This window comes from Tursiops truncatus, chromosome 13 (assembly GCF_011762595.2).
Source record: "Tursiops truncatus isolate mTurTru1 chromosome 13, mTurTru1.mat.Y, whole genome shotgun sequence".
Lineage (NCBI taxonomy): Eukaryota > Metazoa > Chordata > Mammalia > Artiodactyla > Delphinidae > Tursiops > Tursiops truncatus.
This window is the reverse complement of record NC_047046.1, coordinates 35,380,592-35,524,770: the sequence shown is the minus strand read 5'-3', so window position 1 is coordinate 35,524,770 and position 144,179 is coordinate 35,380,592.

Here is a 144,179-nt window from a genome sequence, read left to right as displayed (position 1 = left end):
TGGATTGAGGAGGGTGGGAAGTTGTTTCCTCAGAGAATCATGGGTGTCTGACACAGAACCCCAATTCTACAACTCTAACTCAGTATTCCCTAACTATGCATATTACCTTGAAGAATTTCTAAAGTTCTCTGCATCTCAGGATTCTCAATTGTAATATACTCTACTTCATAAAGTTACTGTGAAATTTTAATGAAATTGTATACATGTACGTTAAACTAACTCACATTGGGCACATGGTAGGTACTAAATACATGTTAATTCTCTCTCTCTGTTCTCTCAGGAGCAATACAGAATAAGCTCAGCATGGACTAATGTTTGAAGACAGCTATAATGTCTTCGCTAATTTTTTTTCACTATTGCAAGCTCAGAGCCATCCGTTGTTTTTCTAATATCTTGGTTTTAAGCTAGTTCATCATTCTGGTCTCTTCGGCCTTTCATCATCCCACTTGAATTGTAGTGCCCAGATCAGAACACAGTATTCTAACTATTCCATCACGAACTTGGTTGTAATTTCCTTTGAGATTGAAAGTGAAAATACTTTCACTGATGACATGAGATTCTGTCACGACAGTGAGTGCAGCATTTTATTTCCGCAGATATTTGAGCCAACTAAAACCCTAGGCTTTCTCCACAAGCTCTGCTGGTAACCTATACTTCTTCTGACCTGTGTCTGTATAATTGCCCTTTGGAGCATAGCCTAGGAAATTTATTCCTATCCAGTGTTATCCTCTTAGACTTTGACAATTATTTATGCTTATTTATTTGATTAGTGACAACATCCTTTTCAGTATGGATCAACCACTCATCGAAGCTTCATGGCATATACAAATTTGACCAGTGTTCCCTGGTATCTTTATTCTCAATTTGAACAAAATCAGGACCAGGAGGTGATGAAGTCCTTCAGCACAGCACACATTTCCTTCTAAGCTGGCAGTGGTCTCATCAACAGCATCCTAGTCATCCAATCAATTTGGAATCCTACTCAAGTACTATTACTAGCCAATATGTATATACGTGTTTATACAGGATTGTGGCAATTAAAATAAGCACAGAAAGTTCTATCCAGTTGCTGAAAACATACAATTTTGTTAATTTTATCATTCAACCAGCATTGCCTTATGCCTTTGTTTGTCACTAAGTTCTTAATATTTCTTTCATAATAGGAGCTTCTTCATGTAGGAATTCATAATGTTAATCAAAGCAGTTAGCATCTAGGCTGTGGAAACAGAGGCACATCTAAGCAACTAAATGTCAGGAAATAAAGGTTATGGCCACTAAGACAGTATGTCAAATAGATTTCAGATAAAATCAATAAAAATCACATGTAGACAAGAGGGCAGAAGAAATTCTGAGTTTCAAGTGATGGCTGTTAATTGATTCTGTTCCCAGTGGAACAACCTGCTGGCCTCACTGCCATGGGGAAGAAAAGGTCATTTATCAAATGTGCCTTCTCCCACAGATAAAGAGGGTTGACTTTCCTGTGTAATATATTGCAATGCAAAGAACTCTGCTGTGAGACCTCTCCAGAATGATGGTACCTTTAACAGCTGGAGGTGTTGAGCATAATGACATGGGGATGTATACCTAAAGACTCCCACTCATAATCCAGAGCAGTGAGGGCAGTGAATCACTTAGAGCACACGAAATATGCTCTAGAAACTTCAGAGCATACTAGAAAGGGAAGACTTGCTGGACAGAGGGCTTGGTCCCTAAAGATGTACAGGTGGGAGAGATGCCACAAAACTGAGCATAACTGATCAAATGACCTTACTTGTACCTCTTAGCCAGGGAGGACTTGGGGAAGTTTGGAGAAATACACATTATCTATCTATCTATATCTATCTATCTATCTATCTATATATGTATATTTGATTAGTATAACCAAAATGCCAACAATGACTATGACTAAGGCTATTTATGGACACTGAGATTGTGAATAATGAGTAATTTTTAAATTTTATGTATCTATTATCTATATCCTTTTAAAATTTCCTATAATCAGCAGGATTTTTTAATCACAAAAATACTCATAAAATGAAACATATGACTTACAAAAATATGGTAGGATTCCCACATGCTCCATTATTCTACATGCTTCATTATCAATCTTCCTATCCAATAGGCAGAATGGTTTAGTCTTGAAAATTCTGCTCAGTGCAAAAGAAACAACCTTTTGAAATGAAGTTGGAAGTAAGGTGTTTTATTTTAGAAGAAGAACAACAATAAACAACAGCTAATAAGGACACTAAGCTATCCTTGCCCACGTCCAAATGCACTGTCTTATTCCCTCTCAAATACCTACTTGCTGTCATGAGCATGCAGTAACTTCCTGACAACAAGCTATGAATCAACTGCTACTGTATACATATAGAAGTGTAACTCCAGCAATACAAAACAGGAAGGGACAAGTAGTAACTAAGTCACACTGGAGTCTTGTCTATGTGGGAGACTGTATGAGGATTATAGATGTGATGAACCCAAAATAATTTCTATTTCTATGAATGCTAATTCCTCAAGACCGGTTCTGAGTTCTATACAAAGCAGCAAATTGCAGAACAGCACAAATTAATAAACTAAAGTTCAAAAAAGAAATAAACAAAAACTCTTAGTTCCACATATTCCCAATATAGTTATAATTATTAACTTGTAACACTTGAACTTTTGAACAAGATTGCTTAGGTTTATTCTGCTTCTTAAGCTTATATTGAAAGAATGTGAGAATAATAAATACTCGCCAAACAAACACGGACATGATTACAAAATGCTTTGGGTGCTCTTTCAGGGCATCACAATACCATTCATTACCAGAACCAAAGACACAGTGTGTGAGCAGACAGCAAAGTTCTGAGTTCATACCCAAAGTCAGGCCAAAGAACATCCAGGCTACTTTTCAGAATGTAAATGACATAGTTAAACATACTGCAAAGGGGAAAGCTCTTCACCAGCTCCATGTCTGCCAAACAAAAAGAAGGAAGGAAGGAAGGAAGGAAGGATGTGCCTTAAATAAGGACTCAGGTGGAAACAGTGATTAAATAGAACTACCCCAGGAAAGTAAGCAGTGTCAGAGACATGTGGGCATTTCAAGTCTTAACTGACATCTTGAATTGCAGCCAAATACAAAGCAAGTATAGTAAGTAGTATAAATTAATGCTGATTCACAGAAATGGAGATTTTTAAAAATTAATAACAAAGTTTTTACGTCTTCTCCCTTCTGCATCTGATCTCTGGAGAAGACATGACCCAAACATTCCAAAATAAGGAGTTACTATTCCTCTAAGAAGTATTTATCATTCCCTACAATTTCCACGTTAGTTTGATAGACTTTGCAGGGGATTTGGAAGACTAAAAGAGAGTTCATATGTACATTAAAGTTGTAAGTCAAGATTCGTTATGATAAATGACCATTTAATAATTCAAAGAACTATAGGAGTTCAAAGGGGAAAGCCACCAATTTCATTCAAAGTGCTTAAAAACGGTGTCATGAAAGAGGTGGCACTGGGCCTAGAACTTAAACAATGGATAGGACTTCAACAGCAAGAAATGAGGGGAAGCTATTTAATTTAGGCAACATGTATGAAATTTCTTCTGTGAAGAAACAGGCGTGAACAGGGCCACTGGCCAAAGGATTTATGAAATAATAAATAGTAGAGTAGGCAGTATTAGAGTGTGAGGGATTTTAAATGGAAGTTTAAGGAGTTTGATATAAAACAGTTGAGTTATTTTGTGTTTTTAGGAAAAGGTTCTGGAATCAAGATCTAGGGAAGTTAATTTGCATTTCATGAGGAATTGAAGAGGAGAGCAATTAGAAGTCACATGACCCTCTAGGAACAGGACTACAAAGAGGAGTGAGGAACGTCGGAACTAGACTTGGGCAGCAAGAATGGATGGGGGAGTGAGGTATAAGAAACCGATTGAGGAGGATCATAGGCCAAAAATGAGAGAATATGAAAAAAAAATCAGAGGGAGGCCTGAATTCTTTGGAGTAATAGTTGGAGCTAATCAGATAAATGACAACTTCTAGAGAAAACATGTAGTAAGACTGGAGAAAGGAAGTTGAGGGAAATTTGGGGGGAGGTTGGGAAGGCAGAGATGAAGTCAATGACGGGGAAGTCAGAAAAATAGAAGCATCACAGTCATGGACTTGGAGAGAAGGCAAAAGTCAAGAAGCAGGTAGTCAATAACATCCAATAAGGCAGAGAAGACAAGAAGGGTGAATAGAGAAAAATACAGCCATCAGATTTCATGAATAGATAATCGCTAACTGTTGAGTAAAGAGTTTTGTATGAACTGTGCTTTGAGGGGGAGGGCAAAGCCCAGAACTCCAGGCAACACTGGTCAAGCCAGGTGTGGGTTCTGAGACTGGCCCAGTGATTACAGCACAGGTAACCTGACAAGGTCCTGTGAGAGGAAAGGGAAATATGCTGAAGAGAGTTGGGATTTCAGAGGCTAAAATGCAGCCAAGCATAGGCAGCAATGTGGAAAATGGACCACAGGGACTAGAGGTGGATGTCTAGCAGAGACCAAAGGAGATGTTGATAGAGATCAATTGTGCAAAATGCAGATTTCAGTTGCATTACTCCTTTTGCAAGTGGTTTAACATTTTCATTCTGGAATATGAGTTTGATCTGAATCTAAGGTGGAGGATGAGGGACCATAAGCAATATGTATAGGTTACAGTTCTGTGAAGTTTTAGAGTGCAGGAAGGGAGAGAGTGAATGATTTGCAATGGCCAAGAATTTTCTTAAAGCTATCTTTTTTATTAAGGTTTTACTTTTAAAAAGAGAAAAAATGTAGTTGAAAGGAAATTATCGTATATGCAAACAAGAGAGGAAATTAACTTCTGAAGCAATATTTAGCTGAGGTCAAAAAAACACGGATTATGATCTAGCACAGAGAGCAGAACTCACCTTGAAAAGGAAAAGGGATTAAAAAGAAAGAATACTGACCAAAGTGTTCTTTGTGGGGAAGGCAGGTGGGAGCAAAAATTTTGAAGCTGAGAGAAAAGAAGTTCAGGTAGCCTTTTGCTTCTCAGTGGAAGTGGATTTTACATCTGCTAAGATTAGTAAGAGACAGGATGGAACTGTTGGCTTGAGGTGAATGGTAAATATGAGGAACAACTTGTCAGGAAACAGAAGTGATGTGAGATGAATAAAATGAGGTGAAGTGAGGTAGCAGGAATTTCAGTGGATGTAGCCAGAAGCACACTGGTTTTTCCCCTCAATGCCTGACAGCCCAGAAATAGCACTGCGTTTGCTCCCGTTTAGTGATTGATCCTTCTGGATTCGCCATTTGACCCTCTTGTGTCTGAACTGTAATCTGCATGACTGCTGCCACTTGGTTTTCTTTTGTGCTTTCCTTTTTACAGTCACATGCTGTGGCTTTATTTTTATCAAAAAAAAAAAAAAAAGGCATTTGACTCAAGAAAACATAAGATTAGAGTGTAAACAAATTGCCCTCCAGAAAGGTAGGGGCACTCTTTCTGTGACCAGTAGCTCAGGAGCAGGCAGGGCCTAAAGGCGCTGAGTGAAGCTGATTCTCAGCCTCTGGCTGCAGTTTTGGGTGAAGTCTCCAGGTACTGGGGAAAGACTCTATTGGCTTGGGTTTAGCAGACCAGGTAGAACCTTATTCTTTTTATGTCAGCTTTGACTGTTGCATGGAATTTCTTTCAGGAATTTCATCCACACCTTTTAATAAGGCTTATGGTTAGACAGCCTCACTTGTGTTTTTAAATCTTCACCAATAGAGTTTCTTTGGTCCTTGGGGGAATGCCCATTGAAGACCATCAGGGCACTGAGGTTCTGTCAACTGTTCTCTTCTCATGAGTACAAATGTGTAAACCCATGTGATGTGGCTTTATTAGCATGAGGAAATTAGCTCCAGCTTGGTAATGAGCTGCCATCTTCCCTGAGACACAAGGGAATATAGATTCATTAGAGAATCATTTGCATTTTTGAGCCATTATTAGGAAAGTTATACAAAGAGAAAAATAAATCTCAGAAGAGACAACAATGCAGGTGAGATATAAGGCCCTTGGATAAAATTTCTGAGACGATCTTAAATTTGTATTTTCAAATAAAATTTAGGCTGGAACTCCAGTTACGACAACAGAAGTATCTTTTGGGTCCTGGTACTCCCACCAAACAACTTACATTGTTTTAGTGCACTTAAAAATGTGGAACATTTCGGGCTTCCTTGGTGGCGCAGTGGTTGAGAGTCCACCTGCCGATGCAGAGGACACGGGTTCGTGCCCCAGTCCGGGAAGATCCCACATGCCGCGGAGCGGCTGGGCCCGTTAGCCATGGCCACTGAGCCTGCGCATCCGGAGCCTGTGCTCTGCAACGGGAGAGGCCAGAGGCCCGCGTACCACCAAAAAAAAAAAAAAAAGTGTGGAACATTTCACAAATATTTTCAGGAAGGTATTATTATATATATTTTACTGGTGAAAAGTTGAAATCTAGAATGGCTAAGTGGCTTGCCCAAGTTTCCATGACTCTTAAGTTGTAGAGCCAGCATGAAGAAGGGACAGTCGAATTTCCACTTGAATCTATAACAAAGTCATGGGTAGAATTCTGCAATCACCTTACTGGTCACTGTCCAGGCAGAGTAGGTCACAAGTCAGAGATGTGGATTCTAGTTTCAGTTATGTTCCTAGTGAGGTATGTAATCCTAGGAAAGTCATTTTTCTCCCTAGACACCAACTTCAGTTTCAGTTAAAGAAATAAGAAAAGAAAGGAAGGAAGGGAGGGAGGGAGGGAGGGAAAGAAAGAGAGAGAGAGAGAAACAGAGAGAAGGAAAGAAAGAAAGAGAGAGAGAGAGAAAGAGAGAGAGGGAGGAAAGAAAGAAGAAAGAAGGAAGGAGGGAGGAAGAAAGAAGAAGAAAAAAAGAGACTAAACTAAAAGCTACTTCATTTAAGAACAAAAAATGGAAAAAGGAAATTAACTTGCCCTCCAATTACCTAGAACCCTCCTCCAAAGAACCAGAGTCACTTCTGATATCTTCTTCACTGACAGTGGATTTGAAATGAAAGGACAGTGAAGCTGGATGCCTTCCACCTCACTTCCAAGGTTTTCCAAATGGAAGATCACATCCATGGTTGGGCTGGCACACACAGCCACCAGTCCACAATAAAGTTCTCCACCTGCTCTCAATGATCACTCACACTCTGTGGCTGTTACCAGTGGCCTTAGAAAGAATCCCCCAGGATGGGAAAAACTTCTCTGACAGAAAGGAAGAAAATGAGAATTCTTGATGAAATTCCTCAGGATCTGCTGTTCAGGGATCCACCATGAACAAGAGGCTTGGAGGAAGGAGATGGGACAAGAGATTGTCACCTGAGAAAATATCTCTGGTTATTAACAAGCTTGAAGGAAGTTTCCCAGGAGGGGACAGATTTCACTAAGGGAGAAGATAAGCCAGCAGCCAGGAGAGTAGAAAGTAGCTCTCAGAACAACCACCACCTTACAGGAGAAATATTAGATGATTTTATCCTAGTAAGGCCATTTCCCTCTCTTCCTGAGACAGAATGGTGAGTTCAGGATGGCACAGAACCACCACCTGCCCAGTTACGTAGAGCAAAGAGTGTGAGAGGCTAAGACATGTTTTCCATGTGACAATCGTCTTCCCTGGGAAGGAAATCATAGCCAAGGGGAACAAAAAGAACAGACAGAACTATCCTGTGAGCCTCCACAGGGAACCACCTCTTGTAGGCTTATGCGGTCACAGGTCTTAAAATGAAAAGTCAGATGTAACGTGATTGATGATGTCCTCAGCCCAGTTTTATTAAAAAATAAAATGAGAGGATGAGAGGTGCTTTCCGTGACCAGTGAGGAAATAGAAACAGACTAACCTCATAGTGTGTAAGATAAATAATATCCAGAAGATGAGGGTGAGGAGGACCCAGATTACAAAACTGTATATTCTTAATATGATACCAAGGTCGCAATGCGGTCAGGCAGTACAGGATTACTTCCCAGGGGGTGACAGTTAAGGAAGACATTTTGACTGAAAATGCACAATTCAAGAGTTAAAGGGATGATGAAACTTACTATTGGGATATCCATCCATCAGCCAATTAACCAATGAAATGTCCTTCATTCTAGATATCCCTTCCACACTTTATTTCCTTACTATGATGTTCTCAGCAGTTGGGGAATCTTAACACACTGTCCATCAGCTTGTAGATGGACTCCAATCTTCAGGCTTTTCTTTTCTAGGTAGCAATTGATTGCCCAAGAGTCCAGAGCTTAAAATATTACCTTCACCCTGTCTCATATAATTCTTCTGCCCTGTTGTGCATTTTCCTGACCTCATGCTGCAGCTGCAGAGCCAAACTTGTCCACAGAACTCTGCTGCTACCGCTTGGCCAGCCCCACAGCCAGATGGACATCTTCCAGCCTGCACCATGTGCTCCTTGAGCTTAGGGGCGCGGACTAACAGGTAAAGGTCAACTTGTTCCAATTGATTCTCTGATTTCCTGAACGTGGACATCCCAGAGAAGGAGTCAGCATCTGGCAGAGATCCAAAGAAATCTGTAACAGCCATGTGCAGGCCAGCAGTCAGGGCAGATTGCTGAGGTTATGACCACAAGACCTGGACTCAGCCCCTGATCAGACCAGGGAGGAACTGCTGCTTCTCCAGTCATCCACCCCGAGTCGGATCCTTCTCCCAAGGTCTGACATCCGGCCCTGCTAGATCCCTGTGCACCGTCTGGGAAACAATGAGCAGCAGAAAAGCAGACACTTCTTCCCCATGCGTTTCTCCTAATAAACACTCTTCCAGAAAGCCTGGTGCATGCCTTCAGGTCATTAGCTTCAGTTTCTTCAACAAAACTCTGTTTTAATTAGTTCCAAGGATTTTGAAATATTTTTAGGTTATGACATAAAGTCAAAATAACAATGGATAGCAACAAAATAATTAATGATGGGTCAAACTTTGAATCACTTGGTGAAGGAATCAGCAGAACACATGAGAAGTTCCCGTCTTTGGGTCTTTGTTTTCCAGCTGTAGAAAGCTCTGTTTGTCATCTAGTGATCAAAGGGAGCAATCTCACTTCTTACTCTACCTGTCAAAGATTTCTCTGATAATTTTCTTTAAAATGAAATGTTGAAAAGATTTTAGTACAATTTCAGTTTTATTTTCATTTTCCTTTTTTAACACTTGCAGACAAGAGAATTGTAACTAATACTTGAGGTCCCAAGAATTCATGTATCAATTTTCCCAGCTCCTCTGGAACCCATGCTTGATTGGAGTGAAGCAGCTGGATAGTAGGTAAGTGAAGTTGTGGTCAAGCCAGGTCGGTAATGATTGCATACATCCAGGAACGGTGCTTTATCTGGGATCTTGGAAACTACATTGTGGATGGAGAGAAAGCCAGAAATCCAACATCCAGAGGCTAACCCAAGCTGGAAACAATGAGACTATCCAGATATTACCAAAGAGAAAACGAGGGAGATTGGAGCACGGACTGCATCAGATAGGATTTCTACTGTTTTCTGTTATCTCCATTCCTAATGAGTTTGATTGCTCCAAGCACTATTTTTTTTTTTTAGGAGATGTTGGGGGTAGGAGTTTATTAATTTTTTTTATTTATTTATATTTGCTGTGTTGGGTCTTCGTTTCTGTGTGAGGGCTTTCTCTAGTTGTGGCAAGAGGGGGCCACTCTTCATCACGGTGCACGGGCCTCTCACTATCGCGGCCTCTCTTGTTGAGGAGCACAGGCTCCAGGCGCGCAGGCTCGGTAGTTGTGGCTCACGGGCCTAGTTGCTCCGTGGCATGTGGGATCCTCCCAGACAAGGGCTCGAACCCGTGTCCCCTGCATTAGCAGGCAGATTCTCAACCACTGCGCCACCAGGGAAGCCTGATTCAAGCACTTTTATAGCAACTCTGTCTGAGGATCATTGCTCCCTATCTCCACTGCCAGGCCTCATGTTAGGGTCAAGAATGGGGAAAGTTAGGAGCATACCTTGCATGGTACACGGCAGACTTGATGTAATCTCAGTAGCAACAACATGCAAAACTCCAAGCAGAGAGGCAGGCAGGCATCAGGGAGATTTACCAGTAGACAAAAGGCAGGTCCAGAACATGGATGAAGGTCTTGGGGAGTGTTGTAGTTGAAGAAAGATGCTCAGTCCAGCCTCCTTAGGAGATACTCCTTTCTCTAGGGAGCATCAGGTTACCAGGTAGGGAACAAAGGACCAATTCAGATAAGGAGGAGAAGATGGTTGGTAGGCTTAATAATGCTCCTCCCAAAGAGGTCCACCTCCAAATTCCCAGGACCTATGAATATACTACCCTCCATGGCAAAAGGAAATTTGCAGACATCCTTAAATTAAAGATCTGGAGATGAGAAGATTAGCCTGGATCTTCCTGGTGGGCCCAATGTAATCACAAGCGTTTCTATCAGAGGAAGGAAGGAGGGTTTGAGGCAGAGGATATGTGATGCTGGAAGCAGAGGTTGAGGGTTGGGGAGAGGGAAGGATGGAGGGAGAGGGAGGAAAAGAGAGAGAGAGAGATTGATTTGAACATGCTAGACTCTGCTGGCTTTGAAGATGGAAGAAGGAGGCTATAAGCCAAGGAATACAAGTGGCCTCTAGAAGCTGGAAAAGGCAAGGAAACAGATTGTCTCCTAGAGCCTTCAGAAGAAACGCAACCCTGCTGATATCTGACATCTTGATTTTAGCCCACTGAGACCTGTTTTGGACTTCTGACCTCCAGAACTATAAGATAATAAGTTGTATTGTTTTAAGCCATCAATTTTGTGGTAATTTGCTACAGCAGCAGTGGGAAACTAATATAAATGGGTATATCTGTGTTCTTATAAATATGGTAGAATAGGGTTCAAGGGTTGTTGGTTGCAAGGTTGCCTAGAAATCTTCATAGCAACACTGAGATGGTGTCAAGCTGCCAAACTCTAGAACCAACTCTCCATATATTTTTTCTACCTAGAGATTCAATTGGTCCCCAAACCTGGTGGGATGCTGAACAGAAGGTTTGGGAATTAGTGGAACCATAGACAAAAACCAACTTAGTCATCTCAATACTCGGAGTGTTCCTTTACACTCATTCATTCTTTTCCTCATCCTCTTTTCATTCATTGAACAAACACTTAGTGAGCCAGGCTGCTAAGTGCTGGGCCTGAATAAGCTAAGAATAAGATGGCTAAGGTTTCTGACTTCCAGGAGCTGTGAGTCATGTCCTATAGAGCTAGTGTGACACCTTTCTCTGGGAGGGATGTTATCCTCACCCTTTTCTTCTTGGAATTGTATACACATGCCAAAACAGCAAAAGAGAGATGCCCTGTAGACACCAAACATGCACGTGAGAAAGGCAGGTTAAATACAGTGATGAAAGCAGAATTTCATGATCTGAGTACTGATTCCTGAAATCCCCACCATGAAAAAAAAATGAGGAAGGGCTATAAAATGATGTGAGCGAGAAGCAAAATAACATGGACACTCAGGTTTTTAAAAAATTTTCTCCTTCAGAGGCCCTGGAATCAACAAGAATCCCCTGTTGGGAGGCTGCAAAGTAAAATATACTGTTTGTAGCCTTAGGGAAAAACTATAGGACTGTATCAGGGACTTCACCAAGCAGACTGAAAGAGGGCAACTGTGAAACTTGAACCATCTTGAGCAGAATGGAGATTCTCAAAGTAGCTGGAGAATCATCCAGGAAGAATATTCAACCTCCAACTATAGGCTGGATATTAGGATCCAACATGAAAGAATGCAATGGAAGAAATAAAAGCACAGTTTCTCCAAAACGCTCTAAAGGAAGAAGACAGGAGGGCAGGGCTAGGCAAACTTTCTAGAAGGGCTAAATAGTAAATATTTTAGTGTTTTCAGGCCACAATGTCTCTGTCGCAACTACTCACTTCCACCATTGTGGTGGGAGAGCAGCTCCAGGTAATATATAAGTGAATGGGTGTGGCTGTGGACCAATAAAGTTTTATTTACAAAACCAGACAACAGGCCACATTTTACTCACTGGCTGTAGTTTGCCAACCTCTGCAATAGATATAGCTCTTTTTGCAATAAATTTAAAACTCAAAGATCAACCCAAATGTGTGACATGTGCTACTATCCCTTGCTGCCATACTTATGGCAAAATTTCTCTATGATGTTGAGCAAGTGACTTTAGTCAGCCTCTGTTTTCGCATCTTGTAACAGTAGCTACACCATAAGATTATTGTGAAGATCGAATGAAGTGGTGTACTAAAACAGGACCATGCCTGACTCAGACTAAATAAATAATAGATAGCAGCTATTGTTGTTGCCCTGGTCATTACCAACAATTAATTATTACACTCTGCTAATCAATAATTGTGCTCTTTCCACTGCTACAGGTGTCATTATCAATTGATCTACTCTGGTACTAAAATTCAAGCCCTGTATCAGTTCTGTTGTCTTTTTTTGTGAACTATTCAAAATTCTACACCTCCTCCTTCTTGTGTCACACCAGCTCGTTTTCTTGCCTTTTTAGCTAACTTTAAAAGCTTTGAAAAGCCAAGGTAGTTATATAATAGCTTGAAGGACACAGCAGGCTATAACCAGTGTTCTAACAGTTTTGTTCTGATTTAAAAATAAGCCTGAGATGGGAAATAAAGACCTCAACAGAAATAGTCTGTGAGGACAGGAAGAAGGTAAACAAGCTATTTCCAGTAGCTAGAGAGCAAAACAAGGGCTAGAGAAACAGGCCCAGGGACTCCAGGCCCAGGGCATTTCTGATGGTGATCATGACATCACAGGAATGCCGTCTTCCTTTTACATTTTCTGTAAGCCTCTGTATAGACTCTGATAAACCATTACAGATAGGACACAGGCATGCAGGGGGAGGAAGATGCTGCCTTTTGAAGTTATTAGTCTTTCTGGCACAGAAAAAGAGAATGACAGGAATGTCTTCTCATTACATATGTAAAATTCTTTTCAGGCCTTTGGATTCCATCTTCTTAAAACCCAAGACTGGGTGTAGAAAACCAAGGAATAAACCTAATTTGGGAAGTCAGTGTTCACCTAGTGCGTGTGCCCAGAAGCTCCTCCTCTTCTGTTTCCCCCACACGGGCCACACACTCCACCAACAGGGGACATTCCAGGCGTGTGGTTAGAGCTGACTGACCGCTGGAGGGAAAAGCTCGAGCTTCATCTCTGGGGGTGTCTAGATATCTGATGTTTGATTCTTGGCCAAGATGAGAGCAATGGGTTTTATAATGTGCTGTTTAGAATTTCTCGCCCCAAAAAAGAAATAGTAATTATGTGATGGGATAAAGGTGTTAGCTAACGCTAAGGTCATACTCATTTTGCAATGTACAAGTGTGTCAAATCAACACATCATACACCTTAAACTTATTCAATGTTATATGTCAATTATATCCCAATAAAGCTGGAAACCACTACCACTGACAACAAAAATATATACAAGGAGGAGGAAAACAATATCCCAAACTCTCCTGGAGACCACCCCATCCCAGCCCCACATTCAGCACACTACAGTCTTCCTGGACCACGTGGATAACCTTGTGAACTTGAATTCATGTGAGGCACAGAACTGCGAGTAGAATTCGCAGGGGAGAATCTCTTTGTTCACCCAGAGCTAAAGCAATAAAGGTATCTTTCTTTGGTACTTTCACCAAGTCTAACATATTTTAATGCTTTCATTGGTGATCAGTTCTAACATTTTCCAATTTACAATGTGGTACATTTTGACCCATGAATTATTTCATAAATATATGAAGATGTTCCACTTCTCTCAAAATCAAGGAGAAAATAAAAACGAAATATCATCTAATTTCCTTCTAATGGGTAGAAAATAGTTTGGGTGGCATGTGGAGCTGAAGAAATTCATACACAGCTGGTGAAAAGGTAAATTTATGCAACCATTTTCAAGAACAATTTTGAAATTCCTAGTAAAGCCAAAGATGAGAGGCACAAAATCTATGTGTTAACAGTTCCAATTCTAGAATGTTTCCAGAAAACATGCTCACTCAGGTGCACAAAGATGTTTGCCTCAATCTTTGTAATCACAGAAAAAAGTACACAACTGAATATGGACTACAACTTATTCTTGCAACAGATACTACAGATTACTTAAAATGAATCAACTATAGCTGTGCACATCGACAAACGACTCAAAAATAATTACAAGTGAGGATAAAATAGAAAATATGTGCATCCTATGACACAATTTATGTAATATTTAAGTTCCCCCAAATACAGATAGGAACATTAAAAATGATATGAAAGGATTCAATTTCGCTTCCAACTTAGAACCATCTAGAGTGAGCCAACTCTGCACCCGTAACTAATCACACAGAATACTCACTTCTAGTTAGTCTGCATATACGTAGCTTCCCCAGCCAACAGCCTTCAATCAGAGCATGGCTGAAGCTTTTTTTTGTTCCACTATAGAGTTTGCCTACTGCTCTGCCTGCATTTGAGTCCCTGACAAAACACAAGTGATGGAAGCTGACTCCCTAGCAAGCTCTGAATAAATAACTTTTGCAAGTTTTCCAAAAAAATTCAGAATAGTTATTATTCAACATAGAGATGCAGAAGGACTTTAGACAAGTATCACAAAATGTTAATATAAGCTAAATCATACATATTGAATGAAGTTGATACACTGATAACCAATGAGGCACTAAGGCAAAAGATATAGACAGCAGTAGCCATTCCTGGGCCCACACATTGCTTCAGTTCCTTTTTTTGGTCTCATCCTGGAAGCTGGATTACAGAATATACTCCTGTTATCACTCTAAAAACTCCTCTTTGTGTTTTAAGCTAGGTTGAGTTGAATTTCTGTCATTGGCAACCAAAAATACTTCTAAGTAATCTTGAAAGCACTGGAGGTTTTAGAAAATTCTCCTTTCCTGCAACCAACATGCATTCTGACCACGCTGGTATGCCTGTTTGGGAGTGGCATATTCTGCTACTCTTCATTGGCATACAACCTCTGAGTTGTCCTATTGCTTCAGGATTCCTGTGCAAGTTTCTAAGGAGGATGAAGGATGTCAGAGACTTGAAGATCTAAACTCAATTATAAGCAGACAAGATCCAGCTTGGCCAAAAGCAGAAGTAAGACATGTCAGCTTATGAGGGGTCTATGGGCACAACTGTCTCCCCTTCCTGGGAGAAGAATCAAATGCCTGCCTGGCTAAGGCCCCCTCCAGTCACCACGTCATTGGTGTGTCCCCAGGTCCAAGGGAAAAATAAGCCCCCTGCAGTTTCCAATGAAACCAAGTCCTGAAGAGTGTCTGGAATTCTGTACAAGCTTCTGCTCCAGGTGATGGAGCAGCCTCTGAACTATTCTTATCAATCAGACCTTTATTTGGGCATCACCCCAGGTAAAACAAAACTGTCTGAGTGAGGCTATGCCCCCCTTCATTCTCTAATGTCCCTTTGGTCAGACTGTCCTCTTAAAACACCCACCTTCACCTCCTAAGTACCACTGTATTGTAACCCTGCTTGCTTATGTTTCCGTCCAGTAACATCATAACAACAGGTATCTTTTAGTTACACCTTTGAATTGGGTATTTCTGCTCCCAGTACAGGTAATGAACATAAGATTCCCAAAGTAGCTTTTATTGTCTCTCTATATCCAGTATTTTACAACTCTTATCTCAGAATGATTTTGCAGATGTGATGGTGAATTTTATGTGTCTACCTGACTGGGCGAGGGGATGCCCAGATTGCTGGTAAAACGTTATTTCTTGGTGGGTCTCTGTGGGTGTTTCCAGAGGGATTAGCATTTGACTGAGTAGACTGTGTCAAGGAGCTCACCGTCCCCAGTGTGGGCGGGCATCATCCAGTCCACAGAGGGTCCAAATAGAACAAACAGGCAGAGGAAGGATGAATTTGCTCTCTCGCTTGAACTGGGACATCAACCTTCTCCTGCCCTCATACGTGGGAACTCCTGGCTCTCGGGCTTTCAGACTCAACTCAGGACTTATACAACTGTCTCCCCACATCCCCCATTCTCACGCCCTACAACTCAGACTGAATTTCACTACTGACTTTCCTGCAGACAGCAGATCATGAGACTTCTCAGCCTCCATAACCACGTGAGCCAATTCCTATAATAAGTCATATATATTCCTATAATAAGTCATATATATATATATGTTGGTTCTGTTTCTCCAGAAAACCCTGCTTAACACAGCATAAAAATCTTCATTTTTAAGAAGAAAGTACTATTTTAGAGTACTTTTGTTTTGTCATGGTTTCTTTATTTGTAGTCCATTTAGTCTCATAGTTTCGCTCTGTCTGTAACTGGGTTCAAGAAAATTTGTCATATCATTTGCATGTGCTGTTATCTGAAAACGCACTCCTCTTTGTTTCATATTTTTCTATGGTTTTCAACGTGTCTGCAGAGTTGATTGCTTTTCCCAAAAACAACGTGGGATTTTTAGAAACCTTATCATTCAATTTTTCTCAAGCATATCGCCCATATTTCATGTAAGTTATTTCAAATGGCTTTTACAACATGCATAAAATAATTCATGCAGAATGTTTTTCTAAGTAGGTTCTCAGCAAATTGGAGGATAGGGAAAATGAAAGCACGAACATACGTTACAGATACGACTACAATTTTATCACTGCACATCATTTAGGGGAAATTCTTGGCCAAAAATCAGGGAAAGGGGTTGTTCTTCTCCTTCCTGGCCCTAAATTGATTAATTAGTTAATTTTGAAAAGCAGGGAATGGAAAAAAACTCAAAGAGTTAAGCATGAGTCACAGGGTTTTTGACAAAGTTTTTTTTGATTGAAGATAATATTGACTAATAATCAGGTATTGGCCACACTGTTTTCTCAGCCCTCTGTGGTTTCATTCCCTGATTATTCTGCACATCTGGGCAAAACTGGAGGCCCTCGCCACACTCCAGTGCACATGTCTCCACGGGGAGGGAGGACAGAAGAGGTGTGTGTGCCGCCAGCCGCAAGGTCACAATCAGGACTGTGTTTCTTCCTTACAAAATGGCCTCTCTCCCTCTTCCACACCCTCAATCATTCAGGGTAATGACACCCACTTACAAATTTCCCTTCCTATTTAGGATGCTGAAAAACTATCTACACCAGCTCTCTAGTTCAAAATTAGTACGAAATAGTAAGTATACAGAAATTCTCACTATACAGTAGGAGACATAAAGAATGATGACTATTTCATTCTTTTAATTCTTTGCTTTAGTTAAATTAATTGAACTAAAGCCAAAGACCTGGCACACCCCTGACCTCAGTCCTTCCTCTCAATGGCTGCGGTAGTCTTCAGGTTACATTAAATTCCTGCATTTGACCAAGTCAACTGTCTATCGGGTCTGACAAAAATCACAGTCCTAGTAAAATAATGACATTCAGCTTGAAAATGACAAAGATCCCAGTTTTCAGCCATGGTACAGTCACCCTAACAGCTCAGAGAATACCATTCACAAGTTGTATTTCAACAGGTTACTAATTTGTATACAATTTCTGATTTGGGGTTGTTTGTTAAATTTCCAACGCTACAGCCTCCCCAGTTTCAATTAACTTTTTAACTTATTGCCAGAAAAGAATGTTTAATTTCAGAATAAAATTATCTAAAGTGAAGTGAATCCAAGTTTATCTCCACTCAGAGGGTCCAAGAATGATGTTCTTGGCTCTAACCATCTATGACCCACACACCAAGGAGTTGTAGAAAGGTACTTCTTTCTTCAGCCAATAATAAAGTGAGTACTACTAATCAGGACCCCTATATCTTAAGAGATGTGGCCCTAAAAAGCCACTGACAGTAATAGTTGCTTAAATTGCCATACACAAGTTTTGATGCATTGTAAGAATTTTCTAGCCTTTTCCTTCACTGTCAGTGATCCATGAAAAGTCATATATATTCTTACAGTCTGCAATGATTAAGACTATAAATTTAATAAAAATAAAGTAAGTGAGAAGGATAAAAAGTCACCTGACATTTCCGACAGTCCTACCTTGATATTGTAAATTTTCAACCAGTCCTCACTACTGTACGCACATTTGCATCTCTGTGAATATGATAAACTTCGAAGGCAGAATTTTGCTCACACGTCTGTTCTTCCTCTGTATACCTGAAAATTAATTTAAATGACTCATTTTAAAATATTGCTTTCCCCTTTTCTAAGCCTCCAAAATAAAGTTTTATTATTATTATGTATACAGTTTCAGCTGAGGTGGCTTTTTGACAACTAATTATTATAGTATTATTATAATCTGATTATTAATTAATATGATATTTTTGAATAGCCTTATCTACCACTATAACAAAATGTTATCTGGCCTTGGCATTGTAAACCATGGCTGTAGTTATACCATTGTTTTTATTCCCCTCACCATCTTCAGTATCCGGAATATTGTACTCTGCTAATAGAAAGATTAAATTTACACTCACATTCATATTTTGCTAGATGCACCTCATATACTTAATTAATATGTTCACACACCAATCATCCAAAATACATTGTAGTAAATATTGCTGATGCCTTACCTACATCCCCGTGAGCCTTACATAAAGGTCTTTTAACTGCCTAAGTGCTTTCCCTTGAAGAGGAGGGCTCTCTTCCCTTTCCAGAGTAAGTCAGAAGTACCAGAAAATTTAAGCTTCCTCCACTACTCAGGAACAACCCTCAACAATACTTGATGGAGATGGGTGTATAAAAATCCCAACTCCCTACCTCATGGATGGAGAAAAGACTGAGGCACATGTTACACACAGACTCCCAGAGTTCTGCCATACGATTAAGCTCCAATTAAAAAACAGTTGTACTGGGCCTTCCCTGGCTGTCCATTTAGGGTTCTGTGCTTCCACTGCAAAGGGCATGGGTTCCATCCCTGGTTGGGGAACTAAGATCCTGCATGCCACATGGCATGACCACATAAAATAAAATAAAATACCTGTTTGAGTCTTTGTCTAAAAAAAACCTCACTTGTCAGTGCACCTTTTTTGGCTGCCCTAGCTTCCTTGGCTCACTTCCCAGTCCCCTACAGCTGTCTTGGGATTATCTGCCAGATAAATGCTTTAATTTAAATTTTTGTCTCAAGGGTTGATTCTGGGGAACCCAAACTGACACAAATGGCCTAGAGTCTATATAGGTGGCAACTGTTGTTAACATTTGTGGGAAGGATGAGGGGATATACATCGCCATAAATCTTTCATTAAAAACATAATTTCAAAAGATTCTATCTGTGGAGCCAATTCAAACTACCATAAGTTTTCCACAGAGAAGTTAAGCTGAAATTCACAATGTCTAGACTCTGTATTGATTTAGTGTAGTGGGAAAAATCAGACAATCAATCACTTGAATTGGTTGATAAATTCGGAGAAAACAATGTAACTGGAGACCTAAGAAGACACACTGTAAGAATAAAGATAGAGGTCCAGTATACAGCAAGAGGTCTCAATTTTAAAATCTGGATCTGCTAATTAATCTTGAAGATTTTACCTGCTAGAAGTTCTGGAAAAAAAGAATGTATTTATCTATTTTTACACACTAATTTATAGCTTTACTATATGCAGAAATTATTTTCACAATCCTTTTTGCCCTAAAAAATTGTATAGATATTGTATCATCTTCATCTGATTATGTATATAAATATATTTTAACAGAGAAATATGATGCTTCAATTTTTATATTTCCATGGTAAATAAGCTATTTATTTCTGTCTATATTCTTGGGTTTTTTTTAATCCTAAGGGATGGATGGATGGTAAAATTGTCAATCAGTGAGTATATTTTAATGATTTTAGCTTTATATTTGGGGATTCTCTTCAATGTGAAAGTTTAAGTTGTTGAGAATTTTCTTGCATAACTTATTTGACCATTGCTTCTTTGCATCACATCATTTATTATTTCATCATCTTCTCTTTATATCATGTATTTTAGATCTCCTGTTCTTTTTATATGTATATAAAAATTTGTATATACATTTTAGTTTTCTATTCTCCAAGTCTTTTATCCTTTTATTCATGATTTCATGTCTTTATCATTTTCTTCTGAATTCTTGAAGAAGTTATTAATCCCAACTTGAAAATTGCTAATGTGGATTTCTGAAGTCAAAGACCACTGATTTAGTTTCTGTGTTGTCTCTTCTTCAACCCAAGAGGGGAAATGCAGGGCAAAAGAAGGGAATCAGAGACAGACAGTCTGTTCAAACAGGGGCTCTTAACCCTAAGGTTGTCTATGGTTTGAATTCACGGTTGTCCATGAACAGGGGAAAAATTTACTGCTAATAAAACTTAACAACCTTTCCATCATTTATAACCAGAGTACAGTTAGCAATGCCTGTGAGTTTTTTCAACAACAGAAAGTTAGCTATGTTAATGTCAAATACCTGTTGCTACATATCAAAAAATCATTTCCACCTTCACTACTTTGAAATTATAGGCATCATTTATCAACTCTCCACATTAATGTAATTCTAATCAAAATGTCAGAAAGGTTGCTTGTGGAACATGAAAACTGATGCTGAAATACATACAGTAGACTGAGGGCCAAGAGTAGTCACAAATATTTTGAATAAGAAAAATAAAGAGCACAAATCCTCTCCTAGATTCTAAAAATATTTTTGTAGTTTTGTGGCTTCATTTGCCTGCCTAACTGGATCAAACCAGAACCATGAATTCAATCTGGTTAATCTTTCCTATTCTCTTGGGTGTTGGAAAAACTAAATTTTTTCCAGATCACAAAAGGCAAAATTCATGCTTCCAGAACCAATTGTAAAGCTACCACCAGCTCCCAAAAGTACTAATATGAAATACTAAGAAGTCTCAGAAAACTAATTATTGGGCATGCTTGACTAAAGTAGAATTTTTTCTTATTTGAAATAACTGTCCTCTATGTCTCCACTTTATATTAAGTAATCCAAGAACTAGAGGATATGTCAACCCTTCCTGTCAAGGTTAACCAGTAAGGTGTCAATTTTTTCTCTTAAAGAGGGTCTAATATTTTAGGCTATGCTTATATTATACTTGGTTTTTCAAGAATCCTAGGAATTACAGAGTTTATGTTAAAATACACACATATAGGGCTTCCCCGGTGGCATAGTGATTGAGAGTCCACCTGCCAATGCAGGGGACACGGGTTCATGCCCCGGTCTGGGAAGATCCCACATGCCGCAGAGTGGCTAGGCCCATAAGCCATGGCCACTGAGCCTGCGCGTCCGGAGCCTGTGCTCCGCAATGGGAGAGGCCGCAACAGTGAGAGGCCCGCGTACCACAAAAAAACAAAAACAAAAAAACCCCACACATATACACACAAACACAAATGCACATATACAAAATGTTTAAATGATCACTTTTGTATATATGTATCCTTTTATGTAACCCAATTATTAGCAAACCCCTGCTTGCATTGAGCCCCCAATTACACAGCTTGTGAATTATTCTCCCCTAATTGTAACTCCTCTAATCATAACTCTCCCCAAGGAATTTCAATACCACGGATATGCTGCATCTTGTACACACTCTCTGCAAAGTCCCCAGAACTTGCTTTCTCCTCATCTCTCTCCAACTTCCACACATGTGTGCTGTCTCAATTTTGCCCATATCAACTTGCACAGGGAACCAAATCTTCACTGTTCTCTACCAAACAAACTTGGATAAAATATTTTAAAGGTTTAGTAATTTTACCATTTATTCACACACATTACTATGGGTAGGAGTCCATCAAATACCACACGACCTCCTACCAACTCAACTCTTTCAAGCCCTTCTCAAAAGCTTTGACCCCAGCATACAGACACGCTATTTCAAGTGAACTGATCAAGCCATCTTCCTAACAAGGGTGATTTTCTCACTGTAAGAAACTCTTATACCACCTGGTAAAAAATATAATATTCTTCACTTTTTGTACACAAATATCGGGTCATAGAAAGAGAGCGAAATACATAGCACGTAACATTTCACTCATAAATCGTAATACTGGTAACTTTAAATGTTACAGCGATTTGACCAAAACCACTCAGTACCAAAGTGAGCAACCAGGACTGAACATCAGCATGTGTATTCTTTAGCTCTGATTCTCTACATTATATCACACACTTTTTGTATGTGTTATTGAAATATTTTTCAGTGAAATGCAAACTTGAAGTGCTAAAAGAAACAAAATTCATCAGTGTTCGTTAGTCCTCCTGAATCTTTCCGTGATCAATAAGTAAAATGGTTTGCTTCATAAATAATTTATAATTGGAAGTGAACAAGGCAGTGTTAGATACCAACTCCACTAGGTATAGTCCTAAACATGTTTATAGTCTCTTTCTTCCAAGAGATAGGAAATAATAATGTGTGAATAAAGGATCAAAACTACGAAACGATGCATTGAATACTGCCAGCAGGAGTCCAAGCAGCAGCGCACGGGTTCAAATACACACGGAAACAAGTCAAGCTGTGAGGCTATTGGGACAGAATTCTGGGGCACCACACCAAAACGCTCAGAATAAAATTCTGGCTAACCATTCAACTATTTTATACAATGTACTCAAATATCTGGCTATTTGATTTTTTTTGTCTTGTTTTGTCTTAATAAACTGTATTTAATAGGTTTTACTTTGTAGAACAGTTTTAGGTTCACAGCAACATTGAGAGGAGAGCACAGCGATTCCCTATACACCCTCTGTGTCCATATATGCACAGCCTTCCCCGTTATCAACATCACCCACCAGAAAATGATGAATCTACAATACTAACACATTGTTATCATCCAAAGGCCATAGTTTACATGAGGGTTTACTTGGGGTAAACCCTACTATGGGTTTTGACAAATGTATAATGACATGTATTCACCATTACAGTATCATACAGAATAGTTTCACTGCCCCCCAAATCTTCTGTGCTCCATCTTATTCATCCCCCCTCCTTCCTCCCCAGAAATCCCTGGAAACCACTGATCTTTTTAGTGTCCCCAGAGTTTTGCCTTTTTCAGAATGTCATATAGTTGGAATCACACAGTATGTAACCTTTTCAGATTGACTTCTTTCACTTAGTAACATGTATTTAAGTTTCCTCCATGTCTTTTCATGGACTGATAGCTCTTTTTGTGTGTGCTGAATAATATTCCATGGTTTGGAGATATCAGTTTATATACCCATTCATCCACTGAAGGACATCTTTGTTGCTTCCAAGTTTGGGCAATTATGAATAAAGAACTATGAATAAAGCAATTATAAACATTTATGTAGAGGTTTTAAGTGGCTTCAATGGCTTAAGTTTCAACTCATTTGAATAAATACCAAGGAATATGCTGAATAGTATGATAAGAATATGATTGGTTTTGTACAAAACTACCAAATCGTCTTCCGAAGTGGCCGTACCATTTTGTATTCCCACCAGCAATAAATGAGGGTTCCTGTTCCCCATCCTTACCAGCACTGTGATGTCAGTGTTCTGGATTTTGGCCATTCTAATAGGCGTGTAGTGGCATCTCATTGTTTTAATTTGTATTTCCCTAATTACATACGATGTGGACCATTTTTTCTTTTTTTTTTTTTTTTTTTTGCCATCTGTGTATCTTCTTTGGTGAGGTGTCTGTTCAGGTCTTTTGCCTATTTTTTAGTCAGGTTGTTCATTTTCTTATGTTGAATTGTAAGAATTCTTTGTATATATTTCATAACAGTCCTTTATCAGATATGTTTTTGCAAATATTGTCTTCCAGTCTGTGGCTTGTCTTTCTCATTCTCTTGATGCTACTTGACGCTGTCAAAATAAAACATCTGGATGATTGACTAACATTTTTTCTTTCTCAAATATCTGGGTGTGTTTACATGTTGGTACTGACTATATTACAGATAAGCTAAACTAACTTTAGGTTCTTTTTTCTTATTGCATATTCAAAGAATACAATGCATTTGGGGGTAGGAGAGGAAGAAGAGGCTTTGGTGTAAGACAGCTTCAGCCAAACTTTACTTCACTATTGGCTCCCTATAGAGCACTTTTTGATTTTCTTCCCCTAATCATAACATGAAATGAAATTTTAATATCATAGGTATGCTGTATATCTATTTATGTACTGTACATATATCTGTGTTTTATACATAAAAAGAGCAAGGGGTTTTTTTTGCCTTTGCATGAAAAAAAATTGTTACCACCCTGAGAAAAACACTATTCCTATTGAAAATGTACAGTTCCATGTTTTTAGAGAAAGTTTTTTTAGCTGTTATATGTGGTTCTAATACACATGTGTGATAATAAATAAAATTTTGAGGTGTTTATGGATAAATTTATAAAGATGTTTTACTTGTCATTTAAAAGATATTTTAAATATCATTCTTAAATTTTGCCACTGTGAGCATAAGCAATCTATCTAATCCACTCTACTAGGGGAGAAAAATAATTGACAAGTTTATAGTACCAATTTGTGGAACCTAGTTTTCTCTCTTACTTGATTTTCCACCAATACCTTAACTGACTCAAAAGCAAGGAAATAAACCAAACTCTATGTGATTTGCCCATGGAAGGAAGGGTCATATCCTTAACACAGAAAAGTTAGCCCCTGATGCAAGGAGAGATGTGAAAACCTAAAGAAGTTCAAGAATAGATGGAGTCTATTCCGCTGCCTATGGAGTCAGGGAAGCTGACCGATGACTTAAGAGAGAAGCAGAGACCCATCCAAGTGAAGCAGCTGGATGTAAATCAGTCAGATTTTGAATCCAAGATATCTTGATATTCAGTCTCCAGACCTAAATCATTTTGATACTATGCAATTACATATAGCAGCATGGAGACAGAAAAATATTACAACTCATGTGCATATTTTTACCTCTTCATCTCACTTAGAACAGACAGCAAAATTCCTAAGCATATTACAAATTATTAGAGTTTCACTTGCATTTGGTTAAAGCTCACAGCTGGTTTTGTTGTTGCTGCTGTTGTTTCTTTTTAATTTCTGGAAATAAAACACCAGATATTATTAAGAGGCACTTTGAAATTTTTACAGATAAATGTTATGAATCTGTCTAATAATCCTTCTGTGTTATGAATAGATCAACTTCTACCTTTGAAGATTCTATAAGAGATTTTGCAATATCTCTGACTCTTCATTGATTTCCTTGGCATGTGACAGAAAATTTTCTGGGAATGCATTACTTTTTAATTTTTATGTAGTCTCACTGGTATAATTTTAAGACTTTTTGAAAATAAAGATAAAATTTAATTAAAAATTCCACCATATGTGGTCTAACAGTGCAGATAATCCAACTGATATTTACTCAGGACTTTGCACAGTTAAAGCATTTGTGAAGGTAATGACAATTATGTTGGAACACACTCCTCTCTCTGACTAGAAAATTTGTGTAGAAATTGATTGTAAGATGCAACCAAATACCAGAAACATTAAAATGTCTTAGATTCAAAGAACTGCAACATATCTTTGAACACTGACTCTATTTCAATTGTTATGAGCTCTCTTGCAGGAACATATAGTTTATTCATTCCTGGGCCTCTGTTCTTTGTCCTCCTTACCTGTTATCTTCTGTTATTATTATCTTTTCTCTTTATCCTCTATTTTGTGGTGGTGGGAGATGTTCAATAAAATCCTTGAGTATGGTTCATCTCTTCTAGTTTTATTGAATCATATTAGATACAGAACAGATATGGGTGAAAGAGATTCTCACAGGCAATATTCAAAATAATAGTATATTTTTATGCTTTATGTCCTCCAGCTGAAGAGAAAAATAAATAAAAGGAAAACAAAACAAAACAAACAAACAAAAAACCAGCCCAACAACAGTAGCAGTCTAGAGCAACAATGGAAGACAGTGTGCCACATACAAGCTGGAGAGCCAGTCCAAATTTCCTTTTCCTTCTTTTCTAAGAGTTGTGACTGGTTTCATATTTTGTATGGTTCTATTTAATTAATTTCCTGTCTCGGAATATCATGTATTCTTTTTTGTTTCATTCTTTCAGCGGTTGCCACAGGATTTACAATATATATTATTAAATAATCTAAGTGTACCTTCAAAGTACACTCCACAGTTTCTTGTTTGGTATGGTTACCTTAAAACAGAGTATTCTGGAATCTTCCCTCCTGTCTCTTGTGATACTACTTTTGTTTGCTTCACTCATCCACATGATTTAATCCCCTAAAGCACTGTTACCAGTGTCATTGTAAACAAACTGCTATATTTTAGACCAATTAAGAAGAATAAAAATATTTTTAACCTTCATCAATTCCTTCTTTGATGCCCTTCCTCTTTTTTTAAATAGTCAAGTTTCCAAGCTATATTATTTATCTCCTCCCTGAAGAACTTCTTTTAACATTTCTCATAAGGTTGGTCTCCTAGTAATTAATTTGTTTGCCAGAGAAACCCTTTATTTATCCTTTACTTTTTAAAGACAGTATCACTGGGCATAGATTTCTAGGTTGGCAAGTTTTTTGTTTTTTTCTTTCAACACTTTAAAGATTTTACTCCACTCTTCTCTCGCTTGCATGGTTTCTGATGAGAGGTCTGCTGTAATCCTTACCCTTGTTCTCTACAGAGAAGGTATTTTTTCCCCTTTTGCTTCCTTCAAGACTTTATCTTTGATTCTCTACAATTTGAACCTGATATGCCAAGGTGGGGATTTTTCTTTTGTGTTTACCTTGCTTATTGTTCTCTGAGCTTCCTGGATTTGTGGTTTTATGTGTGTCATTAATTTGTAAAGTTCTCAGTTTTTATTACCTCAAATATTTCTTTGCCCAATTTCTCTTTTTTCTCCTGTTGGTATCCCAATTAGGTATATTTCATAGACATATACCTGATAATGTCCCACTATTCTTAAATGTTTTGTTCTGGGATTTTTTTCCCTTCTCTTTTTCTCTTTGCATTTCACAGTTTGAGAAGTTTCCATTGACCTATTTTCAATCCTTTCCTGAGTCTACTGATAATTCGAACATCTATCTAGGTCTGTTTGATTTCTTTTTCTCTTCAGATTGTATTTTTTTCTTGCCTTTTGAAATCCTTTGTAATTTTCTGTTGAAAGCAGGACATTTGTGTCTTTAATAGCTACTGAGGTTAAACAGGCCTTTTGTGTGAGGATTTAGTTAATCTGATTAGGAATTAGGCTGTGCTTGATGTTTGTTTGACTATAGGCTTGAAATTCCTCTAATGACCTTGTTTTTTTCTCCCACATTGGCTGTGGGGCTTCCCTTCATTCTACTCCTCTGAGAGAGCCTTTGTCTTGCAGCTCTTTCAGCTAGACTCCACTGTTATTACACTGGAGACTGGTTTGCATGGTGGTGGAGTGTAACAGAAGGGAAGCTTTCTATAATCTGATTAAGTCTCAGTATTTAAGTGGGCCTGTGTCTCCGAGTGAGGCCTTTCCAAGTGTTTCTGTCCCTCTCTAGAACTATCCCTCTTTCCTGCTGACCTGCTTCTCCATTCCCTGGTCACCACTGCTCCAAATCTATTTCTTTGAAATCCTGTACCCTGTTGATGTTGTTTGTAACCACTTAGGTGAGGCAAGAAGTCTGGAACCACCTCCAGCAGGGCAGTAATCTCTTCCCTTATACACTCCCCGAGCTGGGATAAAGTATCGGTATTGCCCTCTGGTGAATTAGTTTTCCCTATAGAATAAGCCTTGGTTATGGAGAAGAAACGGGAAGATTACACAGTGGCTACTTTCCCTTTCCTTGTGGCAAGACGGTGAGGGGATTTTTTCTTGAATCCTCAGCCTGAGAACCTGGTAGCCTTCATGGTGAAAAAGCACATCAAAGTATGAGATCCCCCCAGGATTTTCTTCAGTGGTGCCTCACTTTCCAAGAAGTCCACACTCAGCCTCCAGCAGTTCTCCAAATAACTACGGGTTCTACCATTTATAACAAGGAGGATCACCTTCTGTTCAAGGGAAACAGATGTGTGTCACTGGATATGCCTGTCCCTCCAGATTTCAGGGTGGTGGTTTGTCCTGCAAATTCACTTCTCTGATGGGTCCAAGAACAGGCACTGATTGTCCATTTTTCCAGCTTTCCTTTGTTGTGAGGATGGGCGTGATGAACTCCAAGATCTCTACCTGTTGGAGCTGAAACTGGAAATGGAATGATTGGTTTCATATCATTTGGCAAATTTTACAGCTTTATTTCACTTTTTCTAGGATTGCAGGTTTCCCAGCAACAGTAAACAGTACAATGAAGTACAATCTGGAAATATGAATGTTCCACGAAAGATCTGACTACCAAAAAGTATCAAAATTGTCCAGAAAATTAAGCTGTGTCAACCATTTTAAGAACCGATAAGAGAAAGGGAATTTTGATTTTATTTTTTATGGATCATACATACTGGAAGTAATGCTTGAAAGCACAGTATTTAGTTAAGAAAGTTGATTCCATTTTAGCACTGTAGATTCTGTAAGAAATTGTCAACTTCCATCACTAATTCAACTTTTTGCAGAAATTAGGCTCCTAATTGACTGAAATAAGGGTTTAAATTCCAGTTTGAGGTTTTAGTTTTCATTTTGATACTTCTTTATTTCAACCAACTCATTTTCAAATCTTCATTCATTTTCTTCTTTCACATCGTGAAGGATACCAGTCTTCTGAAATGCTTCCTTATCCCTTCATCCTTCATTAGATCCTTCTTAGGAGTATATTCTTCTTGAGTTTTCCAGATGGTATTCCCAGATTCTTTGGTTGCACTCTTTTGTTTGCTTCATAGTCTCTATGTTTCTTTCTTTGTTTTTGCTATTGTTTTCTTTAATTAGCCTCAAACAAAGCAAGATTCATTTAGATACAGAGGGCACTTATTCCACAGAGGGTTTTGGAACACTTTGGCTTTGCCCTCTGCCCAGTTATAGAATAGTAGGATCATTGTTTCACACCTCAGCTCTGAGAACATGTCTGGGGTCAGACTGCGTGGATCTGAGTCCTAGATGCTGTAGTGTGTCCTGGGTAAGTTCCATAAGGCAGGTGTGCCTCACTTTCCTCAACTGTAAAAGGAAGATAATAATTGGCCCTATACCTAAGGTTGCTTACAGGATGATATGAGATAATGTATGCTAAACACTTAGAACCATGCCTGGCACACAGTAAGTACTCAAAAAATGTTAGCTATTATTATTATCTAGCAACCAAAGCCAGGACTGTTGGAGCAGACTGTGCCAGATATGCAGGTGATAAGAGGTGTCTGCACCCTGTGCTGACCACCCCTACTCCTGGTGTGACCCACTCATGCAGGAAATGGATAGAGGGATGAGTCTAATCCTCTTTTTCTAACAAGCTTTCACCTTCTACATCTGTGTTGCACTAAGGGGGTACGCCTCCTTCCCCGTTACCTGGCTTTGACTGATACTCCCCACATATAGAATAACTAAAAAACTGGTATTTTCACATTTACATCTACCAAAAATATTGCTATCTCTGTCTCATGTATGAAGATTTTACTGTGCAGGCTATAACTGTCTACCTTCTCCCAATTTTCCCACTTCTATGATTTTAAAAGTAGTTTCCTTTCTTCCTTTCCTCAGATGTTCTCAGACTTGTCATTTTTTTCTCAAGTCAGTTCAGTTCAGATCTATCTGCTTCATAGCAAGTAGGAATTTTGCCCATATTCTGCAATAAACTTATACTTGGGCCCTTGATCTAGGTGTGGTTATGTGTTTTCACTTTGTTGTTATGGTTATTCATTTGGAGATATTTTAGTGGAAGTTGGAAAAGCCTGCACTGCCATATGCCTTTAAAAGCAGAATTTTAACTTATATTTTTTAAAAACAGTATAAAGAAAATATAAAAATTTAAAGTAATTTCTCTGTACATGCTCTTAATATATTTCAATAATTCAGGTATTGGAAATGAAAGAATTTTTTCCAGAACTTTTACGTGATCTGTTAAAAAATAATTCCTAGAACTCCATCAGTTACGGCACTAAGACTACTCCTATACATTTTTCATTGTGTTATAAGGGTTTCCAGTGTTTATTTGTATCTTTTTAAGCCTAAAATTAGACTTTGTATTTTATTCTCAAATTATTCTACAGATGAGAAATATAGGAGGTTAAGTAACCTTTCCAAAGGTTACACATAACCAGTTAAAGGCAAAGTCAGAACTAAAACCCAGGTCTCCTTGAGTCACTTTTATTAGAACTTGCTGAAATCCAATTATATATACTAATTTTAATTTAATATTTTCTTTTGATCTTAAATCACTCTATGAGTCCCATAAAAGGAAAATTAGCATTTGTTCTATGTAGTTTGAATTCTCAGCTTCTTTATGCTCAATCTTAAATTCTGATTTCACACTGAAAGACCTAATTTGTGCTAATATAGTTCTGTTTGCAGGACAAGCTAACCTAACCGTGTAAACCATCTGGTTCTAATGGTGTCACCTGCCTCGTTTATCCCAGATAAGATTCAGGATTCCCAGCTATCAAGTGTAGACCCTCTACCTCCACCTTCCTCTCAGATGAGAACCTGAAGGCCAGTACCAGTCTCGACATGACTGGTATGGAATGAAATTTCTGCTCATTATATTTTATTTCTCCCCTCATTTTAATGTAAATTACCCTGCATTCAGAATGAACTCCCAAAAGATGCTTCCTTGTGACTGTCTATATTCTTATAATGGATCCTAAGTTATCATCCACTAACGCATTGAGCTTTGAAGATGGAGACAAGAGTGCATATATCCAATAATAAGTTGGAAAAAAATTCTATTGCCCTTCTGCGAGATAAGTTTAAAGCTCACAAGTGCAAGAGTAAGAATATACAAAGGTAAAATATGTCCTCCCACTAGCTAGATGAAACGCAAGGGCCCATTAAACTCAGAGCCATAAGAAGGAAAATGCAAAGGGCCCTTTCTCTCTTCTTTTATTTTGGCAGCTTCAGCAACATGATGTTTGCTGGCATATTTAGTACCAGCTGATTCACTCTCATTCAAACTTCCTCTTTACATCTTACTTTTAACTGATACCTACTCCAGTTTCCTAGTAAGAAATGTTTTGTTGTGTTTAGAGTAAATTAATAAGATGACTAACTTACTAATGAAATAAAACTACACATATCAGTAGTTTCTGAGATCGGGCTTTGAAATCACGTTTTTGAGGGATTAGACTGCTCTAATAGAGTATGAAATGGAATAAAAATAATGTATGTCATAAAAAGTGTTAGCATAAACCATAGAAAGAGGCTGTTGGATTGATTTGTTGGGGCTGTAGTTACCTCAAGCTGGGAAATAAAACCAAATGGGTCAGTACCACTCAAGCACACTGGGCCAAACAACTGGCAATGACAAAAACAGGTCCTTCATATTCAGAGAGCCACTTAAATCAGGTAACCCATCGTGTGAAATGTTCCATGTTATTGGGTTGGCCAAAAAGTGCCTTCAGTTTTTAAGTAAAATAAAAGACACATTTTTCATTTTCACCAAGAACTTTATTGAAAAACGTATTCACCCTTTTGTTCCACTACCTTCTGCCATTTTTCAGGCAACTTCGTAATTCCACCTTCCCAAAACTTTTTATCTTTTTTGAGCAAAGAACTGTTCCAGGTGCCTTTTACCGTCTTCTAGGAATTGAAATTTTTTCCATTAAGAGAATTTTGTAAAGACCCAAATAAATGGAAATCTGAAGATGCAATGTCTGGTGAATACGGCAGATGAATCAGAACTTCCCAGACAGGCTGTAACAGTTTTTGCCTGGCCATCAAAGAAACATGAGGTCTTGCATTATCCTGATGGAAGAGTATGCATTTTCTGTTGACTAATTCTGGACGCTTATCGTCGAGTGCTGCTTTCAGTTGGTCTAATTGGGAGCAGTACTTGCTGGAATTAATAGTTTGGTTTTCCAGAAGGAGCTCATAATAGAGGACTCCCTTCCAATCCCACCATATACACAACATCACCTTCTTTGGATGACGACTGGCCTTTGGTGTGTTTGGTGGTGGTTCATTTCACTTGCCCCATGACCTCTTCCATTCCACATTATTGTACAGTATCCGCTTTTTACCACGTATCACAATTTGTTTTAAAAACGTAACTTTTTCACTATGTTTAAGTAGAGAATCACATGTGGAAATACGGTCAAGAAGGTTTTTTTCCCTTACGTGGAACCCAAACATCAAAGCGATTAACATAACCAAGCTGGTGCAAATGATTTTCAACGCTTGATTTGGATATTTTAAGTATGTAGGCTATCTCCCGCGTGGTATAACATTGATTGTTCTCAGTTAATGTCTTGATTTGATCTCTATCAACTTCAACTGGTCTACCAGACTGTGGAGCATCGTGCAGCAAGAAATCTCCAGCACGAAACTTCGCAAACAACTTTTGACACATTCAATCAGTCACAGCACCTTCTCCATACACTGCACAAATCTTTTTGTGTGTTTCAGTTGCATTTTTACCTTTCTTGAAATAATAAAGTATAATATGCCAAAAATGTTGCTTTTTTTCTTCCATCTTCAATACTAAAATGGCTACACAATTCACCAATTTTGATGTCTTTTTAAAAATGCACCCTGATATGACAGCTGTCACATACAGTCTAACAAAATTGCTTTGAATGAAGTTAAAGACAACTGAATGCTACTAGAGCCATCTTACGGAAAAAAATGAACAAAACTTTTGGCCAACCCAATAGTATTTTATCTAACTGAAAGAAAATTTCTTGACCCTTAAAAAGTACTATCAATAGGTGTAATATTCATTGCACAAGCAATATCTATCCCCTCCTCTCCCTTCCAGCAAACCCCAGACTGTTGCTTTGGAAAGCCATCTCTCTCCATAGGAACTGCAACTATGTGGTCTGACGGGATATTTACCCTACCTACCCCTTTCTCCAGGTGTGAACGAATCCTCCTTGTCACAGTGATAGGATCAGAGACAGGAACTTAACCAGGCCTGGGTTAATTAGCACAATGCATTTATCCTAGGTTAGCAGACACAAAAATCTCTTATCCCATGTTTGGAAGAAGAAAATATTTTTTTTTCTCTTGCTTTTATAGATTAGTATATATAAGGTAGGGACATTTTGCTACCAAGAGGGTAAAGCCATCACATGGAGAAAGTAATTGACAAACTACAGCAGAAAAATGGAACTGAAGTCCTTATCAAACTATACTTGAAGCCTGTCCTTCCAGTGGAGTCCTTTCAATTACATTTCCATATAATTTAAGGTAGTTTGTATTTGGTTTTCTCTTATTTGTAACTAAAAACTTCTTACCTGATACAATGAGGCAAATAAAAATGAAAAAAATAAAGAATGAAGTTAAATACACGAGATCTGTTTTTTAGTGTCTTTGTACCATGATTATAAAGGAAAGTAATCTGGTGTCTAATAGCATTTTCAATGTAAACCATTACATTTGAAGTGAAGAGTATTTTGTTAATGCAGAGAAAATCCACTATAAAATTAAGTTTAAGAAAGCAATAAGGGAGTAAGAAAACTTGCAATTTCTAAGCTCACTGAAGGGAAAGTAATATCCATTTCCATTTTCTCAATTTTTCCTCATTATATTTGATTTGTTAGCAATGGAGGAGGCTCCATTTTTCAACCGCTGTGCAAGCTTTATGCCACTACATGGCGTATACGGAAGTTAGTATTCTGATGTTGGTAATAAAGTGCAACCCACAAGAACACCTATGTAATAGTTAAATTGCCCTGACATTGTGAAATTTCTTTTCTGCTGGGTGCTAAGTTCAGATATCACATTCGTCAAATGGTATAATCATCTTCTCGCCTGAAGACAAGAGCCCAGGGAACTTCACAAATGCCATCCAGCACTTAGCCAGCAAAACCTGCTGAAGCTTAAGGTGGCCAAAAGTCAGGCCCTGTGAAAGAAATGTGAGCAATCATTCTTTTTTTAAATTAGCTGAAAAACTCAAATGTTTTGGTTCATCAGCATAAAGAGACAGTTGGATTTATAGCCTAATTTGAAAACTTCCTCAAAATGAAGAAAGCAGAGTCTTGGATTGAAATGTGTAAGCCTTTCAAACTTGAGCAAGTAGTTAATCTCCTTAGACCTCTTTTTTTTTTTTTAATCTGTAAAACTGGGATATTAGTATCTACCCAATAGAGTAGTTATGAGGATAAAATAACATCTTATAATGTGTTTCTAAAATAAGGAAAGCTTATCTGAAACTTCAATATAGATCTATGGTTAAAACATTTCACATGAACAGGAAACTACATTTATTACAACTCTTCTAGATAGAACATAATGTTCTAGGAAGAAGGTAGATTGTTCATTGTTTATTCTCAGTATTGTCAAGACTCTTGGGTTTTTTGTTTGTTTGCTTTTTGAGGTCCATCTTTTGGACATTTTGTTGCCTGTGAGAAGGAAGTTCAGAGAGAGAAGTTAAGGCAGCAACAGCTACCTCTATCCAAGCCCCAGGCCCCTGGCTGAGGCCTGATATGTGCTGAATGTCATCTCTGTTGCTGACAACCTGAGCTCCTAAGTCTATGAACATTAGGCCTATATTTCTAGTAATCAGCTCTGTCGACCTGTGCTGGAGAACCACTTGGGATTATCCACAGCTAAACCCCAAATCACCTCTGAATACAGACTGACTGACTCACCAAGTTTTCCTTTTTCCCACAGGTCCTTCAGACTCAGCCAATAATCCTTTCCTCTTTCATGCTTCCAGTACTCACTCTACTCCTTGGAGCTTGTGGAAGATATGGCAGCGCTCACCAAAGATTCCTCCACTGTCCTACATTCCCAGGCCTTGTGGCTGGGTAGCCACATGTGACTAGTTCTGATCACTGGCTCAGGGGAGGTGATGACACGTGTCACTTCCAGTTCAGAGCACTGAACTGATGGTACGTGACTCCTACATTCCCATTCCTCCACTGTGGCTGCCAGCTACATTCCAGATGGTACAATCTCCACCAGCCTGGGCTCCTAAGTAACTACATAGAGCAGAGCCCCCAACAAACTTACAACGGGCATGCAGCCTAAGTGAGGAAAAAATGTTTATGTTTTAGATGAGTGGCATATTGAGATTTGTTATTCCAGCATAATCTAACCTATTGTAATTAATTCAGGGCTTTTCATTTGAAACGTGAGAAACTTATTCAAGACATCCTCTTCTTAACTGCTCCCAAAAGCAGATACAGAGGCTATTTTCATTTTAGGGAATATAATACTAATCATTATATAAGTAATAATTAAATATTGGTTAAGTTGAACTACAGAGATAGAAAAGCACTGGATGAATATAGGAAATCTAAAATAACAGATATAATTTGCAAGAAGAGGAATAGATGTTTCTCTCTGGGGTTCAATGAAGAGAACCACAAAAAAGGGAGGGAAGTTGGAAGAAACAGGGAAGTGCTGGAGGAGATAACTAAACTAAGACCAGATTATGATTAGCCTTGAGTGTCAGAGTAAAGAGCTAGCCTTGGTAATGGAAATACATTCATGAATTATGAGGCCATTTGACATTAAGCAACAGAAGGCTGAGGCTACAATGGATTAAAGAAATAGGAATGTATTATTTTTCATATGATAAGAATTCTTCAAGCAGTTAGTTCACGTCTTGTGCAGTTAGTTCATGTCTAGCTTCTCAAAGACATCAGTAAGGACCCAGGCTCCTTTTGTTTTTCTGTTCTGTCATCCTGACCATGTATCTTTTGTCCTCATGCTCTCAAGATAGCTGCTACTCTCCAGACAGCCAATCCTCAAGCCAGCCTGAGACGTTATTGTTTTTGTTTTATAAATCAATATTCACTTGTATTTACCTAAACATTTATATTTTCTGTGGCTCTTCATTATTTCCTGCATTTCTGTGGATTCAGCAGCTTACAGTCATCCTGAATGAAAGATTCCTTTTAGTATTTCTTTTAGTATAGGTCTCTTTACAATGATTTCTCTCAATTTTGGTCTGTCTAAAGATTTCAACTAAATTTTTAAAGGCTATGTTTTTTCTGGGTAGAAAATTTTTAGTTGCCATAATTTTCCTTTAGTACTTTAAATATTTAATTCCATTTTCTTCTGGCTTCCACAGTTTCTGCTGAAAAATCAACTATCAATCTTACTTTTGTTTCATCAAAGTTTTGGGTTTTTTTTAATCTCCAACTGCCTTGTCTACTTATAAGACTTTTTTCTTTGTTTTTGGTTTTCAGCAGTTCGACTATGATATGCCTAAGTGTGACGGCATTCTTTGTGTTTCTCTTGTTTGAGGTTTGCAGCACTTCTTTCTTTTTCTTTTTTTTTTTTTTTGCGGTACGCAGGCCTCTCACCGCTGTGGCCTCTCCTGTTGCGGAGCACAGGCTCCGGACGCGCAGGCCCAGCAGCCATGGCTCACGGGCCCAGCCGCTCCGCGGTATGTGGGATCTTCCCAGACTGGGGCACGAACCCGTGTCCCCTGCATCAGCAGGCGGACTCTCAACCACTGCACCACCAGGGAAGTCCTGCAGCACTTCTTGAATCTATAATCTCAGCCATTTCTAATATTACTTCTGTAACATTTTTTTCCTCTCTTCTGAGACTCCACTAACTGTGTTAGATCTTTTTACAGTGTCTCATAAAACTCTTACACATTTTCTGTATTGTTCATCCTTTTTGTTCTCCATATTTCTATTAACCTGCCTTCGGGTTCACTTATCCCATCTTATTCTGTGTCAAAGTTTGATCATAAACCCATATATTGAGTTCTTGAGTTATTGCATTATTCATTTCTAAAATTTCAAACTGATTTTTTAAAAAAATACCAATTCTTTGGTGAATTCTTCATCCTTACCTCTCTACATATTTCCCCACAAATTAATCGTAAGAATTTTAAAATCCTTCTCTCTTTGATGAGCTATTCTAACACTATAAAAACTGAACACTAAATATATCTTCATATAATATCAAATTTCTACCATGTAATAACAAATTCATATTTCTTAAGAATCAGAAATAAGAGATCATTTTTCTTGAAAATCTCCATTGTTAAACCCATATCTAATAGGTTATATTTCTTTTTTAATGCTTACATCAATATTTTTCCTTTCCTTTTATTCTTTTTACAAAGAAGATAGCTTTTATTAAACTATAAGAGGCTCTGCAGCAACAGGGAAGAAAAAAAAGCAGTAGTTTAGAGGATCATTTAACAAAAGCATTCCAACTTTTAAAATAATCCATATAAAACTGACATAAATGTCAAGGAAGCTGACATTAGTTCTTTTAAGGCAGACTTAGAGCATTTAAACTAAACCTTAATATATACAATTTTATTTTCTCTGTTAATACAATGTTTAAGTATCTATGACACAATTTGTGGTTTTCATACTGCAATCTGTATATTTTACAAGTTTTCTGAGTGTAGAAAAAGCTCAAATACTAAAAAATAAGGAAGAAAATAAGGGTTCCGGTAAAGATTGACTTGGTTTTTGAAAAAAAGATTTTAGTTTCTTTATTACTTCCAATAATTTTTTAACTGATTAGTAAAAATGAATCATTTTCACATTTCAAGTAACTGAAAATGAATCATCAACTAAAAGGAGAACAGCAAAGATTTTCCTTTCCATCATGACTTCAGGGACACAAGTTCCTGTCCACTGAGATTCTAGTGAGATCTCCGAAGATCTGAGAGGGGGGCTCATCAATGTTAATGACTACTCTGCAACCAAACAATACATGCACAAGGCACGGATAAGCTATTCTATTAGTGTAATTTGGCACTCAGCCCTATAATCAGTTTAGCACAAACAAGTAGTTCTTTTAAGTCAATCATACAGTCAGATTCCCTGGGACAGTCATAAGAAAGAATAGTTCTAATTCCAAATGACCACTGGGTAATCAAAAAAGAAATAACAAGCCCAAGTGGAGTCATCTGTCCCCCACAACAGCACAACAAGACTTAATTGCAGTTTCAATCTCTCCCAGAAATGTGACCTTTGAAACAGTCAATCAGAAATATCCTGATCCACACTAATGAGGTAATTTGTATGATAAAGACCGCCCCCCCACACCTTTCCCTCAGAAGATGGCCTGGCCTGAAACAACCCTTTCTTTTCTTTTGCTGATACCTTCTTGCCCTACTCCCTTTTTTTTTTTTTTTTAGGTATGCAAGCCTCTCACTGTTGTGGCCTCTCCCGTTGCGGAGCACAGGCTCCGGACGCGCAGGCTCAGTGGCCATGGCTCACGGGCCCAGCCGCTCCGCGGCATGTGAGATCTTCCCGGACCGGGGCATGAACCCGTGACCCTGCATCGGCAGGTGGACTCTCAACCACTGCGCCACCAGGGAAGCCTGCCCTACCCTTTTACTGCCTATAAAACCCTTCCATTTTGTACAACCCCTCGGAGTGCCCTTCTAGTAGCTAGATCAGACACTGCCTTAATCATGAATCTTTCAATAAACCAATTAGATCTTCAAATTTCCTCCACTGAATTTTGTTTTTTAACATAACTTACCATCCTCTCTATTGCTTCATCTACAGAAATCTTTGGTAACTAGAATAAATAATTGTGTTATTATTTATGATGTTTTAAAATGCTTTTAAAATGACTACGAATCAAAAGAAATGTGATTTTGAAATGTTTCACTAAACTCTTTTCAAAGTGTTTTCCATTGTGTTACTGCTAAACAGAGACCATGAAATGATTCAATATTATCTCACAGGGGATTCTGTGTATTATTGAAAAACGTAACTTGAAACCTGTTCAGTATAAGAAAACAAAAATTAACACAATTACTTTAATTGTATATAATGTCTTCTCAGGTTCAGTCTCACAATTATACTATTTACGTATTTTGAGTTCTACTTTATTTTACTTAACAATTTATCATAATTACTTCCACTGTCATCATAATCATTCCTTTTAGTGAATGGGTAACTCCATTGAATTGATGTACCAGATTGACATTAGCAGTTCCCTTTGTTGGAATCAAAATTATTCACATATTTGTATAAATGTTCTTCCGATGCTTATTTTCATGTACAGAGCTTCCCTCAAACCTGTAGGGTAGAGCTCCCAAAGGATCAGCCTTTAGTTCTTTTCTCTTTTCTATTTACATTTACTCCCTTGATGAGCTCATCTCATCTCACGCCTTTTAACGTCAAATGTGTGTCAATAACTTCCAAATTTGCATCACCAGCCAAAGATCCAACTCCCAAACTCCATGCTTTTATACCCAACTGCCTATTCATGTCTCCATTTAGATATCTAAAAAAATCTCAAACCCAGTGTATCCAAAACAGAACTCCTGGTTGCCGCTTGAAAAATCTTCTCCACATGCAAATTTTTTCATCTCAGCTGGTGCAAAATCATTTCAGACAACAATTTTGGAGCTATCCTTGACTCTTTCCTTTATTTCACATCCCACTTTTGATCTGACTGAAAATCCTATTTATTCTACATTTTAAAACATATTCAAAAATGCAGTTCTTCTTACCATCTCCACTTTATCATTCTTATGTGAACTAACATCATCTCTTTCCTGGATAACAGCAATAGCTTCCTATACTAGTTTCCTCTGTCTGCTGTAACAAATTACCACAAACTTGGTGGCTTAGAACAACAGAAGTGTATGTGAGGCAACAGACAGATGGGGCCCCAGGGCAAATGGTTTGAGTTCATTCCTTGTGGACTGATACTCTGAGACAAAAATAATGAGACAGTTGAGAGAGGAGGTTGGGTCCTGCCCACATAGAAGCTAAGAGACAACATATTCCTCATTCTCGAAGTCAGGAGACCTTCCCGACTACACATGTGCAGAAAGGCTTCTTGGAAGTCAAAAGGGGAGTGACGCCAGTGGCCAAACCTACCCATAGGCCTCTTCAGTAGAATCCATGTTGGCTAAGACATGCGCGCACACATGGGAAAATCCTGAGATACACCAAATATGGACCCTGAACCAGGCAAATCAAAATGATTGGTCAAAGGAAACACAGAAGAAATGCCCCATATAAGTGATTTAAACTGCCACGAGGGCACGACTCTCTCTCTGAGCCCGCCCATGTGTCTATCCACACGTACTGTACTACTTTTTTCTCCTAATAAATACTTGTTTCACTACTTTCTGTCTTTGTGGGAATTCTTTTTCTGCAAAGCTGTAGGGCCAGGACCTTGTCACCGACCACCGATGTAGTGGCTAGGATTCAGTGCTCTCACCACCGCAACCCGACCTCAATCACTGGCCGGGAACCAAAACCCTGCTTCAAGCCGCTGCAGGCTGAGGCCACTGGAGATCACATTCTCTTATAGTTCTGGAGGCCATTCGTCCAAAATCAGTATCATTTAGCCAAAATCAAGGCATTGGAAGGGCCATACTTTCTCCAGAGGCTGTACGGAAGAACCCATTTCCTTATCTTTCCTGTTTCCTTGCCATTTCCAGCAACTAGAGCTGCACTCCTTGTATTCCTTAGCCCATGGCTTCTTCTTCCATCTTCGAAACCAGTGTTGTAGCATCTTTCTCTGACTCTCTTTCCATCACACGGACTTCTTCTTGTCTGTGGTCAAGTCTCTCCCTGCCTGTCTCTCAGAAGAATATATGTGGTTGCATTTAAAGGTTCCACCAGAATAATCCAGACAATCTCCACATCACAAGATGTGTAATTTCATCACATCTGCAGTATGTTTTTGCCATACAAGGCAACATTTGCAGGTTTCAGGGATTAGGATCTTTGAGGGAGTCATTATTCAGCCCACCACTCTTCCTAACTGGTCACTTGACCTCAATCATTTCCTCCTTATGGGCTATTCTCAACACAGCAACAAGAATGATCCTTTTAAATGTCAGATCATTCCATAATTTTTTTCTCAGAACCTTGCAATGCATCTTCATTTCATTCAGCATAAGAGCCAAATTCCTTACAAGGTCAGGTCAGCACAGCTCTACATGATCTGGCCTCCCATTTCTGCCAAATTTCACCTTCCACTCTTTTCTTCTTTGCTCACTCCACTGCCTCCAACTGGCCTCTCAGCTCTTTCCAGAAAATGCTAAGCACTTCCCTACCTTAGGACTATTGCATATGCTGTTCTATCATCCTCTCACAGATAATCGTGTGGTAACCCTCTCTCTTCAATGCTTATACAGGACTTTCTCAATAAAGTCTACCCCAAAGCCCCATTTAAATTTTTTTACCTGAATTCCATATTCTTAATCCTTACTCTGTTCTTCTTTATTTTTCCAAAGCACTCATACACCTAATATCCTGTATAATTTAATCATTTATAATTACTATATTTATTATTAATCTGTCATTCTCTTTTAGAAAATAAGTTCCATTTTGTTCAGTGATATAGGCCAAGCGTCTACATCAGTGCCTGGCATATAGAAAGTACCCAATAACTGTTCGTTGAATAAACGAATGGCATTTTCTGTTGAGAAACTATTTTCTTAAAATAAAACTTTTATTAGTATAGTGGTAAGGCCAGAAAGCTTAAATACTTTTATGGATCCTGACAGATCTTCATTTCACTCAGCATAAGAGCCCAATTCCTTACAAAGAGCCATATTGCTGTTAATGAGAGAACAAAATGTTCACATTATCTTATATTTTCCCTAGTAATATGAGTTTACCTGTTTCACCATCATCTCATCAGAACTAAATCTGTATTACTTCTCTTTGAAACAAATTACAAATGCAATGCTTTGGACCAATATGGTACAGATCTACTTCCAAGATAGTCAACAGACATATACTGAGCATCTACTAATATGACGGATTAGTCTATGTATTCATAAGGGAGGTATAGGATAATAATATTTTTAAAAGCATCATCTCTGTCTTCAACAAGGTCACAATTAATCCAGAAGAGAGGGGACACATAAATGAGTAACTAACTGGCACGGCAAAGGGTGAATAAACATTATCAAAAATTTCACAGAGGGTACTATTAAAGTTCAAGTTGAATTATTGTATGTTGTAATTTGATACACTTAGATAAAGCTCAACTGAGAAAAGAGGTCCTTCTTATTCTGTTTCTACAGGGGCATTTTATTCTGCTATTAATTTCCTGACATAAGACACAAGTGGTGCTTCAAGGAACCTCTCTCTACTCCCTAAGGGTATAATTAAATAACAGACTAATGTGTAGCAACTGCACTTTTATTCAAAAGAGAAATATTTTTTTAACTGCAAAGGCTCATGCACTATTTCTCCAAGATTTCAAATTCAATAAAAACAGACCCAGAGTTTGAACTGAGCATGGGAAGATCCCAATCAGACTTGTCTAGCTTTGCCACGACTCCAGCCAAGTCTTCCTGGGAGAAAATCCGGTCTATAACCAGCAAATAGAGTTCATTAGGGTGACAATTCCCTGACGAGCTGAACTAGAGTCACTTTAAAAAAGACAATTTTTGAGAATTTTACTTTAAAGAAAACATGGAGCATTTTAAAGCAATCCTCTCTTTCCTATCATTCTACTCCATTAATTTCTAAATTTCACATTTATACATAAGAAACTTGAAAGAACACACTGCTTATTGCTCATCTCTTAAAAACTACAAAAATGTAAAATATACTGCAAGTCTTTGAAGCGTACTTGTAGTAGTTAAAAATGTAAAAGTATCTTGGCAAAAACCTTGAAGTTGGAGTCAGAAAGCTTGAGTTTGTGTCCAAGACACTCATGCTTTGTATAACTCTGAAAACACTTAATTTCTTAAAAATAAAGGGTTTAAATAGTAGCTACTTCAATATTTATTATAGAGATTAAGCAAGATTGTATATGCAAACAGGTTTTGCAATTATAAACAGCCATTCACAGATAAGGAACTGCCATTATTGGTAGCTTACCTTATTCATTTATTTAGTTTAGTTAGTTTATTACATAACTAAATAAATAAGTAGCAGCCATCTAACAAACTATTTCAAATCTTTGGTCGTATGTTAAGACTGTTCTGGTTTTCAAAGACAAAATCCAATTCAAGCTTAAGCAGAAAAAAGAAAACATAACGACTGGCATAGTCTGAAAAGCTCAAGGGACAGAGGGATGCTTTCTGATGGCTTAATCAAGGCATTAAGATATACCTCACACCCACGTGCTCCGACTGTGCATGGAAGCCCCATGTAGGCTTTACTCTCAGTCTAGCCACCCTGTTGTAGAAAGACAGCTCAGCACGTCCAGCCTCACTCCGCGCTCAATACAGAAGAAGTGAAAGCTTCCTGTGGTAGTTAATGGGGTTGTGTGTTTCCCACAGGGAAAAGAAGTCACTGAGACGACAGAAGAGTAGAAACGCTGACTGTCATAAGATCCCAGAGCTGGGGATGGGAGTCAGTGCTGCCCAAATCACATGGATAAACCTGCGGGAGAGTTGATACCCCAGCGGGGCGCTGGGGATGCAGTTACTAAGAGAAGGGTAAATGAATACTAGATGCCCAAAACAGTGACCACTGACAGTCCTCTTCAAATTTTTTGTTTCATCAAGCAAGTTTAATGACAGGCATCCTTGTTGGACCCTAAGAAAATATGGCAGTACCTAGTACGTCTCAGGATTCCCATAGTACCTGCCGACCATATTTCCCCTGAAGGGGGAAAATGTATCTGGTTTTTATCTCACCTTCCTTTGTCCTCAGTTCTCTAAGCTCCTACGATCTTATGTTTCAATCCTCTTCTATATATGTTCAATGTTATTTGCATTCTTAAACTGCTTTTCTTTATTTGTTGAAGCAATATTCCTTCCTGAATATTCACCGCTCTTCAATGCCCGCTGTAACTAAATGTTGATGAGCAGCATCCTCTATATGAAATCCTCCTTTAGACTAGAAAACAAGGAAAAGGAAAACGATATATACCAAGAGCCCTTTAAATACAAGTACAGGAGGAGTATTAATCTGTGGCACATCGATCTTCCTATGTGCCCATTTTTCCAGCCTCCTTTCCTGCCATTGACCCCACACCGCGTCACACATGGCAACACCGAACTGCCTGGAGTCCCCACGCTCACCAAGTGTGGGGTGAGGCCAAGGACTCCTCTCCTACCTTTCTTTACCTGGCTAAATATTCTTGCTTCTTCCACTTGACTCAGGTTCCAGTACCTCAAGGTAGCTTATCTTGAACTCATCTCTTTGCTTCCCTGCCCCCTTATGCAAATCTCTCTCAGCAATTACCTATTCTGTTGACATTTTTGGTTCGTAGGTCAGTCTCTACTACTGGTCCACACAATCCTTGAGAACAGGAACTGTCATATGTATCTCTTAGCACAATGACTGACAGGGAGTAAGCAGTCATTAGTGTCACTGGTTGAAATATGTATTTATTGATTAATTTGCTGTTGCCATTTTAGCCTATAAACTTCGTGAAGGTACAGTTACATTCTCCCTGAGTCTAGCATTGCAGACTATATCTATAACCTATCAATGTATAGTAAATAACTGCTGGTGATGTTTTCTTCTTGGAAAACACATTCATGAGTGATTTACAGAGAGAAGATTTAATAATAAACATAGGCTTTTTAATATTCAGCCTTATCTTTAAAATATATTAAGGGAAAGAGGAAAACAGTGAGATAGAGGAAGATGCAACCAGAGAAAGAGGAAATAAGGGAAAGGGGGAGAAAGGATGAAAAAAGAAATGATATGAGAGGAGACAAAAAAATCTGAGATAGGATTATTTGAAAAATTGATTTTTAGAATGGCTGTACACATTTTTAATGCTGTTTACTTGAAAGAAAAACTGAAATGAAATTATCTCAAAAATGACAAATGAGAACCATAAATTATCAACATTTCCAACAGTCAGAACATCATCCTGAGTGTCTGCAAGTGATTTGTATGCCGTATGGCAAGCACGCTCCATTGGGTACAATTATATGATTGTTTATTGAATAATTGCTTTCCTTGTCAAATGTTTGATTGAATATTTGCCTGCTCCCTGTAATATTTTCACTGAGTAATTGTCTGCTGTGGGTAATACCTTCACTCAGTAATTGCTTGTTCTAAATAATACTTTCACTGAATCATTTCCCATTCAGCATATTTTATCAAATGATTTTCTTGTTGTGAGTCATGTTACTATAAGTTCACTGAGAATTACTTGCTGAATTACATATTTCCTTTGCATTACTTGGCAATTACATCTGAGTCCTTGTCCTGCACCTTCCCCAGGCTGTTGAGAGATTTTATAACAACTTTCTAAGTTGTTTTCCTGTAGTGCGGAACTCTGGAACTCAACTCTGTGCCTCAAGTCAAATACAATAAAAGTCCTGCTTTTATGGGAGCAAATAACTTATTTTAGGGAAAAAAAAGAGAAAGTTAAGGAATCTTAGTGAGATAGGTAAAGATTGATATGAAATATGGGTAAGCTGTCTCAGAGACTCATGTGGAGGTTTCTGGAATCAATTTTAATGAGACTGTAATAGTGACCAATTTAACAAAGTACCAATAGATCTATATAACTCCAAATTCAATGTTTTTTGTACTAAACCCTGCTTTCTCATGTCAGTTATACTTATTTCTAGTTAACATTCAGTCATATAGATATTTTTCCTATTGGTACCATCTTTGGATTTTTTAAAACACATTCTTGTATCTTTACCTTTTACCATGCATGAATTCAAGATTATATGGGTGGAGCACATCATCACTGATTCTTCTTTTAAGTAGATTAAAATACAGATGGTCCCACCAAGATAGCCATACATTTTGATGGTATAGAAACCCAAACTTATGCCCTCAAGAGTATCATAATTCCTCTAGTTTAGATTGGTGCCTGGGTTTGGTTCAACATGAAGCTCATCCTAGACTTCCATTAACTACTGCAGTGTGGTAGTCACGAGTGCTATTTACCAAATACTTCTGATTCTCCTTCAAGGCAGATAGTAGTGTTCCTCTTTGAAGACAGGTGTGGCCATTTGACTGTCCAACAAAATATGAATAGAAGTAACGTGAATTTTTCTGGGTAAAAGCTTTAAGAGCCAGTATCAGATCCAGTAGCAGGTAAGATGGAGTAAGCATGCTGCCCCCAGCTCTCATACCTGATACAATCATAAAACCAGACAGAAATCATGGAGCAGCTATTTGAGGTCTCTGCAAAGTTAACTGCACCAGGAACATTGGGGTAAAACACAAGAATCTGAAGTACCATCAAACTAGCAATGAACCTACCATTTTTTTCCTCCAATACCAGCCAGCCTAGATAAGACAGAAGTAAGCACCGTGGCACAAAGAGAGCTCCAGGAGAAAACCTCTAGTTCTGGCTTGAAGAACAGAAAGGGGGAACTCCTAAAACTCAGAGACAACAAAGAAATCCCCCTTTTACTCCTCTCTCCCTTTTTCCATTCTTTCACAGTCCATCCCTCTCCCCACCACCAAACAGGCAATCCCCCTGCGGTGGCGGCAGTGACCAGTAAGGGGACCAGCAGGAGCCAGATCAGCATAACCTAACCTATCTTAGCCGGTAGAGCTAAGTATTCTGAAGTTTATGACATAATAATATCCTTTATGTGTTTGTACCCTGGAAGTGGAAAATTGGGGTGAAAATTGGGACCAAGATTTACTCCTTGTTAAATCTTCAGATAAATTCCATAACTCTTCCAAGATAATCATCTAATTGCTGATCAAGCCTCTCCTTAAGAGATACCTCCAATACATACTGCTTCTAGATCTCTTATTTAAGTAGATAACTTTTTCCTTTGGTGGTGTCTACAGTGAAAGCAAACCAAGAGTTGTCTGAATTTCCAGCTTTAGTAATCATAATGATGTGCCAACCAAGATTATTTTGAACCTTGGTAAAGAATCCGTAAAAAAAATTATGTAATACTATACATTTAAAATAAATTCAATTAACTACAGTTTAATGTAATGCACTCTCTCCTTGCCAGGTAAAATTGCACTTTTTGTTTTTATACACCTGAGAAATATATTATTTTAAAGCCATTAATGAACCTTTCCTGTTAGACATCCACCCAAAAAATTGACTTAAAGGGTGGTTATCACTGCAAGAAAGCAGTAACAAGGTAGACTACATGAAAAACAGCAGATAAAATATTTTTGCATACTGTTTTCCAGGTTCTAGAAACATGTACTCTATAAAACAAAGTGGAGTTTTAACCTAACTGAACTTACATTGTACTTACATAATAAACTCAAAGCATAATCTTACTTGCTTTAATTGAGTTTTAAAAAGACTTGGGTATGATATTTAACCTAATTATCCATGTCCACTTATTTACTTAAATACTGTTTCTAAAAATTCTGAAAATTCAATGGCCAAGAGTTGCTACAACCCAGCTTATGTAATGTCTGGAATGACTGCTTTCAAGCATGTCAATGTAATGTCTATTTTAAGTCACATGATAACCAGGTTAGAGTTATGTTTTAAAATTAGTGGCCCGATTATTCATCCCTTTGTTATTTATTTTAATAACTTGATAGAATGAAGTTGACTCATGAATTACTTAAACCAAAAGAGTATAATGTAATTGTCATGCACCATCAGTAAGTTCTATTTTCCCTCTCAGGCAGATTAGGCTTTATTTATGAATTCTCCCTCTTAAGCAGGGAAGACAAATTATTCTTTCTCCACCCTCCACATCCTCTACTAATGTTTCCAATACTTATTCCAATAAGATTTACATGGGGATATTAACAATGGGAAGTCTTATAAGAGTTCTTTTAAAAATTCCTCACTCCATTATTATCATGAATAGGTAGGAAAATAGAGCTGTTTGGGACATCACTCACTACACTTTACATCTTTAAGTTGTTTACGCCAGAAGTAGGTATCATCATCGCATCTCTCAGTAACCTTTATTTTAATCCATACAGCTTAAATCAGGTTGAACAAAAGCTTTCATTTTATAAGATTCATCAGTAAAAATAATCATAATTTTTCAAAAATAGTTTTATCAATGGAAGTCACATGCTGTTAGGGAGTTACGAAGGAAAATCATGGTTTGCAAATGGAATTTATTCAGTTATCTGATAAAAGTCACCATGATTTCTTCCCCTCTCTGTGCGTCCTGGTCTGTAAGTAAGGTGTTACTGAAGAAGATGTGAGGAATTTTGAAAGACCCCTTAAAAAGAAAATGGATTGGTGCAAAAAGCAAGGAGTTATTCAACCAGAAAGAAACCTTCTAGGATTGAAACGAACTGGTCACATGGAATTATGTCTGAGAGTAGAGACAAGGTTCTAAGACCAGGTCTATCTATTCCAACCAAAGGCACAAAACAGTCAGGGAAGACAGAAGTACCTAATAAGAAGATTAGAAGGAACAATTAATGCCATCATAATTACCGTGAAATGGAGTTCAGGCATATAAAAGGAATAAATAGTAAACTATTGGGAACAAAACCAGGGAGGGATAATTCCTACCTGACTTGCAATACCAGATCCTGGGCATTTAGATGAGCCCACCTTGAAGAGGACGCTTCTATAAACTCGAAGATCCCACAGAAGAACAAAGCCACGCACCCCAGCTATTCCAAACAATTGATAGATTTAAAATGGATATTTTTCACTCAGTGATTTTTTCTGTTTGGTAAATTTCATGTGCCATAAAATGGTCTCTGAACTTTGTTTACAGTTTTAAGAAACTTCATGGTTTTTTTCCCAAAAACTCTATTACTTTCTTATTTGAATATTTGTGTACTCTTTTTTTTCACTTTTCAGACAGTTTTTTTAAATTTATAACTTGTTCGTCAACAGTTATGCATGCTCCACTCATTTGGCAATGACTTCATGAATTTTAATTATTTTTCTTCACATTTTAGTCAATGTTAATGTATTGGTAACTCTCTGGACTTTGGATTGCTTTTATAATTTATAAAACATTTTTAGAATGTAGTTTACTTTCTATTTTACATTTTCATTTTAAATTCATTTTCATCCAGTAATGCCAAATTTAACTATTTAGCAATGTTTTTGCCATTTTTAGTATGTTTCATTTGTATCTAAACAGCATTCCTCATAAAAAAGCTACCACTTGTAGTAAGGAAAATGGTTATTTTTACTGGATTTTCCTAAAAAGGTAATAAGATTTTAAATGCTACTATTTTACATGAGAATGTTAAATAAAATGATGAGAATCTGTCCAGATCCTCAAAATTCTTCTACTCAGATGCATCATTATATCTTACATCTTATTTACACTAACATGTTGTCAGTGTTATTTCCAAAATTTGACAGAGAATACTTTATGAAGTGAACAAGGGATCACAGACTGAGAGGATGCAAAATGAGTGACTTAAAATACTACCCATGTGTTGTTTTATCAATTGAATTTTTACAAATCTACTTTTTAACCTTTCAGCAATTTTCTTCAGACTGCCATTGTCCCATAATCAGCAATGTCCATACAGGGTTTAATGATTTTAAAAAACTGCAGAAAGAAGAAGCTTGCATGATCACAGCAGTGAAGCCACAATGACCAGACAGCATGTTATAAACAAAAAGTATTATTAAAAAAATGTATAAAGGCTTTATGTTAGACAGCCTTGGGTCTGATCTCTGTTCTGTTCCATACCAGCTACATGGCCTTGGATAAATTTCCTTCCTCTATAAAATGAGAGAAAAGGATATCTGTTAGCACTGATTAAATAATATGTGTAAAAATACTAATACACAATATCCTATTAAGGCCAATTTCTTTTCCTTCTCTTACTCACATTCAAGAAATACATATATTAAGCACTACACAATTAAAACACCGTGGTTGGTACCCTGAGAGATACAAATGTGAATAAGATGTGATTGAAAGAAGTTTACAGGCCAAATGAGGAAGTTAAAAATATACACCATCTTTTTAAAAGACAAATAAACCATTTGGTTTAAAGACATGCAATAAATGCTTGTTCCCTGCTGAATTGGTCAAGTTGGCCAGCTAGTTAATGGAAAGGTCTTACTTTCCACTTTACAACAGCTCTGCCCTGTAGGTGGAAGGCAGGCTAGGACTGGGCCTGGCAGGGGGCAGGGATGGGAGTGAAAGGCAAAAGAGACCTGGTGGGATCACCTAGGTGAAGGAGGTGAGGGAAGCTGAACATCAAGTCTCTGCGAACAAATGTACACAAAACCAGAAATTAAAAGGAAGGATTGGTGCCAGAAAGCTAGCCCCAAGGAACTAGCTCTGAGGGGATCCTGGAAGAAATTCAAGGACAAAGGAGTCCCTCAAGGAAGACTAATGAGCCCATGGTTCAGGAGTAGCTGCCCTTAAAGGTGCAAGGATCTTTGGATGAATTCATTCATGAGTTGCAGCAAAGCAATTCCCCAAATTAACTAGAAGTGATTGACTCTGAGAACCCTGATGTGTTACTGCTGTTCAGCTTGTTCCATTTTGTAAGAGGATTTACTCACTGATAGAAAAGAGAGGTCTGACAAAAGCTCTAAAATACATCCCCACCAACTTACACGCTGATGTCACTGGAGGACGGGGTTGGGCAAAGTTTTACTCAGAAGAGCCCAATTTTCAAATCTACTCATAAATACTAGGGCTGGCATGATATTAGCAAGACATAACCGGGAGAAAGCTCCTTTATCCAAGCTAAACACTGTTCCCACCTGAATACATTAAAGCTTGCTTGCCCTTAATCATAGCTCTATTCCAGATAGATAGCGTTAGTGTTCAGCATAGCTGAAACAGACAAAGCTACATTAGCTTTTCTATATGTCTACCTTTCCTCCAAGATACAAGGATACAGCAGGTGAGGGACGTGCCAAATATAACCAAAAAAAAAAAAAAACTGATGGAGATTATATAAACTTTATATGCTAAGGGGATGAACACAGTTGTCTTCCTAAAATCAAATATGGTTTATAATTTCTATCCATTGGAGATTCCAGTGTACACAAAATCCATTAACTACTAGATCAGGCTGACCTGAGATGTGAGAAACGAGAAGCGAGCTTCAGAATCCACATGAAAAAGAACACGGTACAAGATTGCTAAAGGAAAGAATGTCAGTAGATGAAGGGATGGTTTCTCCTACTTTCGTGTTTGCCCTGCAACACTACAAGAAAGAAAAACATAGACACTACAAACTGTGTGTCCCCGAAGTGCTGGGCAATCAACATTAATTGATTGATTCCCTGTTCATTTAAATGAGGAAAATAGAGGGTTTCAAAGGCTAAATAATTTCCTCCTAAATTACAGACCTTACACATAGCACATTGTGTGCTGAAACCCTGATTTTCCAAACTCCAAAACTTCCATTTTTCATCATTTTACCAATCTTCTTTTCCCATTTCCCTACTTCTTAGTGGTCCCTTTCACTACCTCTCCTAGTATTTGTTAGACAGTACGTAGGCATGCCATGTACCTAGAACAATTCACAGAGGGTAAACAGGAATGTCACATACCTAGAACCTTTAAAACCACAAAACTCAATTCACAAATGTGGAGGTCTTCTTCTACATAAATTCCCAATTATTTAAGTTCTTATTTTTGAGCGCAAAGATGAGCCACTGGCTTTCAACTGGACAGAGGATAGGAACAAGAGAGGTGATTACATTAAGATCTCCTAAGGAATATGGTCAAATGTTTCAAAATCCAAGGCGCAGTGCCAAGTTACTGGGTGGGCACAGTGGGCAGGGAATATGTTTATGAGAGTAATTTTAAGAGATCCTGTATTCATTACATATTGCTATATATCTCAGTTACTTAACAAAACATGCATTTATTATCCTATAATTTATGCAGGTTATGTACTGGGGCACAGCTTACCTGAGTTCTCTGCTTCAGGGTTTCTCTCAGGGCTGTGATTAAGGTGCCAGCCAGGGCTGGTCCAGATCGCATCCAAGCAGAGGGGTTCACAAAGATGTAGGTACCAGGAGGTGGGAATCACTGTGAGCCATACCAGAAGCTGCCTATCACATCCCCCAAGGACCCTCTTTCTGGTCCCCTTCCTTATCTTTGGTTTCTTTTCTTTCTAAATGACAGGCTGGTTCATTGCCTGCTGAAAACTTGACTGAAACTACTTGGGAATACTTGTATGCAGAAAACTATAGGACACTGATGAAAGTAATCAAAGAAGACACAAACAGATGGAGAGATATACCATGTTCTTGGATTGGAAGAACGAATATTGTGAAAATGACTATACTACCCAAAGCAATCTACAGATTCAATGCAGTCCCTATCAAATTACCAGTGGCATTTTTCAGAGAACTAGAACAGAAAATTTTACAATATGTATGGAAACACAAACGACCCCAAATAGCCAAAGCAATCTTAAGAAAAACGGAGCTGGAGGAATCAGGTTCCCTGACTTCAGACTATACTACAAAGCTTCAGTAATCAAAACAGTATGGTACTGGCACAAAAACAGAAATATAGACCAATGGAACAGGATAGAAAACCCAGAGATAAGTCCATGCACCTATGGTCACCTAATCTATGACAAAGGATGCAAGAATATACAATGGAGAAAAGACAGCTTCTTCAATCACTGGTGCTGGGAAAACTGGACAGCTCCATGTAAAAGAATGAAATTAGAACACTCCCTAACACCATACACAAAAATAAACTAAAAATGGATTAAAGACCTAAATGTAAGACCAGACAATATAAAACTCTAGAGGAAAATATAGGCAGAACACTCTATGACATAAATCACAGCAAGATCCTTTTTGACCCACCTCCTAGTGAAATGGAAATAAAATCAAAAGGAAACAAATGGGACGTAATGAAATTTAAAAGCTTTTGCACAGCAAAGGGGACCATAAACACGACGAAAAGACAACCCTCAGAATGAAAGAAAATATTTGCAAATGAAGCAACTTACAAAGGATTAATCACAAAAATATACAAACAGCTCATGCAGCTCAATATCAAAAAAACAAACAACACAATCCAAAAATGGGCAGAAGACCTAAACAGACATTTCTCCAAAGAAGACATACAGATGGCCAACAAACACATCAAAAGATGCTCAGCATCACTAATTATTAGACAAATGCAAATAAAAACTACAATGAGGTATCACCTCACATGGGTCAGAATGGCTATCATTAAAAAATCTACAAATAATAAATGCTGGAGAGGGTGTGGAGAAAAGGGAACCCTCTTGCACTGTTGGTGGGAATGTAAATTGATACAGCCACCATGGAGAATAGTATGGAGGTTCCTTAAAAAACTAAAAATAAAACTACCATATGAACCAGCAATCCCACTACTGGGCATATACCCTGAGAAAACCATAATTCAGAAAGACACATACACCCCAATGTTCCTTGCAGCACTATTTACAATAGCCAGGACATGGAAGCAACCTAAATTCCATCAACAGATGAATGGATAAAGAAGATTTGCTACATATACACAATGGAATATTACTCAGCCATGAAAAGGAACGAAATTAGGTCATTTGCAGAGACGTGGATGAGACTGTCATACAGAGTAAAGTAAGTCAGAAAGAAAAAACAAATATTGTATATTAAAGCATATATGTAGAATCTAGAAAAATGGTATAGATGATCTTACTTGCAAAGCAGAAATAGAGACACAGACGTAGATAACAAATGTATGGACACCAAGGTGGGAAAGGGGAACAGGATGTGAATTGGGAGACTGGAATTGACATATATACACTATTGATACTATGTGTGAAGTAGATAAGTAATGAGAACCTGCTTTATAGCTCAGGGAACTCTACTCAATGCTCTGTGGTGACCTAAATGGGAAGGAAATCCAAAAAAAGAGGAGATATATGTATATGTATGGTTGATTCACTTTGCTGTACAGTAGAAACTAATACAACATTGTAAAGCAACTAAAATTAATTTAAAAAAAAAGAAAACTTGAATCAGCCAGTCTAGGATTGGTTTGTGCAGCAGGCAAAAGGTTTGGAGGTTTTGCTTATGTTCTTTGTTCTGAGGACGGGAAGAAATAACAGGAGGGAAGGGAATTTGAATGAGAGTGAAGATGTGGTTTTAATTCATTTATCCATGCCATTCCATTTGTCTACTGACAGAGCTTATTAAGAGCTGGACATGTACTAAATAAATCTGAATATACCTGGTCATTAACAGAAACTCGTGGTCATTCTGTTCGATTGACCTTTCATCAGAGACTATAAAAAGCCATACAGTGTCCTGGCCAGTTAGACTGTGTGTAAATCACCTGAAGTCAGTATGAATAATACCTGAGTTACTTTTTTAAAATGCCCACTAATTATTTTTGTATTTTGGTTTCCATAGTTACAAATCTTTACTTGAGCTGTTCATAATAAACTGATGCATAAGGGAGTTTTTGCACTGGTGTATACACTGTGAGCAATTCTGGAATCTGGATGATTATGAAAAAGAAATGCCTTTCTTCAGGGTTAGCAGGTCGTGGTTGCTGCCATTGTTCCCAAACCACCTTTAATATCTGAGTAATTTTTAAAGAAAAATCTCAACAGAAATGTGTAGCAAATCAGATGTTAACACGGAAGAAATACTTTTCACAAACACCAGAATAATTTTTAATACCATTTGACTCAGCACCCAGCTCTTATCGATGTTGCTTTGCTTATAGTGACACTACAGATTCTGAAGGAGAAATTCCACAAGCCAGCTAATTGTTAAAGTGTTTATATATTCTTTGCTGGAACCAAATGAATGAAGTGCCTTCTTTGATCTCCATGCCCAGCAGGGAGTAGCAGAGGGCACTGGACTCAAGCTCACAGAATTCTGTGGTGGCAGAGGACTGGAGACCTCACTCGGCCAGGCAACCCTGCTAAGGATTCTGCAAACTCAGAAAGCCCCAGGCACTTGAGAGCCTGGGCCAGCCCAGTGTCAGTTCCTGGAACTTGCTGGGCTTCTGGCAGCTCACCTCAGGCTATAATCCACACCACGATTCTAAGTACCGTACAAGTGCTTCCACAGATTCAACCACACTTGAAACCCAATGTCTTACCCCAGCTCAGAGGGCTCTGCCTGCGTCTCAAGCCCCCTCCCTGCCACTCCCAGTAAGTACCTGACCTGTTGGCTTTTTTTTGTTCTCTGGATGCCAGCCCTTGCCTGACTCAGAGTCTCACACTGCTGTTCTCTCCACCTGGAATCTCTTTCCTAGAACTTTTGACATTCCTTCTTTCAGGCCCCAACTTAACTGCCACCCACTTAAGGGGAAGTTCCCTGAACACCCAATATCAAACTCCTTATTTTCTATTACAGAAACTAGTTTATTTCATTCATAACTCTAGATCTATTTTTTAAATTATTTGCTCATTTAGTGTCTGACTTCTCCAGTAGAACATAGGCTCGAGGACAGCGGCACATCTGTCTTGTTCATTATTTTCTATCCGCATTGCCCAGCACAGAGCCTGGTGCATAGGAGTCACTCAGTAACTGTGTACTGAATCTTGGGTCATTCTAACAGTCACAGTGATCCTAACTCATTTTGGAAGTTCAATATAGTCTGAGTGTGTGTATTTTATATGAAAATTTCAAAGACAGAAAGTACTGAGGTTGAATCTGAAAGGACTATATTTATGTAATCATGAAAAGGTTTAAAGTGTATTAAATGACAATGTGTACACAGTATAGTCTTATTTATTTGTTCAAACTGGCATGAACAGACCTACCATGTAGGAGGACAGTATGGATAAGGAAGGGGCTTGTTTGTGTTTTAATGGTGTGTGTATGAAAGTCTGTGTAAATTACAAAACATATTTTAAGGAAATATCATTACTGCTATGAGTGTAATCCAAGGCTGGCATCTAGGTGATATTGCTGGAATTCCTGGTCCTCCTGAGAAAGAATCCAAAGAAGCCATGTAATTGCTGTGCAGTACAGGGAGCACACAGAAATGCAATTTCACTTCCAGTAAATCCCTGAATCCTATTAAATGGGATATATACTAATGAAGTAGAAACAGTTTCATGTACTGCTAATATTGATATTTATCATTTATTTCTCCTTTTATCTAGCACTTCCTGAGAACAAAAAAAGGATCTATGGAGAGGGCAGGGGGACAGTGAATCAAACTTAAAATGTTCTGAGTTCAAATTCTGGCTTAGCCACTTAGGAGCCATATGAACTTTTCTGGACCCCCAGTTTCCTTACATACAAAACGTTTTGGTAAAGACCATATAAGATAAAGAATAGAAAGAGTTTTGTAAATTATACAGTGATGTAGAGAAATAAGGTGTTTTGTTCTTTGGGACAATGGAAAAACCTTTGCCACTTTTATTAAAGCTCTTGTCAAAAATGTTCATTTGTTTGGCCCTTTTAGATTTAACAAATTCCATTTGCTTCAGCACTATATCTATTCTTTCTCCATATATAGGATTTATGAGGTGCTATTTAGATTTAGATCTGCCTGTCTTGGCTCACTCTGAAACAGAACACTTACATTTCAGAATCTTCTTGGTTCATTTCATGTAGCTGAAACTTATATTTACTTTTGGCTTTGTACTAAATACTGTTTAGAATCTTATAAATTCATCATGGATGTTGTCCTTTTTTCCCCAAATTTAGCATCATCTCAGTCTATCCAGGAACATTTATTTTGTCATAAACTTTTATCATGGCTTTCACATAGTACAGAATAGAAGAGCATGTAAACTTCAATTCTCGGAGTTGTCTTTTAGTTCTTATTTCTAGAATGCATAAAATTTTTTAAAAGGCTCTGTTCAGAGATTTTTCTGGAAGAAAGAAAGATGTGCAAAAACTCAACCAAATTACTTAGCAACCAAACCCTATCAAGTCTTCTTTATAATGTTTCTCATACATATCACTTTGAAACCACTTGCCTGGGGGGCTGCCACTGCCATCTCATGTATGGGTTTTTGGAACCTTTGGTCAACATCCCGTCAGCCTTCCAGCTGCTACTGTCCTGTCTTCTGCTCCTCTTTTAATGTATTAGAGGAATCCAGTATGACTCTTAATGTCTGCTACCTTCACTGTCCTTGGTAAGGGGAATCACCAATCACCAAGTAATCCAATCCAATCACCAAGACCACCGCTGGCTTGACCAGTGATGGCATCTGACCTAAGAACAGCTAGGTTATCAACCCATTGAGTGTATTTACCAGACAGTCCTGCCAACTTTCTATAATATTGACTGTGCGAACTGGAGTCTTTCATAGGCATTCAGAAGAGCTAAGAAGCAACCCTTCCTGAGGCAACAACTATTACAGTTCTTATTGAGTGCCCAGTATTGCTGTCAGCTTAGTAAACGTATGGCTGTATTCCTGTTTTCCTTTCCATCTATCCTTAAAAGAAGGCTCCCATTGCCAGAGGTTACCGAATGTGTCTCCTTCCTTGCACTGGATAAAAACAAACTTTCCAATCTAATGTCGTCTATTACTATGATCACACTCACACCTTGTAAACTGATTTCGGTAACTGACCCCCTGTCTTGGTGCTTTACACAGTATTAGAGTCTTAGAGTACTACACTCCTATCTTGTTCTCTCCAATATCCCAAGGACAGAATTCTATCTCTTAAATCCTGATATTATGGCTGGCTTCTCACTACTTTTGCCAGATTTTTCTACTGCCAGTGGCTTGCTGGACTCTACCTATTATCTGCTTCCAAGTTCTCTGAATTCTTGTTCCATCCACTTGAAATCAGACCTCCCAGATGGTGACGTGTAGGATAGCCTGTAGGTGGATCACCACAAGACGATGCATTTATCACATGTCACCTATTCGTTACCTTCCCACATCGCCTGCTGCACCCTGCCATCTTCCATTTCTGACCCACCCTGGGTTTGACCTACCTAGATAATCAGCGTAACCCTGCACTGTCTGTCTGTGATACTGTCTGTTACACTGCTTACTCGAGGCGAGTTCTCTTCCACCTTATGCCAAGTAACTGTAATAACTGCTTAACTGGTCTGATATTCCGGATCACTCATCCCTTCAATACACCCTATAAATCACCTTTTTAGTCTTTAAATGAAATTTTGGGGATTTACCCATATAATAAAATCACTAACTAAAATACTAAGTGTGGATTTCTTTTCCAGGTGTTCAAGATCCTTTCCAATCTGGCAATCATCTAACTCCCCCTCAGCCTATGTGAACCCTCTGGCCCAGCTAGGAGTCTTGCTAACCACTTTCTAAAATTGCTTTAGATATTCCTTTTGCTTTGCCCTTGAGTATTACATTCTGCTAAATTACATTATCCCCTGAATCCTTTCTAACAATTGGAATCCTACCTAAGTATCATGTAATTCATTAATGCAACCAACAGACCGTTTTGAGTGACCGCCACTTGCTAGACACAATATCAGTTGATAGTTATTCAAAGAGATACATGACTGCTTGCTCTTAATGAGTTTAGAGTCTGAGCGGGAGAGTCAAACATGAAGCAGAGAAATTATTGGAGCATATACAATAGGGAGACCACCAAAAGGTCTACCCAGCATCAGGACGAAAGTAAGCGGGAATATCTTTAAGGGCAAACACTTCATCTAAATGTTTATTTAATGATAAATAAATGTTTGAAAATTCATAGGGATGGAGAAGACATTGTAGGCAAAAGAAGCTACAGGAGCAAAAGTGGAGATGTTAAGAAGCATGTTGTGTGAATACAGAAAAGCAAATGTCAGAAAGGAAGTCACAGTGCAACATGGAGATGGAAGGACAAAAATCATGTCATTGTGTCTTATAAATAGAAAATGAGTCTGGAGCACTGGAAGGGTTGCCCAAGTCCCTCCTATCTGCCTCCTTGTTGCTACAATTCTTGCTTCCTCCTCTGATGTCAATTACGTGGATATCAGAAAATTCAAACTCTTCCATATTATCGTCAAGCTGCTTCCTCATCCTTATCCCTATTTTCCAACCACATTTTTTAGTATTTCATTATGTCTTGTCCCTGTTTTGTTGGAAGCAACTCTCTTTAAAAATTGTAACAGTTAAGGGCTTCCCTGGTGGCACAGTGGTTAAAAATCTGCCTGCTAATGCAGGGGATAAGGGTTTAAGCCCTGGTCCGGGAAGATCCCACATGCCGCGGAGCAACTAAGCCCATGCGCCACAACTACTGAGCCTGAGCTTTAGAGTCCGTGAGCCACAACTACTGAGCCCACGGGCCATAACTACTGAAGCCCGTGCGCCTGGAGCCCGTGCTCCGCAACAAGAGAAGCCACCGCAATGAGAAGCCTGCGCACCAGAACAAAGACTAGCCTCCGATCGCCGCAACTAGAGAAAGCCCACGCACAGCAATGAAGACCCACTGCAGCCATTAATTAATTAATCAAAAAAATTGTAACAGTTAATACATTCAACAAATGTTTATTTGTAGTGGATGCTGTGGTACAAATGTTCAGTTGCGGTAGTGTAGTGTAGTGTGCCACCTAGGCACCATTCCCTTAGCTTCCAGAAATGCTGGCAGCTGAGGACTCACAACTATTACCAGAAATCTAATTCTGCAGAAGGAAGCTGCCTTTCCCAACATTTGCTTCCTTTCCAGGAGCAGTTGGCATCACTGCTTGTCTGCACTCAGGACAAGGCTGAAGACCCATGCCAGCTCCAGAGCAGTCTGGAGAATCAGTTAAGATACAGTTTACTGAAGCACCTCAGTTCACCTTCTCCTGCCCAAACAAACTCCCAAATAAACTTCCTGAATGCAACTCTCTGAATCTCAGAGGCTATTTCGCAGAGAATCCAACCAACAACATTATTCAATGTCAACCATCGTTCCGGAAGGAGAGCTCTGAAGAAATTGTATTTATTATTAAGATCTACTAGGCACATCCAATATGTCAAGAGCAGTATCATGTCTGGAGATGTTGCAACAAACAGGACATGACCTGGGTAAGGGCAGCTCATCCTCCCAGTTCTGGAGGGAGGAGAGCCTGCCAAGGAGGAGGTCTGCTGGTTCTCCATCCTGCTGAACCACTGTCCCCAGGATTAAGATGGAATGATCTTGTTTTACCCAGTCCAGTAATTTACAGATTCAGAAAATTGTAAAATCTCTTTTTCTCTGATGCTTTAAAAACAAAATTAATTTCCTGGTACCAAAGTGGTGACTGTGATCCTTTATAGAAGTAAAAGAACAGACTAGATGATGTCTCAAAGTTCTTTCCAGGCAAAAATTAATGTCCATATTAAAATTGATGCACAGTTTGAAATAGACGCCATTTCAGTCTTGATCAAGAATGCATTAAGGTCCTAAAAATTTGCTTGGGGTACTTCTCAGTATGAGGACTATTTATTGTGGGCAGGCGTCGTCTCCCATATATCTTAAACCTACATCTTGGCACTATTTTTAATACTGTGTTCTGTCTAATTAGACCGTGTAGTGCAATAATCAATTATAACCCTGTGCTGAAGCTACAGATCTGTTACTTAAGAAGAAGAGTTACTTAGAAATGGCCATCAGTATTTTTATTAAAAGAGATGATAATGGTTTTTCCCCTGACAAAAAAGCCTGCTGTATCATCCTGGACTACTTTTAAATGGATGTGGGTTTGCAGCTCCAAGGGATAAAATTAAAACATGCACATTCTCTTGCACCAGCATTATTTATCAAAATGACAGTGTGGCCATTTTTCTTACTGTTTAAAATGGCACATGATAATTACTTTAATCTATTTTTTAGTACAACATAAGATGCTTAAATTACTGATGTAATTTTGAAGTCAATCTTTATTTATAGCCATAAGTATTCCACAGTGTAAGGATTGGTCATTCATAAAAAGTCATGTAGAATATCTATTCATAGACTGTGCCAATGAGGAGTAAACAGTCAATTTAGAAGGTAGAAGTGAAATAGGAAATAGAATTTGTTAATTCCTTCTCAAGCTTCTCATACTATGTCTTAGATTAACCTTCATGTAAATAGAGTCATTCTTTCTATTAGCCTAGAAGAATAAGTAAGTCTCCAGACTTACTAACTCTATCTGGGTACAAGAAAAAGTCATTCAATTCGGTCAACAAATATTTATCTTGTATGTTTTATGAGCCAGCATTGCTGCAAAGACTATAAAAAATATAAAGAACATGAAAGTAAAGAACCTACAGTATAGATTCCATTTGAGCAATGACCTTGGCTGCTCTCTTCATTGCTCTATGCCAGTGATAGGAAAGTAGTCATTCTACAATTATTTATTGAGTGAATAAGCAAGACGTCGTCTCTGACTTCAGCAAATTTATGACCTGATAGGAAAGTTACCACTTACTGAGTTTTTAATATGTGAAGGAGCCTGATTTCCAAGTTGTCACTTAGAAGGTGACACAAGACTCCTGTGTGATCTTAGATCAATAACCTATGTTTGAGTTCTCTCATTCTCTCCAACTCCACCCAAGGTGGGGTGAGAGCAGATCCCCTTCTCTGGGACACTGACCAGTGTCCACTTAAAAGTCTACCTCTCTGACTTTCCTCTGTTTTTTTCCTAAGCCAGGAAATGGGTAACTATCCTGAACAAGAGTAGAGAATATTGCCTCAGAAAATTTCTTTCAAAGCTATTGTAAATTCAGGGACCACTGCCTGAATGGACTCTTTTCTCTCTTTCTTTGCATTTTTGCTGTAACAACTCTACTCTGAGGCACTGGAAGCCTAATATCCAGGAGGAAGAATGATGTGATGTAAAAAATGAATTTGTATTTGCACAGGAATAAAAAACAAATCCTTTATTACTTCAAGTGCTAATCCAGACACTATACTATTTCTATTTCATAGATGAGAACATTGAGTCCTACTGAGGCTAAGCAACTTGTTCATATTTACACAGTTCATTAAGAGTAGATTCAGTACTCAAATCTATGTTTACCTTCCCCAAATTCTTGCTCTTAATTACCACATTTATCCCCATTTTTAGAGATAAGAAACCTTAGCTTAGAGAGAGAAACTGACTTATTCAAAATCACACCATTAACATACTGCAGAACCAGGATTACAACCCAGATTTCCTACACTACAGTGTATTTTATACTCCACTGGTATTTCCACACTGCCTACACATTTTTTCACACCTTAGATTTCCCATTCACCTAAAGAAAATGGCAGTCTTGGAACTGAGTCATGGAATCAATGGAGTTACTATTTCCAGTTAGAGAAAACTTTCATTATTTGACATTGCCATGAAACAGTAATTGTATTTCCACAGAAATCACACATATTCAGTTACAATTTTATCCTACCAGTTTCAAAACAGATTTAAGGGCTAGGCATTAATAATACAATAACAATAGTGATTATATAACATAATCTCGAACAATGCTACATGTAGATTTGAAGGTTAATGAATATTTCTATGGCTATCACAATAGAAAAACAATGTATCAGCATAGAAAATGTCCTAACACTGATATTATGAAAGAGCTAGCAAACCTCCCAAACTGCTTACCAGTTTTCTGGGAATATTTCTCTCCGTAGCTGGGTCTGGCCCCTGGAGCTGCCAGAGAAAATCCCTTGTGGATTTTCTGTATGAAAATAATTAACCTAAGGAGAGTAAACAAGGAAAAGGGAGATTTCCCTTGGCAGACACAAACATTCACATTTGACTCATGGTAACGAGGTAGTAGCAATAGTCTAACTCTATTGAAAGAAAATCTTTTATATTTGCAGCTCATACGCACCTGCTGCTTATTTCCCAACCCCATTCAAAATTCACCGTTTAGTTTTGAAAAAACAAAAAAACCCAGAAATCTCCACAGCAACAACCATAGTATCAAAACAACGTTATAGCTTTGAGTTTGGGCATTTGTAGGGTGAGCTCTCCAGTTTTCTTGGGCTTTAGTTTCGTGTGAAAATACTGTGTGGGCAATATTATATAAGCCTAGTCGTGGCTGAAAACTACATGTTAAATCTTTTTTTGATGACCCATAAATAAATGTGTATACAAATAATATTTTAACTCAAATAATTTCTCATATTAAAAAAAAAAAAAAAACTAAAAGCAGCAAAGGGTGCAGTTCCACAAACCAGACTGAGCAATTTGTATTGAGGCTATGATCTTCTGGTCAATGTCAGCATTTCACTCTTGCAGTCTTATAATGTGCTCCTTTAGAGTATTTTTGCTCCAATTAAATAAAAATCTATAACACTACTGAATTGATTTTCAAGAATATCAGCCAATAAGTTAATGCTTTGTCTTCACCCTCTTATGGGATATCAGAGTGGTATCTATGGCACTTAGTCAAAGAATACTTCTCTCAGAGACTTCAGAAAAGAAATTTCAATTGCAGTGACAAACAGCCCATATGCCCAAAATATAAAAATAACTTAACATGCTTAATAATATATTGAAAACATATTTTTAAGTGACTTCCTGGGAGAACAAGAAAGTAAAGAATATTCAGAAGCTGAAAACAGAGAAAGAAGACACTTGGTAAATTTATAAAGGCCTGAAGCCAGCTTTTTCCAGGAAGCATCTGCTTAACCATGATAATTTCAGTTTCTGTTTTGACAGCAGCAGAGACCATGGGAAGTAGGTAACAAAATCAAGGACTATCCAAAGTGAATGGTCTAATAGAAGATTCCCACATAAAATTGAGTTTCAGAAGGTAACCGGGAATAAATCTACCAAACTGAAGGGTCAGCAAGTAAACCTGCTTCTCTAAGGTTCCCTGATAATCTGTAAGGACAATTTTGCTCTAAAAATCTACATTTTTCAGCCTGGATTCATGCTATCTATATGGTCAACAAAGATTTTCAAGTAGTCCCAAATTGGCAATGGTATCAGGTAACTAGAAGCCAACAAAAATGCTCTCCAGAGGAATGCAATCACATCCAGGCTTCAAAGAATTCCCACAGCTGAAGTTCTAAGGACTATGAACTCATCATGAACAGCGATGAACTATGTGAACAAATAAGGTGAAATTAGTGACAGCCAGCAAAAACAAGATGCTAGCAAATATTTCAGACATTGGAATTTATCAGAAAGAGAATATGAAATGAGTACTTTTCATATGTTTGAATAAATAAAGCATTTCTTAAAGTTACAAGCAAAGGACAAGAGAGTGTATAAATTAAACAGCAAGAATTGAAATAAATGAAACATATTTTCAAATGATAAATAAAATAAAATTAAAAAATTGGTTGATAGACTGAAGGGAAAATTAGATGCAGCTGAAGAAAAATTTAGTAAACTAGAAGATAGATACAAAGATGTTATCCTGAAAGAAGCCCAAAGATACAAAATACAGAAAATAGAAAAGAGGTTAGGAAGGAGTAAGAAGGTCTAACATGTGTCTAATCAGAGAACCAAAAAGATACTGATACAAAAATCAGAATAAGGCAATAATTAAAGGAATAAAAACAAATAATTTTACTGAATTATAAAAAGACACAAAACTTCAGATCCTCAAAACCCACTAGTTATCTTAAATAACAAATACATATATAATCTATACTTATATAATTAGCCATCAGTATTTTTGATGAAACTGTAGAACACTAAATGCAAGTGTGATATATAAAGAAACGTGAATTAAACTGAAAGCTATAATAGAAAACAGAAGCAATGGAAGATTATTGAATGTCTTCTGTTCAATAAGTATTAATATTAGAAAAAAGTATTAATCTAGAATTTTAAACAAGCAAAGCTATATTTCAAGTATAATAATAAAATTTTGTTTTCAGCTAAACAAAAACTGAAAGTTTACTACAGACTTTCACTAAAGAAAATTCTAAAAGTTCTGCTTCTCTCAAAAAGAAAACTATCATAGAGCTTGAGATGCAAATAAGAAACAGTGGGCAGTGGTCTTGGTAAATCTATAAAACATCGTTTTTAAAATAGTAATAATGATAATGTCTAATATATGGCATTAAAACATAGAGTAGGTAAAAGCAATAGCCAAAAATAGATTTTAAGTTATTGGAGGAGTTGTAATTAGAGTTAAAGCATCTTAAGGTCCAATATATTTCAAGTAGTGGGTAAAAATATTAACCAACTTCAGACATTGTTTAAATATGCCTTTGAAACTATCTAGGATAGTCATTTAAAAAAAAAATAGAGAGTGTAATTTCCACAACAGTAGGGTATAATAATGAAGAGCCTATGAGAAAAATAAATCAACAAAAATGCAACACATTTTTTAAAAAAGCAAATAAAACAAACCAATGAAGACAAGAAAGGAAGCAAAACATGAAACCAAAAAAGTCAAAAAACGGAAAGTAAAAACTAAGATGTACTTTAAGATCCAAATATATCTAAAGTAATTATAAAAGAGATAAACTTTTCTGTTAAAAAACAAGATGTTTCACCACATTTTTAAAAAATCTAGCTATCGGTCATTTACAAAGGACACTGTTAAACACATATATATAGACACAGAAAGTTTATATAAAAAAGGATGGAAAATATATGTACCAGGTTCAAACCAAAAGAACCTGGTGTCACATTATAAATATTGTATAAAATAGATTTTGATATAAAGTATTACTAGATCTAAGAAAAATAACTGCTTAAAGTTCAATTTATTAGAAAAAATTTTAAAACAATTCTAAATCTTTATGCATTTAATAACAAAACCTCAAATTATATCATTCCAAATTGAAAGCTCTGCAAGAGAGAGACAAATTCCAATGTCATAATGGAAAATAGTTACACACGTCTCAGGAATTGCTAGATTAGGCTGACAAAAAAATAGCAGTAAAATCTGTAACAGTTGAACACTATAACTGACAGTTACAAGCAAGGGACAGTGTTACTCTAACGTTACTCTAAGAAACATATAGTACATTACATCCAACAAATAGAGAGTACAATTCTTTTCTTTTTAATTTATTTTGGCTGTGCCGGGTCTTATCTGAGGCATGTGGGATCTTCAGTTGCAGCATGCGGACTTCTTAGTTGCAGCATGCATGCGGGATCTATTTCCCTAACCGGGGATCGAACCCCGGGCCCCCTGCATTGGGAGCTCAGTGTCTTACCCACTGGACCACCAGGGAAGTCCCTGAGACTACAATTCTTTTCTAAGCACACAACAATTATTTATTAAAATTTACCAAATGCCAGGCCAGAAAACAAACCTCAACAAATTAGTGATAGGCACCATCACAATACAATTAAATTAGAAATCAATAAAAAAGAAAAAAAAAACTAGAAAATTTTCTTACATATGAATTTTCAAAGCTTACTTTTATAAATTAATGTGCCAAAACATACCATAACTATTAGCAAACTGAAACAAACAATGTATAAAAAATATCCAATAAAGCATGAATAACTTAAGTTTGTCTAGAAATGCAAAGTTGGTTTAACATGAAAAATTCAACTAATGAATATCACCACGATAGTCAATTCCAGATTAGAAAGTCAATTATAATCTCAACAGATACAAGAAATGCACCCTATAAAATTCAATAGCAATTCATGATACTAAACAAATCTAATGAATTAAGAATAGAAAGAAACTTCCTTAGCATAACAAACCCTCAGCAAACATTATCTTAAACGGAGACACTGGAAGCATTTCCATTATAATGCAGAACCCTGGAAGAATGCATACCATCACCATTTGTTTTCAATAGCTACTGACATTTCTACACTGCAGTAGAACAAGAAAAGAAATGAGGTGTAAGGATTTAAAAGGAAGAAATCAGGCTGTGATTTGAGCAGGAAACAAGAGTGTCTACTATCCAAAAGACTATCCAATAGGATCTACAGATTATCATTACAACAGTTATGCACAAATTTTTACATTTATGACACATTTGGCATTATAAAGAGTGCTGCAGGATGCAAAAGCCTGGTCGTTTAATCAAATCAATGAAAGCAGAGGAGGCACTGGGGGATATTAGTTTCATCTCTTTAAATAGTGTAATGGTCCCCATGTATATATACCCTTCTACAAATGTTCCAAATAATTTTCCTGGAACATCACCTTTGTATCATAGTCCTCAGATCTCCCTTCCTAAAATCCCTATAAACATCAGAAATATTGGTGTTATTCTGCTCAGCCCTTTATCCTTTCAGTCATTCATTCAAACCCTGTGACAGACAACATGGAAAGCATCGATGAATAAGATGAAGCCCTTGCCTTCACAAGGTTCACAGTCTAGTGGGACAGTCAGTAACATAAATAAAGCAATGAGATGATAAAAATGTTCCTGAATATCCCAAGGTTATTGGTCTATATGTATTAGTGATGTGAAATGATAAGAGACATATCACAAACGCTACGAATACATGTGTTACGAAACAAACCCCCAATGCCTCTAGAATCCCAGCCATTTAATAACACTAAAATGTTCTTTAAAATGTTGCCTTACTTCCCTTATTCTAATTTGTGCATTCTAATAAATGTGGAATTTTAATTTTTTACTAGACTTGCTTTAATATATTATTTTTTAAAATACAAGTGTTTTTAAGAAATAACAGGGGGAGTACACATCTTCTAGCTTACCATTCAACTAATACTGCCTGTGGGCTCAGACCTCTATGAACATGACTCTCCTTTGTTTAGAACGAGAAAAGGTGGATGATAACTCACCAGAACACGGTGTGTGAAATGGCTGATTGGATAATCTTCAGTCTCAGGATGCTGGTGCTCATAAACTCTTGTGGGAATTTTCCAGAAGCTTCCCCGGACACTAAGGGCAGGTTGCCATTATGCAGAACCATAGTTCTGTGCTTTTCCTGGCTTCTGAAACCTGGACGCTCAGCATAGCCAAGATTGTCTCAGCCTGGTCATCATTCCTGTGGTCCCTGCAGCTTTTGCTCCCAGTGTCTCTTAACAGATCAGCTAGATCCACCTCAAGGAGACATGATACCCCTGTCTCACAGCACTGTAGACAGAACAGCCCTGAGCACATCCTAAGTGGCTTCTTGGTATCCAGGATAGGCCCAAGTATATCGTAATTGCCATATACAAAAATAAGAGAAGGTAGAAATAGGCTTCTTCAAGGTCAGCTACCTTGTGAATGGTCAGCGTAAGAACTAGAATATTCAGGCTTATTTCCACCATTCTCTACCCGAAGAGCTCAGGGATGGGTGAGGTATAAGAACAGACGTGGAAGAGGGCAGTCAGCCACATGGGAATGAAAAGCATCACAGGCTAGTGCTTGAGGCCCTGGCCACAGAAGCCAGACTGCCTGAGTTCAGAATCCTGGTTTTTGCCACTAATAGCCCTGTGACCTTTGACAAGTTACTTATTCTTTCTGGGCCTTGGCTTCCTCATCTGTCAAATGGGGAGAACCTTACCTCACAGGGTTGTGGAAACTGCAGTTCTTGAGACAATGGTAGAACTTTAATAAATATTAGCCATTTGCTAGATTTCCTAAATACAGTCAGCCCTCCATATCTGTGAGTTCTGCATCCACAGATTTGACCAACCTCAGATGGAAAACATTTGGGGAAAAAATTCCAGAAAGTTTCCAAAAGCAAAACTTGAATTTGCCGTGCACACGCAGCTATCTACATACCATTCATGTTTACAACCCTTTACAGAGCACTTACATTGTATTAGGTATTATAAGTAATCTCGAGATGATTTAAATTATACAGGAGGATGTGTGTAGCTTATATGCAAATACTACACCATTTTACATAAAGGACTTGAGCACCCATTTTAGTATCACAGGGGTCCTGGAACAAATCTCCCTCAGGTACCAAGAGATGACTGTATCTAATATTTTCAAGAGTACTATTATACCTCTGTCTGAAATAAATACAATTCCCAAAAAAAACGTTCTAAGTTCTACATAACAAAAGAAGTGGAAACATGAAAAGTTCTGTCAACCAACTATTTTAACCACATGCTTTTTCCAGAGAACAGATGGACTTCTCTAAGACCAACTTGAAGGTGAATAAATAGACTCACTATTTTGGCAAGAGGCAATTAAGTCGTGGACACAAAAGGGTCTTATGCTCCTTTTTCGTTTGTTTTAAGGATTGTTATTTATATTATCCACGGAGTAATCTCTGCCATAAAAAAACTAATTGCTGTCTCAACTTGAAGACAATTTATGCTGTCTCAACGTGAAGACATTTATGGTGAGCATCTTTCTAGCTCTGCACCGTACAATACAGTAGCCAGTAAGCTACTTAAATGTGGCTACTTAAATTTAAATTAATTAAAATTAAATAAATGTAAAATTCTGTTCCTCGTCACACTGATCACACATCAAGTGCTCAATAGCCATATGTGACTAATGGATAGAGAACATTTATTTCACCACAGAAGTTTCTATCGGATAGTACTGCAGATTATAAACTGGAGTATCTGGTACCACTTCCCAGCTAATCTTATCTGATTAGTATAGACCATTATAAAGTCACTGGTGAAATCCATCTTCAATTTAGAGTCTAGTGTAATAATTAAGAAACCTTATTTTACAATTATTTATGTTCATTTTTCCCAGGCACATCTGTATTTTTCAATTCTAATATCAGGAAATTACATAGTACCATATGTTCTAAGGACAGTTGGTAATTTGAAATGCACAGAGGAGATTTCCCAAGCCATCATTTCTTAGCATAATCATTTATTAACTGTGCAAATGACACTGTCCAGACTCCCCAAGTAAAGTCTACACAGCAAAAATGCCATTAAGTCAAACTGTTGTTCAGGAGATTTCTGCTGTGAACGCAGCTAATCTAAACTGGTAAAACTGTAAAACCGATACCTTATTCTAGATTTTTAATATATTTTCCTGATGTCTAAATGTATTACTTTAACATATAATTCTTTCCTTGACTTCAGCTCATTGTACCTGAGTTACCTGCTCTTTCAATATTTTAGTTTCATTACAAATATCCTGGCTGCAAATCAAGCAGCTGTAGGTGACACACATCTCCCAGGTCTGGTCCCCTGGAGGACTTGCTGGATTAGCACATCAGCTTTCACAGCCTCTAAGGAACCCAACTTGCTCCCAGGATCTGCCCTAACACTATTTATATCTCCTAATTTCATTGTGAATTCCTTGGAGATGGGGAGGTGGTCACATGAGTTATAATGAGCCCTATGTAATCTGTCATGAAAAAGAATATCAAGAAAATTAAAATGTCTCCTTTTAAAAAGAACGGGGATGGGAAGGAAGGATGGTGGTCATTTTTAGGGTTTGAGATATCCTAAGGGGTATTGTGGGGTAGTGGTGGGGAAGTTGGAAGAAATTTAAGAATTAGAATTTGGAGTTGAAAGAAGCTGTTCAGAGATTGTCTAGATCAGCTTTCCATTTAACAGATGAATAAAATGAAGCTCAGAGAGGGCATGTGACAGTACAGGATAGTGATTAAGACCATGGACTTTTGAAGTCAGATGATCAAATGCTGGCTCTGCTACTTAGTGGTTAAGTGAAGTTGAACCAGTTATTCAATCTGAGTCTCAATTTCCTCATTTATAAAACAGAGATTATAATACCGATAACTACCACATAGTCATTTGCAAAAATTAAATGAAATAATATGTTTCAAGTGTTAAAGCAGAGACTGACAAACCTACGTTCTCGATGACGATGGTGATGATGATGATCATGATAATGTGGTTGCCCAAAGCCTACCTGCAAGGTAATAGAAACAAGAAAATGAATGCAAGTTTGTGACTTCTAGTCTGATGCTCTAATCCATGTTTCCTGCACTAGTTTAACAATAAATACAACTTGCTACCAGTTTACTTTTTAGATCAGTAGACATGAGTCTCATCAAAGACTCCAGAAATGAACTTCTCTAAGACTGTCAGAAGGTACACAGGATGATGTCACCAAACTTCATAATTTCTCCTTGCTATGGATCTATTATTGTGCACTAATTTATCAACAGCTTGTTTTCAAGATGAGGTTATAAAGAACATGGTTCTTTATTCTGGATGAAGCTGAAGTCCCCAAAGGCTACTTGGCTTGTGCCAGGGGCACACACTTTGTTTTTCTGTTCGAAGCTATTATTTCCTTGTTTTATTTGGTTTTGAGTTCTGCTATACTACGTCCATATGTTGCTTCCTCTGCCCTCTCAGAGTCCTGCCATCCCAGCTCACCAGACAGCAGCTGCTTGTGTCCTGCAGGTATTCATTTTGGCATGTGCTCAAACTAGTGTCACCGCAACTCATTTCCATGTCGGATACTGGCTATTTCCCAGGGCTTCATCGTTTTAAGTGTCCTTCAATGTCTGGACTTTCTACCTCAAGAGATCCCAGTTTCTAGCCTGGAGAATTTGCAGTGAATATCCTGCAGTGCCCATGTGAAAAAAGCAAGGACACCTGGGGTAAGTTATCTCTTTTCCCACTTTTATAGTCATTCCACATATAAGGTCATCAACCTAATGTATCCACTAAATGGAACTTATGTCTCCGTTCACACTTATGTGGAAATTTACACTTTCCTTGAATTTTGAGATATTCTCTTGGAAAGCTTCCTCTTTTAAACAAAACAAAACAAAAAAACTATCCATTTCTCTATTCCCCATTCTTGTTCAGTAATCTGGATTTACAATGTCACATGCAATATTGGAGAAGTATTCTACTAACTGATCATATGCCATATGCTTATGAACAGTAATTAGCAGCTCCCTTTTCCACCCCAAGAACATCTGTCTCAGCTTACTGCCAGTCTATTTAGAGCCATAGCATCATTAATACCTAGATCTTGATCCTCTCTTTCACCATTAACATTTATTTAAAATCTACAATTTAAAATGTATAGATAAAGCTCTGAACATTTCTGCAGAGACAGCTCAGAAGAAAAGTCTAGATGCCCATCCTGATTCTAGATTATTTTACTGGTCAGTCTACCCAAATATCAAATTGCTAAATTTTCACACTGTCCCTCCCATGGCAACTTGATTTACAGAAAGCTCCTAGCTTGCAAGAAGCTAGGAGCATCAGCATCTTAAAAAAAAACACACTTTCTATTCAAGAGAGAATGAGTAAAAAGAAAGCAGAATTGGGGTTATTTTTGCCAGTTTATCTACCTTTGATGTCAAAGGAGGAATGTCCATTTTCCCTAGAAGTCATGGGGCATGTCTTCTTATGATTCTTGTGAACAGAAGCAGGCCATTTTGGAACAATGGAGCTAATTCTTCATCCTGATGATGTTAAAATAAATAAACCTTTTTTGTGCTTTTCAGATTATAAAGACCTCAGCAAACTTAAAGGATTCACGTAGACTCTGAACATGAAAGGTAAAAACGCTATAGAATTCAAGAAATTATGTTTCACAAATTGGAAACTGGATAGAAATTGTCAATTGCCAAAAACAAGTTTTGCTTCAAGAAAGACAGTAAGTAATACGTTGGTTCATGCTTATACTTAGTACATCCTTGGACAAGAAAGAGACAATTTGTTGTTTATACCAATAAAAATGTTTCAACAACAAGCTCCCTTCACCTCTGTAACATCTATGCATCCGAGGTCATTCCTCATGCACCACTAATTATTCAGAATTACTAATTATTCAGAATGCTCTGAATTTAGCCATGTATCTATTACCTATGATATGTTTTTGTTTTTTCGAATCATTCAAGGAATTGTATACCTACATAAAATTTTTACTGCCACTTGGCACTCCTGTGAAACTCAGCCAACTATTATTAGAATTCATTTCCTAAAAGATTCATGGAAGCCTTGGAGTGAATAGTACTTTGAAATAAGAAAGAAAAACTCATTTGTGCGACCTCTAACTTATTACATGATCCTTAATGAAGACCATGGCATAATTTATCACTAGTGATCAAGATTGTTTTCTACCATATATCATGACAAAAGTACTTTCCTATATAGTATTCACTGTATAGTATTTTCCCACACAAATCTATACAAAATGCAGAGTGAGAAATGGAAAATAATGAGTGGTAAGATAGCATCAGAGTGGTACACGTCTATCCCACCTGCCAACAGCTGCAACTTCAATATCTATTCCACTCCATTGTCCTGCAATTTTCTCTTTTTCACATCATATGATTTGTTGTAGTTATGTGAGAATAGAAAAATTAATCATGAACATTTCTAATTTTTTATTAGAAAGAGAAAATATCATTGAAATAAATATTTCCTGACTTAGAGCCCAAGCTCTCCTATACTATTGGATTCAATATTTATACTGGCTGCTGGGTTGTGAAGTTTACCAACTGAAGCTCCTACTTACCAAGCAACTGGGTAAAGGCAAGTCCAATAGGTTAATTTCTGTGTTCATAAAGCAAGTCAACTACGCTGATTTCTAATTTGTTTTCAAAAGTATCAACCACGTGAAAGTATAGGAACATCAAAGCAAATAGAAATTCAACGCAACACATGAACTGTCCATGAATCGATGCTTAAATCTGAAGACTAGAAAGGACTGTATAAGGTAATGGTTTTCCAGTTTGGTTCAAGGAGCGGTAGGGATTCTAAAGAAGTGTCTCGAGGACTGCCTTTGCTGTGTGCAGTGGTAAGTGAAACATTTCAACCAGATTCAGGCACAATCTCTCAGCTCTAATCTGAGCTACATATTAGGCTTCAGTGAATTCATTAAAGAAAGGTGTTTTGCAGATATTTCACTCTGGACCTACATCGTGCATCAGTTTAGACTGGTCAGAGCTTAAGGCAAAAGGCAGGAAGGCAAAGGTTTGGGTCTTGCTCTTCAGCTCGTGGTTATTAAAATGTACGCTTTAAGGGTCTTCTCAGGGGAGTACCATCCATCCTTCAGAGAAGACTACTGGTTGGCATATCTGCTAAACATTTTCACCACTTCCTTGAAAACACCACAGTGTGTAAGAGACTATGATTTATGAAATGTCAATACATATGCCAGTCAGTGACAATAAACTTAAAATAAACTTACATTGACAATAAACGTAAAAGGTAGATATTATTATCCTGGGATTCAGAGAGGTCGAGTAACCTCCCCATATGCTCAGAAACAGATTCAGGCCTTATGTGGCTTTCAAGCCATATTCACTCTAAAATGCTGCTTTCCATAAAGCATGCATTTTTAACAGAATCATTATCTCCCCCAATGGGGCAAAAATTGGTTTGGGAGGCAAAAATATCCTAGCTATTACAGTAGTTTGTGGCCCTGCAAAGGGTCACAGTACATGAACAGAATATAGTATATCTGTGGTTTTATGACTTCAAGGGGAGTGAGGACAAATAGAAAAAAAAGTCTAAAAAGGCTCCTTGGTTGGGTTTGGAGGGTAATAATAAAAAAGAGGCTGAGCTATATTTACGTAAAGACACTACATTTAATATTTCCCTTTTAGCCCATTTGGATTTTATTTACTAATGCCATTGTTTACATTCATCAATCTCTATTGAACTATCAAGGATACAACAGTGACCTAAAGGAATGTAATCTCTGCCTCACAGCACTATATCCTAGTACTCACCTGTCTGACTTTTTTCTATATTTGGTTTATTTAATTATATTCTCCCTCTAGCAATTTCATGTCATGTTTAATTTCATTAATTAGAATTTTTCTTATCCCCTATCTTTTTCCTACTAATTTTATTGCCTTTTGTTACTTTATTTGCCTTTTTTCTTATCAGAGGAACAAATTGAAACTCATAGATTTTTATCACTATGCTTAAGCAAGGTAGGCCAAGGTCAATGTTTAAATTGGGAAAAATTCAGAATCACATACATATCACCTACTTAATTACCTTTTATTCAGGAATCCTACTGGCTTGGTCTTTTGAGACACAGTCCATATAAATATATTTGGAAGTGGCTTCTTTTTGTGTTCCAAATAAGGTAAATGAAAGATATAAGTAGATTTCCTTATTGATACACAGCCTTCCCTTGGGGAATATCCCCCATCCTTTGTCTTAAAAGTATCTCAACAGTCTTCACAGAGGTTTGGCTCAAGGGTATGAACAAAACCCTTCTATTTGCCTTTTAATCCATGAAAAAAGCAATGCCAGCTCTGGAGCCCATATCAGGCATAAGGAAGGCTAGAAGCTTTAGAGATAATAACTACAATGGGAGTGGAAAGGATATTACACTTAACAGGAACTATAAGTTTTGCAAAACTCTTTTTATTATTATTATTATTTATATCTTTATTGGAGTATAATTGCTTTACAATGTTGTGTTAGTTTCTGCTGTACAACAAAGTGAATCAGCTATATGTATACATATATCCCCATATCCCCTCCCTCTTGAGCCTCCATCCCACCCTCCCTATCCCACCCCTCTAGGTCATCACAAAGGATCGAGCTGATCTCACCATGCTATTGGTAGTGTATATATGTCAATGCTACTCTCTCACTTCGTCCCAGCTTCCCCATCCCCACCGTGTCCTCAAGTCCGTTCTCTGCGTCTGCGTCTTTATTCCTGCCCGGACTCTAGGTTCATCAGTACCATGCAAAACTCTTTTAACTGTTTCTGTCTCTAAATATCCTAAAATGTCAGTCTCTTTGCAATTAAGAAATTCAAAACATGTTCTAGCCAAAACATGGGATTGAAAGTATTGGCAGACTCAGGAATTGACAAACTGTAAAATATTATTATGCCATCAATTTATCCATCTATGAAGTATATACACCCTTTTTAATTTGCCTTCGCAGAACAGAACAGGTAGTGTTTGGCCATCCCTTGGGAAGATAATCCATGGCCTAATCAGGCAAGGATTTTCCCTCCATTTGTTCTACAAAGATCCTCCATTTACTCAGAAGATGATTTCCTGATACTTACACAATCCAGTGGTACCACAGGCCAAAGTTCTCCTGAAGAGTAACAGTAAATTCACTTTTTGCATCAATCGATTTGAATTATTGGAATGATGCTATTATCTCATCCCTCATGCATTATATCTATTTATCATAACCAAGTCAGTCACTTCTTTCAACAAAACATTACTGAAGGCCTACTGCATAGGCTATGTGAACAGCCCCCTACACCACAAGATACAGAAGATGATCTCCTTCAAATATTTAACTTTAACAATTGCTCATGAATTTTCCAAACGCCCTCAGTGAGAATTCTTAGGAGACACAATGGCTGGTCCTTAATTGGGCAAATGAAGTCTATTTTCTCAAGACTATTTGCTAAAAAAAGAAAATCAAAAAAAAAATCAAAAAAAATAAAAATAAAAAAAGAAAATCCTTTTAATGTAAAGACAGGATTTTAGGAGCACTCTGTTTAGACAGCAGGTCTTTCTATCTCTTTTCTCAGATAATAAGCCCAAGTTTAGGTTGACTGGGCTCACCTCAAGAATGAGTCTCAGACTGGAAGTTACTCTTCGTTTGTTGAATGGCAGAACCTTATTCATCAGCTCTGGTCTATCTAATATTTCAGAGCTGAATTTAAAAAAGAAAGAAAGAAAGAAAGAAAAAAAGGCAAAAGCCTCATTCTTGGATTTTACAGAGAGAAATCCAGCAAAGGAATTTTCTACTGTACTGAAGATCGCTAATCCCTGCTTCCCTTCTGTAAAGGCTTGGGTCTTTGTAGTGAAATCTAAATAGCACAGAAGAGGCTAGCTCACCAATAAACTGAAGGTAGGATTCATGGGGTATGCAAATCCCTCTTCCAGAGAGAGCCTGGGGAATGCACTTCTGCTCTATTGTGACAGCCTTCTGCCCTCCTACAGTCTGGGTGCCTCACAATTAGTCCTAATGACCCAACTGCCTGGTGTGGTAATGGTCTTGTCACAGATTTAGCTACAGACAACGTGGTCAGGAAGAAGTCTTTCCCCACAGACCAGTTTTCTAGGACTTTCTGTGTGAAACCAAGAAGAAAACATTTTGTCAAACTTATGTGCATATATATTCGAGTAATGCTGAATGCCCATGGGATGTATCTGATTTATAAATACCTGGAGCATTTCCATGAAACCTGGGTCTCGTTTTGGATCTATAATGAAAACCCAAATCACATGCTTTCAAATTCTCCAGGAATTCTTTTTATGTCCTAGATTTTAGGATGCCAAAAAAAAAAACAAAAAAAGATTTGTGTTATTTTATTTCAATTGTCCTTCAACTGATCCTGATACATATTTTCAATATATTCTTTTAAAAAGAGTATCTAGCATAATTTTCAGGATGAGAAGACATACAACATTTGTCTCACTTTCATTTTATAGACTTTTTAAAAAAATTTATTTATGGCTGTGTTGGGTCTTCGTTGCTGTGCGCAGGCTTTCTCTAGTTACGGCGAGCGGGGGCTACTCTGTTGTGGTGCACAGGCTTCTCATCGCGGTGGCTTCTCTTGTTGCGGAGCACGGGCTCTAGACATGCGGGCTTCAGTAGCTGTGGCTCACAGGCTTTAGAGCGCGGGCTCAGTAGTTGTGGCTCCCAGGCTCTAGAGCGCAGGCTCAGTAGTTGTGGCGCATGGGCTTAGTTGCTCCGCGGCATGTGTGATCTTCCAGACCAGGGATTGAACCCGTGTCCCCTGCATTGCAAGTGGATTCTTAACCACTGAGCCACCAGGGAAGTCCCTGTAGCCTTAATAAGTATATTTATCATTATAATAAAACTAAAATATATCAACAGTGTATATGACAATGCGAGTACAATTTGAGGAACTAATGAATTCATTTCACCTTTCATATAGCACTAGCTACATAATTCAAAGCATCTGAGAAGGTAAAAATAAAGGGTTTTTTCCCCCTCTAAGTGACATTGAGTTCATTTAGGAGAAAAAGAGTTAAATTCTTTGCCTACATAAGCAGCAGCAATTTAGGTGCATTTAGAATCTAAAGAAGAAAACACTTTATAGCTATTAACTTAACAATGATAAACTTGTTCCTAAAACTGATTGAATAGAAATCACTGGCCCATAGGAAATAAAGAAACAGCCGACCTTGGTTGCCTTCCCACTTCCTCCTTCCTCATAGACCCAGTCACCTGTAGCTCTTCAGCCTTCCCCTTTCCCCAGAAACCCCACATGCCTGGAGAAGCCTCCTCTCCCCCAGCTCTTGAGTGGGTTTAGTAGCTACAGGTAATCCCAGACCTCTTGCCAATAATCTAGTCAGGAATGGGGATGTGACTCACATTGAACAAGTGGTACCTGAGGAGTGGCTTAAAGGGATCTGCTAGGAAAATTCTGACCCTTCAAGACATTTTCTAAAACAACCTCTGCTCTCTCTTCCTGACCACTGCTATGCATAGATGGGAAGCCATGATGTCTACAGACATTTTACCAGCCTGAGGAGGAACGCATGGAGGAGAATTGAGAAAAAAGACTTCCAGGAAACAGAAATGAAGCCAAGATTATGGGAAGCCTGATCAATACCCTATACCCAGACATCCCATTAAGTGAGCTAATACTTTTTGTATTATTTGAGTTGGGTTTCTGTTACAACTGAAAGAATGCTATCAGATATGAAAGTCTAAGGCAAGGTACATTTTCTCACAACTACTGAAATACGCACTATTAAAATCATTGATTTTTGTTAAAATATTGACTTCAAAGAGCTCATGCTTAAATTGAATACTTAGGCATATTAAGGCCTATCTCTTAGACTAAAATCTTAGTATGTTATCACTGGCACCTACTAGCAAGAACTCACTTATCAGATTAGTTAGTTATCGCCTAGAGAAAGGGATAATTTCATTACTTAAACATAAATATATTGAGTGCCTACAGTGTGCCAATACTACTCCAGGCAATGGAGATACAGTAGTGAACCACACAGACAAAAATTTCTGCACTCATGGAGCTTATATTCTGGAGGGGGAAACAAATGATAAAGCAATACATTTGTAAAATATGTAATATGCCAGATGGTGCTAAGTGTTAAGTAAAATCATACAGGCACAGAAATAGAGTCTGAGGATGAAAAAGATGTTATAATTTTGAAAAGAAAGTAGGGAAAGCCTCACTTCTCATTAACATTTGAACAGAAACCTAACTAAGTAAGGGAGCAATAGGGTGGCCAGGGGAGGTGAGGAGGGAGACAGCTACAAGCAAAGGAAAGAGTGTGTACAAAATCCTGGAGGTGGAAACCTTCCTGCCTTTCCGTGTTCCAGGAATAGTAAGGAATGCAACATGGCTAGGCTGCAGTGAGGAGGGGAGGGGAGAAAGCAGATCAGAGAGGGAACGTGAGGCCACTTGTACTTGCAAGAGTCTAAGCCAGGGTCAAGAGCAGTAATATGAAAGTTGTTAGGAGAAGTCTGGTTATAGGTATATTTAGAATGCCAACAGGATAGTTGATGGATTGGATGTGAGTAGGAGTCAAAGATAGCTCTCAGGTCTTTGGCCTGAGCCGCTAGGACAGAGGTGGCATTAACTGAGATGAAGATTATGGCAGAACGAACTTCTCTGGAGGGGTGGGGGAGTTAGAGTTGGTTTGGGACTTACTGAATGTGAGCTGCCTATTAGAAGCCCAAGTGGAGACGTCAGGAAATCAGCTGATTCTAGGAGACAGGATCTGGAATTCATCTCCAGGCTGGAGATGTAAATTTAGAAATTGTCAGTGTATAGTTAGTATTTAGAGTCATGAAATTATCTGGAGAGTAGCAGTAGATTGTAAAAATAAGAGATCCAGGAACTGAGCCCTGAGAAGATGTGACAAGTATATTAGAAAAGAGAAGCTTAGATAAAGCTGTTGTGACAGAGAAAGGACCCCAATTTCCAACCAGCCCAAAGACTTGGAAACAGGGATAAAGGAGATCGGACACATGCCTAAATGATTGTCTTTATGACTTTAATTCTCCCACCCATAGAGCATCTTAACACAGGATGAAGATTCAATGAGATTTTGATTTTTGTGGATGGAGCCATTAGCCACAAGTATCAGAAAGCCTAGATTCAAATTGGAATAAATGGTAAGAGGACTATCCCATATGACAATAAACCTACAGGAAGAGCAGACCCAGGGCAGGGAACAGGGCTCACCGCAGCCTCCCTATGGTTCTCTTCCCTCTGCTCTCTCTCCCCAGCATTGATTTAGACTTCGGGAAACTACCAAGATGGTCGCAGCTTCTCCTGACCTCACAGCCAGACTATATTCAGGGACAGAAAAACAGATCACCTCTTCTAGTGTCTCAGAATATAAAATAGCGAGGAGCCAGAGAGATTTATTTCAGTGAATGGGTGACACAGAAATTGATAACATAATCAAGAAGGAAGTGATTCAGAAGAGATGTCCAGTGATGCCCTTGAGCTCTTAAACAAAGAAAAATTTTCAAGTACTTCCTAATTGCCTTCTTTTTTCTTCTACTGTTTGCCTTAATACAACCAATCTTTCAAGGACATTACCAAATTCCTTCAAATCTTTTTTCTTAGTTTCCTCCCTATGGACTTCCATCGCTTGCTCAAATTTATACCAATCATTTTCTGAGCCTACTGCAGAGCTACCATTATGGGAATGAACTTTATTATTCCCCTGGGCATATTTTCTGGATCCCATAAGGAGCTCTTTCCTAGAAAGCTCCAATAAGACATCCCTTCTTATTTCATTGGCCAAAACTAGATCCTATGCTCACTCCAAAACCAACCAATGGCAAACAGATAGTAAAATCATCACTAGACTAATAAGGTTTATTTATGATCTAGAGATAGGATGCCTCTCTGAGGAGCTAATGTTTAAGAAAATCAATATCTGGTTGTCAGGAAGAAGGAGAGAATTGGATGCTAGGTAGGCAGTCAACAGTATCTGATATGATAAGGATTAAAAAGCCCTATTTAAAGCCAAAAAAAGGATTAATGAATTATATAAAGAAGAAAGTATAATTGCAAAAATTAAACAGCCATCTATTTTATTCCAAAAGTTCTAACCTCGTGAAATATGAAATGACTGAAAGATTGATTTGGATTTTTAAAATCACTTCTAGCACTAACGTTTTCCCTTCAATAGTATTTTGATAAAAGAAAAAAAAAAACAACCTTGTGAATTACTATAAAACACCATAAAATATAACTGCTCTACTTTAGAGAAATCTTAGTATTTAATGGTAATAATTTTAGGACATAAGCTGATTGAAGTACTATTTTAAACATTACACCGCTGATTCCAGGTAAATGTAAGATCAAGTTTCAACTGATAGCAATCTGATAGGTTTCAGGCCATAAATTACTTTATTACTAAATTACTTTTTAGATTTATACCAGAAAACAGTGACCACCTGACTCTTAAAATGCAATTTAATGGAGCTACTGTTGAAGTTAGAGTACAGACAAAGCCAGATTAATAGTAGATTAGATAAATGTTGGTGATGTCATTCCCAAAAGTTTGCAATTTATCTTGCCTATTTTTCTCTCTTTCAGTGTGATAACTCTAAATTGGTGCTTATAAAAGCCATAACTCATCCTTCAAAATCTCTTCTATTTTCTCATCAACCATGTATCCTAGGTCCTGTAGATTCTGACCTTCACTTTACTTCATTTGCTTCTAATTGGGTCTCTGTCACATTAATTGCATTTAAGAAGGTTATTTGAAGAAGGTGAAAAAACACCACATTATACATGTGCAGAATTGTCATCCGAACAGAAAAACTCTTTTCTCATAGAAAAGTCGTATTTCTAAAAAGAAATATATGGAACAATTTACTTTTTCTGTCTCTGGCTAAATGATGACTAAATATGATCCCTCATCCTTTTATAACTGATAGACATTCGGCCTAAATATATCACTGCCATCAATTTTCTTTTGTACAAGGGTAATAGTGTGTTTGTTCTTATGTGCTTTCGATTTCTATATGGTGTTTATTTCTCTGTTTTTTATTAGTGTTGTTTCTGTTAATGAAAAGTCATTCAGTAAATAAGATTATCACTATTTATGCCAGCTATCAGGTTTCTCTAGTAACGAGGCTATCAGGTAATACAGGAGAGTTCTTTCTCTCATACAAAATATTTCTCACTCATTTTAACTTCGACTTGAAACATTAATCTTTCCTCAATTCTTTAAAGATAATTCCAAATTAATTATTAGACTGCACCAAGTAGAAGTAATGCAAATACTTTAAAGGGAGAAAAATGGATAAACTAATTGATACTTCATGAACTAGTCACCTGAACCTTTTCTTTCAGATTTAAAATAGCCTTCTCAAAGTCAGAGTTGATATACTTCATAAGAATTATTATATCATTTTTCTTTGGAAGTTTAAGATATAGAGAATGAAACCAGTATCTGAGAGAAGGTGTTATCACCTGACAAAATAACTTAGGGGGCAATGATGAAGAAAATACTAATTAAAGTTCCCAGATTATGCATATCTAGCCATCTTTCCTGAACCTTCCTGACTTCAAACAGGTTATATGTTATTGATTGTCTGATAATGGAGGAGTCATCATTAGACCCTATGATGTTCCCATGTGGAGAGCTCCACTTATGGCATCCCACACTGAATGTGTTCTTTGATATGATGATTCACTTTCCATTTATGAAGAAATACTTTATCATTATTTAGAGCCCAAATCCACTGGCACACACATAGTCCAAAATTTTTAGCTTAATGAAAATTTAATCAAACTACAGGTTTAAAATAATGCATGCGGCTAACAAGATCACAGTGTGATAGTGGAAGTGTGTGCTGGTTGCAGGAGATACGGTATCCTGTCTAGACACAGCACATGCAAAAACACTCGTCTAAAAAAAGACTCACCTCATTATGATGACAGATTCTGCCCTTTGCGATGCAAACAGTTGTCTGGTGTGGGTTAGAAAAGTTGCTCCTTCCTGAACAAACATTAACCAGTTTGTCACTGGTAACTGCCTGTTAACTGGCATTTCTCTTCACCACCCCGTCAGTTTTGTTTCATCTTAGCTCTCACGCTGTCGGCTGCTGCAGCTGTTACACAGTGACCTTGGCCCATCTCAGTTTGAGTGCAGGGCAAGGAACATAGATATGAACAACGCACCCCCAGCCCATTCCCAGAGTGCACAAAAGTGAAGAGCTGGAGAGCTTTATTTCAGAGAATGTGCCAGAGAGAAGTTGACAACATAATCAAGAGAGAACTGATAGACAAGAAAAAGACCCAGTGTTGGCCTTGGACCAACAGGGCACTGAGTATGTTTTTCAAGTTTTTCCTAATTGCCTTTCCTTTTTCCTTATATCATCTGCCTTAACACATCCAGTCTCTCAAGAGCATTACCAAACTTCTCTAAACTCTTTTTCTTAGTTTCTTCCCTTCTGGTCCTCTGTCCTCTTGCTCAGCCTGAACTGATGGCTCTCGGGGTCTACAGCCCCGCTGTCACCATGGGACTGTGCTTCATTACCCTCCTGAGCGAGATCAACTGGCTGCCATAAGTTGTTCTTGATTTGCTCCTTATTTTGCTCTTATCCATCTTTAAATAACTTCTTAAGTACAACTTAGGATGTATGGAAGGTAAACTTTCTAAGTCTTTAACTACCTGAAAATATTGTTATCTTATTACAGACATATCTCATTTTATTGTGCTTTGCTTCATTGTTCTTTGCAGATATTGAATTTTTTTAATAAACTGAAGGTTTGTGGCAACCTGCATTGAGCAAGTCTGTCGGCGTCATTTTTTCAACAGCATCTGCTCACTTCATATCCCTGTGCCACATTTTGGTAATTCTCACAATATTTTAGACTTTTTCATTATTATTATATTTGTTGGGGATCTTTGATGTTACTACTATGACTCGCTAAAGGCTCAGATGATGGTTAGCATCTTTTGCCAATAAAGTATTTTTTAATTAAGGTAGGTACATTGTTTTTTAAGACACCATGCTAGTGCACACTCCATAAACTACTATAGTGTAAACATAAACTTTATATGGCCTGGGAACCAAAAAATTTGTGTGACTTCACTTTATTGCAATGTTCACTTTATTGTGGTGCTCTGGAATGGAACCTGTGGTATCTCTAAGGTACAGGTCTGCCTGTACAGAGCTTGATTTAAAATTTAACTGGGCATAGAATTCTACTTACCTCCTCCTTGCATAAGAATCACAAGCTGGGATGAAAAACTAACTTCAAACAATCCTAACAATTTCTAATCCCCTTTCCAAGATTGTATTAGAATGAGTTAGCTTCTGATTTACACAATGACACCATCACAGAAACTTATCATGGCATCTCCTTGGCACTAAAGAAATTCAAGAAATTGCTGAATTGCATTCTCAAAATAATGTGTTGTGAGCAAAAGCGTTGTTCACCCAAGTATCTGGCTTTATATGGTGTTTCCTAAAACAAGTATCAAACACTTACATAACACTCACTGTATATTAAAAAGTGTTCTAAAGGCTTTACAAATATTCACACATGGGATCCTCATAAGAAGCCTGTGAGAACGGTACTATTATTATCTTCATTGTAAAGATGAGAAGACTGAGACATAGAGGCATTAACCGATCCATGAAGAACACACACTGGTAAGTGGCTGATTCGGGATTTCAGGATTTGCACACCCAGGAACTCTTGTTCGGGAGATCATGAGCACTAAGCTATGTTGCCTCTCAAGAGCCAAACATGTCAGACTCCTTAAACATTCCCTTGCACTGTGGATATACAATTAGCCTTTGAACATTACAGACGAATAAAGAGCCCTACAGGAAAATGTGATACTGTTTATACTCCCTCCCGGCTCAAACTGTTCCTTCCTAAATTGTCTAAGTTCTTACCTACTTACCATTCGATACATTTGGAGCCTTCAATAAGTGTTAAGTGGATGCTGTGCTGCTGACACTGCTATAATCCTTGAAGAGTAATGAGGCCCTCAGAAGAAAACGAACCACTTATTTCATTAGTTAACTCAAAACATCTCTCCCTCTGTTTTACAAATAGATCAAATAAGTATAAATGCTCAAAACTATAAAATTTCCAAAATTTCAAGATGCTGGGTGTCCTTTTCAATCATAATAGTGTATGGATTGACTAATATTTTATTCTGAACCTTCCCCCTTTTTACTGGATTTTCGTTTTAAATAATGAAAAACAAACTTAACCGAGGGAATACTTTGAAGTATCACTTTTTAAATCTTCATGTCCACTTTCACTGTCATTCAACGCAGTTGCACCTTTTTTTTTAATTAAATTATTACTACAAATTTATTTTATTTATTTATCTTTAGCTGCGTTGGGTCTTCGTTGCTGTGCACAGGCTTTCTCTAGTTGCATCGAGCTGGGGCTACTCTTAATTGTGGCGTGCTGGCTTCTCATTGCAGTGGCTTCTCTTGTTGCGGAGCACGGGCTGTAGGCGTGCGGGCTCCAGTAGTTGCAGCATGTGGGCTCAGTAGTTGTGGCGCACGGGCTTAGGTGCTCCGCGGCATGTGGGATCTTCCCAGACCAGGGCTTGAACCTGTGTCCCCTGCCTTGGCAGGCGGATTCTTAACCACTGTGCCACCAGGGAAGCCCCGCAGTTGCACCTTTTATTTTTTGTCTGCTCCATCCCAGAGCCAATGCCTACCCTAGACCTATGTGGTGGTGACTTCAGCCCATATGACCTAAGTTCCAATCCTACTTCTGACACTTAGTAGCCAGGAGACCTGACACTAATGTCCACCGTCTCTGAAACTCAGTTTCCTCATTTATAAAGGAGTAATAATAATTCCACCCTTGCAATTTTGCTGTGAAAATAAGAAGCAACACACATGAAGAATTTGATCTGTAATATGTATCCAATAAATAGAACTTGTCTTAAGAAAAAGAAAGTGTAAGGTGTCTTTAAATGCAAATGGCCTAAGTGCAATTTTGCTATAAAGTACTTCTTCCAAAGTTTGAAAAAAATTAAGAGATGATTCCTGGAGTAATGGTTTTATTTTCCAAGCTATGAAAATGAGTTTAAGTTTTCAAAAATGAGATTTGTTAAATTGCTCATTTGGGATAAAATCGAGCAAAGTGAAATATTAAGCAAATTTTAAAGATTTCTTCCCAAAAGCAGATCTCTCATCATAATTATTGACCACGTCCTTTTCTCGCCTTGTCCATACTAACAACCACATCTTAGAAAATTCCCTCAAACCCTTGCTAGTCAACTATACAGGTTCAGAATTCTCTTTTTAGAAAGACCTTCAGGGCTTCAGTCATTCTATGAACAGTTAAACTATTCTGAAGGTCTCTGGGTGATTGGCATTCTCCAAGTTGTTAATTAAGAAAATGTATAAGATATACCAAAAACTAGGGCTTCCCTGGTGGTGCAGTGGTTGAGAGTCCGCCTGCCAATGCAGGGGACGTGGGTTCGTGCCCCGGTCCGGGAGGATCCCACATGCCGCAGAGCGGCTGGGCCTGTGAGCCATGGCTGCTGGGCCTGCGCGTCCGGAACCTGTGCTCCGCAGTGGGAGAGGCCACAATGGTGAGAGGCCCGAGTACCGCAAAAAAAAAAAAAAAAAAAGATATACCAAAAACTATTTAAGTATACTACTGTGAAAGATCTGATTTTTCTAAGTTTGGTCTTGCTTTCAAGTATCTTAAGAGAGAGAGTCTGAACTGTTATAAATGAGGTGTTCTGGGCTTTGAGATTCTTCACGCAATCAACATGAAGCTAATGGCACCTATAGGTCTGAATTCAAGACAGAAAAATGGTGTCTTCTCACATGGTAAACACAATGCCCAGCAAATGAGTCTTTTTCCCCTACACAGTCATACACTTGTGTCCCATGCTTTCTGCAGCATTACTGGTAAGCCACCATTCCCAGTTAGGTCAATGGGACCAAATACTAAGGAACTGAACGTATTCAAGTCTTCCTACCAATGAACCCTCCCTACTCCTGTGCACACACATAAATGCATTCCGTAATTTCTTTCACATGAAAGAAAGAAAATGTCTGATTCAATGCTAACATCAAAAAGGAATATTAGCAGACAGCATTCAGGCCTCAATACACATGTTATAAAAGGTAGTGATGCTAGAAGTGTCTGTTGCATGTCATCTTTTTTTCTGTGTGTGTGTGTGTGTGGTGGTAGTGTTGGTATTGTGGTGTTATAAGACAAATTTATAAACACTAATACTCTAAACTAGCCTTTATATATGTGTACATACAGCTGATTCACTTCATTGTACAGCAGAAACTAACACAACACTGTAAAGCAATTATACTCTAATAAAAAAATAATAAAAAATAAAGTAGCCTTTAAAAATTGCCTGTATAAACTCTTTTAGTTTCACAACATATTGCCTAATTTAGAGTTTGCTTTAGATTTAGTTTTACTAAATACTCTCAATTGTAAAATTATCTAAACATAAACATATATGTGAGATACATAATATCGAATCATCAAAATATAAAACCTCTGACCAAATACTTCTTTTTGTAACAATTACACTAAGGGATTAATCCAAACTGAGCCCAAACAAATAAAAACACAATGTAAATTGATACAGCCACTATGGAGAACAATATGGAGGTTCCTTAAAAAAGTACAAATAGAACTACCATACGACCCAGCAATCCCACTACTGGGCATATACCCTGAGAAAACCATAATTCAAAAAGAGTCATGTACCAAAATGTTCATTGCAGCTGTATTTACAATAACCCGGACATGGAATCAACCTAAGTGTCCATCAACAGATGAATGGATAAAGAAGATGTGGCACATATATACAATGGAATATTACTCAGACATAAAAAGAAACGAAATTGAGTTATTTGTAGTGAGGTGGATGGACCTAGAGCCTGTCATACAGAGTGAAGTAAGTCAGAAAAAGAAAAACAAATAGCATTAGGCTAACACATACATATGGAATCTAAGAAAAAAGAAAAAAAAGGTCATGAAGAACCCTAGGGGTAAGACGGGAATAAAGACACAGACCTACTAGTGCATGGACCTGAGGATATGGGGAGGGGGAAGGGTAATCTGTGACAAAGTGAGAGAGTGGCATGGACATATATACACTAACAAACGTAAACTAGATAGCTAGTGGGAAGTAGCCGCATAGCACAGGGAGATCAGCTAGGTGGTTTGTGACCACCTAGAGGGGTGGGATAGGGAGGGTGGGAGGGAGGGAGATGCAAGAGGGAAGAGATATGGGAACCTATGTATATGTATAACTGATTCACTTTGTTATAAAGCAGAAACTAACACACCATTGTAAAGCAATTATACTCCAATAAAGATGTTAAAAAATAAATAAATAAAAAACAAAAACACAATGTTCATCATCACATAAAATATAATATTGAAAACTCAGGTATATTTACTTATGCATATCATTTAAATTAGTCAAGGTAAACCTTTGATATGATGGAATATAATATAGCAATAAAAATTTTTATACTGTTTCCAAAAAATATTATTGCTATAAGGAAATGTTAACAAGTAATATATATATGTAACAATATTATAGCATGGTTCAAATTATATATTTTATGTAAATGTGTATTTGTACATATCTACAGTATACAATATATATATTTATTCATTTATGTATATAAGGGCATAAATACATGTGAAATTCCAAAAGGATATATACCAATGTCGGTAGTGTTACTTCTGGACAGTGCAATTAGAGAACATGTTTAATGTTCTTATTTTTATGTCACTGTACATTCCATGAGCTGTACAATGAATCTGCATATTTTTAATACAAAAATATTGTTTCATTTACGAAAAAACCCTCAATTGGACATGGAAATCATAAATCCTCAGAAGCACTTGTGCCAGTGGCTTTGGTAGTTATGATAAAGATAGCTACTTGCCTTCTGACCTCCTTTCTCTGTCTTTGCTAGCAGCAGAGTAGTAGAGGGTCCTGCCTGCTGCCTGGAATTAAGTTCTGCATCTCCTAGCTCCCCTTGTTGCTGGGCGGAGCCATGCGGCTAAGTCTATGCCAATGAAATGTGAGTAGAAACGCTGTATGCAGCCTCTTGGAAACCTCTTTAATGGAAGCCAATGGGATAGGAGAAGCCTATTTTGGTCTTTCTGCATTTCCTCTTGCTCATGGCCCACAACAACATGACCTTGAAGATGGAGGCTGACTAAAATGACAGAGCTTAGCCCCAGAGGAAAATTAGATCCCTATTGGCCATGAAGCCACTGTACCAGCCCTAGATTACTTCTATGAGAGAGAGAAATAAACCTGTATCTTGTTTCAGCTTTCTTATTTGGGGATTTTTCTCTTCTGTGTACCTGCTATAAACTCACCCCACCAACACTGACCCATGGAGACATCAGCAATTACACCAAAGGGCAGTAGCAGCAGTAAAAATTTCTTTAGCAAACATCAGAAAAATCGATGTCTTATTTGGCCATAAAGAACTAGAGCAGAAAAGGAAAAAAGCAGCAGGCCCCGCATTGCAGCAAGACCTGGAGCCACTTGTAAGAAATCTGAAGGCAGCTGGCATTCCCACCTAGCAGGTAGCCATTATTAACTGGTAATATTCTTCCTACAGCTCACTAGACCTTTAAATGGCGTGGTTCCATCCATCAGTTTATTCTTCCTGACAGATAAGTAAAAATCCATAAGGATTCTTTTCCTTCAAACTTTCTGCATAACTGTAATATAAAATTAATAGTTTTTGTGACCTGATCATTTCTCGGCAGACTTCAGTTTCCTTCTTTCAAGCTATACTATTTCATGTTTAATTACTGCTTTACAGTATTTTTAAATTACTAAAATTTTATTAAGCCCTAATGAAATTTCAGAAGTGAAATCTATACTAGATTTAATTTTTGATTATTTAATTGTAAGACTACTTCCTCTGGGACTTTGGGTTTCATTTGTCTGATAGTTTGAGTCTAAAGTTTTTAAAACACAATGCAACATTTTTAGTATCTTCTTCCAAATGACAGCACAATTCAGCATTTTCTCCTATTTCCATTCTATCAAACTTTGCCCCTCTGTCCCAAACTTACCATATTTATCAAATTTTATCAAAGACCTGACTTTGATTTCTTTTTCAAAGCCATAAGATGAAAATTCCAGGTCAATAAGAGGAAGAAATAATCCAAAGTTTTCTCAGTCCCTTTTCTCCTATCAAATAAAATGTTAAGCAGTATCCAGGCATTTGTTTGAACATGGTTATGTTTAATTGTACAAACCATGCCCAGAATTGTTCACTTGATACCTTGGAGGAGAATGACAGAGGAGTGTTCCCACACATACTTACACACAAGCCCACAGCTTAAAACTTTAGGGAGCACTAAGTGAATGTTCCAGGAGTATTCTGATCTTTTTTATTATTTTCTCTGGGTCAAAGTTTGGGGCCCATAATAAAATCCAATTATAGGATTCACTTGTCTAAGAATCAAAGGGACAAATTCCACTCCTCTGATCAATCTACTTAGAGACATTGGATTCCCAAAAACTAATTAGAATAAGCAAGTAGAATTTCTAAACAGAAGGCCTTTGAGTAAAGAATATGCAGATGTTACTCCTTTTCCTTCCATGTAGGTTTGCATTTTTGTATACTAGAAAAGGGCACATTGATCTTGCCATACTTTGCTTAAGAAAACTGGTTAAACTCTATCATAATCTTGGGTTCCTATAAGAGTAAAAAATTGCTACAGTGTGGTTCCAAAAGTGTCAAATCCATCTGAGGAATTTGCTAAGGATTTCCCGCAACAGTAGTTAAGTATATTTTTTGGAAGTGCCAGGAAGACGTTCAAGCCAATGAACCATAATCATTGCCTGCTTCTTTATTCATCAGATAAAATGTCCCAGTGGTGCCAGAGGAATTTGTCATACTAGGACAACACTTACACCGCATAAAATTAGCCAGAATCGTGAACATCTCTGTAGTTTTTTCTTTATGGTGCCAAATAAGCAGATAATTTACTTTTGTCTTAAACATTTCTATTGCTTGGGTAAGTATTTCACAGTATAAAAAGAAGTGACTGCAAAGTAATGAAATATATTTCTGTGCCAGGATAACACATGGAAGATCACAAAGAAATAAGGAAAAGTTTTGCTGCTGTTGTTGTTTCCGCTTAGTTTTCTCTTTCGATTGTAGGAAATAATCTATTCTCAAATTTTAGTCCATTCTCATTCCTAATATCTCAGATTACTCATTTACACCTTTGTAGCTCTTCTCAAACCTTCAACACTTCTTCCCCCATTCTCACTCTCACATGATATCTGGTTACCTCAGGCACTCAGAACATGAAAGCAAATCACAAAAGAACCTCCACAAGTTCCCACCATCACATCTTCCAGTGTCAGTGCCTCTACACTCTGCTTTCCCTCCTGTTTCTAGAGATAAATTCTCCATGCTCCAAGCGAAGGCCAGTCCCTTCACATGAGCACTAGATCCCAACCCTTTGGCTCCTTACTGGGAAAAGTCCTCAAGAGTTATCTAAACTCACAGCCTCCAACTTCTCTTCTCCCTTCTTTCTCTCTTGAACCCACTCCCCAGTCAAGCATTGGCCACCATTATTCCAATGAAACTGCACTTCTTGAGTCACCAATGACACCATGTGGAAAATCCAATGGTGAATTTCTACAGGACTTTCTTTCTTCTAAGACTATATAGGAAGGTAGGAAACCCTAATGTACGTGAAGAGACTATGGACAGCCAAATCAGATAGAGAAAGTCACAAGACAGCATTGCTCACACACGCCAACAATAAGGAAAAGCTGGATAATCTATAAAATCATTAACTTTACTGCAGCCCATTAGAGAGCTGACGTTGCAGGGCAAACGAGGTGAACTGAGTTCCAGAGTGAAGAGCCTCTGTGAGGAGAGATGAGATTATGAAGTGGTGCACAAGAGGAGAGCCGCCATCATCAGAGCAGGCTAGAAGAAAAAGCTAAAATTATAGCAAATTCTTAAAGACTGAGCACAGGCTAGCATCACTCATATCCTCAGGCACAAGTTGAGACCGCACTCACTGCAAGCTCTTTTATTCTGGCCTCCACTGATGCTCACAAGAAAAATTAGAGGCAGAGAGGTTTTCTGGTGATGCACAGAAAAAAAATCCACCTTCTTTCCTAGACCTTTCTTTCTTAGGTGCTAATAGCTTTAAATTGCTGGAGGAAGGGCAGAAAACTCTCCCACTCCAAGGGCCCACGCAAAGGTAAACTGCAATTAGTCAAGGAATGGAAACAAAAACTATCTGCCTCTTGTGGGGGAAAGAGGGTGGAAATCCCCCAGCTCTTCACCCACCACCTGCCATGCACCTGGTCACAAGCAAAAGCAGTGGGGAAACAGAAAGCTCTTTAGCCACCTGTCCCAAGCAAAGGTACATTGCTTCTGAGGGAAGAGTAGAAGCAAAGCACATTATTCCTAAGGAAGAGGCGGGAAATCTGCTTGGGCCCAGGTTCTTGCAGAGGTCTGCTCGAGCTCTTTCCTGCCTAAGACCAAGAACCACCCCCTCCAACCCCATAGATACAAGCAGGGTGTCATTGTCATGGTGAGGAAGCACAGAAATACTGAGAAACTTTCACGTGTGAAGCAAAGGAGCATATAGCCTGCCTAAGGGTAATGCTGGAACAAGTATTGGGCTTGCTTCCATGACAAGCCCAATACTGAGCAGCATGCAAATCAGGATACTGCTGGGCAAAGGGCAAAGGGCAAAGGGCAAGAGTGTAGAGAGTCCTCCTCTGCTTCTCAGGAATTTAACAACTACTGAAACAATGAAGCTGAAAGAACACTGAGAAAATCCATCCAGCACCTTAGGCTGTTCTTCTCACACACCATATCCAGTAGCCAATCAAAATGTAGGAACACACAAAAAAGAAGAGAAAATGACCCACTGTCAAGACATAAGGTAGTCAACAGAAATGGACACAGAGGTGACCTCTATGTTGGAACTGGAAGACAGAAACGTTAAAATGGTGATGATAAATATGTCAAAGGATCTAGTGGAAAAGACGGACAATGTGCGTGAACAGAGGGGAAACACGGAAATTATTAAACAGAATCAAATTTAAAACTAAAAAAACCCCATCATAATAGAGATGAAGAATTTGTTGGATGAACTTATCAGTAGACTAGACACAGCAGAAGCAAGACTCAGTTAACTTAAATAGTAATACAAAATAAAAACCTGAAGGATTAAGTGAGAAAAAGAATGAAGAAAGCAGAATAGAATATACAACTGCCATGAGACTATCAAATACTCTAACATATTATAATTTAAAACTCATAAACAGAAAAAAGAGAAAAGAGAGAAGCAGAAATAAGTGAAAGATAATAGCAGAGAAAATTAACTACAAATTTGGGATAAGCTTATCAAATGATGATAAGCTGGATAAATAATAATGTACACAGAGCAAGCACAAACACACTTTCCAAGACACGTCATAATCAAACTGTTGAAAACAAAGAGAAAATCTTGAAAAGAGCCATGGGGTGAGGGACAACAGTACATGCAAGGAAACAAACACAAGTTTTAGAAAATACTTTTCTACAGAAATTATACAAGCTAAAAGACAAATCACTGACACCTTAAAAGACTAAAAGAAGATTTTCAGACTAGAATTCTACACCAAGCAAAAATATATTTCAAAAATGAAGGTTAAAAATACAGACCAGCAAAAGCTTAGATCTGCAATAAAAGGAAGTTTAAAGGAATTTCTTCAGACAGGAGTATAACCTTAGATGAAAATTTTGATCTACACAAAGAAATAAAGAGGGCCACAATACTAAAAGTGGGAGTGAACACAAAAGATTTATTTTTCTTTTTTTAAAAATCTCTTTATAAGGTAGTTGACAATTGAGAGCAAAAAAACTAAAAGTTCATTTCAGGATTAATAATGTATGTGGAGGTAAAGTATATGACAATGATAATACAAAGGATAGAAGGAAGGAAATGGAAATATACAACTATAAGTTTCCCACACTAACTGTGAGGTAGTAGAATATTATTTGAAGGTAGACTATTAAAAGTTGAAGATGTATATCAAAACTCGAGAGCAACTGTTAAATAAAATAAAAAGAAGGGATGGCTAATAAGCTAGCAATGGAGATAAACTGGAATCATAGAAATCCACAAACATAAAAGAATTCAGTATTCCTCTTTCAGTAAGTGATAGAACAAATAGGAGAAACACTCAGTATGAATGTAGATCTGAGCAATATTATCATCCAACTTTACCTAACAATCTCCTAATCAACAGCAGAGTATACATTGTTTGCAAGTACACACACCAATATAAACCATACTTTGAGCCATAAAACAAATTTCAACAAATTTTAAAAATCTAAAGTTATACAAAGTAGGCTCACTGAAAACATGGAATTAAAAAACTTGAAATCAATAACAGAATAATATCTCAAAACTCCATAAATGTTTGGAAACATGCTTTTAACTAACCCATGGATCTAAGAAAACAATCACAAGGAAAATATAAAATGTTTTGAAAGAATTTAAAATGATAATATAGCATATCAAGATATGATGACTCGAACTAAGCTAGTGCTTAGAAAGAAATGTTCATATATATAAAAAAAAAGGTCTTAAATCAATGATCTAAGCTTCCTAAGAAACTGTAAAAAGAAGAGCAAACTAAACCTAAAGCAAGAAGAATAAATAAAAATAAATCAGAAGTCACTTAAATAGAAAATAGAGGACTCCAGAGAAAAATCAAAGAAAATAAAAGCTAATTCTTTGATATAAATATAATTAATAAATCTATAGTAAGACTGTTCAAGTTAAACAAAGGACACTAATTACCAACATATGTAGTGGAAAAATGAATAACACTACAGATAAAACAGATATTAAAAGAATAATAAGGAATTTTACAAATAATTCCATGCCAATAAATTTTATAAATTAGATTAAATGGACTAATTCACTGAAATATGCAAACTACCAAAACGTGAACAAAAAACAGATTACCTCGACATTCCTATATCTGTTAAAAAATTTACTTCATAGTTTAAATCTTTCCACAAAGAAAACACTAAGATGGCTTTGCTGGTGAATTCTAATAGACAGTTAAAGATGATATGACAAAATATTAATTCTACATGTATAGTTTCAGAAAAAAGAAGAGGACAAAATACTTCCCAACTTATCTACTGAGGTAAGCAATAACCTGACACTAAACCCAAACAAATACATTACTAATGAACAAATGAAAGAAAGGGAGGGAGGGGGAAGGGAGAAAGGGAGGAAGGGAGGAAGGAAGGAAGGAAGGAAGGAAGGAAAGGAGAAAGAGAGAAAGAAAGAGGAAACAAAGGAGGGAGGAAGGAAGGAAGGGAAAGAAATAAAGAAAAGAAATCTACAGACCAGCTGTCATGAAAATAGATGCAAACATCTCAACTAATTACTGCATATAATACAACAATATACAAAAAGTATAATACATAGTCACCGGGTAATTTTATCCTAAGATGCAAGGTTCAACATTAAAAAATCAATGTGGTACACCATGTCAACAGAATAAAAAATTAAAAACTATACGATCGTCTCAGTAGATGCAGAAGAAGGTTTTGAAAAAATACAACACTTATTCATGATAAAATCTCTTGGCAAGCTAGAAATAAAAGAGAACTGCCTCAACCTGATAAGGACATCTTTGAATAAACTACAGCTAACATAATACTTAATGATATAATCCGAATACTCCCACCCTGTACAAAGTTAGGAATAAGACAAGGATATCTGACAAAGATATTCTGTTCTAACCATTTCCATTCAACATAGGACTGGAGGTCCTAGTCAGTGTAATTAGGAAAGAAAGAGGAATTGAAAGGCATACAAATTGGAAAGAACAAAACAAAATCATCTTTTTCACAGACTATAATATTGTCTACTTAGAAAATCTCAAAGTTAACAAAAAATAACATATATAGCAACAAGCAATTGGAAGTTGAAAAAGTACACTATTCATAATACCTTCAAAAACATGAAATAATTAGGTATAAATCTGACAATATGTGTAAGATCTGTATTCTGAAAACTAGAAAACGCTGCTGAAAGAAATAAAAATATATCTAAATAAATGGTGAAATATACCACGTTCATGGTGTGATATACTCAATAAAATTAAGATGTCAGTTCTCTCCTAACTTATCTAGAGATAAAATACAATTCTACTCCAAATCTGAGCAGATTTCTAGAAGAAAATTAAAAGCTAATTGTATTACATATTTGAAAGAGCAAAAGAGCTGAAAGAGACAAGCAATTTTGAAAAAAATAAAGTTGGAGGACTCATACTAATTGATTTTAAGACTAAGTAAAAAGGAGTAATCAAAAGCAATATGGTATAGAAAAACGATAAATATATAGATCAATGCAACAGAAGAGAGAGTCCAGAAATATATATCACACTTAACTTGCTTTCCCTCCTCACCTCCCACTGGTTATTGCTAATCTTCTTTGCTGGTTTTATCACCAATCTCTTAATATTGAAGTGTTCCCAGAGCACAGTCCTGGGACTTTTCTATTAATAACCATTTCTTTAGTGATCTCACTCTATCTCATGTTTTAAATACCCCCTGCGTGCTTCTGATTCTCAAATTTATAACTCAATCCTGGATCTCTCCCCTGAACTTTAGAATTCTATATTCAATGACCTATCCAACATCTCCACTTGGTTATCTAATAGTTATCTCAAACTTAGTATCTCCTAAAACAAACGACTGATCTCCCCAAAACCTGCATGACTTCCCCATTTCAGTTAATAGAAGCTTCTTTCTTCCACTTGCCAATATCAATTAATTTAGAGTAATCCCTTATTCTTCTCTTATTCTCACAGGCCACATGCAATCTACCAAGCTGTTCTATTGAGTCCACCTTGAAAATACAAAACCCACAATCCAGCTCCTTCTCACATCCTCTACTGCTATTGTATCTCAAAAGGGCCCTCATTCCGGTTCCCTTTTTTTCTCTCTTGCTCCAACCCTGTTCATATGTTCCCTACACGGAGCTAGAATCATCCTGTTAAAACATAATTCAGAGCATTTCCTTCTGCCGATCATTACCCTCCAATGACTGTTCATCCCATTCAGCGCAAAAGACAAGGTCCTTAATATGACCTTCCATTTCCTACCCAAGTTAGCTGGCTATTTACCTCCTTGAACTTATTTATTAGTACTCTTGTGCCGGCACTCACTGCTCCAGTCATTCTGACTTGCTGTTCTGGGAACAAGTCAAGCACCTTCTCTCCCCAGGCCTTCATATTGTGGTTCCCTATGCATGGAATACTCTGCTCCAAGATATGGTTCACTCCCTCAACTCCTAATGTCTATTTAAATATTATCTTTGCAGTGAAGTCTTCGCAGACCTCCACACATTTCCCACTCCCATTCTGTCTTAGTCCATCCAGGCTGCTAAAACAAAATACTACAGACTGGATGGCACAAAAACAGAAATTTACTTCTAATGGTTCTGGAGATGGGGAAGTCCAAGATCAAGGTGCTGACTGACTCAGTTCCTGGGGAGAACCTCTTACTGGCTTGAAGCCACCCACCTTCTTCTTGCTGTGTCCTCCTGTAACCAAGAGAGATGTCGGGGGGTGGGAGCTCTGGTCTATCTTCCTCTTCCTATAAGGACACTAATCTCTTCATGGGGACCCCATCCTCATGACCTCATGTAAACATAACAACCTCCCAAAGGCTATTTGGGAGTTAGAGCTTCAACATATGAATTTTGGGGGACACAAACATTCCCTCCTTTTTTATGCTCATAATACTCTGTTTCATTTATAAATAAACATATAATAAATTATATGTTTCTTTTATAAATAAATATACATGTACACACATACATGCAATACACACACATGCATGTTTATTTATTGTTCTCACCTCAATCAGTATGCTGTGTAAGTACTGTGTACACTCTATGTGGGCAGGGATATTTTATCTATTTTATTTATTGTATATCTCCAACCACTAGAAAAGTGATTGGTTGTGAAAAAATATTTGTAGAATAGATGACTAAATGATTCGAACACTTTTTTCTCTATTTGTTCTGAAAGCATTTGTGGAGACACACCAAATGGAGTAGAAAACATAGTCTTCTACTTAAGTATGTAAGAAACATCTACTGTTTTAAAACTCAGTTTGTTTCTACAATACAAATGTGACTGATTTTTCCCTCACCTTCTCCCTCACAAGTTTCTAATTCAAAGAAACAAGTCCCTAATTGTTACTTTTCCTCCAACATAACACAACATGTATACAAATTTGACTGAATCAAGTTTTCTTTCACAATTTTTGGCAATACTAAATTCATACTAGCTCTGGGGGTGGGGGAAGCACTTCCTTCAAACAACTAAGAAAGCCTCAAGGTTTCACTGTCATCTGTTTTGGTTAGTTTATATTAAAAGATGATACAATTTGAGAGGAAAATACATAATTAATGTCATAGTGAAATATGGGGAACTGCTCATATGTAGCATGCCACAGATTTGTTGATAATTTACACTTTTATTTCTATTCATCATCTCATTTCACTTCTCTTGAAATGTAATCCTCCTGCCTTTATTTTTATAAGGTTATCTTTAATGTTAAAGGACTAAAACTGCCATTTAAAATCTACAGTTTAAAAATCAAATAATAAAACCCATGAGGATTTATGCTTATAAGAGACTTTTATCAATTTTATCATTCCTCAAAGAGTTGAGCTGGATCTATAATAGGCCAGAAATCTTATTAATTCTGTCAGATTTTTTTCTTGTCAACAGGAATAATATAAAAATGAATCTTTATGCTTGAGGTTACTAACCAGAACTTACTAAAATGTACCTCATGTGTGACAGTGAGGCCATCTAAATTAGGCTAGGTCACAATTACGTATCCAGTTATCTCATCCTGAATTCTGGATTTACAGCATAATAATTCATTAAAACATTCTAAATGTGTGCTCATACAGGATGATCTTGAAATTTAAAAGAGCAACTTATAAATACAAAAGGTAAAAGAAAACAACTGGAACCTATACCAAAAAAAAAAGTACATTTTTAAACCCTAAAACGACTTTCTATTTTAACTTACTTTTAAAGAAGAGAATTTTTAAAACGTTCGACTTTCAAGTAACTGGTAGCTTTAAGCACAATTTAACAATAAAAAGGTATATTAAAAGATACCACTATTTTGAGAATTTATCTAAATACTATCCATCCTTATGAATTCTGATCAGGAAGATGTTTTTGGAAAATTTATTAGGTAATTTTAAAGTTTATTTTAATGGAAAAATGACAAATTACTTTTTTAACATCTTTATTGGAGTAGAATTCCTTTACAGTGGAATTGTGTTAGTTTCTGCTGTATAACAAAGTGAATCAGCTATGTGCATACGTATATCCCCATATCCCTTCCCTCCTGCAGCTCCCTCGCACCCTCCTTACCAACCCATCTAGGTGGTCACAAAGCACCGAGCTGATCTCCCTGTGCTATGCAGCTGCTTCCCACTAGCTATCTATTTTACATCTGGTAGTGTATATATGTCAGTGCTACTCTCTCACTTCGTCCCAGCTTACCCTTCCCCCTCTCCAAGTCCTCAAGTCCATCCTCTATGTCTGTGTCTTTATTCCTGTCCTGCCCTTAGGTTCGTTAGAACCACTTTTATTTTTAGATTCCATATGTATGTGTTACCATACGGTATTTGTTTTTCTCTTTCTGGCTTACTTCACTCAGTATGACAGACTCTAGATCCATCCACCTCACTACAAATAACGCAATTCCGTTTCTTTTTATGGCTGAGTAATATTCCATTGTATATATGTGCCACATCTTCTTTATCCATTCATCTGTCGATGGACACTTAGGTTGTTTCCATGTCCTGGCTATTGTAAACAGTGCTGCAATGAACATTGTGGTACATGACTCTTCTTGAATTACAGTTTTCTCAGGGTGTATGCCCAGTAGTGGGATTGCTGGGTCATATGGTACTTCTATTTTTAGTTTTTTAAGGAACCTCCATACTGTTCTCCATAGTGGCTGTATCAATTTACATTCACACCAACAGTGCAAGAGGGGTTTTTTTGTTCTTTTTTCTGTAATTGCTTTAGGTATAAGGTTAGGTTGTTTATTTGAGATGTTTCTTGTTTCTTCAGGTAGGAGTGTATTGCTATAAACTTCCCTCTTAGGACTGCTTTTGCTCCATCCCATAGGTTTTGAGTCGTCGTGTTTTCTTTTTTGTGGTACGCAGGCCTCTCACTGTTGCGGCCTCTCCCGTTGCAGAGCACAGGCTCCGGACGTGCAGGCTCAGTGGACATGGCTCACGGGCCCAGCCGCTCCGCGGCATGTGGGATCTTCCCGGACTGGGGCACGAACCCGTGTCCCCTGCATTGGCAGGCGGACTCTCAACCACTGTGCCACCAGGGAAGCCCGTCGTGTTTTCTTTATCATTTATTTCTAGGTATTTTTTGATTTTCTCTTTGATTTCTTCAGTGATCTCTTGGTTATTTAGGAGTGTATTCTTTAGCCTCCATGTGTGTGTATTTTTTACAGATTTTTTCCTATAATTGATATCTAGTCTCATAGCCTTGTGGTCAGAAAAGATACTTGATATGATTTCAATTTTCTTAAATTTACCAAGGCTTGATTTGTGACCCAAGATATGATCTATCCTGGAGAATGTTCCATGAGCACTTGAAAAGAAAGTGTATTCTGTTGTTTTGAGATGGAATGTCCTATAAATATCAATTAAGTCCATCTTGTTTAATGTATCATCTAAAGCTTGTGTTTCCTTATTGATTTTCATTTTGGATGATCTGTCCTTTGGTGAAAGTGGGGTGTTAAAGTCCCCTACTATGATTGTGCTACTATCGATTTCCCCTTTTATGGCTGTTAGCGTTTGCTAAGTGAGTGAGTCCCCAGAAGATGCTACTCACTCCCTAGAACAATCTGTCACTGAGCCTTGCTAGGTTCTCTATATTCCTGGAGGATTTCCTCCTTCTCCAATAACTAGTTTCCCTGTGTCCCGAGCTAGGGTAGCCTTCAGATCTACACTGTCAGCTATAATGTAAATGCTGGCTAAAATGTAACCAAATAAGATTAATGTACAGGCAAACCTGGAAGAAAGAAAAGGAAATCTCCAGGTGCCAGAAATAAAAGGAGAACTCAAAGACCGAACAATCAGTTTGTGCCCTGATCCTGTGCAGGCCTTGACTCCTGGGTAAAACGCATGGCCCGGAGGCCTTGGGAGGCAGGTAGCTGGCGCTTAGATCCCCACATATAGTCAGGGCCCTGGAGTGGGTCACCCACTCTATGAAGAGGGCTTAAAAGCCCTCTTACTCATCATTCTCCAGGGAAACATCAAAAATTGCTCCTCGGGGCTCTGAGTATCAACTCTATTATCAGAAACAGAACTCCAAATCTGCAATTTATGTAAGTATCAGGGAATATTTAGCTATGTAGGTGGCATAACATTCCCAAGTTCAAATATTAACACAAATACTGCTACTAATTTAATGAGAACTCCTTGAAACCTTAGCAGAAGCAAAGGCAATACTATTCTTGAGAAGCAGTTCCATAATCCAGGACACACTGAGTCCTACAGTTAAGCAAATGACACTAAAGAGCAGTTTTCAATTTAAAAAAAAAAGGTATAAAACACACAGGAAAATGAACAATGAAAAGAATATCACAGACAACAACAAAAAAAGATTATAATCCTCAACAATTTGATACAATAGGGCAATCTGAAAGTTTAAAATGTTTAAAAAATTAACAACACTATAAAAAATTGATTAAACAATAATGTAAAAAATGGAATGATATGGGCTTCCCTGGTGGCGCAGTGGATAAGAATCTGCCTGCCAATGCAGGGGACACAGGTTCGATCCCTGGTCCAGGAAGATCCCACATGCCACGGAGCAACTAAGCCCATGCGCCACAGCTACTGAAGCCCGGGTGCCTAGAGCCCATGCTCCACGACAAGAGAAGCCACTGCAATGAGAAGTCTACGCACCGTAACGAAGAGTAGCCCCCACTTGCTGCAACTAGAGAAAGCCCATGCACAGCAATGAAGACCCAATGCAGCCAAAAATAAATAAATTAAAAATTTTCCAAAAATGCAATGATAATAAGAGGTAGCCAAAAATTCTATATGTTTAAAAATGAAAAACACATCTTGAAGTAATTTGTAGATCAAAGAAAATAATCTTAATATAAACTAGAATCTACTGAGAATTAAATAACCATGAGAACACTATGTAACAAAATTGTGGAGTGCAGCAAAAGTAGTACTTAGAATAAGATATGTTGCTTAAATGCATATATTAGGGGAGAAATGAACTAAGCATTCAACTCAAAAAGCCAGATAATAACAACAAAATAAAGCTTAAGGAGATGGAAGTAAGAAAATTAGCAGGTTTTAACGAAATAGAAAATCACAAAATGGTTTAGAATTTTAAGTTTTGAAATAAAAAGACTAAGAAAAATAGACAAACTTTTAAGATGTCTATCAACATAAAGGGAGAGGAGGAACAAATAAATAATATTAGCAGTGAACCTGGGGACAGATAAAATTTAAATAAAAATTCATTACACACTATAAGGAACAACTTTATTCTAATAACTATGAAAAGTTGGAAATCTAGAGATTTTTTCCAAAAAAATATAAAAATAGCAAAATTATCTCATGCAGAAATAGAAAGTGAAAATAGTTGTGACCACTAAGGAATTTGAAGCTTACCCAAACAATTCAAAATGAATTTGAATTTTACCCACCAGAAGATCACTGGTCAAGGCAGTTTGACAGAGGAGATTGTATGAATAATCCAGAAAAAGATAATGCCAATAATATGCATAAACTGTTCTGGGAAATATAAACTGAGAGATGACTCACAACTCAATTCTTGAAGTAATTTGGACTTCAGCCAAAAAACAGACAACCCAATCATGAAAAAGAGAAAATATAGGCCAAACCTACTTTTAAAACATAAATGCAAAAATCTTAAATAAAACATTAGCAAATCAAATCAAGCAATATATGTGAGAAGAAGTTTACAGTAACTAACTAGAGTTTATCCCAGAAGTGAAAGAATATATTAGAAAGATAAGACATTAGGAAAACTTATTAGTGTAAATCACCACATTAGTAGATAAAAAGGGATAACCTATTTCATCATTTGATATAATACAGAAAAAGCAGTCAATAAAATTCCACAAACATTCATAATAAAAATGCTTAGATAACTAGGAATAAAAAGAACACATGCTTAAAAAGATGTCTACAAAAGACGTATAGCAAACAAACTTAATAGTAAAAACTGGAAGCATTTTCCCCTAAATTTAAGAAAAAGACAATACTTGCTATTATTTCTTCTATCAAAATGCTACTGAAGACATGGTACTATGTATATAAATGATTAAATTTGACTGTGTATTACAGAAAACATATATAATAGTGTCTTAAACAAGATAGTTTTCTTTTCCTTGCTTAAAAGAAATCCTGATGTCATCAGTGCTGACCTAAAATTGCAATTCCATGAATACATCAGAGCCCAAGTTCCGTCTTACATTCTGTTCCACCATTCTCAACATTTGCTTGCATTCTCAGAGGTACTTCATGATCCCAAAATGGAGACTGGAGCCCTAAACATCATATCCATTGTCCATGCATCAGAAAGGAAAACAAGATAAAAGCAGAAGGATGCAGTTATAACAGGAGTCATTTTGTCCCTTAAAGAGCTTTCTCGAAGTTCAACCTAACTACTTCTATTTACATATCAATGGTCATGCCTATATATAAGATAGGCTGCAAAATGTAGTGTTTTAGCTAGGAATATCCTATCCTCATTTTTAAGAAAAAAGGGATGAATGCATTGTGCAGATAGCAGTTTCTAACAGACCAATAAACAACAACAAAAAGAAAATTAGAAGCATAAGTGGAAAAGAAGAAATATATTTGTTATAATTTGTCAAGGACATGGTTTTCTACAAAGAAAACCCAAGAGAATCTGTAGGTAAACCTATAATTAGTAAAAGAAATCAACAAGGTTGATGAACATTGACAAAAGAAAAATGAAGAGTTCCTATAGACCAGACACTTTCATCTAGAAAATGTAGTTTTACAGCAGTATTATGCACATACACACACATAGTAATAGGAAGAATCCAATAAAAGATGTATAAAGTATTATAAAATGTTAAAAACATAAAAGACCTAATTAAATAATGAAGTAAACTATTCCTAGATGGAAAAACTCAATATTTTAAACATATCAATCCTCCTAAAAATTAATCTATAAAATCCATAAAAATCCAATCAAAATTCTAAAATCATTTTTTAAAGAACTTTATATGGTGATAATAAAATGTATGTGGAAGAACAAAATGCCCATTACAGGCAAGAAAGTTATTAAGAAGGAAACTAAGATAGACAGACCTGCTGTAACAAATACCAACATATTATAAAGCTGTAGTCATTATGATAGTGTTGTAGGAGTACAAGAATAACCAAATAGAGAAATAAAACAGAGGGTCCAGAAACAAACCCCACTCATATTTGAAAAGTTGACTTAAGATAGAGACAGCATTGCATAGTGTGGAAGCAATGGACCATTTAATAAATCATGTCAGGATAATGGTTAGCTATACAAGGAATAAATAAACTTAGATTTCTACATCACAGCATGAAAAAATAAATTCTTTTAAAAGAAAATATTGAATATAGCTATTACCTCAGGATAGTGAAATATATTTTAAACAAGACACAAAAGACATAAACTTATAAAGAAAATGCTAATGCATTTTACTTCACTAAATTTTAAAACTCTGTTCATCAAAAGAAACTTTTAAAATATAAAGACAATCTACAGACTGAAAAAATACATTTGCAATGCATATAACTGACAAAGAATTGGTATCCCAACTATATCATGAAGTTTAAAAACCAACAGGATAGGGCTTCCCTGGTGGCGCAGTGGTTGAGAGTCCGCCTGCCAATGCAGGGGACACGGATTCGTGCCCTGGTCTGGGAAGATCCCATGTGCCGCGATGCAGCTAGGCCCGTGAGCCATGGCCGCTGAGCCTGCGCGACCGGAGGCTGTGCTCCGCAACGGGAGAGGCCACAACAGTGAGAGGCCCGTGTACCGAAAAAAAAAAACCCAACAGGATAAGAGCAAATGACCTAACAGAATAATGGACAAGGTGACAATTCACATCAAAGTAAATCTTAAAGTCTAATAAACAGGGAAAAGCAAATAAAAACACATAAAAGATTTTTAAAATATTTATCCAATTTGGCAAATATTTAAAAGTCTAATATCAAGTGTTAAGAATGTAGGGAAATAGTAGTTCATGTATTCAGCTGTTGGGAGTCTAAATTGGAGAATAATTTGGTAAAATGAAAGATGTAGATATCTTCAACCCAGTGATGCCACTTCTAGGTTTATCCTACAGAGATTCTCCAATTTGTAATCCAGGAAAAGAGAAATCAAATGCTTTATCTCCAAAGAATAACTGAAAATATCTAAGCAAATGAGACAAAAAGTTAGCATGCAAAGTGTCATACAGATACAAAAATGCCTGTTATTTTATATCATTCTCTATACTTTTGTATGTTTTAAATATTTACTTTAAAGAGAAAGTGAGTGAAAAAGAAAAACACTTGCTAGTGGTAAAAACTTGGAAATACATGAAATAACCATTAAGAAGAAAATGATCACTTGGTGTTTTGCTATATTTCCTTCCAGGCAATTTCTATGACTCTTTTACACAGTTAAGAATATATTTTATTATCACTTTTCTATTCTGTTTTTTGTTTCCATAATACAATAGCACAAGCATTCTGCATGTTGTCGTAATGGTGGCACAACCTGCACTGAATGGTTGTGCGGTAATTTGACCAGCCAGTCTCTATTTTGGAGCATTTAACTTCTCTAATTTCTCTTGATTATGAAAAAAATCAATGTTAAAAATGTCTTTGTAGTAGCTTTTGTATTCCTGATTACTCTGAAGGATTTTCTAACTTTACAAGAAGCTTTAAAACCTGTGAGAACTTAAAAGTTAACCTTGGTAAACATGGCAGAGCTTCAAAACAAAGCTTAATTTAAACAAGTATGGAAATGTACAATTCTGGACAACAATCAAAGTAGCTCCTTGCAAAGGGAACAATTTGTGGCCTGTATCTGCTTTGTCACTTCTGAAACTCACTCTAAGTAGTGCACTGATTACCAGCTGATTAAAAATAAACAGCTGGAAAATCTTTTTCTCTCCATAGGGGAATCTGGCAATGATGTGGGTCCCCCTGGACACCAATTCCCTCTGCAGGACCAACTGCACATACCCCAGGAGGGATCCCCCAGGGGTGCTGTGATGCCAGGCAGGTGAACCAATGTTGTGACTATGAAATGCTAACATGAAAGATTAGAAGAGATCCAGGAAATGCAAGAAATAAATCTCACAAAAAGCAGGCACATAGGCCAATGAGAAGAAAATCAGTATTATCATTTAATATTATTTAGTATGTAGTATTTAAAAACAAAAAAATCTCCAGCATGAGAATCATATAATGCACTGAAATTCTAAATGTTGTTCCTATGTGCTGAAAGAAAATTCAGTAACTACTTTAGCTAAATAAATAAATAAACAACATTTTAAAAAACTCTTTTCCCTTTGAATATAGGTCTGTTGTAGACATGGCTGGAAATTTTTATCAGTTCACAATTACATTTTTCTTAGCCAACTTATTAACAAATATATGTCCTACAATTCAATACATGAATATAAATAAATATGTGGCTCCCTTTAAGCTTATAGTACAGAAAATAAAGATAAAATAATAAAACACAGGCCCCTAATTTTTAAGAGCAACGTATTTTTGGACTTTTTATGTATTTCTATGATTATTATTGTTTCTTTTGTAATGAAATACAGATGCTGCCCAAATTCATTAGAGCAAACTCTAGTGGTAAGTGGGTAAAAGTCTTTGAAGAATCTTCCTTTTATAGCTTTGCAGGTTTTTATTATGTCCAAAGACTGACTTAGCAAAGCCAGGAGAATCGAATGGAAAAGTTTTTGGGGAGCAGGGATATAGAACTCTTCAGGGGTTCCTCATTACCCCAGAGGCACACCCTGGCAGTCAAACCCCAGCAGACACCTCAGCAGGCTGTCAGGCAGCCACCCACGCCCTCCTACGGTAAGGTAATCGTTAGCTTTTCATCTCAAGAGCACTTTACAAACATTAACCAATTAGCAGGAGTTCACAGACATAAATACCAATAAGCAAGCAGAGCAGGCATACAGTTACATAAAAGCCGAAGCTCAGACGTGTTTACACATTTGGAATTTACAATCTAAATTCAGCAAATGCCATACTCTGGAACAAAATTTAAAGGTCATAGCTATTAATGACATTAAGTTCCTTTATTATTAAAGAGTAGGTACTTGATGAAACTTACTACGTACTAAATGGAACTTACAGGAAATTCATTCTCTGCCCTCCTCAAAAGGAAAGAAAGAAAATAAAAAACATTGTTTATGTGAACCCTATTTTTTAGCCCCAAACAGGTGGAAATCCTTGAAAGGGCACTCTTCTAAAACCTCAGAGTCTTCCCAGCTAAGATCTATGGAAGCAATGTGGTAGGGAATAAACTAGCTGTTCATTTTGATCCTGTTATGTATGATGTATATTGTAACTGGGTTCATTCATTTTGCATTGTTATTTATTTTTAGCAAGGTAATTTATACTTAATAGATGCCATGAATAAAGACAATACTACCTGCTTGGTTACTATGGGCAAAATTAGTTTGATCATCAGCCTGAGAAGAAAATAAACCTCAAACGAAAAAGTTATGCATCTTAAAATATTTTAACTCCTCTGCATCTATTTATCAAGACGAAATTTTGGTCCTTTCCATTGCCACAGTAACCAGACATTCTGAGTGATACACAAGGTAAATGTACAAGAAAAAAAGGTGAACGCCTTACCTGAGTCTTTCACTTCTACTTCCTAAAGCACCTGGGTACTCTTCTAAGAGGATGTTACTGAAATGGAGCTTTAACTGATTTTAGAGTAAGCATATTATCATTAAAATTAGTTTAATGTGCTAATTATGCTGTATATGGAAAAACAGGCATTGCTACTCCAGACTTATCTGGGCTGCTTTTCTCAAAACTCTCACAGAATAAGAATAAGAAAAGGGGCATGCGACTACACAATCCACCTGAAACAGGAGGAAAATTTCTCTTTAGCATCTCCTGCAAGGCATGTACCTTTACTTGCCTGTACTGAGTAGATTTTCTTCTTAGTGTACCACATTTCTCATAACCAGTATTGGAAAAGATGAAGATTAACTTGCAAATATCCTGGAGACATAATTACAGGGATGATCTGAAAAAACCTTAAACCAGCAATAACCTAGTTTAATAAGTAGAATATCTAGCCCCAAAGTAAAAGACGTAGCATAAGAACTATGTGGTAAAGGGAAAGGATATATACTTTGGGATCAGATAAATTTGACTGCAAATCTTGGCTTCAGGTTTGAGAACCTGAATCCAACTCTTTCTTAGACTCAGTTTCTTCATCTGTAAAGTAGTGGTATTACAAGTCTTAAAGAATTAATTATGTGAAAGAGTTAAATAAAGTATATGGCACACAGAGGCCAGGGAATATATAGGAGTGGAGGGATGGTTGGATGGATGGTTAAAAGATAAATAATGGACAGATGGATAGATATAGATAGATAGATAGATAACCTCCCTACATTAACCACCTTCTTGTGACAAGTTAACACCATCATATCCTCACAGTTGTTTATCATCATCAACAATTGTGGGTAAGTTTATCCGAAATAGGTCCCCAATACCAGTAACCTTAGAAGATTTGAGGCCGGGAACAAGGAGGAATAAAGGCAACCATAGAAAAATCACTTCCCTCCCCCCTGCTGGTTATGGCAGGTAGAACATTACCGGTCTCCAAAAGCCCTGACTTCCAAGTGCTATTCTCATCTCTGACTAGTAGATAAACATCATGTCATTTCTCTAGCATAAGAAATTCACTCTCCCTGGCTATTACAGTATGCTACTAGTATTGAGAGATGACACAGTGGAGTAGTTAAGTCTGGGCCCATAGCCACACAGCCTGGGTTTAAATCTTGGTTCTGCTACCTGTGAACTCACCTTAGGCAGGTTGCCACTTACCACCTGTGTGACCTTATGTAATTTACATAACCTCTCTGCGCCTCAGTTTCCTCATTTGTACAATGGGGTTTGCCATAGTCTTATTTCATAGGATTGTTAGGACAGCTCAAGACCAAGTAAGTCAATATATTTAAAACCCTATAAAAAATAAAACCCTATAAATAATAAAAGTTATTATTATCCTTTCCTACATGTTTTCAAGCTCAGTAGAAAGGTATAGATTGAGTACTTTTAGACTTTTCCAGGGATGTTACAGAAAAATTTTATTTTATTGCCCATAAAATTTCAGCAAAATTAGAAATATCTTACCCCATCTTCAAAAAAAAATTAGCCTCTAGGTCTCACAAATCTTGCACAGGGTCAATGGGGATATCTATGGTATTCACAAGTGTTAGGGGAAAGAAAGCAAAGGAATTAGTTGCTGGAAAAATACAAAAAGCATGAGGATATTATACTCAGGGTTCTGTACAAGAAGAGGGGGTTTAGAAAGGTAATAAAAAGAAAAACTCAGGGATCAAACCTCTTCTGCACTTGACCTGAGTCTCTAGTCCTTAGACCAGTGGTGGGGCCATCCTTGGAGTCCTGCTGGACTCCTCTTTCTACTCACTTGCCTTGGCTACCAAATCTCTTTCAAATTTCTGTTCATCAGCCATTGCCCTTGCTTTGTTTAGACCCTCATCGTTTCTCTTCTCAGTTACGACATCTTGACTGGTCTTTTTCGTAGTCTCTCTCTCTCCAATCCACCTTCCACAAAGCTACTAAACAGATCTTTTCTTAAGAGGTATTCTGGTCATGCTGCTCCTCTGTCTAGTATCCATCAGTTATGCCTCATGGTTCTTATAATAAGTCTAAACTTCCCAGCAAGAAATATAAAGTCATCATCACCTCCCTCACCCCACCCTGGGACTTATGCAGCCTAATCCCTCACCCACCTCCTCCTCTCAGCCTGAACTTCCGCTCTCATCCTCCAAGCGACTTCCAGTCCACTGAACATGCCATGCATTTTCTGGCCCATTATTCCAAAGTATCTGGAGTTCCAATTCTCCTGAAGGGTGGTGTGGTGATAGATAAGGTAAATTTTCTCTTGCCTTGAAAATTGCAATTCATCTTTTCCATGTAATTCCCTTATTTTAGGCAATAAAAGAACAGCTTGTGGGAAAATTTCACAGCAGCAAAATGTTCACTGAATTACTCTGAGGTTTATTTAGACATGTTCTTATGTATCCCTAGAACTATTTTCTAATCATTCCTGAAAATTATTTCCTAAACTATGACATTCCTTTTGAGTTAAATGGAGTGTGTATATTTGTATAAACGGCAACGTACGGAATCTACATTTTATGCTATTGAGATGACTATAATAGCTGTCTCCTGCACTGAAACAAAATGTTCTTACAATTATGATACAAAAGAACTGGTAGAAGGAACTTGAGAACTGTAACGAGGGCTCACCATGCCTTTAATTATGTGCTCAGTTATCTAGTGCATTATCTCACAGTTTAAAAAGTTAATTTCCTTTCTCTATAAGTGCTCTGAATAGAATAGTGTTATTTTGCCTTGATTTTCTGCTTACTTTATGCTAAAAATTTAATAAAATGTAGCTTTCACTTTGGGCCCAAGAGAAGGGACTTAGGTTATTTTTCAAAGAACAGACACGTACCAGAAGCAACTCTTGCTGACTTCTCCAGCTCCCAAACAAGTGACAGGTCTGCTAAAGAACACTAGGGTTATGACTAAAGCCAACAAGTGTATTCACTCTAACTTTGGGGTTGGCACTCAGTGGAGGGCACTGGACAGTTCTCACATACACATACACACACACACACACACACACACACACACACTTACACCCACAAACTCACTCACCAAAGGACACTTCTTGCTTGACCCTTGTCACCACTTGGCTTTACACTGACTGCAACTCTGTACATCCTCTCTATTCCTCTGTGCAAGACTCTCTCCCCTTCTGAGATCCACTATGTGACCAACGATCCCTCACATCTTCCACCTCCTCCCCACTTCCCTCTTGGCTTAATCGAATCTTAGCTGTCCCTGGGTGCACTGCTTCCCCTAGACCTTCTGAAACGGAGGTTGTTTTTTCTCGCCACATTCATGATTGGGAGGGGAGTCAGTGTCTCCTTTTCTCCCCATTGCTTCTTCCAGGCCATTACTCGCCCTCTCCAGTGCAAAATCCCTGCAATACTGAACTTACCATCTGGCAACATCACCTCTTGGTTTTCAAAGCAGTTTATTGAGCTCCTGGCCATCCTCCCTCATTCACTGAAGGCTTCGGCTCTTTCCATCATCCTAGGCAACCTCATGTCCACATAGATGACATTCCTAACACTCTTACCTCAATTCTTTGACCTCTGTTTCCAGTTACATGTTCTTCTGCTTTACCTCAGCAACCCACTTCCAAGCAAGATCCCAACAGGAACTCATCACAGCCACACCCCGTCCACAATGAACAGTCTGACCAGCGCCTCCTTTTTTTCCTGCCTCTCCCTCAGGAGTCCTCAGCCACATGGACACCTTCACTTTCTCTCAGCAGCCCCTCCAGCCTTCCTTTCTCTCCTCATTCAGCATGGATGGCAGGCATCCTTTCAGCCTCTCACCTTCTTGCCCTTTCCTCCATCGTTTCAGCCGTAGGCCCCTCCTGCCTTGTTCAGAAGTTGACTTCTTTAGTCTGCATTTTCTTCTTCTCTTGCTGGTACCCCCTTCTCAATCCTCCCCGCCAATCTCTCCTTCTTTAGCTTGCTACCCAATTCCAACTCATTCTCCACACAACAGCCAGAGTGATTACATACTACATCTACTCCCCTGGCTCAAAAGCCAACAGTGCCCTTTCAATGTCTATTACATTTATAATAACATATAAAATCCTTAACATGGGCTTCTACGGCCCTGCATCACATGGTCCCTGCCTGCATCTGAAGCCTCACCTTTCCTCTATGCTATGACCCCCTTCATCCATCACATCTTTTCTCAGATATCAACATTATAAAGAAGACTTTCCCTCCTCTCTACCCAAATGTCATCTCTGTTAGCCTTTCATGCCTCCCTGACTTTTTTTTAGAACAATTATCTCCATGTTTAATTATAGGTTTTATTGCTATGATAATTTGCTTAATATCTCTAAGCTCTCTGAGGCAGAGGCTATGTCTATTTTGTTTATTGCTATATCTTCAGTACCCAGAACACAGTAGATGCTCAATAAAGCCATGAATGAAGGAATAGTAATGATGTTTAGAACATGGTCAGTGACACTGGCAGTAGCCAAACCACTTCCACAGTTTAAGGAACATGAAAACAGTTTGCATTAAAATAGTTTACGTTAAAAGTATTATTGATGTTTTCTCCTCTATACACAACACGAAAAAAAAAAGCTCAGAAATTTTAATAGGTTGTGTATAGCAGGGTGTTAAATGCAGACTTTGAAGTCAAACGCATCTACTTAGTATTCCTGTTTCCAGAGACACTAGTTATGTGACCCCAGGCAAATTCCATAACATCTCTGAGGCCCAGTTTCCTCATTTGAAAAATTAGGGGCAACGATATTAGTTTCAAGAGTTGTTATACAGAAAATGAGAAATAATTCAGATAATAGCCCACTGCCTAGCATTTAATAGGTGTCCTACAGAGGTTAGTTTCTGCCTGATCCCAGTTTCTACATCGTTTATGTTAATATTGCCATTTTGTATGTGCCATGAGATTGTTCCATTAAGCTAATGAAATAAACTCATATCCACTATTACAGGGCTTCAAAATAATTTCAAACATTCTTCATCTTCCAGTTATTTTAGGGAGTTTCCAGGAGGTGTCTCATATGTGTTCAGGAAGAGTAATCAATCTTTCATTACTCATGTTCTCCTCTCTCTCTTGGGTTTGGGTCCCTGTTTCTGACAGTGACAACCAAGGCTTCCCCTGTGGCAGCCATCCCACCGGTTCTGGTTGATTTCCAGCTGGTACCAACGGAAGATGCACTGTGCTAAGCGCAAGTGCATGGAGGAGATTCCAATGTACCAAGACATGATGCTGTGCCATTCCCTGGTGCTGCCCCTGGTGCCCTGCCCCCAGTGACCCTTGGGGTCATTTTTGGTTCCGAAGCTGCTCTGACTAGACAGTGAGTAATTCTTCACATCCCAATTGTCATGCTACTCTCTGTTAGCTTATGTTAGAGATTTCTGTAAATATAGCTCTTTTCTTTTACAAAAACTCCTTTTTCTCTAGGGTTTAATCACAAACCAGTTAGAGCCTTTGTTATGAACTGAATGCTTGTGTCCCCCAAAATTCATGTGCTGAGATCCTAACTCCCAAAGTGATGGTATTATGAAGTGAGACACTTGGAAGGTGATTAGATCACGAGGGTAGAGTTCTCATGAATGGGATTAGAAACCCCAGAGAGCCCTCTCATCCCTTCTGTTACATGAGGACACAGCAAGATGACTGCCATCTATAAACCAGGAAGCAAGTCCTCGTAAGACTTCAAATCTACTGATACCTTGATTTTGGACTTCCCGGTCTCCAGAACTATGAGAAATAAATGCTTGCTAATTAAGCCACCCAGTCTGTGATACTTCTGTTATAGCAGTTTGAATGGACCAAGACAGCCTTTTATTAGTCTGCTGGGGCTGCCAAAATAAAATGTTCAGACTGGGTGGTTTGAACAACAGAAATTTATTTTTCCATAGTTCTGGGGTCTAGAAGTTCAAGATCAAGGTGGCAGCAGAGTTGGTTTCTGTTGAGATCTCTTGCCTCATTATGTCCTCCCATGGCCTCACCTCTGTTTGCGCCACTCTTATAAGAATACCAGTCCTGTGGGATTAGGGTCCCACCCTTATGACCTCATTTAACCTTAATTACCTCCGTAAATGCATTTTGTGCATTCAGTATCACAAAGATAAACACCCAAGGTGAAAATAATCCAGGGTCTCTCTGGCTCCTGAATATCTCCCAGGTGCTACTGAAAATGAGAGCATTACAAAGAATCAATAGCTATTTGAATTTTTAGATGTTCATTTCGTGCATTTATTTCATCAAGTGGCCTAAAAAGATTGCTTTGGGTAGCAATTCACTACCCAAAGACCTAATTTTTACAGAAGAACAATTTAAGCCATGGGAAAAGTGAAACATGTCAACTGCCAACCCCTCTGATAACATAAAACAGTTATTTTTTTCTACTGGTAATTTAGCTCTTAAATTAGGAGTACTCACTGCATAAAAAGGAAAGATGTAGCTTTACACACATATAAATTTGTGTCTGATCCTGTTAGCTGAAGTGGTTAGATTCTGGTGCTAATGAGGGAAAATACAGAACTTCAATCCTCAGAGATCAGTTATACTCATTCAAAGAAAAGCTTTGTTCTCTAGCTTACAACCTTGTTTTCACATAAATCTGTGGTACTGGTCATAAAGGGGACTAAGATAAAACATCTAGATGGTGATTTATTCAGCAATCATGATTGAGCTTCTTCTGTGTCCCAAGCTCAGTGCTACATAGGGGAGATACAAGTATAAATAAACCATAACTCCCATCCTCAAAAGTCTTGCAGTCTACTCAATAGTCGCTGAAATTTATTAGCATTACTGAAAAATAATGATCCTCCTAATATGGCTTGTCCTGAACATGATACACTTATTTTGTATAGAATTTTGCAACTTAGCAAGCATTTTCATGTATCTCACTTCATCCTCCCAGTAATACCCTTTATAGGTGGTATTAACCCCAATTTGGAGATTTTTAAAAACTCAGCATTAAAAAGTTTAAATGAATTATCCAAGGTCACACAGCAAGTGTGTAAACTCAGGCCTTCTCTCAAAGTCGAGTCCTGTGTCATCAAAAAACGTATAAGCCTGTGGCTAACTTACATTCAGAATGGTCTTTAAGGCTTCTATTGCTTCATCTAACTATATATTTTTCTTTATAATTTTATAAACTAAAATTATCTGCCAATAATTATAACTGTCAAAGGGTTTTTTTAATGACAAAGCTTCTAATCACTTCAACAATGACAAAAAAATAGAAACACAGTGCTGATACTTAAATAAATCCAAGTTATAACAAGTTTGCCCATACTATTGATAGCACGGTTCTCCATAAAATAGTCTAAATATTCATAGAAGTTTATTTTGGGGTCCTGGGTCATATCATAATGTTTCAACATAAACCAAAAAGACATTTTTGAAAATAAGAGTATTTTTTTTACTTCTTCATTATACCAGTGTGCAAATTCAGCTCCAATAATTAATTTTTAGGTTTGCACTAAGTGACACATGGAGAAATTTCTACTCTTTGTTAAACGCACATGCATCAAAATGTCTGTTGAAAGTTTGATGATGAGAGATCTATATGTGCGCAGTGCTTTATTTCTCATTTCACACAAGCAAGGGTTTGCTTCCAGGAAGGGGTTAAAGGAGATCTGGTGGAAACCAGCCCTAGTGCCCAGGCAGCTTATCACGATCATTGTACCAAGTGCATCCAGCCGCCAGTCAAAAGACTTGAAGGCAGGGTTTCTTACATTTGGCTGTTTAACAGAATCTCCTGGGAAGCTTTAAAAATTCTGATGCCAGGTCCCACCCTCCAGAATTGTGATTTAACTAGTCTGGGATGCAGTCAGTTATTTGGGATTTCTGAAAGTTCTCCAAGTGGTTGAAGGTGCAGTCAAGCTTGAAAACCACTGCCTACACAGTCAAAGGATGGTTCCTGGACCCACACATACTGGGAACTTATAGAAACATAAATTGGAGTCCCTACTCCAAACTTATTGTATCAGAACTCTGGGAGTGGACCCAAGGTAAAGTTTGGGAAGCACTGTCCTTAAGGGACAAGAGGATAGTAACAGGTTATTTATAGACTGTAGGGATCAAAGTACTTCTGTAAACAAACAATGGGTTTTAGTGAATTTCAGGGATTGGAGAAGAGTAACTATTTGGGGTAAATGTTATATTATTTGCCATCCCTTAGCAATAAGTAACACTCTGAAAGAGGAATCCCCCTGCCCTGATCCCTTTCCATTTCAAGTGCAATAGGGAAGCAGAAGTTGGGTACTGGAGGGCAAGCCCTGGAAAATGTGGGTAAGGAATCAATGTTTCCTGAATGTCTTTAGAAAAGGGTGGACACTGCACACATCTCATGAATAGAAGGTGTCTATCTGCTACCATGCCCACAGTTTTCCTCGGTTAACATTTTTGGCCAATGACTGAAATGGCTTACTCAAACAGAGAGGAAGTGAATATCATGGGAGTAATAATCTTCTTACTATATCCACTTTAGGTTGTAAGTATCAATTGTCTTGAATTTTTCAAGACAAACGCTACAAAAGATTTTGAAGGGTTTTTTTTCCATATTGGGTAGTGCCTTCGTTATCGTCTACTGACCCAAACCACTTGGTCTCCTCAGACAGTTTCCAAGCAATTACATCACAATAAATACAATAAGTCCTTGTTGCCATTTTGCTGATTCATGTGAAAGAACTCTGTTATCTAATGAAAGAAAGTCTTTTAAAATACTCAGAATTTTTTCCTTCTGTTGAAAGAAAAGAAAAATAAAATCCCTATATCTGTTATGCCAATAGTTGAGATGAAAATCCCACCTGTATATTTTTCCAGATACTTATATCTTTTCCAGGAAGTGCCTGAGGAATTAAGAATCCCTCTCATCAGATACCTACCCGCTATTGTCCTGATCCATTTGTGCTAAGTATATCCTTAGCAGCTCCTCAAAAGGATCGAACAATTCAGCTCTCTGAGACACTTTCTTTAAAGAGCTTGGACTTTCCAAAATGTCTAAGGATGCACAACAACACAACTTTTAAAGATATATTTTAACAAAAGATACCATTTTAAAACTCACTTCATTGGCTTCCAGTCTCAGAATATGGTTACCCGAAGTTAACACAGACCTACGCTCCTCCTAAGATCAGAGAGAAACACTAGATTTAAGAAAATAATGATAATGAATATTATACACACATAGCTGAGCTGAAAGGAAGAGAGGACTTGTCTTTAATTCTTTTTTTTTTTTTCCTCATAGCCCATATCGAACCCATCAGGAAACCACACTGCCTGTGCCTTCTTGCCTCTTCCACTGCCCCCATGCTGGCTAGGTTCCATCATCCTGTTCCTGGATTACCACAGTACCCTTCCAGCATATCTCCCTACAGCCTCTTCTCAACACATGGCCAAAGTGATCTTTTTGAACGTAGGTCAGATAATGTCACTACTCTCTTCAAAGCTCAGACTAAAGCCAAAGTCTTCACAGCTACCCTCTCCCTTTGTCTCTCTGGCCTTAAGTAATCAGCTCCAGCCACACTGGCCTCCCTGCTACTTCTAGGATGCGTGAAGCACATTCACATATGGGAGACTTTTCTTTGCTTTTTATCTGTCTGCAACACTTTTCCCCTAGAAAGCTGCTTGGCTCACACCTTCCTTGCTTTTAAGCCTTTGCTCAAATTTCACCTTTCCATGAAGCTTTCCCTGCAAACATTACTTCACACTCCAGCTTGCCTGCCTTCCTCCACTATTCCTGATCCTTTTATTTGGTTCTCTCCCCCAACCCCATATCACTTATTGCTTTTTAGGACTCTACGTAATTTACTTTTTTATTATACATTTACTTTTTATCTGTCTGCTGCTGGAATATAAACTGCTAAAGATGGAAATATTGGTCTATTTATTCACAGATATAACCCAAGAACAATACCTGATGTATTATAGGTGATCAATAAAAATCTGTTAAATAAGTGAATAAAATCCCCAAGTACCAGAAATGAAGAGTAACTTAAAGTCAGAGTTGTAAAGTTATCAGAGAGAACTTGGATAGCTTGGAAGGGATATCAGACCATGACACAGGCCTTAGTGGGCTTTTTAACACCACACTAAAAAAAGAAGACAATTGCCTTGAAGCTATAAAATAAGCTGTGACTGATATCCTCCACCAAAAGCCTGTATTTCCGAAAAGCTAGCCCCTCAGAGACTAGAAAACCCTATCACCCAAAGAAATGAAACTCTTCCAAGACTCTGGGCAAACACAAGATTGCTCTGGAGAAACAATTTCACAACCTTCAGGATCTGATTAAAATAATAACCTCAGTTGGAAAATTCACAATGCATAAACTACTCAAGAAAATGATTTACTATGAGAGAGACTTAGCAGATACAACAAACAAGAGGATTAATACAACCAAGAAGTTGACATCATATACTAATCTTGGAAACACTATAAAATAATTATGTTTAAAATAAAATAATGACATTAAAGATAGAATCAAAATATAATTAAAGAGGCATGCTCTTTAAAAAGTATATAGATTTTAGAAAATTTGTCATTAAAACTAGAGTGGTTAAACAGCAGATACTACTTAAAAGGAATCAGATTGATAAAGCACATCAAGTCATGGTAGAATAAATTTAATAAATCTATACCTAAAGAGAGCCCTACATAGAGGAGGTAAAACTATAAACCTCTTAGAAGAAAATATAGGGTAAATCTTTATGATCTTGGATTTGACAACAGATTCTTAGATATGACACCAAAAGTGCAAGAAATAAACAAAAATCAGTAAATTGTATTTCATCAAAATTTTAAAACTTTGTGCATCAAAGGACACTGTTAATGAAGTGAAAAGACAACCTACAAAATGGGAGAAAATATTTGCAAATCATATATCTGATTAGGGTCTAGTATCCAGTATATATCAAGACAAACAACCCAAATGAAAACTGGGCAAAGAACTTGAAAAGACATTTCTCCAAAGATGTACAAATGGCCAAGCACATGAACAGATGCTCAACATCATTAGCCAGTAGGGAAATGCAAATCAAAACCACAATGAGAGGGCTTCCCTGGTGGCACAGTGGTTGAGAATCTGCCTGCTAATGCAGGGGACACGGGTTCGAGCCCTGGTCCGGGAAGATCCCACATGCTGCAGAGCAGCTAGGCCTGTGAGCCACAACTACTGAGCCTGCGCATCTGGAGCCTGTGCTCTGCAAAAAGAGAGGCCGCGATAGTGAGAGGCCCATGCACCACGATGAAGAGTGGCCCCCGATTGCCACAACTAGAGAAAGCCCTGGCACAGAAATGAAGATCCAACACAGCAAAAATAAATTAATTAATTAATAAACTCCTACTCCCAACATCTTCTTTAAAAAAAAAACAAAAACAAAATACAATGAGATATCATTTTCCATCCACTCAGTACAGTGGAATTTTTTTTAATGGAAACTAACAAGTGTTAATGAGAACGTAAAAAAATTGGAAGCTGCCTACATTGCTGCCAGAAATATACAATAATGTAGCCACTGTTCAAAATAGTTTGGTAGTTCCTCAAAAAGTCAAACATAGAATTATCATATGACCCCGCAATTCCACTCCTAGGTGTATACTCAAAAGAACTGCAAACAGATCTCAAAAAAATGCTCATACACAAATGTTCATAGCATCACTATTCACAATACCCAAAAGGTGGAAACATGCCAAATGTCAAACGGGATGAGTGGACAAGCAAAATGTGGTATATATATAAAAGGGAATATTATCCAGCCATACAAAGAAACACAGTGCTGATACATGCTACGACATGGATGAACCTAAAAATATGCTAAGTGAAAGCAGCAAAACACAAAAAGTCACATATTATATGATTCCATTTACATGAAATATCCAGAATAGGTAAACCCACAGAGACAGAAAACAGATATGTGGTTGCCAGGGCATGAGGTGGTGGGAAAATGGAGGGTGACTTCTTAATGGATATGGGGTTTTCTTTCAGGACAATGAAAATGTTTTAGAACTTAATAAAGGCAATGCTTGCACAACATTGTGAAAGTATACTTTTAAATGGTTAATTTTATGTCGGGTGAATTGCATCTCAATTTTAAAAAATCAGCACACCAAAATAAACAGAATTGTTGTATATTAGAGATGTGTAATTAGAAAATATAATTCTTAAAAATTCCCACTCACTGTTAACAAATATTGTCAGACAATTACAAATAAATTCTACAAAAGATATTCCAGACCTTTATGGAACACAAAAATATTATAAAATTTTATTAAAGGGAAAAAACCAAATAAATAAATAAATGGATAAATAAACCAAGGTCATAGGTACGAAGATTCTATATAATAATTCCTCCAGAATTAAATAATAAAATTAGTGTAATCCCTATCCAGACCATGGCAGGGTTTTTCATTGATTTTGAAAAGATAATCCTGAAATTCATATTAAAAATAAGATGCCAAGAATAGTCAAGATAATTTTAAAGATGATAAGGAAGGAAACTTGCCTTACCAGAGAGCATAACACATTGAAAAGTTAAAATTATTGAAAAACAAAAAGCCTTTGGTGGACAGATCTAAAAATAAACCAACAGAACTGAATCAAGAGCTAAAAATCAGAACCACATTTAAATGGAAACTTGGTGTATGACATGTGGCTTTCAAATTAGCGAGAGGAGCATGGCATTGTTTAAAAAAAATGCTATCTGTATGGGAAAAAATTAAAGTAGATCTTTACTTCATTCCATGCTGAAAATTAGTTTCAGATTAATAAAAGGCACAAGTATGAAAAGCAAAATTTTAAAAGTTCTGGAAGACAATATGCAGTGTCTCAGTGTTTGAAGTATCAAAGGATGTCTTAAATCACAAAAATCCTACAAAGAAAAACACTAAGAAATTTAGCTACATTAAATCTCTATCTGACAAAAGACTTATTAAAGCTAAAATACAAACTACAGACTGGTAAATATGTTTCCAACTCATGTAACTGCCAATAGATTTGGATCAAGAATATATAAATAGATAAATACCTAGAACTCAATAGAAAAATGGATAAAGGTCATGAACAGGCAATTCACAGAGAAGGAAGCATGAATGTATAATAAGCAAATGAAAAGATTTTCAGTCTCACTAGTTATCAACAAGATGTTTCACACCTGTCACATTGACAAAAATTTAGTCTGACAACACCAAAAATAGGTGAGATGGAAAAACAGGACTGTTATACACTGCTCGTGGTGGTGTAACTTGTACACCGCATTGGAGAAATAATGATATAATTAGATGTAAAAAATCCAGAAATTCCCATTTATATTAATATATCCTAGAAAAACTTACATATGTACTCAACAAGATTTGTACCAGGGTGTTTACTGCTGCCTGGTTCATAACTGGGAAAATTTTAAAACAACCTTAATATGTCTGTCAGTAATGGAATGGACGAGCCGTGAGGGACTCACACAATAGAATACAGCAATTAACATGAATGAATTAGACCCACATGCATCAATAGAGATGAATACTGAAAACAAAATATTAATAAAGTAAGTTGGGAAAGGACTTAAAAGAATTTCACACATAAAATTTTAAATCATTTTGAACAATATTATTTTTATGGGTACACCCAGGCATGTGAGTAAAGTTGTAAAAGTATGTGTCAGGAATGGCACAACCTACTTCAGGATAGTGGTTATCTCTGTGGAATGAGTAAGTGGAATTGGGATGCAGGGATGCCTTAGTTATAGCTGTAAAGTTTTGATTCTTTAAAAATAAAATCACCTGAAGCAAATATGAAAAACTAATATTTAGTAAATATGAGTAGTAGATGTCTGTCATATCATTTTTGGACTTTTCTTTTTGAAAGTTTGCTACTTAAAAATAATCAGGTAAATGGATAAAACACATTTTCCCCTGCATTCAAGACAGACTCTGTGCACAAGTAAATAAGGCACTGTCCTTGCTACTGTAGAATTCAAAGTTGATGGGCAATGGATAAATAAACAAATATTTGAATGTGTGCTGGTGGCAAATATAGATAATAGACACATAGAGAAGAGTCTGCAAGTACACAAAGGGGGGATGATCAATTCTACCCAAGGTTGGGGGAGTTCTGAAGGTCTTTGGAAAGTGATTACAAGTGGTTTCTCCATGAGTGGAAAGAATTCAACTCAAATGCATTGCTTCACATTTTAGCACATCCACAATTATATTAGCATCTGGACAAGAAAACTGAGCCACGATGCTTGGAATCAGGATCTGCCTCTGTAATTTTAAAGCCCTGTGCCTTGAAAAAACATGGGTCAATAAATCCTTGTGGAAGGGCCTGACTCTGGCCCCCTAGATATAACAATAGGACCTAAACGAGTTGCTTCACTATAAATTGGTAAAAGAGGTCATGGAAAGTCAGATTCAGGTTGATACTTAAGCTGCATACTTGTCTCAGCTGGACAAACCAAGGTCAATTGCTCTGAACTTTGTGAATCCCAGCCAACTCTATGATTGTATCAGGACACCACTTTCTCACGTTGTATAACTGATTATTTCTTAAAAGTTCAATCTGGGTACAGCCACTATGGAGAACAGTATGGAGGTTCCTTAAAAAACTACAAATAGAACTACCATATAACCCAGGAATCCCACTACTGGGCATATACCCTGAGAAAACCATAATTCAAAAAGAGTCATGTACCAAAATGTTCATTGCAGCTCTATTTACAATAGCCCAGAGATGGAAACAACCTAAGTGCCCATCATCGGATGAATGGATAAAGAAGATGTGGCACACATATACAATGGAATATTACTCAGCCATAAAAAGAAACGAAATTGAGCTATTTGTAATGAGGTGGATAGACCTAGAGTCTGTCATACAGAGTGAAGTAAGTCAGAAAGAGAAAGACAAATACCGTATGCTAACACATATATATGGAATTTTTAAAAAAAATGTCATGAAGAACCTAGGGGTAAGACAGGAATAAAGACACAGACCTACTAGAGAATGGACTTGAGGATATGGGGAGGGGGAAGGGTGAGCTATGACAAAGCGAGAGAGAGGCATGGACATATATACACTACCAAACGTAAGGTCGATAGCTAGTGGGAAGCAGACGCATAGCACAGGGAGATCAGCTCGGTGCTCTGTGACTGCCTGGAGGGGTGGGACAGGGAGGGTGGGAGGGAGGGAGACGCAAGAGGGAAGAGATATGGGAATATATATATAACTGATTCACTTTGTTATAAAGCAGAAACTAACACACCATTGTAAAACAATTATACCCCAATAAAGATGTAAAAAAAAAAAAGTTCAATCCGTATAAAGCTCCTGGAGGAAGATTTCTTTCCTTCATAATTGTTCCAGGAACACTCCAAGCTACAGGCTCAAAATTTTCCCCATATATTCCCCATATATGTATATGATCTAGCAGTACCCAGGATGTAATTTATTGTTTTAAAGAGCCACCCCTTTTGTCCACAAATTAAAGACATAATGGTTATTTCAAATGTATGGCAAGTGTCATCAATAAATTGGGAGCTTGGTTTCTCAGGTTAGTATTTGACACAAGGCACAAGCACATCACTATTTACCAATGACCATCGTTAAAAATAGTATATGATTGCAGCTTCTATCAACTTCTTGGCATTGACTCCAAAGAATCAGGTAAGAGTAGTGTGATCATATAATTTATCATTCAAGCCAGGACACATTGTTGTGTGTGTGTGTGTGCCAGAAGTTATACTTTTACTTAACATTTAGAGGATTAACATACAGTTATCAATATAAGCCTTCCCATGAAAGTATTTTATTTGGTTTAATTCCACCTTCAGAAATAAATGGACAATTCCAGGACTTTTACAATGGCAAAGGCTCTACACAACACTTTGAAATGCCATCAAAGTTTAAAATTGATGTAACACATGCACACACATATATTAAAATGTTCAACATCATGTTAAAATTAAAATTTGGGGGTTTTTTCTTCGGAACCAATGGAGGAAGCACCACAAGTGCCTGTGTGTGGTCACGTCTGCTGGAGACAAGCGCTCCCGGTATGTGCCCCAAAGTCTGAGGAGGGGCTGTGGGGTGCTCGTCCAGGAAGGTTTTTTCTTAAATAGCACAGAGCCTTGCTTTTCTGGATGCTCCCCGGTGGTTTACTCCCTAATTTTCAGTATGCAGGATATCAGAGACACCCACCAGAGGACACCTGGAGTCTACACCAAACCAGTGCCTGGTACAAGCAGGAACCCTTTGAGCCTCATCTATTTCTTGGTATCCGTCAGATGCTTTGGACACACTCTACGTGCTCCAGCAAGGCATCAGGGCTGTGCCACTGAGGGGGGAGAGCGAAGTTCAGGACACTGGTCCACAAGAGACCTCCCAGCTCCACATAATATCAAACGGTGAAAATCTCCAAGAGATCTCCATCTAAACACCAAAACCCAGCTCCTCTCAACGACCAGCAAGCTACAGTGCAGGACACCCTATGCCAAACAATTAGCAAGACAGGAAAACAACCCAACCTTTAGCACAGAGGCTGCCTAAAATCATAATAAGGTCACAGACACCCCAAAACACACCACCAAACGTGGACCTGCCCACCAGAAAGACAAGATCCAGCCTCATCCACCAGAACACAGGCACTAGTCCCCTCCAGCAGGAAGCCTACACAACCCACTGAACCAACCTTAGCCACTGGGGACAGACACCAAAAACAATGGAAACTATGAACCTGCAGCCTGCAAAAACTAGACCCCAAACACAGTACATTAACCAAAATGAGAAGACAGAGAAGTACACAGCAGATGAAGGAGCAAGGCAAAAACCCACCAGACCTAACAAATGAAGAAAAAATAGGCAGTCTACCTGAAAAAGAACTCAGAATAATGATAGTAAAGATGATCCAAAATCTTGGAAATAGAATAGAGAAAATACAAGAAACGTTAAACAAGGACCTAGAAGAACTAAAGAGCAAACAAAAAGTGATGAACAACACAATAAATGAAATTAAAAATTCTCTAGAAGGGATCAATAGCAGAATAACTGAGGCAGAAGAACAGATAAGTGACCTGGAAGATAAAACAGTGGAAATAATTACTGCAGAGCAGAATAAAGAAAAAAGAATGAAAAGAATTGAGGACAGTCTCAGAGACTTCTGGGACAACATTAAACGCACCAACATTCGAATTATAGGGGCTCCAGAAGAAGAAGAGAAAACGAAAGGGAATGGGAAAATATTTGAAGAGATTATAGTTGAAAACTTCCCTAATATGGGAAAGGAAATAGATAATCAAGTCCAGGAAGCACAGAGAGTCCCATACAGGATAAATGCAAGGAGAAACACGCCAAGACACATATTAATCAAACTATCAAAAATTAAATACAAAGTACAATATTAAAAGCAGCAAGGGAAAAACAACAAATAACACATAAGGGAATCCAAATAAGATTAACAGCTGATCTTTCAGCAGAAACTCTGCAAGCCAGAAGGGAGTGGCAGGACATATTTAAAGTGATGAGGAGAAAAACCTACAACCAAGATTACTCTACCCAGCAAGTATCTCCTTCAGACGTGACTGAGAAATTGAAAGCTTTACAGACAAGCAAAAGCTAAGAGAATTCAGCACCAACAAACCAGCTTTACAACAAATGCTAAAGGGACTTCTCTAGGCAAGAAACACAAGAGAAGGAAAAGACCTACAATAACAAACCCAAAACAATTGAGAAAATGGAATAGGAACATACATATCAATAATTACCTTAAATGTAAATGGATTAAAAGCTCCAATCAACAGACATAGACTGGCTGAATGGATACCAAAACAAGACCCATATATATGCTGTCTACAAGAGACCCACTTCAGATCTAGGGACACATACAGACTGAAAGTGAAGGGATGGAAAAAGATATTCCATGCAAATGGAAATCAAAAGAAAGCTGGAGTAGCAATTCTCATATCAGACAAAATAGACTTTAAAACAAAGACTATTACAAGAGACACAGAAGGACACTACATAATGATCAAGGGATCGATCCAAGAAGAAGATATAACAATTGTAAATATCTATGCACCCAACATAGGAGCACCTCAAAACATAAGGAAAATACTAACAGCCATAAAAGAGGAAATCGACAGTAACACAATAATAGTAGGGGACTTTAGCACCCCACTTTCACCAATGGACAGATCATCCAAAATGAAAATAAATAAGGAAACACAAGCTTTAAATGATACATTAAACAAGATGGACTTAATTGATATTTATAGGACAGTCCATCAAAAAACAACAGAATACACATTTTTCTCAAGTGCTCACAGAACATTCTCCAGGATAGATCATATCTTGGATCACAAATCAAGCCTTGGTAAATTTAAGAAAATTGAGATCGTATCAAGTATCTTTTCCGACCACAACGCTATGAGACTAAATATCAATTACAGGAAAAGATCTGTAAAAAATACAAACACATGGAGGCTAAACAATACACTACTTCATAACGAAGTGATCACTGAAGAAATCAAAGAGGAAATCAAAAAATACCTAGAAACAAATGACAATGGAGACACGATGACCCAACACCTATGGGATGCAGCAAAAGCAGTTCTAAGGGAAGTTTATAGCAATACAATCCTACCTTAAGAAACAGGAAACATCTCAAATAAACAGCATAACCTTGCATGTAAAGAAATTAGAGAAAGAAGAACAAGAAATCCCCAAAGTTAGCAGAAGGAAAGAAATCATAAAGATCAGATCAGAAATAAATGAAAAAGAAATGAAGGAAACGAGAGCAAAGATCAATAAAACTAAAAGCTGGTTCTTTGAGAAGATAAACAAAATTGATAAACCATTCACGATACTCATCAAGAAAAAAAGGGAGAAGACTCAAATCAATAGAATTGGAAAAGAAAAAGGAGAAGTAACAACTGACACTGCAGAAATACAAAGGATCATGAGAGATTACTACAAGAAACTCTATGCCAATAAAATGCACAACCTCAGGCTTCCCTGGTGGCGCAGTGGTAGAGAGTACGCCTGCCGATGCAGGGGACACGGGTTCGTGCCCCGGTCTGGGAAGATCCCACATGCTGCGGAGCAGCTGGGCCCGTGAGCCATGGCCGCTGAGCCTGCACGTCCGGAGCCTGTGCTCCACAACGGGAGAGGCCACAACAGTGAAAGGCCTACGTACCGCAAAAAAAAAAAAAAAAAGAAAAAAGCACAACTTGGAAGAAATGGACAAATTCTTAGAAATACACGATGGGCCAAGACTGAACCAGGAAGAAATAGAAAATACAAACAGACCAATCGTAAGCACTGAAATTGAAACTGTGATTAAAAATCTTCCAACTAACAAAAGCCAAGGACCAGATGGCTTCACAGGTGAATTCAAACATTTAGAGAAGAGCTAACACCTATCCTTCTCAAACTCTTCCAAAATATAGCAGACGGAGGAACACTCCCAAACTAATTCTACGAAGCCACCACCACCCTGATACCAAAACGAGACAGAGATGTCACAAAGAAAGAAAACTACAGGCCAATATCACTGATGAACATAGATGCAAAAATCCTCAACAAAATGCTAGCAAACAGAATCCAACAGCACATTAAAAGGGTCATACACCATGATCAAGTGGGGTTTATTCCAGGAATGTAAGGATTCTTCAATATACGCAAATCAATCAACGTGATACACCATATTAACAAACTAAAGGAGAAAAACCATATGATCATCTCAATCGATGCAGAGAAAGCTTTCAACAAAATTCAACACCCATTTATGATAAAAACCCTGCAGAAAGTAGGCATAGAGGGAACTTTCCTCAACATAATAAAGGCCATATATGACAAACACACAGCCAACATCGACCTCAATGGTGAAAAACTGAAACCATTTCCACTAAGATCAGGAACAAGACAAGGTTGCCCACTCGCACCACTCTTATTCAACATAGTTTGGGAAGTTTTAGCCACAGCAATCAGAGAAGAAAAAGAAATAAAAGGAATCCAAATTGGAAAAGAAGAAGTAAAGCTGTCACTATTTGCAGATGACATGATACTATACATAGAGAATCCTAAAGATGCTACCAGAAAACTACTAGAGCTAATCAATGAATTTGGTAAAGTAGCAGGATACAAAATTAATGCACAGAAATCTCTGGCATTCTTATACACTAATGATGAAAAATCTGAGAGTGAAATTAAGAAAACACTCCCAATTCCCACTGCAACAAAAAGAATAAAATATCTAGGAATAAGCCTACCTAAGGAGACAAAAGACCTTTATGCAGAAAATTATAAGACACTGATGAAAGAAATTAAAGATGATACAAACAGATGGAGAGATATACCATGTCCTTGGATTGGAAGAATCAACACTGTGAAAATGACTCTACTACCCAAAGCAATCTACAGATTCAATGCAATTCCTATCAAACTACCACTGGCATTTTTCACAGAGCTAGAAACAAAAAATTTCACAATTTGTATGGAAACACAAAAGACCCCGAATAGCCAAAGCAATCCTGAGAACAAAAAATGGAGCTGGAGGAATCAGGCTCCCTGACTTCAGACTACACTACAAAGCTACAGTAATCAAGACAGTATGGTACTGGCACAAAAACAGAAAGATAGATCAATGGAACAGGATAGAAAGTCCAGAGATAAACCCACACACATATGGTCACCTTATCTTTGATAAAGGAGGCAAGAATATACAGTGGAGAGAAGACAGCCTCTTCAATAAGTGGTGCTGGGAAAACTGGACAGGTACATGTAAAAGAATGAAATTAGAACACTCCCTAACACCATACACAAAAATAAACTCAAAATGGATTAAAGACGTAAATGTAAGGCCAGACACCATCAAACCTTTAGTGGAAAACATAGGCAAAACACTCTATGACATAAATCACAGCAAGATCCTTTTTGACCCACTTCCTAGAGAAATGGAAATAAAAACAAAAATAAACAAATGGGACCTAATGAAACTTCAAAGCTTTTGCACAGCAAAGGAAACCATAAACAAGACGCAAAGACAACCTTCAGAATGGGAGAAAATATTTGCAAATGAAGCAATTGACAAAGGATTAATCTCCAAAACATTCAAGCAACTCATGCAGCTCAATATCAAGAAAACGAACCACCCATTCCAAAAATGGGCAGAAGACCTAAATAGACATTTCTGCAAAAAGATATACACATTGCCAAACAGATGAAAGAATGCTCAACATCATTAATCATTAGAGAAATGCAAATCAAAACTACAATGAGATATCATCTCACACCAGTCAGAATGGCCGTCATCAAAAAATCTACAAATAATAAATGCTGGAGAGGGTGTGGAGAAAAGGGAACCCTCTTGCACTGTTAGTGTGAATGTAAATTGATACAGCCACTATGGAGAACAGTATGGAGGTGCCTTAAAAAACTAAAAATAGAACTATACCATATGACCCAGCAATCCCACTACTGTGCATATACCGTGTGAAAACCATAATTCAAAAAGAGTCATGGTTCAAAATGTTCACTGTAGCTCTATTTACAATAGTCAGGACATGGAAGCAACCTAAATGTCCATCAACAGATGAATGGATAAAGAAGATGTGGCACATATATGCAATGGAATATTACTGAGCCATAAAAAGGAACAAAACTGAGTTATTTGTAGTGAGGTGGATGGACCTAGAGACTGTCACACAGAGTGAAGTAAGCCATAAAGAGGAAAACAAATACCATATGCTAACACATATATATGGAATCTAAAAAAAGAAAAAGAATCATCAGAAGAACCTAGGGGCAAGACGGGAATAAAGATGCAGACCTACTAGAGAATGGACTTGAGGATACAGGGAGGGGGAAGGGTAAGCTGGGACAAAGTGAGAGAGAGGCATGGACATATATAAACACTACCAAACGTAAAACAGATAGCTAGTGGGAATCAGCCGCATAGCACAGGGAGATCAGCTCGGTGCTTTGTGACCACCTAGAGGGGTGGGATAGGGAGGGTGGGAGGGAGGGAGATGCAAGAGGGAAGAGATATGGGGATATATGTATATGTATAACTGATTCACTTTGTTATGAAGCAGAAACTAACACACCATTGTAAAGCAATTATAGTATAATAAAGATGTTTAAAAAAAGAAAAAAAAATTGGATTTTTAAAGATTTTTTTTAATGTTCATATTTGTTTCTTCATGTCCTCAAATGCAGGAGGCAGAACCAATAAGAAGCATGAAAGCAAAATACCTGGAAAAAATACTTAACATTAGCATAACATTTTCAGTAATCATCTTGTACAATGAGAAATGTTTCCAAAAGGTATTAGTGGAGCTGAACACTATGACAATAAAGGAGGTAGTATTAACAATCATGCCACAACAACAGGTATTATCTAGGACTATCCAAGCCACCAGGACATACAGTCGTCATAGGTACATCCCGTATGGATCTATACATGGTTATATGTGGTCGCACCTCATTCAGGCATTAAGGAATTATTTTGTAATCATTTTACCTTGGAGCATTCTGTAGGAAATTACATTGCTTAGAGTTCAGTGTTCTGTGGACCCCTTCCTGAGGTTTATTTTTATGGCCATGGTGGACATTTGTTAACACCCACTTTGAAATTGTTCCAAATGAAAATTCCTGTGGCCATGCTTTGGGGGCCTCGGTCACCCATCTGTTCATATGCTGGAATAAACTTGAAATTATTTTTAGGGAAAATCTTGGCTTACTCCTCAGTACTTGCTAAGCCCATCACACTGTGGAGCTGGAGTGGCCTCCTACATAATTCTACATGGAAAAATACATTATCCAAAAAGACAAAGTATAATTATTAGACTGGAGAAAACACGTGCAGAGGAAAATACAAGAGCTCCCACAAAAAGTGTGGCAAGCCTTTCCCCAGTTCAGAGAACTTCAATGAGTATGGGTGTGTAGGTCTGCATTTAACCAGAGCACAGACTACCTGCTTCCCCAAACACTTATTTGAGAGGATAATGTCAAACTCACTGCTACTAGACACTTTTCGTTAAAAGCTTGATTGAGAGAAAAACGCATTTTACAGAATTGCCTGAATTATATGTTGTCTATTTACTCCTATAAAATTTGATTCATCCTTAAGTTAAGAAGACCATGGGACACCCTCACACCTGGCCTGCATTGCTTCAGCTGCTCATATAATTCTCCTACTCAACTGTGCTGATGAGGCATGTTCTACCAATAGCCTGCACAGAGTGATGGTAAAGATGAAGCTTGTGGTATTTATTTGTTGAAGATATTCTTTATTTTATTAACAGTCCTTTCACTATGAGGTCCTTTAGAATAAATTTTCTCAGGGCTCACAACCACGAGTAATTGTGCATACTTTGAAAAATCGGTGTTACATCTCATGGGCACTGTGGCTCATGTTTCCCTCTTAGTGTCAGCTGCTAGAAATCTGAGACCCACATCTGTGGTCCTCTAACGGTGTGTGGAAACTCAGACGTGTATTGTGTGTTCTAAATTCACCTGTCCTTATAACCAATCATTCCATCCTTTATTTTTTCTTCACCATAATTTCCTCACTGATAAAAGGCCTATGATACTGTACTTGTGTTTGTGGGTTTCAGGAAACAAGGTAAGGTATATATAGCTACACAAATACATACATTCAAAAGAAAGAAGGAAAGTTTATAAAACCACCTGGGCTCCTTTTCTCATCTGTGAAATGAGATGAGTAGGTACTGTCTCTCCTGATCTCTCCAGTGCTAATGGCATGTAATTCTAGAGTTTGGTTTCTCAAACTGGCTCGGCCACTGATTTCTCTGAACACCTTGAAGCAGATCCTACTCCTCAGTTTCCCCATCTGTGAAATCGCAGTCATATTTTATTTTATCCATATTCCTTACAGCTGCATAAAACAATATGGTCTCTAAAACAGACCTACTTACTTTTCCATAACTTATTACATGTGCCAGGAGCACATATGAATCGTACTGCAATGCTCTAGAACATCACTTTGAATCACTTCCTTTCTGATAGGCTGCCATCCTCCCCATCACACACACAGACACACACACACACACACACACACACACACACACACACACACACAGCTCTGACTTCATAGTAACCTAAAGAAATCTATTTCTTACAAGACACCTTCCAAACCAGCCATAAAATTTTCATTCTGGTGTTCTTCGCATCAAAAGCATAACAGAAGGAAAACATCTTTACTTTTTAATGGATGAACCAATACTATTTCAGTTTTGCTATACTAATTCAGTTGAAAAGACTATGAGACAAAATGCAAAATTGCCACATTCCAAGCAGTGACTGAGAAGCAGTATAGCCTAGTGGTTACAAGCACAGACTGGGGAGTCAGACCACCCAATCCCAGCTCTGCCACTTAGTAGTCCTGACTTCAGCCAAGTTACCCAACATCTCTGTGCCTCTATTTTCTCATCTACGAAATGGGAGTAAGTTGACACAGGATCAAATGAATTAATACAAGCAAGCAATGGAAGATGCCTAGTACCTAGAAGCACACAATATTGACTATTATCATCACTCGGTCACAAAATCTATAGAATTTAATAGATTAATAAGTAACATCCACAATGAATTGAGCTATGATTGTTCATAATAGAAATACAAATGCATCAGATTTCTTTTTAAATAGGCGTTTTGTTTCCTTATTGGACAGTAATCAGTAAGGAATATAGAATATAAGATTGCGAAAAAGTCATTTCACTTACATGCCTGTTTCCTCCTGGTAAAATAGAAAGGACCACAAGTCACTAATATATTAAAAGATTTATGGAAATATATGCATAACAATTATGTTAGGATTTTCCTATCTTCATTTTTTAAATATTTGCACTGTCTCTTGGAGGTTAAATAAAACAAATGCAATGAATAGAGGAAGATCAAGGTTTTTAAGACACTCTAAGGACAGTAAATAAGTATGTCTAAAGTGGCCATGTGGTAAATCAATTCCCAATTCTCGGCCCAATTCACCGACATTTACATTTCACCAGTGCATACCCAGACTGCAGCAGTAGTGACACACGTGGAGCTTCTTATGAACTATGCTTCATAATTGACATAACTTGTGTATTTTTTTTAAAATTAACTTAATTCATTAAGTAAAGCTAACCATAACCTTTTGACGTTGAACAGCACTTAACTTCCCTTTTCTCAGGAATGTTGAACTGGCTATTGTGTTTAGAGGGAGTGATTCTTCTCTTTATTTTAGGCTCGTGTTACAGCTTTAGTTTTATGTGCCAATTTTGGAAAACAATTCTAAAAGTCACATCATGAACCGTGAGGTATGTGCCCACGGAGAATTGTTTAAATTTCCTGAGGGAGCTTAGAGTCACCCACGCCATCTGGAGAGCAGTTCCCAGTCCCAACCGCGGCACACCTACCTGCACGGGGTTCGTTTGGGTCTAACTTCAGCCTCCTCAAGTGGTTTCAAAGCTGATAACTGCTCAGTGATATCACTTTTTAGTCTTTGTACCATTCATTAAAGTGTTAAATCTGTTACATCATCCAGGCTTAACTCTTTCTTTTGGAAGTCAGAATGACTAATATAAAAAACAGACATCAAACGCTTGACTAAAGGAGGCTATATTTGGAGGCATCTCCCAACTAGTCACCATCTCCCTATGGAACAGTTCATTTCCTCTAAGTCACTTCCAGAATCTCTTGGGGTGTCACGCTGTAACAGCAGGACCTCATTTTATGTCATACTTTCAACTTACTATGTACTATAGCTAACTATTGTATAGATTTATTTTCCTTAATACCTCTCACCAGCATCTGAAGAGGTCAATCTTTGCTCTAGGGTTCATAGAAAGGTCAAGATACCTTACCTTTCTGCTAAAACCAACAAAATAATTTTTGTTACTGAAAAAATAATTCAATTAAAAAAATTTTTTTTAATAAAATTACTTTTCTTTCGTCATTTATTTTGACCTATTTAGTTATTTCAACCAGTGTAACTCTTGGAGGCCATCCAGTCATTACTCAAATTCTTCCAAGTTGTATCGTATCACACTGGAGCCACCCCCAGGGACCAGCTCACCTCTGTGAGATGGCACTCCTCTGCCTATCTGCAGACTTCACTATCAGATTTGCAGCCAGGAAAAATATCGTTCAATAACATACAGCTCATCACAATTGCTTTTTTACCATTTGCCATTCTGGCTTTGCCTGATCTGGGTTAAACTCAGGTAATTGTCTTATGAGGTTAATATATCATCTATTTTATTTGCATTACCCTCTCTGACCTTTCTCTTTCTCCTCCCTGAAGAGTAAACCAGAATAGTTACACAGAATATCTCAAGAAACTGAAGCAAAAGCAGTTCCCTTTTCACTAGCTTTAAAATGAAACATTTCTATCATTTACTCAGTCACTCAAAACTACTGCATGTCTGCTTCATGCCAAACACTATTCTAAGTGCTAGGAATGTAGCTGTGAACAGCTCAAGCTGTGTACATATGTACGGTCCTATGTATGGTCCATTCGAGTGTGTGAGGTTGCGGGGTGGAGACAGACACTAAACAATCATGGACACAGCACACAGCACATCAGGTGGTTATAGGGCCTGGGAGGAAAATAAAGCAGAGTGAAGGAAAAGTCCATGCAGAGTGTGTCACAGGTGTGGGAGAGTTGCTGTTTAAACTAAGCACAACATTCTGGGTAACATATACATTGTATAGAATACTTGCTAAACACATCACTCCAGAGCCAGGCCACTTGGGTCAAATCCACTTGGGTTGTACATGTAACAGCTGTGTGAATGTTCTGCTTATCTGTTGCTGCATAACAAACTACCCCAACATTCTGTGGCTTAAAATAATAATGATTTATTTCACTCATGAATCTGTGCGTCGGGAATTCGGACAGTACAGAAGAAACTGCTCATCTGTGTACATGATGTCTGGGGCCTTCCCCGGGTGACCTGAACAGCTGGGAGCTAGAGCCATGACAACTGGGGCTCGCTGAGCATCAGTCCTTCTACATGTGGCCCCTCCACCTGGCTCCCTTCAGCCTCCTCCCAGCATGATGACCTCAAGGTGTCTCAGAGCTCTAAGAGCAAGCATTTTAAGAGACAGGAAATGGAAGTTGCCAAACCCTTGAGGACTGGATCCAAACACCGGCAAAGCATCACTTCTGCCATATTCTATTAGTCAAAGTAGACAGGTCTACTGGGAGATGACTCCTTTCACTGGGAGAGTGTCAAAGAATCTGTGGACATTTTTACTCTGCCAGAATGTCCTTCAACCAGCTCCGTGATTTCTCCACACCTCCATTTCCTCAACTGTTAATATGCATAATAACAGGATCTACCTCATAGATTTGTTAGAAAACTTAATTAGTTAATAAAAGTAAAGAGTCTGGAAAACAACTAGCATTCAATAAGTATTCACTGCTTTATTGTTTTCAAGCTATTTTTAATATTCTTTAGTATGGGCACTGAATTTAAAACAGCATTTTCCTCTTAGACCAACTGGACTTTTAAAAATATGTGATGGCAAAGAATCTGCCACCAGATATTTCTTTTGGAAATGTACAAACTTTGTCTAGTTTTATAATGAATGACAATGGCTACTGCCCCCTCAAGTTCCCCATTCCCTCAAACACACACACACCAAGTCCCATACTTTTTCACTCTCTACCCCAGGAATGAGTTGGCAAACAAAGGTTCTTGGTCGGTTGGAAAGGGGTTGGAGGAAAGAAAATGAGGACGATGGTGTTTTGTTATTAGTAATGGGGTTCTCACTTTGGTTGCAGGAGGTGAGCTTATGAAAGAGTAGATGTACCATAGGAAACGTAGTTTTACATGGTCCTGAGTGATTCTGTAAGAACATCCAAACAATGCCAGGCTGCAGCAGAACAGAGCCCAAGCACCAGGGAAGCTGGGAGGCCAGCGCTCAAGCCTTCTCACCTACAGCTGACTGGGACCTAAGTCAAGACCACTTTCCTTCCCACTTGCTCCTTTGTCAAGTGTCACATCTTCAGCCGCAGGCCTTCTAGTTTGGCCACACCTCCACCCCCTGTGCTCTGTTAGTGACCCCTTGGAGTCTCTTGATGCCAATATTGAGTGCATGGGACAATGTCACCACTGTCCCTCACTAACATATGAGGAAAGAAGCCAGCTTCCTCTTGTCTCATTTCAACAATTTGTTCCTCACACTTCCCCTTGAACTGCATTATAATGTGCTTCTTCGGTTTACCCATTGGAGTGCCCTTCAAATTTGAAACACAGCCTACGAATTTAGTTACCCATCCAGAAGCAGCGACGACTATGTCTGAGACATCCTTGGTCACTCATCTTGTGTCCTTTGAGATGACAGGTGCTCCACGTGTGAGGTGAGATTAGAGTTACGGGTCCAGCTGTAAGTCAGGGACCAGTGGACACTAACTTGCTCATAGGGCTGAACTCAGGACCTTGCCCATGTCAGCTGTGATTTAACTGAACACAGGCACTACTTTTATCAGTATTTTTAAGGCCAGTTCGAAGCATAACCTTCGAGGAACCCCCAAACACGGACTAACCGAGCTAGAGAAAATACTAATCACCTGACCTTAGGCAAATAAATAACAACAAAAATAAATATATCTTCTCACTACAGCCCAGAAGTAAATAAATGAAGGTACATTATGCAAGGGAATTGCAATGTGTGGATCTTACATTTATCATGGTCTTATATATCAGCATCATAAAAATCTTCTTAAAGACTAAGCTAAAATAAAACTGCTGCTCTGATCTGTGAATTTGCCAACATGGAAAATAAATCAAACACAAGATCTGTGTCTCCCTCTTATACTGATGGTTTGTTACTCTACTGAGAAGGACAAAAAATAAACTTTGATTAGCAAGAATTTCTTGAAAAGGAAGAGCAAACAAAAGTTATTTCAAAACAAAAAGTAAGGTAAGTATAAACTCCAGTCAAATTTGTTTTTAAATGGACGCATTGATTTATATTCTGTTTAACTTTGCCTTTTTTTCCCCCACCGACTGTGGAAACCTCATTTGATATATGAGAAAACAGTGTGTTGAATCAATCAATGTTGATTAAATTACATTTAACATCTGCTGAAGATTCAGAAACGTGAAGATTTGAGGGAGATTTTGGTATCTTCATTCTCAGCTCAACTTGGAGCCAGGATGTGCACACAATCTGCCAGACGGTCAGGATTAGTCAGCACAGAAGGATGGATGAGGTGTTCTTTTGGTGGGAGGTAGTTATGTGCTTGTCAGATTGTCGTGAAATAGAGATAGCTTAAATGTGCATTTCCCCAAAGTGAAAGCATTATTTCAGAGGGTGATTTGTCGCCATATGCTTTCTCGTCTATTCAAGTTCTTTCCCCCCCCACTATTTACAATTAACTGGAGAACAAAAGATTGGGGAGGATCCCAGAGATGACGTCATTCAGTATGTCCATTATGTGCTACTGCATAATAAGCCACCTCAAATTCAGTGGCTTACAACAGCGATGTATTACGCTCCTGATTCCACACTCATGTGGGCAGTTCTCTGCTCTCTGTGGTATGGCTGAAGCCCCTCAGGAGGTTTATTCAACTGGGAGCTTAGCCTCTCTCAAAGAGCCTGTCATCACTGAGTCGTCTAGACCAAGCTTCTTTTTAGCATAACACCTTGCTTCCGAGAGGGAGAGTTCCCGACATATAAGCACTCATCAAGCCTCGACTTGGGTCATGCTTGCTAATGAACCATTGGCTGCAGCAAGTCACATGGTTGAGCTCAGTGTCAAAAAGCAAGATGATTGCCAAAACTACAATGAGGTATCACCTCACACGGGTCAGAATGGCCATCAACAAAAAATCTACAAATAATAAATGCTAGAGACGGTGTGGAGAAAAGGGAACTCTCTTACACTGCTGGTGGGAATGTAAATTGATACAGCCACTATGGAGAACAGTATGGAGGTTCCTTAAAAAACTACAAATAGAACTACCATATGACCCAGGAATCCCACTCTTGGACATACACCCAGAGAAAACCATAAATCAAAAAGATACATGCAAAAAAAAAAAAAGATACATGCACCCCAATGTTCATTGCAGCACTATTTACAGTAGCCAGGACATGGAAGCAACCTAAATGCCCATCAACAGAGGAATGGATAAAGACGATGTGGTACATATATACTGTGCAATGGAATATTACTCAGCCATAAAAAGGAATGAAATAGTGCCATTTGCAGAGACGTGGAGGGACCTAGAGACTGTCATACAGAGTGATGTAAGTCAGAAAGACAAATATTGCATAATATTTATTATATGTGGAACCTAGAAAAACGGTATAGATGAACTTATTTGCAAAGCAGAAATAAAGACACAGATGTAGAGAACAAACATATGTATACCCATGGCGGGGGTGGGATGAATTGGGAGATTGGGATTGACATATACACACTACTATGTATAAAATAGATAGTTAATGAGAACCTGCTGTGTAGCACAGGGAACTCTGCTCAGTGCTCTGTGGTGAGCTAGATGGGAGGGAAATCCAGGAAGGAGGAGATATGTGTGTATACATGTGGCTGATTCACTTTGCTGTACAGCAGAGGCTAATGCAACACTATAAAGCAACTATTCTCCAATAAAATTAATTTTTTAAAAAAGCAAGATGATTGCACAGGGTGTAAACACTGGGAGGGGTGGTGTTACCCCCATTTGCTGGGGAGCACCAATGTAGCAATCTACCCCATCCAGTTCTCCATCCAAGGGAAAGTATCTTAAGTACATACCTCGGTTATTGTTGAACATTTTCATAAGGTGGAACTCATTACCTAGCAAGACGCACCATTTCAATTTGAGACAATATTTATTAGATTTATTTAATATTTATTAGAGGCTTCCTCTGCCTCCAACTTCCACTTCCATTAGTCCTATTCCTGCTCTCTTGAGAAACATAGAAAAAACACATTTGCTCTTTCTAAAGATAACATCTAAAAAAGAATGTAAAGAAGTTCCCATGTTTCTCCAAGTTCTTCCAAGTCCCCATATCTTTCCTTTCGGGACCCAGCATTCTCAGTTCCTCTTTATCAGTCTGGTCAAATCCGCAATGACAATGGTAAATTAGATCTATTTAAGATAAACTTGAATATTCTCTTAAATTTCTCACAGTAGGAATGCTAGCTCATTCAGAACAGGTGGACTAATTTTTAAAGCAATGACTAATAAGAGTCTTGCAAGACAATTATAAAAGACTCAAATTAAAACACAGAGAAAAGGAAAAAGAGAAGGAGCTCAAAATGGGAAGTTGGCAATGAAAGGTACATTGTTACCTTACGTAGGTTTGAGAACAAAACTAGCCTGAACCCTTGCTCTACATCATGTGGGGATCATTCAAATCACCTTTTTACAGGATATAAGAACCCTTCAATGGTTCAGTTGGTCATATATTATCTTGAGGCAAACCACAAAAACAAGCCTAGGGAACTGGAACTTTCTAGTGATGGATCCAGAGGAATCCAGCCTGCAAGAAATGGTCTAAGTATGATTCTGATCCTATTCAGACATTCCTCCCAGGAACACTCTAGGATAACTGAGATTTCAAGTATTCTGTAACAAACTCCAAAGGCTAGAGCAAACTACAACCACTCCTGCCCACCTCAGAATATCTCAGGATATCCTCAAACTCAAATATGGACATTACTTCTTGAGAACTTTCTGGATCTGGGTAATCACTCAATTAAATTGATTTGCCGGAGCAACTACAGGTCAGATATTTAGGTACCCTCACACTGAAACCAGAGAAACAGGAACACAAAGGACAGGCAGAACTTCTAATCCACTCTACAGCCAAAACAGTAAGGCCCTGCCCATGAAGTCAAGTCCCTGCTGTGGCATTAGCAACTGTGGGCAATTTATTGATGGCACCTGGGCCTCTTCATCAAGGGTAAGGAAGTACTTGGTAATCTGCCAGTTCTCTTTAGCCTCAAGTCTTGTTCAAGTCTCTATCAGTTCAGAGCATCTCTCCTCTCTTCTAATTTGCTATTGTCATAAATTGGGCTCCATGCAAATGGACTCTGAGACAAACATAAACATATAAGAAATTTATTGGGAAAACTATCCAGCTCAAGAGAAGAGGAGGGAACAAAGCAGGATTTGGTGAAAGCAGAAGTTGGCTTCAACAAAGCCAAAGTCAACTCAGCTGATCCCCCAGGGAACTCAGAAGCTGGAATGACCCTTGTCCTGAGTTGAAATGAGAAGGCCAGGTCTTTATGCCCCTGCCTTGACATTCACAGGATGCAGGCTTCTCCAGAAAGGGACGTGACAAGGGCAGGCAGATCTCCTCTGCCAAGGCGCTTCCCAAAGAGAGCTAAGAGGCATCTGCTGGTAACACTTCCAATAAGTCCTTCATTCCTGAAGGAAAATTTGGGCAACTTATCCAGATCCCATTCTTTATATTTAACGCAATATTCTTTCCATGGCCACACGATGTGATACATAGCTTCCCAAGACAAGGTTTGAACTTTATCTTACACAATTTGACTCATATTCTGTTCAGCCACAGTTTGAGACCAAGGTCTAACTGAGAATTCAGAGACCTTGAATTTCAAACTGACTAGGTTGCTTCATATCAAAAATGTCAGATTCACCAATCCATAAGATGCTCTTTCCTTTCTTCCTTCCTTCTGAATTCATAATGCAATTGTCCTTGGCGCAGATATGTAACAGAAATATCACTGTCACATCCAGTTGCATCTACTGAATAAGTCTATATACTGAAAAATTAACAAATTCAAAGAATATTGATTTTGAAACTGCCTAACTGCCTGGTTTTTATCATAATTTCATTAAATCGCAACATAAAAATAGGGTATAAAGATAATATACTGGTTTCCCTATTGTGTCCTTATCACATATAAACAAATAAACAAAAAAAATTTTCATTGTCAGCTTAGTCTGCCAAACCAATCAGAACAATTGTTTTGACACCAAGAAGAGTTTGTCTTCCTATCAGTTTATTTAAATATTTCACCCCAAATTGTATCTACTGGAAAAACAGAAATTAAAATAGTACATGCACACCCCCCCACACACACACACCCCTCACTCACTGGCAATACAATAGCTTCCCTGCTTAAAATTAGCATTATCTAAAATCTGGAATTTAATTATTTCAAACTACCTTGATACCCTGTACTTAACATAACAGAGCACCAGATTAAAGTCTCTCAATTTCTTTGAAATTCAAAACCTGCATTACACAGGCAATCTGTGAGTTATCTGGGGAGGAGAGTTGACTTATATGATTCTGTTTCTCCAACATGCGTTCCATTTTTATTTCATTCAGTTCAATTCAACAAATCCTTATTGAAGAGCTACTGTGGCCAAGATGTGAGAGATTCAGAAGTTAACCCAATACAGATTCTACTTCACAGATGTACATGAATGTGTGTGTATTCAGAATTTTATAAATTAATTATAGTAAGTTGAAGCATCTGAAAGTGAACTTTTTTATGTACAAAAAAACAGCAATCACATTTGGTTCAACCTAATAGAACTTAGAGGACAATGCAATTCTTTTTTATAACAGAATGACAAAGTATTATAGGAACCAGGAGAAGAAAATGTTAATTCTAATTAGGGGAATTAGAGAAGATTCATGAAAGATTAAAAACTTGTCTTGATGGGTCGGTTTCAGCAGATGACCAGAGATGTTGGTGATAATACAAAGGACCAGCTCGTGTAAACACTTAGAGATAAGTTTGGAGCTTAGTCTGAAGGACTGGAAAACAACAGGCTCTTATTTTATCTGGAAGTTCCAAAAGCTCTCTCTCTGGAAGTTTGTTTCAACAAAAGTATGTTAAGTTTTTTTGTTTTTTTTCGTTTCTTTTTTTTTTTTTTTTTTTTTTTGATGGGAAAGAGAGGAGCCTCCTAGAATCAGGCATACATGTATATGTGCTCTCTGCCATTATGGAGGGAAGATTTTTAGACCTTTGAACAGCTATGGAAATAAAATCCTGCAGCAGCTGTCTAGAGGGACTGAGATTTTTCCTTTTTAGCTACCTGGAAAATGTAGAGTTGCTATTTCAGAAAAACAGATGATGAATCTCATGAAGTATATCTTTCATTTAGTCAATAAAAATGCCCACTCACCTATTCCACCCACACTAAACAATTGATAGAAATGAAATTTTGGCCTACACAGACTGAAAATAGGGCAAAAGCAAAGAAAGATACTAGAGAAGGATTAGCTGTAAACTCTTAATTTCATTTAGAAAGTTTTCCTTATGCAAAAGCATTTGTATAAGCATTTTCAGACAAAATTAAGACGACTGAGTATGCCCATTCATTCCTAAGATATAAAGCTGAGCTTACTCATTACTGTTTACTTAAGGAATGAATGTTGGTCAGAGCTCCTTGTTCATTATTTGTGGGTTTATGCTCAGTCCCTCCATTAGGGAATGTTTCTCCAGGCATCACAGACCACATCTGTGGGGATATAATCAAGTGTTGCAAAGATATATGATGTTGTTCTCAGGGAAAACAAGCAAAGCATATGTACATGAAGTTGCTTAGATTCATCACAACTCTTGAGAATACAACCCCACTCCATTACCCAAACTAATAGTGGGTCAGTATAATGCACAGTAGAAAAGGTGGCAGTGCAGGTTTAGGTCTATACTGTCCAATATGGTAGTCACTAACCACCAACGGCTATTAAGCATCTGAAATGTGCATAGTCTGAGTTGTAAATTACACACTGGATTTTGAAGGCTTAGTAAGAAAGCAGAATGTTTAATATCTCATTAATAATTTTTAAATTAATTACATGCAGAAATGATAACATTTTGACATATTGGGTTAAATAAAATATATTGTTAAAATTAATCTCACCTGTTTCTTTTTACTTTGTTTACTGTGGCAACTAGAATATTTAAAATTACATATGTGGTTTGAATTACATTTCTGTGGGACAGCACTGATCTAACAGTCACAACTCAACTTCTCTAAGCCTCAGTTTCCACTGCTGTAAAAAGGAGAAAATAACTATTGCCCTGTTTCACTGATCTGTTGTCAAGATAAAAGAATTAATGTATAGGAAAGCCTTTTGTAAACTATTACACACTATATAAGTGACTATCAAGAAGAACAATTCCTTATGAAAAAGGCTGCATATTAAATAAAGGTGGTAAATACAAGTTGCAGCTACTCTAGCATAGCATTTTCATGTGCCAAAGAAAACTAAGAAATGTGGACTTGCCCTCCAAACCTTTCAATTCTTTCAGTTTACATAAATTTGAAACACTAAGCACACCAAACCATCTGACAGGCACCATGATGGATGAACCCCTCCCAAGAGCAGGGTGATATTCCACGAGCACACTCAAGGGATGAAAAACTGTCATCCTACTCTCAGAAGTCAGCCTGGCTTGGAATTCGCAAGGCTGTGGGATTAACATCCTCCCAGGTAGTAGGCTTATCAATGCAGCACTGACTGTAAACAGCCAGCCATCTGGACCCAGGGCTTGTGACCACTGTTGATTGTCAAAACATTGGAATTTTCTAACCTACCACAAAAATATAAAAACTGAGCCTAAATTGGAAAAAGCTAATATTCCTCACCTAGAAACTGCTTCCTATTTTCAACCTTTTTTTTAGAATTGCATCTGACTTTCCTGGAAGTACAAGGTAAGGGTATAAGAAATCTCAAGGACTGTGAGGCTGAGATAAATGAAGAATGAAAGCATGAATTCCACCTACACTTAAAATAAAGGTGCTTTGAGACTCTCTCACCAGGCAGCACAATGTTCCGTTGATGGGCAGAGCTCCAAGCGAACAAATTCAAAGTCCCCAAATACAGACCCAGGGAACAAGAAGTCAACCAATTTTATCTACCATCCAGCCTCATATTCTGACATATTATCTCACCTTTGACAGTTTGCACTGATAATATCAAAACAGTTGTAATTCTCCAAGCACATCAAGCCTCAGAACCTGTATATGTGCTAATCTGCTGGAATGTGTTTGCACTGCCCCCAGCGCTGTTTCCCTGGCAACCTCCTACTCCTTCCTTAAGAGTCAGCTAGTGTAACCTCCTTTGGGAATCTACCTCTGACACAAGCTACAACACTCAGACCTGCATTATAAACCTATCCTCCCTAAAATGCAAGCTAGTACACATGAAAAACAGCATGGAGGTTCCTCAAGAAGTTACAAATTGATCTACCCCCATGATCCAGCAATCCTACCTCTGGGTATACACCCAAAGGAAACAAAATCGTTACCTTGAAAAGATATCTGCACTCCCATATTCATTGCAGCATCACTCACAATTGCCAAGATACGGAAACAACCCAAGTGTTCATCAACAGATGAATGGACAAAGAAGACGTGGTATGCATACACAATGGAATATTACTTAGACTTTAAAAAGAAGGAAATCCTGTCATTTTTGACAACATGAATGAACCCGAAGGGCATTATGCTAAGTCCAAATAAGCCAGATACAGAATGACAAATGCCACATGGTATCACTTACATGTGGAATTGAAAAAAAAAGAAAAAGAACTCACAGAAACAGAGAGTAGAAAAGTGGTTGCCAAGGGATTGGGCAGGGGTGAGAAGTTAGTAAAAGGGTACAAACTTTCAGCTATAAGGTGAACAAGCTCTAAGGATCTAATGTATAACATGGTGACTATAGTTGATAACACTGTACTGTACAGTTGAAATTTGCTGAAAGTAGAACCTAAAGGTTCCTACTAAATAAATAAACAAATAAGCTGAGGCACATGTTAACTCGATGGGGGAAATCCTTTCATAATGTCTACGAATATAAAATCATCACATTGTACATTTTAAATACCTTACAATTTTGTCAATTATACCTCAATAAAACTGGGGGAAAAACCTATCCTCCCTATGTTTCTGTATGCAGCTTTCTATTTTCCTGAGATCTTTTAACCACATCTTGTAATCTAGTCTAACGTGTTGCCAAGAACCTTTGCTCCTTGCTCCTTATGTGTCCATGCAGGGGGACATCCACGAGAGTGACAACTCTT